Source organism: Phyllobates terribilis, unplaced genomic scaffold (assembly GCF_046119375.1).
Source record: "Phyllobates terribilis strain yellow unplaced genomic scaffold, ASM4611937v1 Scaffold_5__5_contigs__length_657084704, whole genome shotgun sequence".
NCBI lineage: Eukaryota > Metazoa > Chordata > Amphibia > Anura > Dendrobatidae > Phyllobates > Phyllobates terribilis.
The window spans coordinates 225,929,166-226,073,344 of record NW_027362765.1 but is presented as its reverse complement, the minus strand read 5'-3'; the positions used below and the strand labels follow the sequence as shown (position 1 = coordinate 226,073,344).

Sequence of the window (144,179 nt, the reverse complement as noted above, 5' to 3'; positions counted from 1 at the left end):
TGTGTGTCAGCCTGAGAGGAGACTGTCAATCATTTCATGTTACACTGGTAACACCCCCTTTCATTTAAAATAAGCTCTGTAGACAGATTCGCAGGAAGATCTGGGTCTGGTCCATAAAACTTAACAGCTCATTTGCAAATAAGAAAAAGGTAGATTTATCTGGACTAAGATAAATCAGATCAAGAGATACAGGCGCTTCTCACAAAATTAGAATATCATCAAAAAGTTAATTTATTTCAGTTCTTCAATACAAAAAGTGAAACTCATATATTATATAGAGTCATTACAAACAGAGTGATCTATTTCAAGTGTTTATTTCTGTTAATGTTGATGATTATCACTTACAGCCAATGAAAACATAAAATCCATAATCACCAAAATTAACAGAAATAAACACTTGAAATAGATCACTCTGTAATGACTCTATATAATATATGAGTTTCACTTTTTGTATTGAAGAACTGAAATAAATTAACTTTTTGATGATATTCTAATTTTGTGAGAAGCACCTGTTTCAAGGTATCATTTTATTCAACTTTTTTTTCCCTGCATTACCATATAGACGGCAAAGGAGGGTTGATCCTACTGACAGATTCCATTTAAGATCATTACTGGCAGGTTAGAAGTGAAGACTTCAATGTATGCAATAGAGCATTGTCCTGCATAAAAATCATTGTTTTCTTGAAAGATGCAGACTCTTTCCTGTTCCTCTGCTTGAAGAAAGAGTCATCTAAAAATCGATGTCCCATTTGATAGGTGAAATTGTCATAATTGATAGCCGTAAACAATTGGAAAGCCTAAACCCTGCCTACATTGGTGAACATAAAGCAAAACAATAGGTGAACAAATATGAAATAGACTTTAAAAATGGTGTAAATTAAAAGAAGAACAAGGCACAGAGAAAAACAGGCAAAAAAAACACCAAAAACAAGACCAAAAAAAGTGCAGAAAAGTAATGAATCCAGTATGTAGTTTTTTTCTGGCTAAAAATCTACATTCAAAAAATGCAGTTAGAAAAAAAAATTTGGAGTGTTTTTTGACATGTTTTTTTCTGCTTCTATTGATTCAGTGTCTACTTTTCTGAGCTTTTTTTTTTTCAAAAATATAAATATCCTCTTCAGAGAGGAAAAGAACTAGTTCCTCTTTAGTTTCCCTGAGTAGTTTAGCACTCTCAGACGCTGCCTAGCTTTGGTTATCAGTAGAGATGAGCGTTGTTCGACTCGAACTGTTCGCCAATCTCAAATTCGAGCAGTTCGGCGAACACGAACGATTTGAGAAAAATTCGGCTGTTCGAGGTTATGTTCGATAACTGTTCGTGCACCAAAATCATAACTGGATTTTTTCTCAGTAATGCTGAAAATTAATGTTAATACGCAGTTTGAGTGTACAGCGGGGTGGGGGGATGGATCTCTGCAGGAATAATGAAGATCTCCATTTTTTTTTCTCTTTCCTGCATTTACAGTGGGGAGGTGCAATCTGTCAGCCTATCAGCAGTGCACACACGGTGCGAAGTGCTTTTTTTCACACAAGCAAGGGCATGTGTCATTGGCAGTGTATGTCACATGTCCTTGCCCTATAAGACCCAGCCATTTTACCCGTCGCCACCATTTTCTCACTGCTGCAGCTGCATGTTAGACAGCACCGCTGTTGCTGTGTGCGCTAAACCTTGTTAATTTCAAGCCAATTTTCACACAAATCTACAGATAGCTTGGGAGTAGGGAAGAGTTGTGATTGCAGTCCTTTTAAGGACTAGGCTACATCATTTCCTACGACTTTTATCAGGCAGGTCTGTGCTCTTAAATAGATAGGTTGGGAGTAGGGACTAATTGTAATTGCAGTCCTTTTCAGGACTAAGTTACATCAGTTCCTATCAGTTTTTGCCAGGCAGGTCTGTGCCAGTGCTGTGCAAGTTTTTTTCACAGCATTTGGCTAAATCTAGCAAAGCTAATCCTTTTTGGCCTATTGCAGAGTGTGTTAGTCAGTGGAGTAGCCTATCTGTGTTGCAAGATATACCACCTGTGTATAGAATACCAAATTTTTTACTGCACCTAGTGAAGTAAAACCTTTTGGGCATAGCATCATTCTATTAGTCCATCTATACTAACCTCCACCAGGTTGCAAATTCAATATAATATTTTTCTGCATCGAGCTCTGAAAAAATATTTCGGCTTCTAGCAGTGTGTGGGACTTGTTCTATTAGTCCATCTATACTGACCTCCACCAGTTGGCAAATTAAAAATAATTTTTATCTGCGTCTAGCTCTGAAAAAATATTTGGGCTTCTAGCAGTGTGTGGGACTTGGTCTATTAGTCCATCTATACTGACCTCCACCAGGTTGCAAATTTAAAATTATTTTTATCTGCATCTGGCTCTGAAAAAATATTTGGGCTTCTAGCAGTGTGTGGGACTTGGTCTATTAGTCCATCTATACTGACCTCCATCAGGTTGCAAATTCAATATAATTTTTTTCTGCATCTGCCTCTGAGAAAATATTTGGGCTTCTAGCAGTGTGTGGGACTTGGTCTATTAGTCCATCTATACTAACCTCCACCAGGTTGCAAATTAAAAATATTTTTTATCTGCATCTAGCTCTGAAAAAATATTTGGGCTTCTAGCAGTGTGTGGGACTTGGTCTATTAGTCCATCTATACTGACCTCCATCAGGTTGCAAATTAAAAATAATTTTTATCTGCATCTAGCTCTGAAAAAATATTTGGGCTTCTAGCAGTGTGTGGGACTTGGTCTATTAGTCCATCTATACTGACCTCCATCAGGTTGCAAATTCAATATAATTTTTTTCTGCATCTAGCTCTGAAAAAATATTTCGGCTTGTAGCAGTGTGTGGTACTCATTGTATTAGGCCATCTATACCAAGCTCCTCCAGCTTTGAAATTAATAATAATTTTTAGCTGCATCTAACCCTGAAAATAATTTTTCTTCCCAATAGTGGTAGCAATAGAAATATGGGGCGCGCGCCTGGCTAACAAAAATATACACTTCATAGCAAAAAACACCAGCCTAGCGCATTGCATTAATAAGATGCCATCATCGTCTCTCCCAGTGCTAGGCCTACTACGCCGGCTAGCATTCCTGTGCCTAAAACACAATGTATAGGTCCGCGCTAGCCACTATGCTGAGGGGTGTAAAGCTGCTGCTAACGCTTTATAACAATTCAATTGGCAGATTTTCACAGAGCTCTTCCCCAATGCCCACCCATCGGGCAGCAGTTGCCCACCCTCCCTATGGGATCTAGTGGCGAATAATTGATGCCATTAATCAGAGCGTCAGTTGCCCCGTCGACGTGGCAAGCATATGGTAAGGCATGGGAAGAGTGGACACGACTAGTAGCAGACAGACGGGTTGACCAATGTGAACAAGCCAGATCACAAGTCACCATAGAATTTCTCCACCAGCTAATGATGAGGGGCATATTAGGGGCGTCAGCGCAGCGGTGTCTGACCGGAGTAGCATTTCATTTCCAACTACTGAATTGGGGAGAGGTGACAAAGATTCATCATCAGACAATCCATAAAAGGGTGGAAAAGGGGTCAGCCAAGTCAGGAGTGTAGACGTCCCGTCCCGTGTCACTAAAACTGATTTCTCACATCATATCCCTAACACCATTAACATGACACTCACAATTTGAAGCAACACTACTGTCTACTGCATTTGTGATTGCCTTCTTCGGGGCGCTATGCATAAGCGAATTAGTCCCTCAATCCAAAATTACCACCAGTGGAGGCTTATTACACCAGGACGTAGTCATAGCCAATAATGCAATACGTCTACGCATACGCCAATCGAAAACGGTTCCAGCGGGCAGGGGCACTTGGGTACTTCTACAACCCACAAACGGTACACTGAGTCAGGTAACAATAGTAAAAACATATATAACCATCAGATCACAAAGTAATTTCTTCCTATCACACATTGATGGAACTCCATTATCAAGATACTGTGACACCCCAGGGGTCTGGTTGCCACAGTGATAGAGATATTACGTCTGAGAGCAGGTGGGAGGTCTCTTGGTCAGGAATCCTATGCATGCCACACCTCCTGCCCAGTCCTGGGAGGGGAAGAACTTCCCCTATATAAACCTAGGGCTGAGGCAGGGTGAGTGAGTAGAGAAGAAGTAGAGACAGAGAAAAGAAGCAAATATAGGAACAGAACATCAGGAGCTCTGTGGGAGCAGTGTTACAAGGAGTCAGGGGCTGGCAGCTGCAGAGCTCGCCCTGACTGAGAAGATTTCTTACCGGACCCGGAGTCCGAGGCTGTGGGGACTAACTCCTACCCAGCAGCAGAATCCGTCAGGCAGGGGATTCCAGGTCCTCTGGCCAAGAAACCCGAAGGCACGGTCACACGCATGGGACCAGCACCGCCGTCGTGGAGCGGAAGCTACTAGAAGGCCCCGAGTCACCGGCCATACGGGTGAGCACCACATGGTACACTCAGGGACGTGGGCTACTTATACCCGCCTCTAGCAAGGTAGCCAGAAGAGTACAGTTAGTTTGGGAGGCCTACAACTCCGCCTGGCCAGGGGAGATCCCATCTGCTCAAGGACTGACCAGGCCCCAATCGCTAGCCAGTACTCCGGGAGGGTCTATCTTTGTCACCAGTAAAGACCCTGAACTACACCGTACCGTCTCCGAATGGTTCCTGCTACCCCCATCATCCACGTCGGCTGCCCTGAGGCCATACCCCTCCCGTTGGGGGTTATACTATCACGCTGCACAATCCTACCACCGGCCTCAGCGGTCTGCCCTGCAGCAGCAGCTCCTTAGCTGTACTCAACGGGTGGCGTAGTCGTCCAACATCTACCGCTGATACATCGCCGCTCAGTTTGACTCCCTGGGCACGGACCGGGTCACCGCCACGAGACTACAACCCTCAACAGATCCGGCTCCGGGTAAGCTCCCGCGTGCGCAACGCAGCGCGACACAGGCCCAGGGGCGCGTCAACTTTTGGCGTAGTCGGCAGGATTTCGTACCCGCAACCACCGGGTACTGCGTGCCTGAAAAAGACTGTTCAAACTTACCTGTGGTGAAGATTCCCGCCATCCGGCGCCATCTTCCACTTCCTTCCCGCCATCGGTGGAGTTTTCCCGCCATCCGGCGCCATCTTCAGCCTTCTTCCCGCCATACGTGGAGTTTTCCCGCCATTGGACGCCATCTTGAGGACGCCGCGCGGGAAGAAGAGGGGCGTGGACTCCGAAAGCGCGCGAGAACTGAAGCCCCGCCTCACGTCCGGACGTTGCGTAAGGTCCTGGAAGGAGCCCAGCAGACGCCGACGTCACAGGAGCGCGACGGAAGGTCCTCAACCCTGACGATCCACTGCGGAGCCGCGGCCTACGGAAGAGGATCATCGCAAGGTAGGCCACGGTCCACTAGGGGGGAGAAGGATGTCTGATACGGAGGAGAGCTTCACCGCTTCAACCCCCGCCAGCGCCACCGCTGTTGCGGTCATGCCTTTCACCATGCCCTATATCCCGGGGGCAGCCTGGCTACCCCAGTACTCAGGGGCATCGCATACCCTGCATGACTTTAGAGAAAAGCTGGATAGCCTCTTCCAGGTGTACCCCCTTACAGAAGAGCAAAAAGTGAGCATCCTGGTGGCCCAATTAACCGGGGCAGCCCAAAGGGAGGTAAAGTCCTGGCCACCTGGGGGGAGGACTGTCGCAGGGATACTGGCCCGGCTGAGGGACACCTTTGATACCCGCACCTCAGCCGAGATCAAGCTTAGATTCTACGGGTGCAAACAGCGGGCACATGAGAGTATAAGGGACTATGCATTAAACCTACAAGAAGCCCTGAGAGCCATTAAGCAGACCGACCCTGACGGCGTGGGAGACGAGGACAGGCTGTTGACTGAACAATTTATAGAGGGTTTATATTGCAATGCCCACCGAACCCAGTTGCGGGCAATGGTCTTACAGGACCCTCATCTGGGATTTGCACAGTTCAAGGACAGAGCCATCCGGGTGCTCCGAGAACCAGCACCAGGTGGCGTTGTGACCCACAGACGCCCCACTACTACTTACCACCAGGAGGCGGCGCCCTTGTCGGCAGGGCCTGTGGGAGCTGATGCGCAGGCTTTGAGCAATGACCCGGCTCCAGACCTGCACCATCAGGTCCAAGAGCTAGCTAAAAGCGTTGCTGCGCTAACCCGAACTGTGCAGTCTTTACAGGTTTCTACTCCAGGGAAGATCCAGCTGGCATCCGGACCGGAGGACATCCCGTGGCGTCGACCAAGGAGGACCCCACCGGCCAGAGGAAGACCCAGCGACCGATACAACGAGGACGGACGACCCATCTGCCGCCGCTGTAATCAACCCGGACATATGGCAAGGTACTGTCCTTTAAACTGGCACAACCTAGGGTAGAGGGCCAACCCCTAGGAAAAAGATCATCAGGCCCATCGAACTGGCGTGACAAATATGTGGGAGGACGTCCAGTCTTGCCTGTGGTACTGGATGGCATTCCTATGAGTGCCCTACTGGACACCGGGTCACAGGTCACCACCATCCCGTACGTGCTCTTCAAGCAGTACTGGAATGACTCGGATATTACCCGCTACCCTGACGATGACTTGAGTATCATCGCCAGCAATGGTCAGCCCGTGCCACAGATCGGATTTAAAGAGGTGACCATTAAAATTGGTAGAGTTGAACTGGCAGCACAGGGACTGATCATTGTAGACATTGACAAACACGAGAGTCACCCAAAGATAACTCTAGGAACTAATGTAATTGAAAATTGTCTTGCAGAGGTGATTTTCCTTTTACAGCAGGTTGCCAAGAACGCCAGCTCCGGCGAGCAGCGAGTGCTCCAAAAAGAGATCCGGGCACTGATGCGACGGCAACAGGTGGAACTCTCCGGCGGTGAGATTGGTAGCGTGAGAATGTGTGACCCTTTCCCTATTGCCATGCCCCCAAAAAGTGAAATGATGATTTGGTGCCGGGCAGCTATTGGTCTGAGAGGTAGAGATTACCAGGCAATGGTAGAACCAGTTTACTCAGACAGTAGGCCCACCATCTTGACAGCACGGGGGGTGGTTAATGTACGCCATGGGAGGGTGCCCGTTCGCATAATCAATATCGGGAAGAGGGAAGTGTACCTGCCCCGGTATGTCACGCTAGCCAAATTATATACCATTAACCAAAATGCTATACAATCTGTGGAACCCTTGCCTCCATCTCACCCGGAGGAAGGTAACGGCTCTAAGAAAACAATGGAGGACTGGTGTCAGCAACTACATTTGGGTACTGACTCCACTCCCTCACACCAGAAACAGGGAGTCTATCGGGTGGTTCAAGAGTACGAGAGAGTGTTTAGTAAACACCCGTTAGACTTCGGGCGAGTCAAGGGGGTAGAACACCACATCCCCACGGGAGACCATCCTCCCATAAAAGAGAGGTATCGACCCGTACCCCCTGCACACTACCAACACGCCAAGGGGATGCTTAGAGACATGAAGGAGGCTGGGGTGATCAGGGATAGCTGTAGCCCCTGGGCAGCTCCACTAGTCTTAGTCAAAAAGAAAGACAACACCATGAGGATGTGTGTAGATTACCGGAAAATCAACCGTATCACGCACAAGGATGCGTACCCCTTACCAAGGATAGAGGAGTCTTTGGCTGCTTTAAGATCTGCTAACTTCTTCTCTACCTTGGATCTCACTAGTGGGTACTGGCAGGTTCCTGTAGCAGAGGCGGACCGGGAGAAGACCGCATTCACCACCCCGATGGGACTTAGCGAGTTTACCTGTATGCCGTTCGGACTCTGCAACGCACCAGGAACCTTCCAACGATTAATGGAGTGCTGTCTGGGCCACAGAAACTTCGAGACGGTCCTGTTGTACCTGGACGATGTCATCGTATATTCTAAGACTTATGAGGACCACCTGAAACACCTGGCGGAAGTGTTCGAAGCTCTGGCAAGCTACGGCCTAAAGGTGAAACCCTCCAAGTGTCACCTCCTGAAACCAAAGGTGCAGTACCTGGGACACGTGGTGAGCGCTGACGGAGTGGCTCCCGACCCTGATAAGATCACCGCAATTAAGGAATGGCCAAGTCCCTCCAGTGTAAAGGAAGTGCGGCAGTTCCTCGGGTTGGTAGGCTACTACCGCAGGTTCATCCCCGGTTTCACCAAAAAGGCAGCTCCTATGCAGGACCTCCTGATAGGCCAGTCCCGGAAGGCCAAGAACCAGAAGCCGCCCTTCAGATGGGAGAAGTTGGAAGAAGAGTCCTTCCGCCAGCTGAAGATGGCCCTCACGGGGGATGAAATCCTGGCGTACCCGGATTACAGCCAGCCCTTTATCCTCTACACCGACGCAAGTAACATCGGGCTAGGAGCCGTGCTGTCCCAGATCCAGCAGGGGAAAGAGCGAGTAATCGCTTACGCCAGCCGAAAACTGCGACCCACCGAAAGAAACCCTGAGAATTACAGCTCATTTAAGCTAGAGTTCCTGGCAGTGGTGTGGGCAGTCACCGAACGCTTTAAGCACTACCTCGCTTCTTCCCGGTTCGTCGTGTACACGGATAACAACCCGTTGACACACCTGGACACGGCAAGACTCGGTGCCCTAGAGCAGAGATGGATGGCCCGTCTGTCCAACTACGAGTTCACAATCAAATACCGGGCAGGACGCTCCAATACCAACGCGGACGCCCTGTCCAGGATGCCAAACCTACCGGACGTAGGAGAAGATCCAGAGGGACTGGAAGAAGTCGAACTCCCCGCGTTCCACCGTCATGGGACTATCCAGTATTCCCATCGGGTAAGGAGTAAGCAAGCCGCTATGTTTAACCCCTTGCCTCACTACAACTGGGAGGAAACGCAAGACAGTGACCCTGCCGTCCGGCTGGTGAAGGAGATGCTGACTCGGCCAGAGGCTCGCCTTGACCCAGACGCTCTGGAGGAAGCCAAGCAACTGTGGGCTGAGAAGAGTCGACTGTTCCTTTACAAGGGGAAGTTGTGCCGCAGAATGGTTAACTCCCGGACGCATGAACTAATCTGGCAAGTAGTGGTGCCACGGAGAGATGCAGCCATGGTGATGGAAGCATACCACGACGGGGCTGGACACTTCGGATGGAAGAAGCTGGAGTTCCTGCTGCGTGGGCGGTTCCACTGGGTAGGCATGAGAGGAACCATCGAGAGGTGGTGCAGAGACTGTGGCCCGTGCAACCTAAGAAGGAAGGACCGTGCCAGCCAGAAGACTCCCCTGCAGTCCATCGTCACCCGGCAGCCGTTGGAACTGGTAGCCTTGGATCATGTAAAACTGACCCCAAGCAGAAGTGGCTACGTCTACGCGTTAACCATTGTGGATCATTACTCCCGGTTCTTGGTTGTCATCCCCGTTAAGGACTTAACGGCTCAAACAGCAGCTAGAGCCTTCCAGCAGCACTTCTGCCGTCCACACGGGTACCCGGACCAAGTGCTGACGGACCAGGGACCTGCCTATGAAGCGGAGGTCTTCCGGGAATTCTGCAATCTGTATGGCTGCCGGAAGATAAGGACGACACCCTATCATCCGCAAACTAATGGACTTTGTGAGAAAATGAACCAGGTGGTAATGGATCTCCTGAAAACGTTGCCCCTGGAAGAACGCAGTCTGTGGCCTGAGAAGCTGCCCGATCTAGTGGACCTATACAACCACATCCCGGTAGGTTCCACCAACTGTACCCCGGCTTACCTAATGAGGGCGAGACCTGGTAAGTTACCTGTTGACCTGGAAATGGGAGTCCTGACACCCGAGGACACTTCACCAGAAGCAGACTGGGACACAGAGAGGCAGCAGCAGTACCGGAAAGTACAGGAGAGCGTGGAGCGAAGTCTCTGTCAGGCTAGGGAAAGACAAGAGAAAACTTACAACCAGTATGCTCCCGCTGTTCCCCTGGTACCCGGAGAGCAGGTCTTGAAGAGGAAAAGACGGCTCCACAAGTTGGACGACCAGTGGGAGAAGGACCCGTACACCGTACTGCCCTCAAGCCACGAGAACCCGAAGGTCTGTACCATCAGTAAAGACGGAGGGGAGACCACAGCCATTGTATCCCGGGATCACCTGAAGAAGTGTCCCGAACAACTGAGGAACCCTGAAGAGGAACAAGAAGACCATCGACCCGTAGAGGAAAGGGAAGATATGGTTAGTACTGTGCTCGGGGACTTCCCTCGGTCTTGGACTCAAGTCAATGGTGCAGTTGTGGTACCCGTACTCACCTTCCTCCAACCAGCATCCCAAGCACCTACGGAGCAACAGGTAGAGCTGGAAGAACAGCCGGTCCAGGAGGCAGAAGACCCCACACCAGCAGATCAGGAGGATCAACCCTCTGCTTGCAGTGAGCCTGCCATATCCCTAGTGAGCCAAAGGGCCCGTAGACAGCTGCCCAATTTACCCTTGACAGCTCCTACACCCTGTAGTTCAGGGCCAGACAGTCAGCTCCGTAGGTCCACTAGGTCCACTAGAGGCCAGTTACCCGCACGTTGGAGGATTTGAAGTGTATAAATTGTTTTATTTGAGGTTACCTGTTTTTCTTGTTGCTTGTGTATAATTATGTGTTTCTAGTTGTTTATAGGAGTCTATGGTGGATTTACCGGGAATCCTGTGTACATAGTTGGAGCGTAACCCAGGACGGACTAAAGACTGTTAAGGACTCGGGGCAGGACAGACCCCTACCTGGTTACGTCTCCCTGTTTTGGTGAAATGGACACCTTGCTTTCTTCAAAGACTGCACCCGGTTACGGACATGCCATGACCACCTTTATGTGTTTCTTTATTGTATTGTTATTGTTATATCTTGTTATGTTTTTCTAAAATATGTTTAGTCCCGGAGTACTAAATTTCACTAGGGGGGAATGTGACACCCCAGGGGTCTGGTTGCCACAGTGATAGAGATATTACGTCTGAGAGCAGGTGGGAGGTCTCTTGGTCAGGAATCCTATGCATGCCACACCTCCTGCCCAGTCCTGGGAGGGGAAGAACTTCCCCTATATAAACCTAGGGCTGAGGCAGGGTGAGTGAGTAGAGAAGAAGTAGAGACAGAGAAAAGAAGCAAATATAGGAACAGAACATCAGGAGCTCTGTGGGAGCAGTGTTACAAGGAGTCAGGGGCTGGCAGCTGCAGAGCTCGCCCTGACTGAGAAGATTTCTTACCGGACCCGGAGTCCGAGGCTGTGGGGACTAACTCCTACCCAGCAGCAGAATCCGTCAGGCAGGGGATTCCAGGTCCTCTGGCCAAGAAACCCGAAGGCATGGTCACACGCATGGGACCAGCACCGCCGTCGTGGAGCGGAAGCTACTAGAAGGCCCCGAGTCACCGGCCATACGGGTGAGCACCACACGGTACACTCAGGGACGTGGGCTACTTATACCCGCCTCTAGCAAGGTAGCCAGAAGAGTACAGTTAGTTTGGGAGGCCTACAACTCCGCCTGGCCAGGGGAGATCCCATCTGCTCAAGGACTGACCAGGCCCCAATCGCTAGCCAGTACTCCGGGAGGGTCTATCTTTGTCACCAGTAAAGACCCTGAACTACACCGTATCGTCTCCGAGTGGTTCCTGCTACCCCCATCATCCACGTCGGCTGCCCTGAGGCCATACCCCTCCCATTGGGGGTTATACTATCACGCTGCACAATCCTACCACCGGCCTCAGCGGTCTGCCCTGCAGCAGCAGCTCCTTAGCTGTACTCAACGGGTGGCGTAGTCGTCCAACATCTACCGCTGATACATCGCCGCTCAGTTTGACTCCCTGGGCACGGACCGGGTCACCGCCACGAGACTACAACCCTCAACAGATCCGGCTCCGGGTAAGCTCCCGCGTGCGCAACGCAGCGCCACACAGGCCCAGGGGCGCGTCAATACCAGTTCCAAGCTATATTTAATAAATGCATAACATCGGCAGGGAACCACCCCAAGGATTATGGGACACACTCATTCCGCATAGGCGCGGCCACGGAAGCAGCAAGAGCAGGACTGTCAGAAACGGAAGTTCAGAGGATAGGGAGATGGCGATCCACGTGTTTGGCGAGATACATAAGACCGGACTTGTTATCCTAACGTGGTTTGTTTCTTTTACAGGTGACGCTAAGCCAACAGTGTGGGTGATAGGCCAATCGTATATATATTGGGCAGAAAAAAGGGCGAAAGTCCGCCCAGGCGGGAGGAAATTAGAGTTTCCTAACACATATTTCAACTGGAGAGGTATTAGAGGCCTGCTATGGCCACAGGTACTAATGGAGGTAATCAAGGTAGGGAGAGAGGCAAGAGGTCTGGTTATCTTAATTATACAGGCCGGGGGAAACAACCTAGGTCATCACAAGAGCGCATAACTAATGGCAAAAATGAAACTAGACACTGAGCGCTTCAGAGAATTTTTCACAAAACTAGCTATAGTATGGTCAGAAATTGTGCCGATAGCGGTATGGCAAGGTGCGCGAGACATCACAGCCATCGAACGGACAAGGCGGGTAATAAATATTCGGATGGCAAAATTTAGAAGAGACAGAGGCGGTGTAGTGATACGACACCGACAACTGGAAGGAGATAAAGCAGGCCTCATACGGCCCGACGGTGTTCACTTAATGGATATTGGACTAGATATATTCCTATCAGGACTCCAGGACGGAGTGGAACAAGCGTTAAGAGTGATGGGTGGGGGTCAGAGTCCTGCATACGAGTACGCAGGATCCTCCATGGCCTGGAAATAGAAAGGACATGTAGGAGAGTTACACTTGTTGGTCAACTTGCCAGAGTGGAGACCCAGGGCATGCTGCAACAAGCTGAATTATTTTAGAAATAAAATGCCTTTCTAATGGAATGAGTATAAAGAGTTAATAAAGCTGTCACCGATCCTCACCCATCCAGTTGTAAGCGTTACATTATTGTATTGTCAAGGAAAGGGGGGGCTGAGCGTCTGGGTTTGGTTGGGTGTCCCCACAGTCTGCCTAGGCTAGATGCATTTAAAAATTCTTATTAGATACCCAGGCGGTGCAGCTTGCTTCGCAGCTGGGCTACTACGCCCAAAGTATTGCCTAGGCTAGATGCAGTTAAAAACTCTACGCTGACTAGCAGACACTGAAGCTTTGGAGCAGACCTCTGAGTAAACAGCTCTTCACACTCAACCATCTGTGTTACCCCAAGCCATAGTGTATGTAGTTTTTTTACAGTTAAAAGGGAGAGGGGGAGCGACGCGACCCACCTGGAATTGACGATGCCAACGTCACGTAAGACACAGCAAGGGGACTCCAAAAAGAGTCTCCAATTTTTCCCAAAATTGTGGCACAGACACCACTTAACCCTAGAACGCATACCTGGGGCCTCGCAGGCCCGCCCTGTTAATTGTTTTCTATTTTCTGCAAGATTACTTTAGTTAGAATTTTGAAACTCTAGGTATTCTTCATGTATATAGTTGTTTGTCATTTGAGTTTGAGTTATTCCATGTTATTTGCACATGGGCCTTTAAGGTCCCAGGTATGTGAAAGTGTAGATTTTTATGGTCATGCGTTCTAGGGCTAAGTGGCATCAATTGCCCCACAGTTGCTTAAAACGGTTGGTGAGGTGTTTTTACGAAATCCTCAAGCTTTTAGTCTCCCCAGGATGACACAGGAGTAGAAAAGTCCTTGCGAATCCATGATTTGTTCATCTTTATGAACGTGAGTCTGTCTACATTCTCAGTGGACAGCCGCGTGCGCTTATCTGTCAGCACACCACCAGCAGCGCTGAACACACGTTCAGAGAGAACGCTGGCTGCATGGCATGACAAGATCTCCAAGGCGTGAGTGGCGAGCTCCGGCCATTTTTCCAGATTGGAATCCCAAAATGACCAAGGGTCCAGTGACACAGTCATGACTTCGATGCTCACTTGGAGATACTCCTGTACCATCCTCTCTAGGCGTTGACTATGTGTCAGACTTCTTGTCTCCTGTGGCCTTGCAAAGGATGGTGTAAAAAAGTGGTGAAGCGATTCCACAAAATTGCTGTTACCAGCAGATACTGTGTTACTGTTACGGTTTGAGTGATGAAGACTCGACAGTACCACGGTTGGCAAGTTAGAACTGTGAGATTCACTACGTGCACCACTGGTGTTTTGTGGAAAAGCACATGTAAGATTCTGCAACAGCGTCTGCAGATGCTCCTGCATGCGTAAATCCCTTTTTATGGCAGGAATTATTTCAGCAAATTTACTTTTGTACCGGGGATCTAAGAGTGTGGCAACCCAGTAGTCGGGATTACTTTGAATTCTGACAATCCGAGGGTCAAGTTGCAGGTAGTGCAGCAAGAAGGCACTCATGTGTCTTGCGCATCCAGGAGGACCAAGTCCTTGTTGTGTTGGTAGCGAGGTAAGAATCATGCTTCCTTCCTCTGCCCTCTCCCCCCAACCTCGCACAGCAAAAATGTGATCAAGGTCTCCCTCATCTGATGAGTCTTCCATGCCCATCGCCAGTTCGTCCTCCATTTCTTCCTCGGCTCCTGCACCTTCCTCAATAGTTTGGCTGCTACCATGCACCCTGGTTAATCCCTCTCCCCCACCCTCCCATGCCTGCCGCCTTGGTGCTGCCGACCGTCTGGACCTTGGAGATGTTATCCCTTCCGCATACGACTCCTCCTCTACTTCCTCCACCTCCTCTTGTGCCACCACCTGACTCTGAATTCTGTTTAATGTGTGCTCCAGCATGTAAATCACCGGAATAGTCATGCTGATAATGGCATCGTCGTCAGCACTAAACATCTTCGTCACCATTTCAAAACTGTGCAGAAGGGTGTGTGGCGCCCCTGAGGGTTCAGTCGCCACAGAGTACCTGCATCTCACCCAGAGGTGTGGTATCTCACCCTCAGGTAAGGAAGGCTTATGGCTCGGGACCCTAACACCTGCATCCAACACATACCCGCAGTGGGGGTAGGGCGAGATTACTCCTAAGGGAGAGCACAGTCCCAGGTCCCTAGCTGGCGGGAGGGTCCTATGTAGTGGGTGCTTAGGGGAGCAGCTTAGGGGAGCACATGACAGGGAGAGTATAAATAGGAAGCCATCTTAGAAAGAGCAAGCCAGTCAGAGGAGGAAAAGTGACAGGAGCAGAGGCTCTGCATGAGCTCTGCTTCGGAGGCGGGCCTAGCCTGGGAGGCCTAGGACTGAAGGAGAGAAGAGAGAAGTGGGAGCAGGAAGGCTCCAGGAACCGAAGGGACCCTAGGGGTACGGGCCGTGCAGAAGGCCACCCGTACTCCCGCTGCTACCAGGAGGTAGAGGGGTCAGGCCTGATAAGGGGAACTGGTCCCTCAACTAGCGGAGAAACAGCAAGGCTCAACTAGAAACCGGAGGCTGCAGCATTTCATGTACTGCAGGCCAAAGTCCACACCAGTCTCACTAAGAAGGTAGCCACATAGGACCCAGGGAACGGAACACACGTCGCCCGCCAAGGCCCGAGGATACCGGATAGAAGTGTCACTGGGTGTGAGGTGCTGGGAGAAGGCCAGAGAAAGGACACACAGAAGGGGGTACTGCTAAGTACTCCAGAGCTATCTGGGGGTAGACTGAGCCCCTCACTGAGTACGCACAGCACGACGAGGGAGATTGCTCTGGTACCTGTAATCTGGCCTGCAACAACTGTGAGTAAAGATCTTGGGACTGCATCACACGGACTCTGTGTTCATTACTGACTCCCTGCACTACAACCACCATCATCCACCCACACTGCCCTGAAGCTACACTCTTCCTGTGGGGAGTATTAATACCCTTGCTGCAAAACCACCAGCTTCAGAGGACTGTTCCGCAGCAGCGGCCCCTTTTGCCGCACTCCAGAGGTGGCGTAGTCGGACATTATAAAACCCATATATACAAATTACCCTTGGATTGACCGCCCTGGGTCACGGACCGGGTCACCGCCACAGTGACTACAACCCCCAGCGTCTACCGGCCCGGCTCCGGGTACCCCACGGCCCAGGGGGCGCGTCAACTTCATAGGTCCCTGATCTGAGACCACTCCTGCAGCGTGATTTGCCCCACCTCTGGATCTTGTTGGCCCAGGCTATACGTCACAACGTATTGCACCAGGGCTTGTCGGTGCTGCCACAGTCGCTGCAACATGTGCAAGGTTGAATTCCACCGTGTCGGCACATTTCAGCCGGTGAACTGGCAGGCCCAACGACTTCTGTAGAGATGTAAGTCGTTGAGCTGCGGGATGCGAACGGTGGAAGTGAGCACACAGCGACCGTGCCGTCTGCAGAAGGCCATCTAGTCCGGGATAGTGGGCTAAAAATTGCTGGACAACCAGGTTTAACACGTGAGCCATACAAGGCACGTGTGTGACATTGCCCCGGCAAAGGGCCGCACCCAGGTTTGCAGCATTGTCGCACATGGCCTTCCCTGGTTGCAGGTCCAGTGGAGACAACCATTCATGAAACTGGGTCTCCAGAGCTGACCACAACTCCTCAGCTGTGTGACTCACATTTCCCAGACATTTCAAAGTAAACACTGATGCCGTTGAGCCCTGCTGCCAGCATAGTAAGGAGGTGTGCAGGATTCTTTCTGCGCAGTTAGAAAGCAGGTGGCATTACCAGACAGGCTTTGGGTGCAGGTGGAGGACCGAGAGGAGGTTGAGGAGGCAGAAGCAGTGGAGGAACTTCGAGATAAAGAGGATTGATGCACAACTCGTGGGGACGGTAAGACTTGGACAGCAGCCCCTTGTCCTGCTGTCACCATAGTTACCCAGTGCCCAGTCAGCGACATGTAATGCCCCTGTCCATACCTACTCGTCCAAGTGTCTGTGGTGAAATGCACCCTGTCACACACAGAGTTTCTCAAAGAAGCGGTGATGTTGTGTGCGACATGCTGGTGGAGTGCAGGCACACCTTTATTTGAGAAGTAGTGCCGACTGGGCATCTGGTACTGGGGCACTACGACGGACATAAGGTCTCGAAAATCCTCTGTGTCCTCCAGGCGGAAAGGAAGCATTTCTGTAGCCAACAGCTTGCAGATGGTGAAATTCAACCTCTTAGCTTTGTCATGGCTAGGAGGAAATGGTCTTTTACTTTTCCACATCTGAGGGACCGAGGGCGGGCTGTTGTGCTTAGACGGGGTTGAGTAGGGTGTCCCCGGCAAACTGCCAGTCTGTGAGGAAGATGCAGGCGGCGAACATGTTAGGTTGCCTTGATCCAAAGGTGGTGCTCTCGATGTCCGAGAGCGCTCAACACCAGCAGGTGTTTCCACTTCCCAATGAATGGACGACCTGCCAATCACACTGGCTGTTGCGGGTAAAGAGGTGGCAGGTCTGCATCCAAAAACATGTGTGACTGCTGTCCCCCCAGTCACAGAGGATGAAGAGGCTGCGGATGCACAAGATGGGGCAGACAGTGGTTGGCCCAGCCCGCTAGGCAGCATTGTAGCACAGTGAGCTTCCCACTGAAACTTATGCTTCATATCCATGTGACGGTACATGTATGAAGTACTCAAACTATGGATTTTTTGGCCTCTACTTAGCTTTTGGTGACAAATATTACAGATAACACGAGTTGGATCATCCTTATCGATCTGAAAAAATGCCCAGGCTATGCAAGGCTTAGAGCCCATGCGACCTGAAGAGCCACTACGACTTGTGGTCAGAGGCAGAGTTGTGGTTGAGGATGCAGTTGTTGACGTGCTTCCAATACTCCGTCTTTGTCCAGGAAGGCGCAACCTAACCTCATCATGAACAGCATCTGTATCGCCCCGCTGCGCTTGGTATCACAGATCCTAGAAGAGTTCATTGATGGAACCCTCCACAAGAGGCCCCCATGAACATTCACACATCTCCACCTTCCACCTTAGACCAGCAGAGGGAGCCCGTTAGGGATATAAATAGGGAAGGTGGAGCTAGGCAGTTCAGTTCCTCTGAAGAGTTCCTGCAGTAGAGAAGCCTAAGAGAGGTCAGTCTGCAGTGGAGCTCAGTCTAGTCTAGAGACCTCAGTTAATAGCTCAGAAGGGGGCACAAGGCTCCTGCTAGCTAGATTCAGGGAGCCCACTACTGCTGGGAGTAGTAGTGGCGACCCGGTCCCGTGGCTCAGGGTGGCCAGACCAATATTGTGGCAGTCTCTGTATCAGTATAATGCAATGTCTGACCACGCCACCCATGGATTGCGGTCAATAAGAACCGCCGCTGCCGGACCGACCTCTGAGGCTGATGTTGTGACGGCAGCAGAGTGTAGTATAACTCCCCACGGGAGAAGTCTAGCCTCAGGGCAATGTAGAGCGATGACGGTGGCTGTGGTGCGGGGCGTCCCAGTACTAGTAGTGCAGTATGCGGTGAGAAAGCACAGAGACAAGGTGTTGCAGTTCAGGTTCTTTACTCACAGTTCTCATCCAGGTCACTTGTGCACAGGTAGGACCGCCTGAGCCGTGCTGCATCCACCAGGCAGGGGGCTCGATCAACCCCCAGGTAATTCCGGAGTGTGGCACAGGACTCCCTTCTATCCTTTCGTCAGCCGTGCCCCACCAGTGACGCTACTCCTGTCCAGCTGCCTCGGGTCTTCTCCTGGGAGGGCTGGGTGCCCACTTCCCTGACCTTATGTGGTGTGCCTTCCTAGTAGGTGTAGTGAGGGGTCACACCAGTAAATGATGATCACAACCTCGGGTTCTTAGTTAAGGATTAGTCACCTCCACCAACTTGGGATCCGGTACCCTGTTCTGCCAACCCATCACCCGCAATCTCCTGGGTCCTCAGGGTTCCTTCTGCCTTCGTGTCTCTGTGCCTCTCTTGGTGTTCTGTTCCTTCTTACTTTCCTTTCTGTTCTCCTCTCTTCTCTCGGGCCCCAGCCTCTACTCTAGGCCTGGCCCTGGAGCAGGGTTCCTGCAGAGCCTCTCCTCACAGACTGCACTTCTTCTCTGCACGACTGAACACTGTTCTAAGATGGTGCCCACCTTTTATACCTCCCTCTCTGTGTATGAGCCCAGGTGACCTGCAACCAATGGGCTCCTACCTATGCCCAGAAACCGTCCTGTCATGCTCCTTTATCACTGGGTTTTCCTCCCCCCTCCCCACTCCAGCCAGGGACATGATCTGTTGTGCCTGCATTACTATATAAATGGGAGCACCGTTGAGCTGTCCCCCGGAAATGGGGTGTGTGTGATGCATGCAGCTAGCCGAGTCCCGGTCCACACTCCATCCTTACCCGGGAGTGGAATATCACACCTCTGGCAGAGGTGCAATACCCCTGTAGCGGCCAAACCCTCGGGGCGCTACACTTAGCAGTGGTGTTTTTTTATATAAACCTTTATAAAGCAAGAGCAAAAAACACATGATCCACTAATGATAAAAGATAATGGTCACAGCCCACCTTCTCCCCCTCCCTGCACAGAGACCGTCTGCAACAAACCTCTGTTCAATGCTTAAACAAGATGACAGATCCTATATTTATTTAAATAAAATACACTTAAAATATGAAAAAAAAGTGAAAAGAAAAATGCTTTAGTATAGATTTATTTATTCATTTATCAGTAAAATGACACAAAAATCAACATCAATATTCCAAAAGAACACACGTTTTTAATTATAAGACATATACATACAATTTGTACATTCCGCAGGAGGATCATTTTGATTCTATGCAACCACCCTAATGAATTTCATAATGTATTAAAGGTGTAATACAAACTCGAAAATGTATGGCCCATCTACAGAAATGCCATAATTTTATACTAAATACAGGGGGCCCTGATTCATGTCGCTGTCGGGGAGAGGTGGTCGGAGTGTCTATCAATTTGTATGGAAATTCCAATCATCTCCATAAGTCCCATTGGTGGAATTCACATATAATATACATTTATGACATATTCTCTATGCAATAGGAATAGCCCTTTAAGGCTGAATTCTCATATACTGTTTAAATAATTTTTTGTTAAGTTTTCATTGATATTTTAAGGAAAAATGTATTAAAAATGGTGCGGTCAAACAATAGAGTATTTTACTCAAGAGTAAAATAATGTACAGTAGTTTGGACTTTTGTAGCATTACTGGGGTCAATGTTTGTCGTTTGTTTTTTCTCAAAATGCCATATGTACTGGATATAACACAGATTTAAAAAATGGCAGAATAAATGCATATAGAAAACCTTACAAAACAAACACAGCTCTAGAATGCATGGAAACAAAAACATTAAGATATTTATACATTATTGAAATATATGGCACGTGAACCTTAAAATAGTTGTGCCATTTAAAGCATTTATACCACATAGTTCCTGATATGACTTTTGGAATCTCACATAAAAGAAGAGTGAGGGTCTTCAATGTATAAGTAGTTCTCTCCACTTAAGTCTATGGAATTATGACAAATGCCAGATGGGGAGTACCCACTTGTCTGAAAGGTGGGGGAATCAAGCTCGCAGACCCCTACCTATTAAGCATTTATGTTATATATTTCATAAATGTCTGCAATGGGAATACCCATTAATGCAAATGGATTAAGTATTTTTTCATATAAGAGAGTCATGTATTTGGTTAAACTTGTGTGTAGCTTCTATATGGTCAGGTATATGCACTCACACTCCTCAACATCGAAATTGCAAAATCAAGAATGAAAAGTCATGGAGTTATAGAAATCATAACATCAATAAATGTTAATGTAATGCAAATGGTGAATAAATGGAAACAAAATTTTCAAAACATCTCGATTTATTCAGTAGCAAATACAAGTGCCACGTTCTGATATACACGCACTTACACACCTTGTAATTTGATCAGTGAGGTTATTAGTGGTTGTTTGCAGAATGTTCTGCCACTCTGAATACACTTGGGTACCAAAAATCATCAAGATCTGCTGCTGGCAGCTCCCTTTGCAACTGTTGACTAATGACATCCTAGATGTGCTCAATGGGAGACAAGTTCTTGAGACTGTTTCGAGATTTGGCAAATCTCTTCTTCAGTGTATAAATGTGGTCTCGGCCTTTAGATGTCACGGGTGTGTCAGATGTGACAGACAGTCACCCTGTAGTTGAATGCAGGAGATCTCTTCTTTTGGCATTACAGGCACCTTCTTAGAAGCTGTTTCACTCTAGGACCCAGGGCTACCTCCCTACTGCTAGAATTAACACTCGGGTCTGGGTATTTAAATACTTTCCGCTTGCTATAGGTAGGCGCCGGTGATATTCACTTATTTCCTTGTGAAGGCTTGGAGCTCGCAGTTTGCTTACTTCCTCTCTGGTGGTAAGAGGACATGTGGAGTAATCTCTCTGAAGTCGGCTCAAGCTAAGTTACTTTTCCCCGTGTTTGTCCCCCTTGTTGTCTTTAGTTGTTAGTGGGGACTGACTAGTGCTCACCCCCCCTTCCCTATCCAGAGCCAAGCTCTAGGGAAAATCAGGGTTTTAGGTTCCCGTGCGGCAATTGGTGAGGAACCAATATAGGGACAATAGGGTGATAGCAGATCAGCCTAGGAGGTCTCCACTCCTCCTTTCCCTAGTGTCTGGGCTTCTTTCCCCTCATCCCTTTGTGCTGCACTTAGTCTTTCCCACACCTTGCGTGACATTAGAAGGTAAACTACTGCTCATATTTTTCCTTTCTTTTTAGTACAATCCTTCACATTACAGTTGATACATACAGTTGTGCTCAAAAGTTTACATACCCCGGCAGAATTTTTGCTTTTTTACCCTTGTTTCAGAGAATATGAATGATAACAAAAAAAAATTTCCTCAACTCATGGTTATTGGTTGGGTGAAGCCATTTATTGTCAAACTACTGTCTTTTCTTTTTAAATCTTAATGACAACCAAAAACATCCAAATGACCCTGATCAAAAGTTCACATACCCTGGTGATTTTGTCCTGATAACATGCACAGAATTTGACACAAATGGGTTTGAATGGCTACTAAAGTTAACATCCTCACCTGTGACCTGTTTGCTTGTAATCAGTGTGCGTGCATAAAAGCTGAGTGAGTTTCTGGGATCAAGACAGACTCTTGCATCTTTCATCCAGCCACTGATGTTTCTGGATTGTGAGTCATGGGGAATGTAAAATAATTGTCAATGCAGCTACGGATAAAGGTAGTTGAACTGTATAACACAGGAAAGGGATACAAAAAAATATCCAAGGAATTGATAATGCCAGTCACCAGAGTTCAAACTGTGATTAACAAATGTAAAATCAGGGGCTCTGTAAAAAACAAACCACGGTTAGGTAGACCAACAAAAACTTCGGCCACATCTGCCAGGAAAATTGTTCGGGATGCAAAGAAAAACCCACAAATAACATCAGCTGAAATTCAGGACTCTCTGAAAACTAGCGGTGTGTCTGTTTCAAGATGCACAATTAGGAGGCACTTGAAGAAAAATGGTCTGCATGGTCGAGTTGCCAGAAGAAAGTCATTACTGTGCAAATGCCACAAAGTATCGCGCCTACAATACGCCAAATAGCACAGAGACAAGCCTCAAAACTTCAGGAACAAGGTAATTTGGAGTGATCAGTCCAAAATTGAATGTTTTGGCCACAACCATAAACGTTACACTTGGAGAGAGGTCAACAAGGCCTATGATGAAAGGAACACCATTCCTACAGTAAAGCACGGATGTGGATTGCTGATGTTTTGGGGACGTGTGAGCTACAAAGGCACAGGAATCTTGGTAAACGTTGAAGGAAAGATGAATGCAGCACGTTTTCAGCAAATATTGGAGGCAAATTTGCACTCATCAGCCCAGAAGCTACGCATGGGACGTATTTGGACGTTCCAATATGACAACGATCCAAAACACAAGGCCAAGTCGATCTGTCATTGGCTATGTGACGCCTCTACTCAGAGAAGCCCGTGTTTTACCCTGGGTGTTGGGGGACTCGGTGTCGGGCCCTGTGATGGAGAGGTGGGATGCAGCCGTGGCCCGGGCCCGACCCGTGCTCAGGGCCGTCACATTAGAAAGAGATGGTGTGGGCTTGTCCGGGTTGAGTGGCTGATTAACGACTACGCCACCTGTGGTACCTGGTGAAGGGTTACCAGCGCCGCTACAGTCCGCCGAGGCCTGGTGTCATGGCGGCCAAAGTTCTCACTGCTCCCCACAGGCGGAGCAAGGCCTCAGGGCAGGCAAACAGGATGGAGGGGGTAGTAGTGCGAGGAGTACAGGCACCGCGTCCCATGGTATGGCGTATAATGAACAGTCCGGAGGCCATAGGGGTGAACTTCCAAGGCTTTACTCACTTAGAGATGATAGCGGGAAGGTGACTCCCTGCTCCCCGCGGAGTCCTGCGGCCACCAGGGACGGGGGTCCGACTACCTCCGACAAAGTCCAGTGTTCGGTAGCGACCCTACACCAGAGTGTTCCTGCACTACAAACTTCACCCTTTCCCGTCTGTGCGTGTGTAGATAGGCCGGGTCTCCCTCTGAGCTCCTCTCAGGACTAGGGCTCAGGTGGCAATTCCTCTCTATCAGATGCCCGGTGGGATCCTCAGGGCCTAACCGGGCTTTCCCGTCCAGGACATGTAGTACAAGGTCGGGTATCGGGGGCCGGTACCCCTCTTGCAGCCGGAATCCCTCTGAGTAGATCAGGTAGGCGAGGACAGGTGGCATGCTCCGCTCCGTCTGCATCCTCCCCGGGACCCATTTGCTGGGAGCCACACTCTACAGCTCCCGGGCCTTCTTGATCCTGGTCCTTGGCCGGGTTGAGACATTCCTTGTCTGCAACCTACCTCTCGTCCCAAGGCCAGGGTACGAGGGCTGTGTCCCTTGCCAGTGCAGGCCCACACAGGATCTGCGCTCCCGGAGGGAAGTCACATTAACACACAGTAGTTTAACAGCAACCAAGACCAAGATCAAAGATGGCTTTTTATTAAATATGAAATTTAAGGTGTAACTAACTTGTAAGTCCTCCACCCACACTCACTAACTGGTTCCTACCACTTTGTGTTCCCCAGTCTCCCTGTAACCAGGGGAGCAGCACCTAGTGCCTACTAGCTCCCTCTGGTGGAGAATGTGGTGTTGGATGCAAAAGGTTAGGTCACAACTATCACACTGGCCTTACCTCGGAGGAGGAACACCACACTCCATTAGAGAAGTGCAGCATTCCTGTAGCCGTCGAACCCTCAGGGGCACCACAGCTACAGCAGAACAAAGTTAAGGTTCTGGATTGGATATCTCAGGCTCCTGACCTCAAAATCATTGAGCCACTCTGGGGAGATCTCAAGCGCGTAGTTCATGCTAGTAATTTACTGGAACTGGAGGCTTTTTGCCAAGAAGAATGGGCAGCTTTACCATCTGAGAAACTAAAGAACCTCATACACAACTACCACAAAAGACTTCAAGCTGTCAATGATGTTAGAGGGGGCAATACACGGTATTAAGAACTGGGTATGTGAACTTTTGATCAGGGTCATTTGGATATTTTTGGTTGTCATTAAGATTTAAAAAGAGAAAACACAGTAGTTTGACAATAAATGCCTTCACCCAACCAATAACCATGAGTGGAGAAAAAGTTTTTTTGTTATCATTCATATTCTCTGAAATGAGGCCAAGAAAGGAAAAATTCTGCCGGGGTATGTAAACTTTTGAGTGCAACTGTATATATACAGATGCTTCTCACAAAATTAGAATATCATCAAAAATTAAATTTATTTCAGTTCTTCAATACAAAAAGTGAAATGCATATATTATATAGAGTCATTACAAACAGAGTGATCTATTTCAAGTATTTATTTCTGTTAATGTTGATAATTATGGCTTACAGCCAATGAAAACACAAAAGTCATTATCGCAGTAAATTAGAATACTTTATAACAACAGCTTGAAAAATATTTTTAAAAATTGAAATGTTGGCCTACTGAAATGTATGTTCAGTAAATGCACTCAATACCTGGTCGAGGCTCCTTTTGCATCAGTTACTGCATCAATGCGGCGTGGCATGGAGGCGATCAGCCTGTGGCACTGCTGAGGTGTTATGGAAGCCCAGGTTGCTTTGATAGCAGCCTTCAGGTGGTCTGTATTGTTATGTTTGGTGTCTCTCATCTTCCTCTTGACAATACCCCATAGATTCTCTATGGGGTTAAGGTCAGGCGAGTTTACTGGCCAATCAAGCACAGTGATATTGTTGTTTTTAAACCAGGTATTGGTACTTTTAGCAGTGTAGACAGGTGGCAAGTCCTGCTGGAGAATGAAATTTCCATCTCCAAAAAGCTTGTCGGCAGAGGGAAGCATGAAGTGCTCTAACATTTCCTGGTAGACGACTGCGATGACTTTGGTCTTGATAAAACACAGTGGACCTACACCAGCAGATGACATGGCTCCCCAAACCATCACTGATTGTGGAAACTTCACACTAGACCTCAAGCAGCTTGGATTGTGTGCCTCTCCGCTCTTCCTCCAGATTCTGGGACCTTGATTTCCAAAAGAAATGCAAAATTTACTTTCATCTGAAAACAACAACTTGAACTATTAAGCAGCAGTCCAGGTCTTTTTCTCCTTGGCCCAGGTAAGAAGCTTCTGGTGTTGTCTATTGGTCATGAGTGGCTTGACACAAGAAATGCGACACTTGTAGCCCATGTCCTGGATACGTCTGTGAGTTGTGGCTCTTGAAGCAATGACTCAAGCAGCAGTCCACTCTTAGTGAATCTCCCCCAAATTTTTGAATGGCCTTTTCTTAACAATCCTTTCAAAGCTGTGGTTATCCCAATTGCTTGTGCACCTTTTTTACCACACTTTTTCCTTCTTCTAAACTTTCCATTAATATACTTGGATACAGCAATCTGTGAACAGCCAGTTTCTTTAGCAATGACCTTTTGTGGCTTATCCTCCTTGCGGAGTGTGTCAATGGCGGCCTTCTGGACATCTGTCAAGTCAGCAGTCTTCCCCATGATTGTGGAGCCTACTGAAAGAGACTAATGGACCTTTTTAAACGCTTAGGAAGCCTTTGCAGGTGTTTTTTGTTAATTATTCTAATTTACTGAGATAATAACTTTTGTGTTTTCATTGGCTGTAAGCCATAATCATCAACATTAACAGAAATAAACACTTGATATAGAGTTTCACTTTTTGTAGCGAAGAACTGAAACAAGTTAAATTTTTTATGATGTTCTAATTTGGTGAGGAACATCTGTATATACAGTTGACATATCCAGTTGAATATTGATCTATTTACAGTCATTTGATAAGAGACTTTGACTTTAGTTATGTAAAATGCTCTCTAAATGATTCTGAGTTATAGTACCCAGCCTGCAACTACTTTGCATCACATGGAGAGTTCAAATCCATCAAGCCAGGTGCTGTTTTCAGCTTTTCCATAATGAACATTTGCCCCCAAAAGCAGAAAATCCTAAAAAAAAAAAACAACATTGTTACAAATACCACACAAGTTAGCTTTGCTTCCATACTAGAAAAGGGCAGCTCTGCTTGGTTGCTGTTCACTAGGACAAGCTCACTAGCTCGCCAAGAAGTCAATACACGGGATACTGATGGCTATTACAGCAGGTAAAATGGTTAAATACTACAATCAGGATCATTGTATAGCCAAAGCAGAATTTACATTACAACTAAAGGTGTAACATGAAGCTGAAGGGACACAGTGAAAAATCACTAACACTTCTCCAGGGTAACATTTCTCCTTGTGGAGAGTGACAAGCCAGGCCTGGCATATCAGAGTGAGGAGACTTATATGCCATGCATGCTCCTCTGGAAGATTAAATATGCAAATTGCCTCTACAATGTCCATCTCTAAATGTCAATATGGACCCTTTAACGAGCCTAACCATAAGTAATATGGCAAGGCTCGTTAAAGGGTCAAAATTGACTTTTAGGATTGCTACTTCCAATAGGTAGCACTAGAGTACAAGTCCTCTTTCTCTCTGTAGAGGCAATTTGCATAACAATTTTCCCACATTATATATAATGTATAGTACTAGTCTCTTCATGTAGGGCAGAGGCAGGAGCGTAACAATAGTGGGTGCAGGGTTGCATACGGCTTTTAGACCTAAGAGAGCTCAAAAGGTCCCTTATATGAGAAGACTAAATATTTAAAACTGGTGATAATTGAGGGCCCAATTGAAGATTTTGCATTGAGAACCAAATGAACTTCAAGTTACACCACTGGGTAGAGATAAAATCTGGATCAACTCTTACTGATGGGCATGGGTGCAAACCTCTAACCCTTCTCTGTTCACATCCAAAATCCATTTTACAATTATTTTTTGTATTTTTTGTAAATGTAGAAGTTCTGCAACAGACTGTATATTAGCATTAATTTAACCCCTTAAGAAAGACGCCAATTTTTACTTAATGATGGCATGGTATTTTTGTAAATTTTTCTATGCACTCTTCTTAACTATAACTTTGATTTCTCTTTCCTTTACATAACTATAGGAGTCTCATTAATATCTGACCATGAACATGAAATTAGGACAAACCTGCTGCGGCTGTAGCACAACATCTGTTAGCTGCACTTTGTCTAGAAGTGGGAGCGGATAACCCTTGTTCAGAATCTCTGTATGATCACAAAAGACATCATTTATCATTGTGTTATCTACATTAATACATGGGCACCAATCAATCTTTTAATGTAAATTAAATTCACTAAGCAGAAGGTTGGACTTCTCTAAATTACAACCTTTATTAAAGTTATTAAAATAGTTACAAAGGACAATAGGCCTGACTCATCAAAGCTTTCACCCCAGGATTCTAGCTTAAAAGCTTTGAAAAGTTGCCAAAATGTTGTGACTTTTGGCATCTTCACACTAGTTTCTCCAAATCTGCCAGAATTCTTATTATTATTTATTATTATAGCGCCATCTATTCCATGGCACTTTACATGTGAAAGGGGTATACATAGCACAAACAGTTACAATAATTTGAACAATACAAGTCAGCGACTGGTACAGGAGGAGAGAAGACCCTGCTCACAGTCTACAAGGAATGGGTGAGGATACAGTAGGTGAGGGTAGAGCTGGTCGTGCAGCGGTATGGTGGAGCGGTGGTTACTGCAGATTGTAGGCTTGACGGAAGAGGTGGGTCTTCAGGTTCCTTTTGAAGGTTTCCAGGGTAGGCGAGAGTCTGATATGTTGGAGTAGAGAGTTCCAGAGTAGGGGGGATGCACGGGAGAAATATTGTATGTGATTGTGGGAAGAGGAGATAAGAGGGGAGTAGAGAAGGAGATCTTGTGAGGATCAGAGGTTGTGTGCAGGTGAGTACCAGAAGACTAGGTCACAGATGTATGGAGGAGACAGGTTGTGGATGGCTTTGTATGCCATGGTTAGGGTTTTAACTAGGATCTCTGAGCAATAGGGAGCCAGTGAAGGGACTGACAGAGAGGAGAGGCAGGGGAATAGTGAGGGGACAGGTGGATTATTCGGGCAGCAGAGTTTAGGATAGATTGGAGGGATGCGAGAGTGTTGGAAGGTAGATTGGAGGGGTGCGAGAGTGTTGGAAGGGAGGCCACAGAACGGGAGGTTGCAACAGTCAAGCCGGGAGATGATGAGGGCGTGCACTACTGTTTTTGCAGATTTGTGGTTGAGGAATGTGTGGATCCAGGAGATATTTTTGAGTTGAAGTTGGCAGGAAGTGGAAAGGGCTTGGATATGAGGTTTGAAGGAGAGATCAGAGTCCAGGGTTACCCCAAGGCAGCGAGCTTGTGGGACTGGGGAGAGTGGGCAGCCATTGACTATGATGGATGGGTCAGATGGGGGAGATTGAGTGAGACGGTGGAATGATGATGAATTCAGTTTTAACCATATTAAATTTTAGAAATCTGTCAGAGAAGATGGATGAAAGAGCGGACAGACATTGTGGGATTCTGGTTAGTAGGGAGGTGATATCAGGTTCAGAGAGGTAGATCTGTGTGCCATCAGCATAGAGATGATACTGAAAGCCATGAGACTCTATGAGCTGTCCAAGGCCAAAGGTGCAGATGGAGAAGGGTAGGGGCCCTAGGACTGAACCTTGGGGGACACTGACAGATAGGGGACGAGATGGTGTGTGAGTGGAAGACACTGAATGTCTGGTCTGTTAGGTATGAAGAGATTCAAGATAGGGCCAAGTCTGAGGTGCTGAAAGATGAGAGAGTCTGTAGTAGGAGGGAATAGTCCACTGTGTCAAAGGCAGATGACAGGTCCAGGAGGAGGACAGAGTAGTGTCGCTTAGATTTGGCGGTTAATAGGTCATTGGGGACTTTAGTCAGGGCAGTTTCAGTGGAGTGATGCGGTCGGAAGCCAGATTGCAAGCGGTCAAAGAGATTGAGCAGAAGGAGAGGTGGGCGGACAGTTCAGAATGGAAGTGCTGTTCCAGTAGTTTTGAGGCATAGGGGAGAAGTGATATGGGGCGACACCTAGTCAGAGAGGTTGGGTCAAGGGAGGGCTTTTTGAGGATGGGTGTGATCGAGCCATGTTTGAAGCATGACGGGAAGAAACCGGTTGTTAGTGACAGGTTGAAGAGGTGGGCTAGGGTGGGGATGAAGAATGTGGTGAGGTTAGGGATGAGGTGAGATGGGATTGGGTCAAGTTCACAGCTGGTGAGGTGTGATTTTGAGAGTAAAGAGGAGACTTGATCTTCTGTAATGGTGGAGAAGCTGATTTTGGAGGAGCAAGGTTGAGTAGATATGAGGAGGGGCTGTGGGGACTTCAGGCAAAAGCTTTGTCTGATTGTGTCGACCTTCTGCTTGAAGAATGAGGAAAAGTCTTCGGCTGAGATGAGAGGAGAGGGAGGAGGCGCTGGGGGATGAAGGAGATAATTGAAAGTTTTGAATGGCTGTTTAGGGTTGTGAGACAGGGAGGATATGAGATGAGAAGTAGGTTTGTTTTGCTGCAGTAAGTGTTGATTTGAAAGAAGTGAGGGACTGTTTGAATGCCTGAAAGGCCACCCTCCAGGCAACCCTGGAGGCCCTTCGCAGTTCTTTAGTCAGGTTAGTGTGCCAGGGTTGCCTGTTGATTGTGCGAGATTTGGTATGTGCGAAGGGGGCGACCAAATTGAGAGCGGCAACTGTTGTGGTGTTATATAAAGCGGCATCAGCATCTGTATCATGTAAGGTACTTATGTCTGTAAGAGGGAGGAGGGATTCAGAGAGTGAGTTTAGGTCAAGGTGTTTGAGATTTCTGCGAGGGTGTGCAAGTTTGTGGAATGGGAGTTGTGCACCTGGAGAGGAGAGGGAAGAGAATGTAAGCATGTTGTGGTCAGACGGGGGAGAGGGAAGTTAGAGAAGTTAGATAGGGAACAGAGGCGAGTGAAGTTTAGGTCCAGTGTGTAACCATCTTTGTGCGTGGGGGCAGAAGATCATTGAGAAAGGCCAAAGGAGGAAGTGAGGGATAGAAGCTTAGAGACAGATGAGTGGGACGTGTCAATGGGGATGTAGCAGTCCCCCATAATGATAGTGGGGATGTCAGCGGAAAGAAAGTGAAGCAACCAGGTGGTGAAGTGGTCGAAGAAAGTGGTGGCTTACCCTGGGGGGGCGGTAAATGATGACCAGTTGGAGGTTGGAGAGGGAATAGATGCGCACAGAACGCACCTCAAAAAAGGGAAGAGCAACGGAGGGTGGTAGTGGGATATGAGTGAAGGAGAAGTTATCGAACAGGAGAAAACTTACTCCTCCACCATGCTTGCCATGGGAGCGGGGGTGTGAGAAAGATGAAAGCACCATACAAGCGTGCAGCTGGAGAGGCTGTGTCAGAGGGGGTGAGCCAAGTTTCCATGATAGCGAGGGAGGAAAGTTTGTTAGTAATGAAAAGTTCATGGATGTAGGAAAGTTTGTTGCAGACGGAGCGAGCGTTCCATAGAGCTCCTGTTAGTTCGACTGGGGAAGCAGCGGCTGGGCGGATGGGTATAAGATTCAAAGGGTTGCGAGAGTTTGTGACAGATCATGGATAGGACGTGGAAATGACTGTGGGGATGTGTTGAAGAGGGCCAGGATTTAGAGAGATATCGCCAGGAGTCAGAAGGACCAGGGAAAGTGTTCGCAGGTGGAAGCAGGAGAGGGCATGAGGTGGCTGTCTGTGTTTGGAGACACAGGATTGTATGTTGAGGAATAGCTCTGAGGAGGATGTGAGATGGATGGTGAGGATGGAGGGAGAGATGAAGAGTTCAGGTAGGGATTAGGAGGGTTAGTAGAAAGTGGAGGATTATAGGGGGAGAGTGAAAATAAACAGAAACATTCTTTACTTTGCCTGGGTATCCAGTTTCAATTCAGGATTAATTCAATATGCCACACTTGTATGAATCACACTTGGTGAATTCACACTGGCCAGACTACATCAACAGACTTAGTCCTCACAATATATACAGTGGTGGCCAAAAGTATTGGCACCCCTGCAATTCTGTCAGATAATACTCAGTTGGTATTATTATCTTCATTTAATTTGCTTGCAAGGAAAAAACACAAAAGAGAATGAAGCAAAAATCAAATCATTGATCATTTCACACAAAACTCCAAAAATGGGCCAGACAAAAGTATTGGCACCCTCAGCCTAATACTTGGTTGCACAACCTTTAGCCAAAATAACTGCGAACAACCGCTTCCGGTAACCATCAGTGAGTTTCTTACAATGCTCTGCTGGAATTGTAGACTATTCTCTTTGGCAAACTGCTCCAGGTCCCTGATATTTGAAGGGTGCCTTCTCCAAACTGCCATTTTGAAATCTCTCCACAGGTGTTCTATGGGATTCAGGTCTGGACTCATTGCTGGCCACCTTAGAAGTCTCCAGCGCTTTCTCTCAAACCATTTTATAGTGCTTTTGGAAGTGTGTTTTGGGTCATTGTCCTGCTGGAAGACCCATGACCTCTGAGGGAGACCCAGCTTTCTCACACTGGGCCTTACATTATGCTGCAAAATTTGTTGGTAGTCTTCAGACTTCATAATGCCATGCACACGGGCAAGCAGTCCAGTGCCAGAGGCAGCAAAGCAACCCCAAAACATCAGGGAAACTCCGCCATGTTTGACTGTAGGGACCGTGTTCTTTTCTTTGAATGCCTCTTTTTTTTTCCTGTGCAGTCTATGTTGATGCTTTTTCCCAAAAAGCTCTACTTTTGTCTCATCTAACCAGAGAACATTCTTCCAAAACGTTTTAGGCTTTCTCAGGTAAGCTTTGGCAAACTCCAGCCTGACTTTTTTATGTCTCGGGGTAAGAAGTGGGGTCTTCCTGGGTATCCAACCATACAGTCCCTTTTCATTCAGACGACGACGGATAGTACGGGTTGACACTGTTGTACCCTCGGACTGCAGGGCAGCTTGAACTTGTTTGGATGTTAGTCGAGGTTCTTTATCCACCATCCGCACAATCTTGCGTTGAAATCTCTCGTCAATTTTTCTTTTCTGTCCACATCTAGGGAGGTTAGCAACAGTGCCATGGGCTTTAAACTTCTTGATGACACTGCGCACGGAAGACACAGGAACATTCAGATCTTTGGAGATGGACTTGTAGCCTTGAGATTGCTCATGCTTCCTCACAATTTGGTTTCTCAAGTCCTCAGACAGTTCTTTGGTCTTCTTTCTTTTGTCCATGCTCAATGTATAAAGTTTTGAGTTGAAAGCTGTTTGATTTCAGTTTGTAATAACCCGCTAATGCTTATAAATTCAAAAATGACCATTTTTTTGTTCTTTATTAAAATGAAAAGGTTGAAAACTCTGCTGTGCATAATAATTTGGAACATGCAGTTTGAGTTTTTTATTTTTTTAAAAATATACTCTTATAGGCAGTTTGTACAAAAACCTTTCAATTGTACTCTAATAGTTATTTGACTGGAAAATTACAATGACTGCAATTCATATAGGTAATTTGGGAAAATCTGAGAAACTATTATTTGCATAATAATTTGGAACACAGTGTACAAAAAGGAAGTGGGCCGAAAATGTGCTCAGACACAGGATATAGATCTAACACCACTAATGACTCTACTAATGACATCCCTATTCACTTGTGATGAAAATACTCTCTAGCATCAAAAAAAAAAAACTAGTGGCATTTTAGGCCTCTTTCATCACTAGTGAAGATGGGATACAAGTAGCAGGCCATCATTAGTGGAGCCATTGTGGTGTTGGGTCTCTATCCTCGTACCTGAGCACATTTTAAATTAGATTTTAGCAAAGTCCAGTCTTCTGAATTTAATTTAGTCAATTGATTCTATCTTGGACTATCAGTTTGGACACAATGTTTTTCAAAAATATTATTCAATGACTGCTTATAATCACTAACTAGGAGAAAAAAAGGTTAAGGAGGATGAGTAATAAGCACCTAAAGAATAAATCTTCAAGACGTTAACTACTTACGGTTAACCTGAGGCAATAAGACGTGGGATAAATAATAGTTCACAGCCATATTCAATAATGTCACCTGCAACATAGTAGGGCAGATTGTTACCAATGAGGATTCCATCCATAAAGTACTGTGGATGGTTTTAATCACAATGCAAGTTCTAGACACTTCATCTTTGGAGTTATTTACTATAGAATTGATCATTACCGTTCCAACATATTGTTAATAGATAATTTCCTAATAAAAGTTGTAAGAAGGTTCCAAAAGCAGAATTCACATTTAAGTATATGCTCACCTTTGAACACCATTTTACTGTTTTTTTGTATCTTGTATGTAATCGACATATATAGTGGAGTAAATACTGATCATGAGTAACAGTTTGTATTAGTCCAGGGCTACACTCACAATTTTGATGGTTGTTGTCAGGGTTTCACAGCAATGACACCGGGGAGATCATGCAATATCTTGCCATTGCCGTCACGCTGTCAGGATTTCATCAGGGATTCGCGAGCACATGACCCATACTACTCACTACTTAGGTATCGGCAAGCGACCAGTGAACATATGGCATCACATCTCCAGATTCCAACGCATGGAATATGTGTATATGCCCCGTATGGTCACTGTCAGCTTCACGATAGCCCAATTATTATTATTCGCTGCCACCACCGTCCAGATTTTAAATATAATTCAGGCCTGGTTGGCCGCCTGCGTTCCTGGAGCATATATGGCTTTGAGGTGGGAACAATTACAGGACAAAAGAAACAGAACTATTACATTTTATATTTAATCCAAAAGAGAGGCAGTGTTATGAAAAATATACAAGATTTTACAAAAGTTGACAATACAATACATATGCAGTTACACAAAATGATAAGGATTAAAGCTGAAACTTACTATAAGGTCGCTGAGACTATTCAATATAGGTGGAGGGGAGACACTCCGCTTTGACTGTTATCAAATAGGATTCGTTGCTATAATAAATATATACTCCCGGCAAAGAATGCTCCACTATACTCTGTGTAATCTTTTATGCCTAAGGGGAGATCTCCCCACACACTCCCCGTGCTGACATCACGGGGCCTGGGCTTTAGCCTGCACATTTTTATTAAGAGATCTGGTTTTTGGTATAACTTATCGCTGGTTGATCCCAGAAGTCCAAAAGTGATATCATACTTTCTATTATGATTTTACTTTAATTTAGAGACTACACATGGTGTAGCGATCTGCTATTCTGGTGCTTTTGCGCCACAGCCCCCCGGAGGGGCTTACAGAGACAGGAAAATATCCCTATTGTTCCAAGGAGGTAAGCATATGAAAGTTTTATTACAACTGCACATTTTGGGGCCAATCATACCCCTTCATCAGGTGTAACAAAACAGGAAACTGCCCGTGACCTTTATACGGGTCACAAAATGATGTAATGTCACAATTCCTCCGCTCAGTGAGTTATTGCTATGCTGTCCTTTGGAAGCTGGGCCATGCTGAGCTGTCAGTGTTTTGACTGACAGCTTGGCTGTCCAATTCTGTGATGGGAATGCTGAGATGTTGGTGCCTTGATTGACAGCTCGGCTGTCCAAACTGTGACTGGGAGATGCAGGACTTTCTCCAGGTATTCTGTTCTGGAGATTGCACAAGCTGTTTAACTGAGCTGTCTGCCCTTGATTCTTGCCAGACGTAGTTTGTGCTTACTGGTGAGTGTTTGCCTCATTCTGTTACTCTGAGTTCTGATCTTCAGCTGTCTGACCCTTGGACCGTGTTCTGACTATCCCTTTATCTTGTCCTTTGGCTTTGTTCAGTTATCTCTTTGTACTGACCCTGGACTGTGACCTGACTTTGCCTTTTCCCTTTGTTATCTACGTGTTCTCTTGGTATTGACTCCGGAACGTTTGACTTTAATGCCTCATGGTCTGTCCGTGAGTAGTGACTACCATCACACAGGACAATATATACAACATAAAAAAATATATATAAAATACAATATCTCACAGCCCCAATTAGTCTCTATGACTCAAACAAGTGAAATTTGGAACATAATAGTAGTGTAATTTTTACAGATATAAAATAAATCTATCTACAGTATTAGTAATCGCTGCTGGCTGCATGATTGTTAACCCTTCATTGTCCCTCATTAATTGGTAATCTTGATACATTCATTGAGACCATCTGCTGTTAAAGTTGATACAAGATCCAATAAGATTCCTGATTGATAAGTTGTTGATAACGATTTGGAGTGCTGTCAGATATTTGTTCTATTGTAAATTTTAAACAGCTAGGATCTTTATTTAAGTTCCATTAGATAATGTTTGGATAAAGAATGATTTATTATTCCTCGTGGCATGAGAATGCATTTTAGTTCGACATTCAAAGATAATTCCATTTTTCACTTGAGATTGATATCACTTTATGATACAATGCTCCCAAGGGATGATTAAAAAACAAAACACCAAACGTGAGAGTATCAGAGCGAATGAATTAATTTAAATTAGGGAGATCAAGGATCAACTATCCCTATTTAATGGATGCACAGAAGCTTAAATAAAATGGTTAACATGAGAATAAATAAATTAGACACTGAGGTTATTAACAGAAAAGCCAAAACTGTTGAGAGACCATCAAGATTTTAGATTTGAGTGAGTACACAACTGGCAGTCTAACTGAAGTCACACCTGAGGCCATGGGATTACTCACTTCTACCACCAAAAGGAACACTGGAAATACTAACCAAACTACAGATAGAAGGTATGATATAATGGATCATATCAGACACAGAACTAACATAGTTACACCCATTAGAAATCCTACTTCTAAAAAATGTCTGAGAAATTCTGGGGCATTATATATTAAGCAGAAAGAGGACACTGAAAGGGATCTCCATACAAGAATCATATTTAAGTCTAAAAATAAATCTCATAGAACCCGTGACAATATTACGTTTGGTATGGATGCAAACAAACCACTTCCAACAGATCAACTCCCCTCCCGAAACAAGTCTAATCAGATTGCAAATCCAAAAGAGAATGTCTCTGTTTCAGATCAATCAGGTATTGATTTGAATCTCTCTATTCTCACAGTTCACTCATATAGCCCAGGGGTATTGGATAAAACCCTCTTATCTGAAGATGGTCCCTCTCACTCAACAAACCAGGAATTATGTTCTGAGGTTGTCGAGTTTGATCTACCAGGTCCACCACAATTGCAGTGTACACTGGAAATTGTGAACAGTAGCTATCAACCAAGGACATATCCATTGAATCTGCTTCTACGGTCTTATCTAATACTGACCAAATAACAACAATTCAATCCAATGAAACTATAACAATACCAAAAAGTTCATATGCTAACATTGCTACTTCCTCTGCCCCCCAATTTCCATCCTGAATTCCAACATATCTCTAAAAAGAAAAGGAAACCCAGAGGCTGTAGGAGGGAAGGGGAGGCAAACACAAACCTGACATTAGATCTAACATACAGTCATCACAAAACTAACTTCCCCGAGATCTGTTACTACAATATTAAGATACCTCACATTAATAGATATACCTAATCAACAGAATCTATTGGACAAAAGCAAGAGGGATTTTTGTACATCAAACACTATCAATTACCACATTTTTATTTTCTGCCAAAAATTCATAAAAGTCTTACTTGTCCACCAGGACATCCAATCATATCAAGCATTAATTCAATAACAGCTAATTTATCACATTACATAGATTTATTTTTACTACCGTATGTGGTGGAGTTTTCCTCCTATATACTAGATTCAACACACCTCATCTTAGAACTCAATCAATTAGCCCTTCCCTTTGAATTTTGCTTTTTTACCCTAGATGTTAGTTTGTTGTATTCAAATATCAAACATGATTTGGGAATAGAGGCAGCTAAAAATTCTTTAACGGGGGACCATACAATCCCTAACAACCAATTTGAATTTCTTCTACAAAGCATTGGTTATATTTTGGAACGCAATTTATTTATTTATTTTATTTTACTCACTTATATAGCGCCATTAATTCCACAGCGCTTTACAGACATTATCAGCACAATGTGTTTTCCTCCGGGGGTGTGTCCTATTGACAGCTGAGGGGCGGTGCAATTGGGACTCATTTCGCCCCAAGTTACACTAATATGTTCATGGGGGGTTTCAAGTCCCTATTTATAACTCTGCCCTCCTCTGCTGGGCCGAATCCTATTGTATAAAAGATTCATTGACAACTTGTTTTTTATTTGGACAGGAACAGCCAAGGAGTCAGCACTTTTGGTAGATCAACTAAATCCAAATCCATGGAGTTTAGATTTTTCCTTCTCCTTTTCCACTACTCAGATTTTTTGGGCTTCAACAATTTCGAAAGGAGAATATGGGGAGATCTACAATACAACACACTTTAAGAATGTTGACATTAACAGCTATTTGGAATTTTCCAGTGGATATTATCCTAAATGGATTAAAAATATCCAGTATGGCCAATATTGATGCATCAGAAAAAACTGCACGTGTGATGCCAATTTTTCTAAAGAAGCTTGGGTCCTACAAAAGAGGTTTGAGGAAAAAAAAATCCCCCAAAAAGATTCTAAAGAATGCATATACATACACTAGTGAATTGAATCAAACTGCCTGTTTGAATGGAGAGGAAAACAATAAAACAAAAAAAAAAGAATCCAAAAATACTCAAAAAAATTAGCTTTAGTTTTATTACAACTTTTAATCAGTCCCATAGGAATATGAGAAGTATATTAATGAAATACAGGCCAATAATTAAAAATGATCTGATTCTTAAAGGGATTATACCTGAAAAACCCAATATAATTTTTTGTAGGAACATGAATCTAAAAAATGATATTGCACCTATCAGGATAAGATCTATAAAACCCTTTAAGGAAACTTCCATTGGGCCTTTTCCCCAAACATGGCTTATATGCTAATATCTCTGCGGGGGAGCAACATGCTGTGGTAAGATAAAGCGAGACGGCAAAGAATTTAAGTCCATAATCACACTAGAGAGTTTTCCTATAACCCAATTTTTAAACTGTAACACCAGTTAACGTGATTTATCTATTACAACGTGATTGTAACCTTCAATATGTAGGAAGGACTATACAGTCAGTCACACAATAGGATGAATAACCATAGACACAATATATGCAATGGAATAATAAATCATTCTTTATCCAAACATTATCTAGTGGAACATAATAAAGATCCTAGCTGTTCAAAATGAACAATAATAGAACAAATATCTAACAGCACGCCAAACCGTTATCAAAAACGTATCAATCGGAAATCTTATTGGATCTATAAAATATCATCTTTAACACCAGATGGTCTAAATGAATGTTTTGAGAATTGATGAGGGACAATTACGGATTAACATTCATGCAGCCAGCAGCGATTACTAATACAGCAGGTAGATTTACTTTATAATGATGAAAATGACACTACCATTATATTCCAAATGTCACTTGTTGGAGTCATAGGGAATAATTAGATTATGCGGTTGTTCAATATTGTATTTTATATCTTTTCTGTTTTTTTTGTTACATATATTGAGCCTGTTACGTCATTTTGTGACCCGTATAAAGTTCTTGGGAATTTCCTGTTTTGTTATACCTGATGAAGGGGTCTGATCGGTCCCAAAACACGTAGTTCTAATAAAACTTTTAGATACTTACCTCCTTGGATTTTCACCTCCTTGGCAGCGCTCATCCAGCTCCTATTTTTGCTCCATATCATCAGATCGAAGTTCCAGTGCTCATAAGCCCAAGAATCAGCGGGCGTAGCTGCATCCATTGGAGTAATTATACACGCGATCCTAGATTCTCCCCTTCTCCACACACCCACTTTGCAGTGCGCAGGCGTCACATTTGATGGTTATTGAATCAGCAGGGAGATCACATTCCCCTGATGACGCCGTGAGATACACGGCGATGCGCGTGGGGTTCTCCCTGCATCCACTCTTGTTCCATTTTCTCCACAACACGCTCCATTACCCAGCAAGCAAATGCCAGCAGGTATATCCCCATTATTTATGGGCTATTTGTAGGTTATCATCTTTGGGCCTGTGTTCTGCCATTATGGCACAGTTTTCATGATCTGTTCGCCTATTCTATTGCCTTCCTCTCAGACTTGAGATAGGCTTATATTACCAAATAATACAGCGTTAGTGGCATTCTTTGTATACACTGTGGCTACATCTACCGTCTATCTTTACTCCCATTACTGTCTTGTGTGAGTCTATATTATTACCTTCTGTATCATGTCATGATTCGCATTATTGATGGGTGCTTGCATTATGCGAGTGTTTGATTGTTTTAGTAGATAACGCTATTCCTGCAACATATCTGCTTTATTTCAGGTGTATTTGTAGGTGTCAAGATCTTATTATTGAGCCCAGAGTGGTAATAAAAAGAATAATACTCACCTTACCAACCAGCGCTGGTCTGCTGGGATCAACATCTGGCACTGGCATCATGTGAGTGCTGAAGTGGTAGCCATTTGTCCCAGCATAAGAAACAATGGTTTCTCGTTCTCAAATAAAATGTGAATGCTATAAATGATCAGTGGCCGCTGATTGGCTGCAGTTCTCAAGTAATGCCCTTTCCAGATGTTGATCCCATTAGACAATAGGAGGACCCTGTGCTGGATATGGTTGCACAGTGCAAGTCCTGGAGGTGAGTATGTCTAATGGTGGACAACCACTTTAAACAGTAATTATTCAGAGCTTCTATAGGATAGGTGATAATCAATGAGACCCCACTGAGTCCATGAATGGAGATCAGCAGAGCCTATCTGAAAGCTACAGTCAGCATACATGCACACCTTAATTCCATTAATTCTCTATGATACTGTAGGAAAAAACAAGTGCTGTATGCTGGCAGCTCTAGCAGTTCTATAAAGAAGGATTGAAGTGGTAGTGCAAATGTCCAGCCACTACTCCATTCAGACAGGGGTCTGCCAAGCCCATTCTTGGGATCGGTGAGCATCCCAGCAGTTGTACCTGAACAACAAATTATATATATATACACATCTATATATACATAGATATATATATATATAAATCTATATATATATAGATATATAGATATATATACATATATATATAGATATACACACATGTTCAAAATTGTTGGTACCCCTCGTTTAATGAGAGAAAAACCCACAATGGTCACAGAAATAACTTCTCACAAAAATAATAAATTAAAAATCTTTGAAAATGAACAGTCAGACATTGCTTTTCAACCCTGCTTCCACAGAATTTAAAAAAAAATTAAAATCATGAAACAGGCCTGGACAGAAATGATGGTACCCTTCTTAACTTAATATTTTGTTGAACAACCTTTTGAGGCAATCACTGCAATCAAACGATTCCTGTAACTGTCAATGAGACTTCTGCACCTCTCGACAGGTATTTTGGCCCACTCCTCATGAGCAAACTGCTCCAGTTGTCTCGTGTTTGAAGGTTGCCTTTTCTAGACGGCATGTTTCAGCTCTTTCCAAATATACTCAATAGGATTTAGGTCAGGGCTCATAGAGGGCCTCTTCAGAATAGTCCAATATTTTCCTCTCAGCCATTCTTGGGTGTTTTTAGCTGTGTGTTTTGGGTCATTATCCTGTTTCAAGACCGATTACCTGCGACTGAGACCAAGCTTTCTGACTGGGCAGCACATTTCTCTCTAGAATCCCTTGATAGTCTTGAGATTTCATTGCATCTTGCACAGATTCAAGACACCCTGTGCCAGATGCAGCAAAGCAGCCCCAGAACATAACAGAGCCTCCTCCATGTTTCACAGTAGGGACAGTGTTCTTTTCTTGATATGCTTCATTTTTCCATGTGGGAACAATGAGCTGATGTGCCTTGCCAAAAACTTCCATTTTTGTCTCATCTGTCCATAGGACATTCTCCCAGAAGCTTTGTAGCTTGTCAACATGTAGTTTTGCAAATTTCAGTCTGGCTTTTTTATGATTTGTTTTAAACAATGGTGTTCTCCTTGGTCGTCTCCCATGAAGTCCACTTTGGATCAAACAACAACGGATGGTGCGATCTGTCATTGATGTTTCTTGAGCTTGAAGTTCACCTTTAATCTCTTTAGAAGTTATCCTGGGCTCTTTTGTTACCATTCGTATTATCCGTCTCTTTGATTTGTCATCAATTTTCCTCCTGCGGCCACATCAAGGGAGGTTGGCTACAGTCCCATGGATATTAAATTTCTGAATAATATGTGTAACCAGGGTCGGACTGGGCTGGCGGGATACCGGGAATTTTCCCAGTGGGCCCCGCCCCTTGCTGCAGAGGAGAGGGGGAGAAGAGAGCAAAAAAAAAAAATCCTGCGGTTTTAAGGGGCACGGGCCCTTTAAAAGAGCAGGCACAGTGTATGCGGGGACGAGCGCACGCGGCGTTCATTACCTGAACCACCGCGGCGCACGTCCCAGTGAAGCAGCTGAAGCGGCGCGTCTCCCTTCGCCGGCCGGCGTATGACGTCATCGTCATGCGCCTGCTGTGAAGGAGGCGCGCAGCCCAGGAGAAGGAGGACACCGCACGGGAGCGCAGGAAGGTAAGAGGTAGGTGTGTGTGTGTGTGTGTGTATGTAATGGTCTGGGCCCCTGGCTGGACACACAAGGGGGGAAGCCCAGCTGGACAGACACGCAAGGGGGGAAGCCCAGCTGGACAGACACACAAGGGGGGAAGCCCAGCTGGACGGACACACAAGGGGGGAAGCCCAGCTGGACGGACACACAAGGGGGGAAGCCCAGCTGGACGGACACACAAGGGGGGAAGCGCAGCTGGACGGACACACAAGGGGGGAAGCCCAGCTGGATGGACACACAAGGGGGGAAGCCCAGCTGGACAGACACACAAGGGGGGAAGCCCAGCTGGACGGACACACAAGGGGGGAAGCCCAGCTGGACAGACACACAAGGGGGGAAGCCCAGCTGGATGGACACACAAGGGGGGAAGCCCAGCTGGATGGACACACAAGGGGGGAAGCCCAGCTGGACGGACACACAAGGGGGAAGCCCAGCTGGACGGACACACAAGGGGGGAAGCCCAGCTGGACGGACACACAAGGGGGGAAGCCCAGCTGGACGGACACACAAGGGGGGAACCCTGTCTGGACACACAAGGGGGAACCCCGTCTGGACACACAAGGGGGGAACCCTGCCTGGACACACAAGGGGGGAACCCTGCCTGGACACACAAGGGGGGAACCCTGCCTGGACACACAAGGGGGGACCCTGGTTGGACACACAAGGGGGGACCCTGGCTGGACCCAGGCAAAGGGGGGGTGGGCAGGATGGATATATGGGGGGGCAGGCTGGACTCATGGAGGCCAGGATGGATATATGGGGGCAGGCTGGACATATGGAGGTCAGGATGGATATATGGGGGGGCATGATGGACACATGGGAGGCCAGGACGGATATATGGGGGGGCAGGCTGGACACATGGGAGGCCAGGATGGATACATGGGGGGGCAGGCTGGACTCATGGAGGCCAGGATGGATATATGGGAGGGGGCAATCCGGACACATGGAGGCCAGGATGGATCTAAGGGGGGGGGCGGGCTGAACACATGGAGGCCAGGATGGATCTATGGGGGGGGGGCAGGCTGAACACATGGAGGCCAGGATGGATATATGGGGGGAGATAGGCTGGACACATGGGGGGCTAGGATGGATATGTGGAGGGGCAGGCTCGATACACGTGGGCTAACATAAATATATGGAGGGGCACGCTGGATATATGGGGGGTGTCAGGATGGATATATGAGGAGGCAGGCTGGACACATGGAGGCCAGGATGGATATGTAGGGGGAGCAGGCTGGACACATGGAGTCCAGGATGGATATATGGGGGGGCAGGATGGATATATGGGGAGGTGTCAGGATGGATATATGCAGGGGGGGGGCAGGATGGATATATAGAGGGTAGGCTGGACACATGGAATCCAGGATGGATATATGGGGAGGCAGGCTGGAAACATGGAGGCAAGGATGGATATGTGGGGGGGGGGCAGGCTGGCCACATGGGGGGCTAGGATGGGTATATGGGAGGGGGCAGGCTCGATACACGTGTGCTAGGATAAATATATGGAGGGGTCACACTGGACAAATGGGGGCCAGAAGGGATATATGCAGGGGGGTGTCAGGATGGATACATGGAGTCCAGGATGGATATATGGAGGGGCAGGCTGGAAACATGGAGGGCTAGGATGGATATATGGGGGGGGGTAGGCTCAATACATGTGGGCTAGGATAAATATATGGAGAGGCCACCCTGAACATATGGGGGCCAGAAGGGACATATGGGGGTGCCTGGCTGGACAAGGGACTTAATTACTGTTTGGGGGCCAGATTGAGGAACATACTTTATTAGTTTATGGTGGCCAGTGGGGAACATTATTACTTTAGATTCCAATTATTATTATTACATTATTACTTCAGTAATATAATTTACTTTTTAGGAAATTGTTTTCCATGGGATGGGACAAAAGAGGAGTCCTGTTACTGTGCAGGGTGGCACTATGTTGCTTTTTTTCTTCAACTGGTATAGTGTAGAAGTCGGGGGGGAAAAGTGGGAATGTGCTCTAGAAGAGATCAGTTATTGATAACTGTGTGTTATTTTCTGCAGAGACGATTCCTGGCTGGAAGAAGTGATGGCTGTCTGTGCCAGATGAAGAAGAAAAGCGAAGATGAAGGACTTCACCTAGAGATGTCACTGGTGAGTCACTGTATTACATGTACACTTACACTACACACGTGGTCAAAATTGTTGGTACCCCTCGTTTCATGAAAGAAAAACCCACAATGGTCACAGAAATAACTTGAATCTGATAAATTACAAACTTTTGAAAATGAACAAATGAAAGTCAGACATTGCTTTTCTGCTTCCACAGAATTTAAAAAAAAAATTAACCTCATGAAATCGGCCTGGACAGAAATTATGGTTCTCTTCTTCTTAACTTAATATTTTGTTGAACAACTTTTTGAGGCAATCACTGCAATCAAACGATTCCTGTAACTGTCAATGAGACTTCTGTACCTCTCAATAGGTATTTTGGCCCACTCCTCGTGAGCAAACTGCTACAGTTGTCTCGTGTTTGAAGGTTGCCTTTTCCATGTTTCAGCCTTTTCCAAAGATGCTCAATAGGATTTAGGTCAGGGCTCATAGAAGGCCACTTCAGAATAGTCCAATGTTTTCCTCTTAGCCATTCTTGGGTCATTATCCTGTTGCAAGACCCATGACCTGCGACTGAGACCAAGCTTTCTGACACTGGGCAGCACATTTCTCTCTAGAATCCCTTGATAGTCTTGAGATTTCATTGTACCCTGCAGAGATTCAAGACACCTTGTGCCAGATGCAGCAGAGCAGCCCCAGAACATAACAGCCTCCCCCATGTTTCACAGTAGGGACAGTGTTCTTTTCTTGATATGCTTCATTTTTCCGTCTGTGAACATAGAGCTGATGTGCCTTGCCAAAAACTTCCATTTTTGTCTCATCTGTCCATAGGACATTCTCCCAGAAGCTTTGTGGCTTGTCAACATGTAGTTTGGCAAGTTCCAGTCTGGCGTTTTTATTATTTATTTTTTTCAACAATGGTGTTCTCCTTGGTGGTCTCCCATGAATTCCACTTTGTATCAAACAACGATGGATAGTATGATCTGACACTGATGTTCCTTGAGCTTGAAGTTCACCTTTAATCTCTTTAGAAGTTTTCCTGGACTCTTCTGTTACCATTCATATTATCCGTCTCTTTGATTTGTCATAAATTTTCCTCCTGTGGCCACGTCCAGGGAGGTTGGCTACAGTCCCATAGATCTTAAATTTCTGAATAATATGTGACACTGTAGTCAAAGGAACATAAAGCTGCTTGGAGATGGTCTTATAACCTTTACCTTTAACATGCTTTTCTAAAACTTTCTTTCTAATCTCCCGAGACAACTCTTTCCTTTGCTTCCTCTGGTCCATGTTAAGTGTGGTACACACCATGTCACCAAACCTCACAGTGAGTATCTGTAGCCCTATATACTGGCCCACTGACTGATTACAAGATTGTAGACACCTATGATGCTAATTAGTGGGCACAACTTGATTTAACATGTCCCTTTTGTCACATTATTTTCAGGGGTACCATAATTTCTTTCCAGGCCTATTTCATGAGGTTATTTTTTTTTTAAATTCTGTGGAAGCAGAAAAGCAATGTCTGACTTTCATTTCTTCATTTTCATAGATTTTTAAATTTATTATTACTTTTGTCAGATTCAAGTTATTTCTGTGACCATTGTGGGTTTTTCTTTCATTAAACGAGGGGTACCAACAATTCTGATCACGTGTCTATATAGTATATACAGAGCTCCTGTGTATGTCACTGGTGATCACTGTATTACGTATACACTATATACAGAGCTTCTGTGTATAATGTCACTGGTGACCACTGTATTACCTGTACACTATATACAGAGCTGCTGTTTATAATGTCACTGGTGATCACTGTGTTACCTGTACACTGACACTATATACAGAGCTTCTGTGTATAATATCACTGGTGATCACTGTATTTATTACCTGTACACGAACACTATATACAGAGCTCCTGTGTATAATGTCACTGGTGATCACTGTGTTACCTGTACACTAACACTATATACAGAGCTCCTGTGTATAATGTCGCTGGTGGCAATAACAGTGTTGTTAGTATTGTGGTTTGTATTCATGATCAGTATTGTAGTATTTGGTCACTTTGGGGTGGTAATATGTGGTCTGGTCATGGTGTGGCCGTATTTATTCCTTGTATGTGGTATTATTCGGTCACTTTGTGGTGGTAATATATGATCTAGTCATGGTGTGGTGATATTTGTCCCTTTTGTATGTGATATTATTGGTGTTGATATAGTGAACTGTGTTGTGTATGGCGGTCATTTTGTTCTTGCTGATATTAACTAGGAAAAGATTTTTTTCCATTAGGCCACAGACCCACCATTAGTATTTGGTTAGTATTTTTTCTCAGGAGTCGCTGCCAAAACAAGTAGTGGGTGATAAATGCAGAATTGGTGACTTGTTCCTATTCTACCTTTTCTCTGATTGTTCCTCACCTGGTTTTGGCTCCCACTCCTGAGAAAAAATACTGACCAGATACTGACCAAATGCTGATAGTGAGGCCGTGGCATTAGAGATTAAATACTTGGACCAGAGCGTCAGAGATGCACTTACAGGGGTTCTCCGGTGAAAACAAGTAATCACCTCTGCACAGGATCAGTGATAATATTGATTGGTGGGGGTCTGACTGCTGGGACACAATCGGCAGAATGTGGAGCTTTTCTCCCCATTAGACTGGAGCTCATGTGTGACTCGACCACTGATCCATTCATTCCCTCAGTGGCTGTAAGCGCTGCTCTTTTTTGGAAGCCCCCAAGAGAATGAATGGAGCTGCGGTCAGACGTCCCACCTGTCGCTGCATTTTAAAATGTGGATAAGTGTCCTGTCAGGGATAAAACTTCCCCATTCTTCCGATAGGTGCGTTTTCCAATGTTCGGACCCAAACGATCAATAAGTTATCACCTATCCTGTAGAGCCCATGGATAAGGTGATAACTTATTTTAACCAAAGAAGCCCTTTACTGCAAACTACCGTAATTGTACATCCCAGTTAGTGTCGCACAGTAGATGTGCAGGAGCCGCCAGTCAATTCTCCACTATAACGGGGATAGGGATAACAGATATTTGCATATGGCTGTAGGTGGGCCCCTAGAGTCAGTTCTCCCTGTGGGCCCCAGACACCCCAGTCCGACCCTGTGTGTAACTGTAGTCACGGGAACATCAAGCTGTTTGGAGATGGTCTTATAACCTTTACATTTAACATGCTTATCTATAATTTTCTTTCTAATCTCCTGAGACAACTCTTTCCTTTGCTTCCTCTGGTCCATGTTGAGTGTGGTACACACCATGTCACCAAACAGCACAGTGAGTATCTGTAGCCCTATATACAGGCCCACTGACTGATTACAAGATTGTAGACACCTGTGATGCTAATTAGTGGACACAACTTGATTTAACATGTCCCTTTTGTCACATTATTTTCAGGGGTACCATCATTTCTGTTCAGGTCTATTTCATGAGTTTATTTTTTTTTTTTAATTCTGTGGAAGCAGGGTTGAAAAGCAATGTCTGACTTTCATTTGATAATTTTCATAGATTTTTAATTTATTATTACTTTTTTTCAGATTCAAGTTATTTCTGTGACCATTGTGGGTTTTTCTTTCATTAAATGAGAGGTACCAACAATTTTGACCACGTGTGTATATATGTATATATATATATATATATATATATATATATATTATATGTAATATACTTTTATATATGTATATATACACCATATGTACATCTAAAACAAATCAGCATAAAAAGTAAATACTTGATGATGGGTGCTTACAGAGAAAGGTCCAACATCAGAGTGTTTGAGATCCATTTGTATTCTAGAAACAAAACAAGAAATTTGCGTCAGGATCATTGCTGACAATTAGAATAAAAGCAAAATTGAACAAGGCCAGCCCTAAAGTAATTTTCGGTACTTTAATGTTTTCTAATTCCTGTCCTCACAACCACCATCAAGTTGTGGGCTTAGGGGGATCCGACTAATTAATAAGTAGTCCTGTGCAAAAACCAACTTGCCACCTAACTGTAGTGTTCAACTATATACAGTAAAATATGGAAGGGTGCAAAAGCCACTTTTAAGAGAGTCCTATCAGTCAAAAATAAGTTAATGACTTCATTGCTACCATACTTACTCCGCATCTACACATACTGTCCTCTTCCAGCCGCATTGTAGCACACACTTTCCTATTTATGATCTCCACCAGCATGATGCTTGAGGGGCAGGTTGTGTAGAGGGTAACCTCTCAGATACCCACTTTGGAGAATTTTCAAAAAGCCACCTGCATTGTATTGCAAATTACACAGTTTTGCAATAAAGTATTTGGTCATGTGGATTTTATAGGGACAGAAAACACATTGCAAAAGGGCGGCAATTCACTGTAAGCCACGTGTTTTAAAATATGTTTTTTAAATGTAAAGTGGGTCTCTGATAGGTTACCCTCTGCCACAGTCTGCCCTACATTGACTGCGCTGCTAGTGATCATCAATACAATAGCCTTTGCTAGTGTCTGATATGAACAAGAGTGGATGTGTTGCAATAGGGCAAGTAGCAGGGGTGTTACTGAGTTTTTATTTGTCTGATATGATGCTTTTAAATAAGGTTTCCTGCATTCTACCATTTTTAATTTAACAAGCAAATAAAAACACAAAAAAATTGCAATAAAAACATGAATAAAACATAGAAAAACTGCAGTATGGAATTCATTTTTAATGCCGTAGAAGTGATATAACTTCAGGAATTGCAAGAGATGTTTTCTTTGCAGTCATATCCTTAAACCTGACCTGTCGGGAGTACTGAATTTGAGAACATTACTAAGTCCAATCTCACAATGAACAAAACATTAAGAAATCCACACTCACAATCACCTATAGCTGATGGCTCAGGGTAAGATATGATACCTTATCACTGTCCCATATTAAGCTATTGTATGCATACCCCATTCATCTGAACTCAGTACATACCTGCTAAGCTCTAAATTACCAACAATTCTTCCTGAGTTTACAGTCACTTTTGCCAGAGCAGTGGTCGTCTAATGAAGGAGTATGAAAATCATGCATTAATAATCTCAAAAGTCCATGCCTGATGTAAGAAGTCTCGAAAGCTTGCTTAGTAACATCATTTATTTTATTTTTGGTAGCCATTAAAATGTATCATAAATACAAGATTATTATTTTGTTTTTCCCACTGAGAGCAATCTCAGAAGAGGAATCGTACTTTAGATTACAAGTCAGTAATGTAGACCACCTTCTGGTCAAAGGTCTGGACACAACACAACTGCAGGAGTCTGAACATTCAGGTCTTTCAAGGGGTTGTTCAGTACATACATTTTGATGACCTATCCCTAGGATAGGTCAGCAATATCAGATCAGTGGAGATCCGACACCCAGAAAAACTACATATCAACTGTTCCTAGCTCTGGAGCCAGTTGGATGTTAACAAAGTGGTAAAAACACCGCATTTTTGGTACAATTTTGGAAAGTCATAGTAATAACCTACGACTTGAATGTGATATGTAAATAAACCATTATCATTGATAGCAGAGCTGGAATCATACAATTGATGGCATATTGGATAATGATACAAATATCTACATACTAAAGGGGTGTTCCACACCCTACTTATTAGAAGGGACATTTGACACTTAGATGATCACAAAGTGTCTACCTGCTGAGATCCCAGCAATCAGTTGAAATCTGTCAATGGATGTTTAATTTCCCTGCAGCATTACCACAGGAGAGTTAAAAAATTACACAGTGCCCTTTCCAAGGGAATCTGTCACAAGATTCATGCGGCCAAACCACTGTTGCAGCCAGGTGTATTTTTCCCTGAAACGCACAAGCATGAAATCTGTTAGTTACCTGAAATGGGACAGTGAGTAGCCAGATGGTGACAACACCCGACTAGTCAGGTCTCTTCCTATACTACCAGGATGGCTTCTTCAGGCTCTAAACCGTTTCCCAAACTCAAGTCCTCACGACCCATCAACATGTCATGTTTTCAGGATTCCTCAGCATTGCAGAGGTGATGGAATTATTATTAAGGCATCAGAAATTCCCACAGGTTCTCATATGTGCAATACTATGGAAATCCTGAAAACGTGATCTGTTGGGGGGGAGTGAGGATTGGAGTTTGGGAAACATTGGTCTTAGGTCACATCTTGCTTGATCACAGATCTCATAATAAATTCTCTCCCTCGTCTCGGGTGCATGGTTCCATAAACATGGAATTGGTTTAGGAAGAGATCAATGCTATATTTAAGACTGCAAGGTCGAAACTTGATGGCTTTTAAAGCTGGAGATTGCTGCTTTCATTTAAGTATGTTCTGTAAATAAACGCAAGTTTTATAGTCTGGAATAGAAGTGCTGGACTTCACCTCATCCTTTTCCAGGCTCTGATTCATGCTGCCCGTGGTTCCAATGACAGGTTCCCTTTCAATTAATGGGCTGTTTGTGTAATGCAGAACTAAACCCTCTTTGTAACCACCCTCCAATCTTGTCATGAGAACTGACAATTCCCAAAAAAAGTTTATAAAATGTGTTTTAATAGATTGGACTTGAATTGCCTTTTTACAATCCAAATAATTACATGACTTAACCTGATAATCTAATATTTCAGAACTTAACCTACTAGGTTTAAAAGGAAGACAGGAGCCAGGGAAGAGTTAGGTAAGATGACATAGGCCTGCATGTCTAGTTGTGGTGAAATAGTCACATTTCCTGGCTTGATGTCCAATGATGGAGCTGATGTGGATGAGATCTGAAGTTTCATGAGCATATCTGGATACATCTTTGATAACTGTATAAAAAATAGAGACAAGTCTGAGAATATTGTTGTGTTGAGCCAATGTGTTAAAAAGACATGGATATTTTTAAAAGCACCTTACCTGAGGGATTAGCACCCCAAACGAAGAAGTGTTCAGTCGAATGTTGAATTCCTTAGGAATCTATGATGGAGACAAAGCCTGAACGTTTACTAACATAACTAAAAATAACATAGAAGCAATAGAAAGAAGTTTACTATTGTAATCAAATCTAAGTTTAGTGCTACAGTTGAAACCAGAAGTTTCCATACACTATATAAAAAGACACATAAGCACATTTCTCTCAATATCTGACATGAAATCAGAATAAACCTTTCCCGTTTTAGGTCAATTAGGATTACCATAATTTTTATTATTTACCAAATGCCAGAATAATGAGAGAAAGAGAATGTTTTTATTACTTACTGCAAAGTCAAAAGTTTACATATACTAATATTACTATGCCTTTAAACAATTCTGGACTGCCCATATGATGATGTCATGTGTTTGGAAGCTTCTGATAGTTTTTTTGGCAACATCTGAGATAATTAGAGGCACACCTGTGGATGTATTTTAATGCACACCTGAAACACACTGCTTCTTTGTGTAGCATCATGGGAAAGTCTAAAGAAATCAGCCAAGATATCAGGAAGAGAATTGTGGACTTGCATATCACTCAGGAAGGAGACGGGTTCTGTGTCCCAGAGATGAATGTGCTTCGGTCCGACATGTCCATATCAACCCAAGGACAAAAGCAAAAGATCTTGTGAAGAAGATGGCGGAAGCTGGTAAGATTGCGTCAATATCCACAGTGAAACGAGTACTGTATCAACATGGGCTGAAAGGCCACTCTACCAGGAAGAAGCCATCACTCCAAAAGAAACATAAAAAAGCCAGATTAAAGTTTGCAAATGCACCCAGGAACAATGACCTTCATTTTTGGAGACATGTCCTGCGGTCTGATGAAACTAAAATTGAACTTTTGGGCATAATGACCATTGTTACGTTTGGAGGAAAAAGGGAGAAGCTTGGAAGCCTAAAAACACCATCCCAACTGTGAAACACGGGGGTGGCAGCATCATCTTGTGGGGTTGATTTGCTGCAGGAGGGACTGGTGCACTTCACAAAATAGATGGCATCATGAGAAAAGAAGATTATGTGACATTACTGAAGCAACATCTGAAGACATCAGCCAGGAAGTTAAAGCTTTGGCGGAAATGGGTCTTCCAAATGGACAATGACCCGAAGCATACTGCCAAAATGGTAACAAAGTGGCTTAAGGATAACAAAGTTAATGTTTTGGAGTGGCCATCACAAAGCCCTGATCTCAATCCTATTGAAAATTTATGGGCAAATTTTTAATGTATGTGCTGAAAAGGCAGGTGCGAGCAAGGCGACCCACAAACCTGGATCAGTTACACCAGTTTTGTCAGGAGGCATGGGCCCAAATTCCGACCAACTATTGTGAGAAGCTTGTGGAAGGATATCCCAAACGTTTGATCAAAGTCGTTCAGTTAAAGGGCAATGGTACCAAATACTAATGAAATGTATGTAAACTTTTGACTTTGCAGTGAGTAATAAAAATGCCTTAAAACATTCTCTCTCTCTTTCATTATTCTGGCATTTGGCAAATAATAAAAATTATGGTAATCCTAATTGACCTAAAACCGGAAAGGTTTATTCTGATTTCATGTCAGATATTGAGAAAAACATGCATATGTGTCTTTTCATATAGTGTGTGTAAACTTCTGGTTTCAACTGTATGCACAGTGTATATACTAATATGTCATACATTCCATTGCAGACCTTTATTGGCTAACCAGAAAAAAATATATATATGTAAGCTTTCAGAGCACAGAGGCTCTTTCTTCAGGCAGGATTACAAATGAATTAATAAGACAAATGAAGAAGGCACAACATGGTGAAAATTTAGAAAATGTAACAATTTTCAATTTTTATATACTTAAACCCATTAGTCATGCTGTACAAAATAATCTACAAATAACATTTGCCATATATCTACTTTACATCAGCATAATGTTTGAAAAACATTTTTTTCATTAAAAGTTTATCAGCAATTTCTCATTTTTACAACAAAATTTACAAAACCAATTTTTTAGGCACCATATCACATTTGAAGTGACTTTGAGATGCCTATATGACGGAAAATACCCAAAACCACATTCAAGAAGTTTATAAACCCTTTAGGTGTTTCACAGAAATTAAACCAATGTGGAAGGAAAAAATGAACATTTTAATTTTTCCCACAAAAATGTTCATTTAAATGTTGCATTTATACAAGGGTAATAGTAGAAAATGAGCCATACAAGTTGTTGTGTAATTTCTCCTGAGTATGCCAATACTCCATATGTGGAAAAAGGGAAAGAGAAAAAACTCGACCATAAAGCCCAGGTAACTCAGATAGTGTGAAACATGGTAAATCTTTATTGACGACCAAGTGATAACAGAGGATTACAGAAAAATACCATATAAACCATAAAAACGTATAAAAACAGGGGGTGCACACTCAGGAGAATAAAAAACACATGACTTGTGGGAGTCAAATCATATATAAAGATATCATACTGGTAGATGAGCATCACTGTACACTATAATGAATCACACTACACACTATATAATATATAATGTCCTGTATCCAAAACATACAATCAAATACAGTGCTAGTGCACTTAATTGTGGTTAAGTGTATCATACAAGTAAATATGCATCACTGCACATCGTGTAGTAGAGGACCTGTTTCAGAGACAGATAATCAAGCAAAGTGCTAGTGCATAATTACATGTAAGGTACAAGTCATACGCACTGCTGTTTGTCAATCAAAGACAAATAATGGACACGGGTTTCAGCTATCACCTTCGTCAGGGACGCCATTCAGGAGTGGGAGTCTATAGTATAATGGAGTAAAGTGCTAGTGCATCATCATATATGAGGTACAAGTCATACTCACTGCTATTGATCTATAGACTCCCACTCCTGAATGGCATCCACCCCAATGCACCTTTTGGCTATCGCCTTCGTAAGGCATTGACCCCCTGACGAAGGCGATAGCCGAAACGCGCGTCCATTATATGTCTTAGATTGAAAAACAGCAGTGTGCATGACTTGTACTTTACATGTAATGATGCACTAGCACCTTACTTGACTATATGTTTCTGAAACAGGTCAGCTACTACACAATGTGCAGTGATGCACATTTGCTTGTATGATACACTTAGCCACAATTTGATGCACTAGCACTTTATTTGATTCTATGTTTTGGATACAGGACATAATGTATTATATAGTGTGTAGTGGGATTCATTATAGTGTACAGTGACGCTCATCTACCAGTATGATCTCTTTATATACGATTTGACTCCCACAAGTCATATGTTTTTTATTCTCCTAAGTGTACTCCCCTTATTTTTATACGTTTTCATGGTTTATATGGTATTTTTCTGTAATCTTGTTTTGGTCGTCAATAAAGAGTTACCATATTTCACACTATGTGAGTTATCTGAGCTTTATGGTTCAGTTTTTTCTTTCCTTTTTTCTGCTATTAATTATCGACTATCCGGTTCTTTTTTCATATGGTCCGATTTATATTGATTTATTACTTAAAACGACATAGTTGCTAATTACTGTATATCTTCAGTTATATTTTACACATATATCCATAATTTTTCCCTCGTCCTTTTATCTCCATATGTGGAGCAAAGCTACTGTTTGGGTGCATGGCATGGCTTGGAACGTAAGGAGTGCCATTTGACTTTTGGAATGGAAAATTGGCCTGAATAGATAGTGGACGCTATGTCATGCTTGCAATGCCCCTGATGTGCCTAAACAATGAAAACCCCACACAAGTGATGCCATTTTGGAAACTATATCCATCAAGGAACTTATCTAGAGGTGTAGTGATGGGATTTTACAACGTTGAGCTGTGAAAATGAAAAAAATTATTTTTCCCACAAAAATGTTGCTTCAACCCCAAATTTTTCATTTTCACAAGGATAACAGGATAAAATGGACCATACGATTTGTTAAACAATTTTTCCTGAGTACGCTGGTACCCCATATGTGGGAAAAACTACTATTTGGGCACACGGCAGAGCTCGGAAGGGGAGGAGCACCAATTGAATTCTGGAGCGCATTTTTGTCTGAAATAGATTGCGGATGCCATGTCATATTTGAAGAGCCCCTGACATGCCAAACAGCAGAAACCCCCACAAGTGACCCCATTTTGGAAACTACACCTCTTGAAGAATTCATGTAGGGGTGTAGTGAGCATTTTTAACCTCAGGCGATTCACAGATTTGTATAAAATTGGGCTGAGTCACTGGAAAATTACCATTTTTCTCAATAAAATCATGCTTTGTCCCCAAATTTTCAATAGGAGAAAATGAACAGTACAATTTGTTACGCAATTTCTTCTGAGTGCGCCATTACCCCATATGAGGTCAAAAACTACTTTTCAGGCACAGTGCAAAGCTCATAAGGGAAGGAGCATCATATTGTAGTGCAGATTTTGCTGGAATGGTTTGAAGGTGCCATGTCACATTGGCAGAGCCCCCAAGGTGCCAGAACAGCAAAAACTCCCATAAGTGACCCCATTTTTTTGTCACAGAAATTTAGTTCTAGCCCCAGAGTTTACATTTTCACATAGGGAAATGGGTAAAAATGGCACCAAAATTTGTCAAACAATTTCAACTGAACGTGGCAATACCTCATATGTGGCTGTACTGTTTAGCATATGGCGAGACTCTGAACGGAAGGTGCTTCTGGAGACATGGACCTCATAAATTAAGCGGGCTCTCAGTCTCATCAATACAGAGATGGCAAACATATGGACATTAAATGTGGTTGAGGCACACTGTGGGCTCAGAAGAGAGGGGCCATTTGGATTTGAGAGCACAGCATTTACTGGTTTTCTTTTGGGGGGCGAGGAACCATAGCGCTCTTCCAGAGCCTTTGTGCCATCAGTAACGTGGAAGCCCCCTATATTTTCATTGACAGATGACAGACCTGAGTGGGATCTTGCCTTTGTTGTGGATTGAGTTGAATCTTTTGTTGGGAACATTTTACGTAACATTTTAGATCACATTTATCCTCTGTTCTATGCTGAGCACTTACATCGGAGTTTTCATCTATATCTCCAAATAACGTGATTAAGATGAAACCCGTGAGAGATTCATTCACTATAATAAGGCAGCAGAGTTACTCTGGACTCCATCTGAGTTCTATTCAGTGGTGTCTTCCTTTTCAGAGGTGCACAAAACTGTGGTCGATCGCACTTTTATGCACGCCTAAAAAGACGGACACTGCTGGATCAAAGGCCAGACAGAGTCCACAGTGTCTGCATCTGCCTCACTATAGGGGATCTTCCATCAGGGATTCCGTCTGAATCACGTACTTCAGAGATTTACACGGAAACCCCGGTGTAAGCGCTCAGCGCAAGATAAATGTGAGCCGAGCCTTACTGCGATCTTTGTGAGCCAGAATGAAGAAATCAACAGCAGGTCAAGAATTGTTTTTATTTATTTTTTACGCTGTTCTTTGTGCGGTGTAAGTGATTAGACAACTTTATTCTGCAGGCCCTTGCGATTACAGCGATGCCAGATTCATATCGGGTTTTTATGATTGACAGCTGTCACACACTAAAAGACACTTTTTATTCAAAACAAAGTTTTTGCATCGCCATATTTTGAGAGCTATAATTTTTCAATATTTCTGCCGACAGAGTCAAGTGAGGGCTTGTTTTTCGCGGGATGAGTTGACATTTTTATTGCTACCATTTTCAGTCACATACCATTTTTTGATCGCTTTTTATTCTGATTTTTTGGGGGTAGATTGAAGAAAAAATAGCATTTCAGGAATTTATTTTTTTTAAGCTGTTCATCATGTGGGAAAAGTGATAACACAGCTTTATTCTTTGTGTCAGTATGATAACAGCAATACCCCATTTACCGTAGATCATTGTTTTATGTTTTGCAGCTTTTACACAATAAAAACAATTTTATAAAAAAAAATTGTTTTTGCATCGGTTTGTTGTCAGAGCTATAACTTTTTTAATTTTCCGCTTAGAGAGCTGTATTGCGGCTTGTTTTTTGCAAGACAAGATGACATTTTCAGAGATACCATTTTTATTTACATTTGACATTTTGATTGCGTATTATTCCACTTTTTGTTTGGCATTATGAGGAAAAAGCATCTTATTTGGCCACTTTTTTTTTACGGTGCTCACTAAAGGGGTAAACTAGTAAGACAGTTTTATAGATCGGGTCGCTCCAGATGCGGCAATACCAAATATGTATACTTTATTTGTTTATTTCTGTTTTCCATAAATATATGTATTTATTGGATTAATATTTTTCCTTTTTTTTGTTCTTTATTTTGTGATTTTTTTTAAATATTTTTACAATTTTTAAACTTTTTTTTTTAGTTTTTTTTTTTACCTAGTCCTAGTATGGGACATCAACTTTCCCTGCTGTGATCCCTGATTTAATACTCTGCAATGCTTTTGCATTGCAGGGTGTTAGATCTGTGCATCGCATACAGGGAGGAGGCGTGTCAGGTCCTGCTCTGAGCTGGAACTTACAGGCCACCGTGCCTGGTTGACCCCGCGACCATCTTTCGGCCCGGGGTCACCATAGAGACCATCGGCAAAACGCAAAAGACAGTGGCATCAGAGGAGTTCAAAGCCCGCTAGGAGTGAGCACGCGCGATCGTCACATCATACAGCTGTTGTGAAGGGGTTAAAATCATATAAAATAAGACCTTTCCAAAAACCATCATCTAGTAAAATCTCTCCAAAAACCATAAGAACCAGATTTTTTTTATGACAGGTTTTCAATTCCCTCATATTCTATATATTTTTTGAGAGGAACTCTAATGTGGCTTCTACAATCGTTTAAACCTTGTAACACTTCAATTCATCACTACAAGATTTATGTATATCCCACAGATAAACTGATTATTAAAGGGGTTCTCAACTTTCTCTTTACTTTAACAAGTGTCCTGAGGACATGATTTTGTGTCACTGGCATAGTTCTCCTACAACACTTGTTAGTATAGCCTTCCTCACAGACTGCAGATTTCTCCGGTTCCCAACATGGCAGGTGATAGAGGAGCATGTATAGCAACAGAAAAATTACCACTTTAAAAATTAGTAAATCTTTATTAGACAGACTCTAAAAGGTGTACTCTAGATGTTATACTTCTGAATCACAGCCATTTTTGTTTAGTCTTGTTTTGCTGGATAAATGTGTGGTTTCTTTACCCTCATGCAGCACATCATTTTCAATACACACATATTTAAGGCAGCTACCTTAGGGGTAGCACACGCTCCTCATCTGGCTTTCCTCTGCATCCCCCTATATAGGACTGAAAACTTACCTCCTGGCCTCTTGATGAACCTGATATCTCACAGGGAAAACACATCGGTAATATGGTTTTGTAAAATTTACTCCATTTTGTAAAAATGTACTCCATTTTATACTATGGAGGTATTTTCGATCTATGCCCGTATACTTTATGCTGTCCTGTTTGTTATTCCCATATTTGTTATCAATAGGCTAAGAAATTATTTATTATTTTGCCTTTTCTAGCCTTAAGGTGCCTTAATAGGGAATAATAGGGCTTAGACTACGTTGAGCTGGCGCGCCATTACAGAATTTTAGGGTTCCAATCTCACCTGCTCAGATAGGGGCTACTAAGTATTAGGGTCTTACAGGGATACTGTAGGTGCCCTTTCTCCTTCCTACAGTATTGTTTTTTGAGGGGATCCTCTTGTGCCCCCTCCTTATACTGTATGTATAGTTTAGTGGTGTTGTATCGGTGTTTTTTAATGAGTCTATCCAATAAAGTTGTATTAATTTTTAAAGTGGTAATTTTTCTGTTGCTATATATATTTTTAGATATCATTTATCCTATTTTTTTCTGTGATTTTTTGTTTAAATAGGAGGAGCATGTGAAATCACCATCCACCAAATGAAAAACAGCTTTCTTATGTGCAGTGTTTTTCAATTGGAGGACAAGTCCCATGGTCCTCCATAGAACTGAGCAGTCTGTGAGGAAGTAAACATTAACAAGTGCAGAAGGTCACCCTGCAATAATACCAGAGGGTGCCACAAAATCATGTCCCCATAACATTTCTTAAAGGTATTATCCTAATAAATGTATAGTTTATCTAGTGTAGAGGATATAAGTGTATGGTTGAGGTCCAACAGCTGGAAACCCCAGAAATCCAAAGTCACATGTATGGAGTAGTAGAGAGCATGTGTGATCACTGCCCTATTCACTTCTGTAGGATTAATGAAATGGCTATTTATGTTAGTTCATAAATATGAATGGAACACCACAGCTCCATTTACACAGGAAAATTTGGGACCCTATTCTTGGGATTACTGGTAGTTGGACCACTAATCCCACACATAAATGTATTTAGTGATGAGCAGACAGAATAGGCCAATGTTTGGCTGCCGCTCGCAGTTCCTCAGAAGGGTTTACCCTTTGACCCCTCCTGGACCACCAGCTTCTATATAAATTTATGTTGCCCTGGACGTACCATGCTGTCAGTGACATTGAAGACGAGTTTTCCAGCAGAAAAATATACAAAACCAGCCGTGTTAAACAAATAATCCGAGACTCCAAAGTAAACCATGAGGCTGTGGTCAGCAGGTAAGGTCAGGGTCGGTGGCGAGAAAGGAGGAGGAGTGCGATGGGACAACTCAAAAAATTCCCCCTGTGGAGACATAGAGTAAGGTTACTTGGTCACGGAATAGGAGTATGTGCACATGAAAACTAATTTACTTATGTACATAACATAGATGCATTGATTGGTTATTAATGTTCTGTACATTACTGTTTTCTCTGAAAATGTGCTCTCTCCTAAATGGAAAGAAAACTATCTAGCTAATGCCACCCATGTACAGTTGTGCTCAAAAGTTTACATACCCTGGCAGAATTTTTCCTTCCTTGACCTTGTTTCAGAGAATATGAATGATAACAAAAAAACTTTTTCTCCACTCATGGTTATTGGTTGGGAGAAGTCAGGAGACTGAGGTCAGGAGACTGAAATGGCCACTCCAGAACCTTCACTTTGTTCTGCTGTAGCCTATGACAGGTCGACTTGGCCTTGTGTTTTGGATCGTTGTCATGTTGGAACGTCCAAGTACGTCCCATGCGCAGCTTTAGGGCTGATGAGTGCAAATTTGCCTCCAGTATTTGCTGATAATGTGCTGCATTCATCTTTCCTTCAACTTTTACCAAGTTTCCTGTGCCTTTGTAGCTCACACATCCCAAAACCATCAGCGATCCACATCCGTGCTTTACAGTAGGAATGGTGTTCCTTTCATCATAAGCCTTGTCGATCTTTCTCCAAATTTAACACTTATGGTTGTGGCCAAAAAGTTCAATTTTGGTCTCATCACTCCAAAATAGCTTGTTCCAGAAGTTTTGAAGCTTGTCTCTGTGCTGTTTGGAGTATTGTAGGTGAGATACTGTTACACACACGCCTGGACTGACTGGCGTGAGCGTGGTTAGTGATCCCACTGGACCATGAACCGAGGAGTGCCTGGAGGGGCGTGACTAAGTATCAACTCACGGCGGCTCAGTCGACTCCGTGAACCAGGGAGGAACTGAGCAGAGGGACCAGGTGCTACTCCAGGTCAGACCCCAGTCACAGCTGTTGACCCACACCGGGGAATGCAGGAACAGGCAGGTTAGGCTGGCATAAAGACAGGTGGGTACTGGCAGGCACGGCTGGTATGCAGACAGGTGGGTACTGGCAGGCAGGAACGCAGGCAGGATAGGGACCAGTACAGACTGGGATACAGGAACAGAGCCGCAGGTGCAGTAGACAAGCAGAGCAGAGCAAAACCCGCAGGTGCGGTAGACAAGCAGAGCAGAGCAAAACCCGCATGTGCGGTAGACAAGCAGAGCAGAGCCAAACCTGCAGGTGCAGTAGACAAGCAGAGCAAAGCAAAACCCACAGGTGTGGTAGACAAGCAGAGCAGAGCAAAACCCGCAGGTGCGGTAAACAAGCAGAGCAAACCTGCCAATGCGGTAGACAAGCAGAGCAGAGCAAAACAAGAGGTGCGGTAGACAAGCAGAGCAGAGCAAAACCCGCAGGTGCGGTAGACAAGCAGAGCAGAGCAAAACCCACAAGTGTGGTAGACAAGCAGAGCAGAGCAAATGCACACAAGGTACTTACAATGAAGTAGCGAGTGGACACTAAACTCACAAACAGAAGTACAGAGACAAAGAGTTGAAGTTAGGTGCAGGTTCAGACACTGCAGAAAAAGGGAAGATATGAACATAGAGACTGTGATGAAAGCCGGCCGGTGGGTGCAGCTCTCTGGCGCCCCCTTACCTCTCAGGTCAGTCAAGGTACTGCACCTAGAGAAAGTAGTGCCAGGAAGCTGCAACCAGCGCAGGGAACACGGTAGTGTGTTATCCCTTCAACGTCACTAAACCGTAACGTCACTACACAGCACAACTCGCTAGCGCCCTCTTAGCCTCAGGTCAGTCAAGGAACTGCACCTAGGATAAGCGGTCGCCAGGGAGACTGTCCTGTAACCTACTGGGTATCGGGGCCCTCTGTAGTGAGGGCGGTATATATATCTTCCTTGGCCGCGCCAGGAATATATATATCTGAACCTCCGACCGTCACTACCAGCCTTCCCCAATCCCCAGTTGGTATGCTGCCACCAGTCCCTATTTTAGATATACGCCCAGTCCGTGAATGGGCCTATATCGGGTCAGGAACCAACCCTGGGTAGCGTTTTTGGCTTGAGCCGAGCTCACACGGACGTGCGTTCGTTATGCAGAATAAAAGGCAGGCCCACAATTACTTGAGGTAATTGATTATAATAATACACTAGATACACGATATACAACTAAATATACACAGGTATAAGGTCAGGCTAAACTATACAACAATGGAATACAACACACAGAATCACCACAGCATATCAGTTACCGGTTTCTTGATTTTCTTGTGACGCAGGGAGAGGATTCTGCGGTCGCAGGCACGGTTCTTTGTTACAGGCTGAGGCCTACCACCGCATGGTCAAACTGCTCCTCCCCTTGGTGGCCTCAGCTGGTGCTCAGATGTTCAGCACACCACTCTTGGGTCAAGACTGACTTGTCTCTTGTCTGTCCTGCTATCTTACCTGCCCCGTCCCGCCCACTGCTGGTGAGGTCAGCTGGCTCAGTCTCCACCCTCAGGTCTAACTTCGATCAGAAGCCCAAATTCTATGGAACCCAATAACTTCTTCTGGGATGGTCTCATGATACCCCCAGGGGTTCCCATGGATTCGGGCCGCCGTAACCGACCTTTTGATATCAATTATGATACCATACGGTCCTCAGGAATGGCTCCGCGCTATATCTTGGCTTCCAGAGCACGTACAAACGTCTACCGCGGAGGCTTGTGTGCGCAATGGCTCCGGGACGCCGTGATATTTTTTTATTGGCCCATCCCATGCAACATGCGTGTACTTTTCATGTTTCTATATCTTATGCCTCCATGCTTGTGACAGACAAAGAAACTAGTCCTATGGGACAAATGGTCAGGTACAGATAGACGAAGCACCCCCCCCTGCTGGCTGTGTTTCCTCTCGAAGTCTTTGAAGCTCCTAGCATTCAAGTGTTAAGTAGGCTTCTTATCTTACAGGAGCCTGGATGGGGGGAAACTATCTAGTTGACGTTTTAACAGAAGGTCCCAAGGGTGGGGGCTGCTGAAGTGTGGCCATCCCTGGATATGATTTATCATTACCAAGATGGCGGCTACAGGTTCATCACACCTCCCCCTATACGAGGGCGCGAGGGGGTAGCACATTCCTGTGTTCCCCCGTGCGTCCTTCTGCACCCTCCCCTTGCCGGGATAACCCGTCAGCGTTACCGTGGTCACGGCCTCTTCTGTGGCGAATGGAGAAGTGGTACTGCTGGAGAGCGAGGCTCCAGCGTAGCAACCTGCCATTCGACCCAGAGACCGTGTGTAACCAGCTGAGGGGGTTGTGGTCCGTCTCCACGGTGAAATGGCTCCCGTACAAGTAGGGCTGCAGACGCTGCAGGGCCCATACAATTGCCAGGCATTCTTTTTCCACCGTGGAGTAAGCCACCTCCCGGGGCAGTAGCTTCCTGCTCAGGTACAAGACAGGATGTTCCTGGCCTGTCGTGTTGACCTGACTTAGCACAGCACCGAGGCCAAAGTCACTGGCGTCGGTCTGTACCACAAACGGCCGGTCGAAGTCGGCAGCTTGCAGTACAGGGGAGCTACTTAGGGCGGCCTTGAGTGCCCCGAAAGCTGTCTCGCAGGCGACTGTCCAGTCGACTGCGACGGGCAGCTTCTTCTTGGTGAGGTCCGTCAGGGGCTTGGCCAGGGTGCTATAGTGTGGGACGAACCTCCTATAGTACCCGGCGGTCCCCAAGAAGGACATCACCTGCTTTTTGGTCCTAGGAGTGGGCCAGGATGCGATGGCATCCACTTTCCCCGGTTCTGGCTTCAGAACCCCCCCGCCTACCCGGTGACCCAGGTAGAGGACCTCACTCATGCCCAGCTGGCACTTTTCCGGCTTGATGGTCAAGCCTGCCCGGTGGATCCGACCGAGCACCTGCCGCAGGTGCTCTAGGTGATCCTCCCAAGTGGGACTGAAGACTGCAATATCGTCCAAGTACGCAGCCGCGTACCCTTCAAGTCCCTCAAGCAGCGTATTGACCATCCGCTGAAAAGTGGCAGGGGCATTCTTCATGCCGAATGGCATCACTGTGGACTCGTACAGTCCAAAAGGGGTGATAAAGGCAGAGCGTTCCCTTGCCGCGGGGGTCAGAGGAATCTGCCAGTACCCCCGGCTCAGATCCATGATGGTCAGGTACTTAGCCCCGGCCATCCGATCGAGCAGGTCATCGATGCGTGGTATGGGGAACGCATCGGTGGCCGTTACAGCGTTGAGCCCCCGGTAGTCCACGCAGAACCGTGTAGTTCGGTCCTTCTTTGGTACGAGGACTACAGGCGAGGCCCACGCGCTGCTGGATGCCTGGATCACCCCCAGCTTCAGCATCTCGTCTATCTCTTGGCGCATGTTTCCCTGCACCTCGAAAGAGACCCGATATGCTGAACGCCGGATCGGCGGGTGATCGCCAGTGTCCACGTCGTGGACAGCCATCTCAGTCCTTCCGGGCAGGCTGCTGAACAGCCCCCGGAAGGGGTGCAGGGTGGTCCCCAGCTGGGACCGTTGGTCCTCCGTGAGCTGGTGGCCAACCCCCACATCCTCGATGGACCCACCCGCCTTGGCTTGGGTGAGCAGATCCAGGAGGGTTTCTACCTCTCCTTCCTCGGGAAGGTTGCACACTGGGTGGGCAGTCGCTTCCCGCTCATGATGAGCCTTCATCATGTTCACGTGGAAGGCCTTCCTCCTTCCACGGGCGTGATCCAGGGTGACCAGATAGGTGACGGCATTGAGTTTCTGGTGCACGAAGTAGGGACCTTCCCAGGCTGCCTGAAGCTTGTTCTGTGGTACGGGGACCAGTACCCACACCTTTTGACCCACCTGGTAGGTCCTCTCACAAGCATTCTGGTCGTACCACCGCTTCTGGTCGGCCTGGGCCTGGGCCATATTGTCCTGCACCAGCTTTGCCAAGGCCATCATCCTGTCCCGGTGGCGCACGACATACTCGATGACCGACACCTCGGGGGTGGCCAAATCCCCTTCCCATGCTTCCTTCACCAGAGCCAGGGGGCCCCGTACCCGTCGCCCGTACAGGAGCTCAAAGGGGGAGAACCCCGTTGAGGCCTGCGGAACCTCCCGGTAAGCAAATAGGAGGTGTGGGAGGTAACGCTCCCAGTCTCTCCCGTGGGAGTCGACCAACATCTTAAGCATCTGCTTTAAGGTGCCATTGAACCGCTCACACAGGCCATTAGTCTGTGGGTGATACGGGCTGGCCACCAGATGTTGCACCTGCATTTGCTTACAGAGGGACTCCATCAGCCGCGACATGAACTGGGTCCCTCGGTCGGTGAGCATTTCCTGGGGGAAACCCACTCTGGAGAAGATCTCCAGTAAGGCGGTAGCCACCTTGTCGGCCCGAATGGACGACAAAGCTACCGCTTCCGGGTACCGGGTGGCATAGTCCACTACCGTGAGTATGAAGCATTTCCCGGAGTGGCTGGGAGTGGACAGAGGTCCAATAAGATCCACAGCGACCCTCGAGAAAGGCTCTTCGATGATTGGCAGAGTTACCAGTGGGGCTTTGGGGCGCGGCCCCGCCTTCCCCACCCTCTGACAGGTGTCACACGAACGGCAGTAGGCACCCACCGCGGCTCCCATCCCAGGCCAGTAGAAATGCTGAGCTATCCTGGCCTTGGTTTTAGCGATCCCTAGGGGTCCGGCCATCGGAATCTCGTGTGCGATCCGCAACAATTCCGCCCTGAACGGATAGGGTACCACTAACTGTCGGTCCCTGGGCCACGCCTCCGGTGAACCCTGCTGGACCGTTACCCGGTACAGCCGTCCCTGGTCCCAGACCACCCGCTCGCAGTCTGACTCCATGGGAGGCTGTGCCGCCTGTTCCTTGAGAGCTTTCAGGCTGTCGTCTGCTTCCAACGCAGCCTGAAATTCCTGACTTGATGTGGCCAGAATCGACGAAACTGCCACATCCTCTGTCAGCCCCTCCGGGCATGTCACCTGGCCGCTGTCTGACCCGGCAGACACTTGGTCAGAAGTGGGGAAGCCGTCGGACCTCTGCAAGGCTCCTTGGGCTCCGGCGCTCCCACTCCTGGTGACAGCGGCTATGACCGCTGTGACCGTGGGTAGTGCCTGCTTCCCCTCTGTTTCTGACCAAGCCGCCCGATCAGGCAGGCTTCCTAGGCCTTTGGACATCTCGGATGTGGGGAACTCCTGCCCTGGGGTCTTACCTGGCGGCTCCTCTCTTGGGACACCCCCACCTCCCATGGCCTGTTCCTCCCCCTGCAGTGGGCCTATACTCAGCAGCCTGGATACCCCTGGGAGCCCTACACTGCCGGTAGCTGCCCCCCTCTCCATCCCTGAGCTTCCCTCTACAGAATCCTGCCCGCCCCCTCCCTCACCGGAGGACAAGAGGTCACGGCACGCCGGCTGAGCACCTCTGCGGGCATCCCCACACTCCCCACCTGCTTTCACTAACCCTGTTTGTGTTGTGTCTGTGCAGGTGTTACCCTCAGGTTTCACTCCCTCCTCCTCAGCAGGACACACACTACATACAACATGGTTGGCATTAGCAGCAGACAAATCAATACACTCTTGGGGGGCCGAACTTGGGGGTTCAGAGGGTACATACTGCGATACTAGACGCCCCAAGTCGGTCCCTAATAAAACATTTGCGGGAATATTTGGCGTTACTCCCACCTCCCGCATCCCCCTTCCGGCACCCCAGTCCAAATACACCATGGCAACGGGAAGTGCCGGCTCCACGCCTCCAACCCCGGAGACGGAAAGAGTCTTTCCTGGTACCAAGTCCTGGGGGGACACCACCTCAGGCCGTACCAGTGTTCGTTCAGCGCCCGTGTCCCGCAGTCCCATGACCGCAGAACGGCCTATGGTGACGGGTTGGATGTTGTCCAGGGACCTACCACCACCCCCTCCCACACACAAAACATTGGGCGCTCTCTGGGACTGGGATGGGGTCTTTTGGCGCTGGGGACACTCAGCCCTAAAGTGTCCTGGTTTGTTGCATAGATGACAACGTCTTACGTCTGGTCCTTGCCTGGAGAGGGCAACAGGGGGATACACCCCTTGTGTTCTAGGGGCCGGGGAAACAGGGGCATGACTGGGCTTACCCCCTCTCCAGGTGCTGCTGGCAGACTTCTTCAGCTCAGGCGCCCTGTTATTGGCATACTCGTCTGCCAGGGCGGCTGTAGCAGAAGCCCCTGTTGGTTTTCGGTCACGGAGGAACTGTCGGAGGTCCTCTGGGCAGTTCCACAAGAACTGCTCCGTGACGAACAGTTCCTGGACCTCCTGGCGGGTAGTAAGCGCTAGACCCGAGGTCCAGTGCTCTGCGGCTCTCAACAGCGCCCGCATATGATCGGTCCAGGTGTCCTTGGGGCCACGCAGCAGGCTCCGGAACTTCTGGCGGTACGACTCGGGAGTGAGGTTGTACTGCCGGATCAGGGCCCGCTTGATGCAGTCGTAGTTCTGTACCTCCCCGGCAGGTAAGTCCCCCAAGGCATCCAGGGACTTACCCCTCAAACGGGGGGTCAGGTATCTGGCCCACTGATCCCGGGCCAGATGGTGCTGAAGACAGGTCCGTTCAAATGCCACCAGAAAGGAGTCCAGGTCCCCATCCTTCTCCAGTAGAGGGAAGTCCTCAGCTCGGACTTTGGACGACTTGGTCTCCTGATGGGTTGGTTGCTCTAGCGGAAGCCCCCGCTGGGCCAGGTCCAGTTGGTGCTGGCGCTCCGCAGCTCGCTCTGCACGCTCCGCAACCTCCCGGCGCTCTGCAGCTTCACGCTCCGCAGCCTCCCGGCGCTCTGCAGCTTCACGCTCCGCAGCCCGCTCCGCAGCCCGCTCCGCAGCCCGCTCTGCACGCTCCTCCTCCGCTGCCTTCTCTGATGCTGCCAGGAGGGTTTTGTAGACGGCATCGCCATGAGACTGGAGACTTGCCATAGCCGCTTGTAAAAGGGCTTGTGATCTGGACAGGCTGGGCTGGGTAGGTGGTGGGCAGCCCACTGCGGGACCGTATACTGGGGACTGGCTCCCTGAGGTGCCCGGGCTGGACTCCTCCTCGCCATGAGTAACAATGTCCTCCCCTCCTGCCACACGGACCGTAGCATTAGCCTCTTGCAGGGTCTTGCTCCTGGTGCCGTCTGCCATCTTGGTAACCGACACCGCTGCAACCCTGAGTTTGCACACACCTTGTTATACTTTTAGCCTGACCGTCTAACGTTGGGCTGACCTTAAGACTCCAGCAGTGGAAGTTACCACTGGCAGTCTTTAGTGCCTGGGAGTAGGGGTCCCACAACACTATTATTCTGCAATCCCACCGCTCTGCCACCAATGTGATGAAAGCCGGCCGGTGGGTGCAGCTCTCTGGCGCCCCCTTACCTCTCAGGTCAGTCAAGGTACTGCACCTAGAGAAAGTAGTGCCAGGAAGCTGCAACCAGCGCAGGGAACACGGTAGTGTGTTATCCCTTCAACGTCACTAAACCGTAACGTCACTACACAGCACAACTCGCTAGCGCCCTCTTAGCCTCAGGTCAGTCAAGGAACTGCACCTAGGATAAGCGGTCGCCAGGGAGACTGTCCTGTAACCTACTGGGTATCGGGGCCCTCTGTAGTGAGGGCGGTATATATATCTTCCTTGGCCGCGCCAGGAATATATATATCTGAACCTCCGACCGTCACTACCAGCCTTCCCCAATCCCCAGTTGGTATGCTGCCACCAGTCCCTATTTTAGATATACGCCCAGTCCGTGAATGGGCCTATATCGGGTCAGGAACCAACCCTGGGTAGCGTTTTTGGCTTGAGCCGAGCTCACACGGACGTGCGTTCGTTATGCAGAATAAAAGGCAGGCCCACAATTACTTGAGGTAATTGATTATAATAATACACTAGATACACGATATACAACTAAATATACACAGGTATAAGGTCAGGCTAAACTATACAACAATGGAATACAACACACAGAATCACCACAGCATATCAGTTACCGGTTTCTTGATTTTCTTGTGACGCAGGGAGAGGATTCTGCGGTCGCAGGCACGGTTCTTTGTTACAGGCTGAGGCCTACCACCGCATGGTCAAACTGCTCCTCCCCTTGGTGGCCTCAGCTGGTGCTCAGATGTTCAGCACACCACTCTTGGGTCAAGACTGACTTGTCTCTTGTCTGTCCTGCTATCTTACCTGCCCCGTCCCGCCCACTGCTGGTGAGGTCAGCTGGCTCAGTCTCCACCCTCAGGTCTAACTTCGATCAGAAGCCCAAATTCTATGGAACCCAATAACTTCTTCTGGGATGGTCTCATGATACCCCCAGGGGTTCCCATGGATTCGGGCCGCCGTAACCGACCTTTTGATATCAATTATGATACCATACGGTCCTCAGGAATGGCTCCGCGCTATATCTTGGCTTCCAGAGCACGTACAAACGTCTACCGCGGAGGCTTGTGTGCGCAATGGCTCCGGGACGCCGTGATATTTTTTTATTGGCCCATCCCATGCAACATGCGTGTACTTTTCATGTTTCTATATCTTATGCCTCCATGCTTGTGACAGACAAAGAAACTAGTCCTATGGGACAAATGGTCAGGTACAGATAGACGAAGCACCCCCCCCCTGCTGGCTGTGTTTCCTCTCGAAGTCTTTGAAGCTCCTAGCATTCAAGTGTTAAGTAGGCTTCTTATCTTACAGGAGCCTGGATGGGGGGAAACTATCTAGTTGACGTTTTAACAGAAGGTCCCAAGGGTGGGGGCTGCTGAAGTGTGGCCATCCCTGGATATGATTTATCATTACCAAGATGGCGGCTACAGGTTCATCACAGAGACAAACAAGTAACGGGCTAGGACACTATTCAGACAGGAACTGAACCAGGAACAAGATACAGGAACGAGCCTGGGAACTCAGCCCCCAGGGTGGCGGAAACAGACTAGAAGTCACAGATACAGGTAACGGGCCTGGGGATACAGCCCCCAGGGTGGTGGAACAGACTAAAAGTCACAGATACAGGTAACAGGCCTGGGTATACAGCCCCCAGGGTGGCAGAGACAGACAAGATACAGGACAGGACCTGGCAACTCAGTTGCACAGAACATACAGAAAGAAAGTGTTGCACAGGCACCTCCTACTGGTTGGAGGGGGTTTAACTATCCAGTGACTCACAGCAATAGGCTGGGGACGCATTAGGACTGTGCACAGTAACTATAAGATATAGGCAGTAACCGCGCTGCCGCCCTAAGCAATCAGACAAGAGACATGCACACAGCAGGTACTGGAGCAAAGTGTGCAGCCTGGACTGATAGGTAAGATGGCGGTCTTGCATGGTGGGAGGTGGTAAGCCATGCCAGCACTCCGCCAGGGATGTTACAGATACCTTGTGGCATTTGCACAGTAATGGCTTTCTTCTGACGACTTGACCATGCAGGCCATTTTTCTTCAAGTGCCTCCTTATTGTGCATCTTGAAACAGCCACACCGCTAGTTTTCAGAGAGTCCTGAATTTCAGTTGATGTTATTTGTGAATTTTTCTTTGCATCCCAAACAATTTTCCTGGCAGTTGTGGCCGAAATTTTTGTTGGTCTACCTGACTGTGGTTTGGTTTCTACAGAGCCCCTGATTTTCCATTTGTTAATCACAGTTTGAACGCTGTTGACTGGCATTATCAATTCCTTGGATATTTTTTTTGTATCCCTTTCCTGTGTCATACAGTTCAACTACCTTTTCCCGTAGATCCGTTGACAATTCTTTTGCTTTCCCCATGACTCACAATCCGAAATGTCAGTGGCTGGATGAAAGATGCAAGAGACTGTCTGTATCCCAGAAACTCACTCAGCTTCACTGATTACAAGCAAACATTTCACAGGTGAGGATGTTACCTTTAGTAGCCATTCAAACCCATTTGTGTCAAATTCTGTGCATGTTATCAGGCCAAAATCACCAGAGTATGTGAACTTTTGATCAGGGTCATTTGGATGTTTTTGGTTGTCATTAAGATTTAAAAAGAGAAAACACAGTAGTTTGACAATAAATGGCTTCACCCAACCAATAACCATGAGTGGAGAAAAAGTTTTTTTGTTATCATTCATATTCTCTGAAACAAGGACAAGAAAGGAAAAATTCTGCCGGAATATGTAAACTTTTGAGATGTGTTTTCAGGGTAAGAAAAGCTGAGCCATTTTGTTGTTTGTTCCTGAGCGGGCAGATACCCGCAGAAACATGGACTGGGCGCAGGCTGTGAGGATTCACAAGTCTGCAGTCATATAGAGAGACCTAAGAATAGACAACCCCCTTAAATACATCAACATATTATAGGGACATGTCTACTATAATTTTGCTAAAGTTTTCTTAAAAAAACAACACTAGGCAAACCAGTAATAAGTACTTGATACACTGACGATTTGGCAAGTTTTCCCACCTACAAAAATTGGAGAGGTCTGTAATTTTTATCGTACCCACACTTTAACTGTGAGAAAAAGAATCTAAAATAATCCAAAAAATCATATTGTATGATTTTTACATAATTAATTAGCATTTCATTGCATGAAATAAGTATTTGATACAATAGAAAAACAGAACTTAATATTTGGTATAGAAACCTTTGTTTGCAATTACAGAGTTCAGACGTTTCCTGTAGTTCTTGACCAAGTTTGCACACACAGCAGCGGGGATTGTGGCCCACTACTCAATACAGATCTTCTCCAGATCTGTCAGGTTTTGGGGCTGTCGCTGGGCAACATTGAATTTCAGCTCCCGCCAAAGATTTTCTATTGGGTTTAGGTCTGGAGACTGGTTAGGCCACTCCAGGACCTTGAAATGCTTCTTATGGAGCCACTCCTTAGTTGCCCTGGCTGTGTGTTTTGGAAGACCCAGCCAGGACCCATTTTCAATGCTCTTACTGAGGGAAGGATGTTGTTGGCCAAATCTCACAATAAATGACCCCATCCATCCTCCCTTCAATACAGTGCAGTCACCCTGCCCCCTTTTTAGAAAAGTTCTCCAAAAGTATGATGTTTTCCCCGCCATGGGATGGTCTTCTTGGTGTTGTACTCATCCCTCTTCTTCTTCCAAACACGGCGAGTGGAGTTGATAACAAAAAGTTCTATTTTGGTCTCATCTGACCACATGACCTTCTTCCATGCCTCCTCTGGATCACCCAGATGGTCATTGGCGAACTTCAAATGGGCCTGGACATGTGCTGGCGTGAACAGGGGGCCTTACGTGCCCTGCAGGATTTTAAACCATGACGGCGTAGTATGTTACTAATGGTAATGTTTGAGACTGTGGTCCCAGATCTCTTCAGGTCATTGACCAGGTCCTCCCATGTTGATCTGGGCTGATTCATGACCTTTCTCAGAATCATTCTTACTCCACGAGGCGAGATCTTGCATGGAACCCCAGGCCGTGGTAGATTGACAATCATTAGGGGGGTTTCCTAAACAAAAACTAACAGGTCTGTGTGAGCCTGAATTCTTGCTGGTTGGTAGGTGATCAAATACTTATTTCATGCAATAAAATTCAATTTAATTATGTAAAAATCATACAATGTGATTTTCTGGATTTTTTTTAGATTCTGTCTCTCACAGGTGAAGTGTATCTAGGATAAAAATTACAGACCTCTCCATTCTTTGTAGGTGGGAAACCTTGCAAAATCGACAGTGTATCAAATACTTATTTTCCACATTGTATATATTTAATTTAAATGGTCACTGTATTTTTAATCAACTCTGTATAAATCAATAGTACAAGAGAATATAAAAATGAATGCTTCTGCTCCTCCCTTGAATCCTTATTGGCTTATTCAATCTGAAAAATAGCTCAAATTCCTCCTTGGTCAAGACAAGATGGACTGCCAAATCACTGAAATATCAGGTTACATAGCCTATTGAAATCTATGGAGAGGGGAGAGGGAAGAACACAGTGAGACACAGACAGATAAATATTGCTGCAGCTCCTATTAGGTGTTTCAGCTTATCCTAGTGCTGGATTCACAGTTACACTCCTCAGTACTGTTGTGTAATGTCCTCCATGCTGCTGCGTCTTTCTATATGCTACACAGAGAAAGCAAAGTGGGAATCTTTCCTGTCTATGTGGAGTGTACAATAGACATCACAGCTAGTCTCACCCACTAGCTCAGAGACAACCAAAACATAGAGATAAAGCCTGGAGAGGGGAAATTGGTGAAAATCCAGGACACAAGTTATATAGTGGCCAGAAATCCCTTTATTCTTCATGTTCACACAGAACAGCTTATCCTGAAGAGGCACCTGAATGAAATATTGATTATTTGGAGGCATAGCAGCACTTGATAAATGTTAAGAATTATGTTTAGAAAGCCTAACTGGTTGAGCGCAGTTATCGCCTTTTTTTTTAGTTAAATAGCCCATGAGATGACCCCCCCTCAGGCAATCAGCATGTAATTTCCCTTTGACTCCCCTGATTCAGATATTGGGGCACTGTTAGGGGGTATTACAATCACTAGATGTAATTAGGGCATGAATTCTACACATTTCTGAACAGTGACAGGACAATCTCACCTTCAGCTGCACATCCACATAATCCGCTGTCACTGGCGGAGGACCAATCAAGGAGTAGTCAATAGCAGCAACACTGTCAATCTTGGCGGTTACTGAAATAAAAGTCAATGTCACTATAGTGTATATCAAAACTATTACAACCACACATGAACATTGACTCTTTATTTTTCTTTGTTTGTTTTGGTTTTACATTTGCTGTTGTTTTTATTTTTTGCTGCAGTAATAATGATTACACAGGTTAAAGAGATTGTGCAACTAATAAGTATCTGATTGCTGGAGGTCCCACCACTTGGAACCGTGACGATCCAGATAATGGAGTCTTGTGACACCCTATAAGGAGGTACACCTACGACTCGGGGCTAGTTCTTACATATAAGAGCGCACACCACATAAACTACTTCCTCACTTATCAAGATTCTCACTGGTGGTTCTCTGCTGCCACCTGCTGGTCAGTCACCAGCACAACACACAAGAAGGAATCAAAACACACAATGGGGATAATAATACACACTGTGGTAATAATAAAATATACCAGAGGACAGCATATATTAAGTCAACAATGCAATATAAAGTCAGTGTCATCTCTTACAGCCACAGTTATAAAAAATTACTCTAGCAACTATTACACGTGAATTATTGATTAGAACCCATTATACACACAGTACAGTATGTCTATGGCAAGTTTTGCTTGCGCTGACAGCCTACCTGGTAAAGTTTGCAGTACTGGTTCCAATTTGCTGGTAATTGCATTACTAACCAGAGGGCAGATCTAATGAGAAAAACAGACAAAACCATGAAAGATGGTACAGTTTCCCTTGCTGGGTACCTCTGTATTTGAAAAATGCATAATTTAGTCACCGATACAGAAAAACTTTGCATTTTCATCATACTCTGAGGACATACACACCGCCTTTATTATGACACACACGTCAAATGTACCCATAAGAATAAACCTTAGTGCAAAGTGACTAGCTTCCAGGTTAGCTTCGAATGAGGTTGTCTTATTCTGGATTTTTGGGACCCTGTGGTATCATGCAAGGTTCCCATCCTGCTCTTTCTGGACACCTCAGGGTTTTTTTTTATGGGCAGATGCACCGTCAATAATACAATGTGCGCACAATTACTTGTATTTGTATATTGATGATTCATTGTATTATTGAACAACTCCAGTGCTGTCGGTCAATCCAAAAGGTGAATAAACCTGAAACCTGTATATTTAAGAAAGTAAATGTGAGATTTTGTCTTGCAGAATATCTATGTGGGCAGGATTATTGGGTAACTATTAGCGTGCAGAATTATTATGCAACAAAATTAAAAAAAAGTAAATTTCCCCATCTCAATTGTTTATTTTCAGCCGTTAAAGTGAGAATAATAACAAAACACCTCAAAATGTACAAAAATATGTTTCTGACATTTCAAAAAGGATATCAGAGACTAGAATAGCACCTCTTCTTTTCAATAACAGTCATAAACCTTCCATCCATGGAGATTGTCAGTCTCTTTAACTGTTGACGATCAACTTTTTGGGCCACACCAACCACAGCCTCCTAGACACTGATCAGAGAGGTGGACTGCTTTCCTCCACCGTAAATCTCCCATTTAAGAAGGGCCCACGAGTTCTCAATGGGGTTTAGGTCAGGTGAGGAAGGGCCCATGTCATTATTCTTTAATCTTTAATGGCAGCCAAGCAGTGGAGAAATTCAAAGCATACAATGGGGTATAGTCCTGCATAAAAGTGCAGACTTTTTCCTGTTCTAAGTGTATTCTAAAACTGGCAGTAGGTTTGAGAGTTGATGTTGAGTCTCTCTTCAACCCAAAAAGGTCCAACTAGCTCATCTTTAATAATAGCAGTCCATAGCAATACCCCACTTCCACCTGATGCAGCCATGGGCCCATCAATCTGGTCCATCAAGAGTCACTCATCTCATCATTCCATAAAACCTTTGAAAAATCTGTCTTCAGATATTTCTTGATCCAGTCTTGACATTTCACCTTCTGTGCCTTGTTCAGTGGTGGTCGAGTCTCAGCCTCCTTACCTCGGCCATGTCTCTGAGCCCTTTGTACGTCTGGGCACTCCAGGGAGGTTGCAGTTCTTGAATATGACAGCACTGGAGGATAATGGCTTCACGTCACATTAGATTCTTCGCAAATCTTTGATAGTTAATGTGCATCTTTTTTTCTCAACACGTCTTTGTGACCCTGCTAACCATTTGCAGTCAAGCTTTAGATGGTTCTGTGATGACGTCCCAATATCTTAGCAATTTCTAATTAACAACTGCTAATTTCAAGGATGTTGATATCCTCGGACCACACCCTCCTCATTACACAAATACACATCACCTGATCTGCTTCATCCAACAAGCATTCAGGTTTATACAGATTGGAGTTGGGAAAGCTGAATAAAAATGATGATATGGTCAAAATACCCACTTCCCTATTAATTATACACACAGGGTATAGCTCATGGCCTTTGCATACCCCCAACATAACAACCCTGAATTACAAGTAGTTCCCATGTCCCCTTCACCGGATCCTAAAATTTATTCAGACTCTAAAATTAAAATTTCCTCCCCATACACTGCCAGTCTGCAATAGTACATTGATTACATTTAAATCCTTAAAGGGGTAGTCTATGCTGGACACAAAAGTCTGCAGTCACCAGTATTGCTGACATGAGCAAGCAGTCATATGACCTCATGCATGGAGAAGGAGGCAGTGATGGGCAGTGAATAGAGCTGGAGTGACAGAGGCTTCAGATCTACAGCTTCAGTCATACATATCAATTCAAACCCTTGTTTCTCAATAACGAAAGAATGGATTGGCCATATAAAGGTATTGCTGGATTTGTCTTTGAAAGAACTACATGTTCAAATAAATAGTTTTTGGGACAGGGGTGGGATGGCTGAAATCCTGCTGATAGATTCCCTTTAAATTGTCTGGGCCCCAGTTTAGGGAATCTTGCCCCTTTTGATCCACTACAGCCACTCTCCAAGGTGAATAATAAATGAAAGTAGGTGACATGTTTGTCCCGAAGTAATATGAATATAAAATCCCCATATAACACACATGCGCATATTATGAAGGCCTGATATATTAACAAAACTTTATCAGCAGCTATATAGTAGTTTCCCACTTTATGTGTTTCTCTGTTTTACCTAATAAAATTAATGTTATTTATAAAGGTCGTCCACATTTTACTGTGTTTCTGTTAGAAGGGTCTTCCAAAAATAAGCTGATCACAGACAGTGACGTAACTTGACGCTTTTGGGCCCCAATGGAGAATCTCCAATGGGGCCCCCGACTAACACAGGTCTTGAATAGTCTTTTCATATGGGGCAAAGAGACCTTTATTGGCCCCGGTGCCATTGCAACCCCTACACCTATTGTAGTTACACCCCTGATCACAGGTTATCCCACTACTGATGCATCTATCGATCAGTTGTGATGTGCTGGGCAAAAAGATTCAATTCCCCTACAGCTCCACCATAGGGAAAAATTAAGCATTATATGGCGACCTTAATGCACGGGCATGTTGGGTCCTCCAGAGACAGAGAGATTGCAGTTGCTTTCGTCCTCTATTATTTGATAGATCTCCTGTATTCTCTCATGGGGAACTTGAAAATGGGTCATTTTTATTTTATCTTCAATGTTTTATTAAAGATTAAACAACTAGAAATGCATTTTCTACTTACCTGATTCTCAATAGCTTTTCTTAATGCATTGTCAACATTGTGGCGGAAGACGTCAACCAACCAGCTGCAATAGAACAAGAAATACAAAGTATTTGTAAGAGCTGTATATCTGCATTCCTGTCCTGACCATACATACTGTGCATACACATGCACCCAATACAGAGAAATACAGGACAAAGTAGAATAATAAATAATTATGTCAATTACAGGAGCTGAACACTAAGCAATCAATGAAGAATCTACAGATATTCTGTATAATCTATAATATACTGTATAATTCCATTGTATAGATTTGAGCACAGTACAGTCAATGTACCTTAGTGTCCCAGATACGTGGATCTTGACATCTGAGATGTGGTTGCTGCAGTCAGAGAGAGCAATGGTCGGTCGTCCTGCCGAGTCACTTCCAAACTTCAGTCCCACAGATATGCTGAGTCCTTCTACCTTCAAATCAAATCCACCTTTTGTGGATCTAATGATAAATATGCAGAATTATTAAAGAGCAACTAAAAGCTATCCTAGATACAATCAAACAGAAAACAATAAGATCAGAAAACATGGGTGCAAGTAAGTGGCAAATGCCCAAAAGGGACTTTTTAAGGAATGAAGGTATCATACATAGGAACTATTTTATTCTGGTCAGCATACCATCGGATATAGGTGATGTATTGGGATGCTTAGAGGGAAACGTTCATTTAAAAGAAAAAAATGCCATCTTATTTAACCCCTAATCAGCAAAGTCCTTCTGGGCACCAATTCACTCAAAACAGATGCACTAAACTGTTCTTACATCTACAACTGGTTTCTAAACCTCTGGATACCGAGCAAACAAAAAAAGAAAACAATTAAATTGGACACCACAAATTGTAGGAAATAATTACATGATACTAAACTAAACAAGTTATTTAGGCATGTGCCATTGACAAACCATGGAAAATAGTTTGGTGAGATAAGAAAGCTTGTGCTGCCACATAACAGACACTGGGTTGATATCAGCCACACAAATAACCTCTGTCCTTTAAAGGACGTTTCCCACGAATTGGAATAATAATAAGTTCCACAATTGGATGTCATAAAATAAAATGTTCCTGTGCTGAGATAATCTTATAAATGTGCCCCTGCTGTGTACTGTGTAATGTCTGTGTCTGACCGTGCAGGAACATGGTCTGATCATAATAATAAGAGCATAGACTCGTCACTTTTCACTTGGTATGCCTATATTTCTTACTCTTATTAGTCTAGTGCTAAAAGATCACTCCAGCGTATTTCAGGGGTTTACTGTGTTAGAGAAGGGTAGTGGGCACATTGTTAGCAGAGTGCCCATTAGCTATGTTGTTTCTCTTTCTTACACATGGAATGCCTTGACATGCCATTTTCCACTAATTTCGATGAAGCCTCCAGAGATTGAGAGCTTTAAGCCAACATTTGCAACAGGGCTGATCTGTGAGCTGGGTAACTGGACGTTGCGGATAGTCATGCTGCAACAGAATAAGACATAGGGTTAATTAGATACACATCAGACTGCACTCGGATGACATCCGATTTCTGCGCACTGACAGAATAGAGAAAACGGAGAAATGTTGCTCTCCATCTTCTCCTCACACTATGCTGACACGCAGATCAAACCCTGATCAGAGTGTCATTAACATAATCGATACGATTCTCTCGGAAGATAGAATCTACGTCAAACCCAGTCTTATATATGTTATGTGCTCCTACTTTCACGACTGTTAAACCAGACATCAAGGCTGTTTGTCCAGTTGGGGCAAGCAAGCCATTGGATAATAGCAGGAGCAATGAATGTTGGGAAGTTCCAGCATCTACAGTGCTGGCAGAATGCTAAAGAACCTGTCAGCATGATTTTGCAATGTAAAGTAAAGACATGGCTGGAATGGGGGCAGTAATATTGATTAAATTGAAATCTTGGGTGAAGAAATCCACTTTGTGGTTCTTCTTCAATCACCATTTGAAGTTTTCTTCTAATTATACTTTGGTGCACAGGGGCTGTGTCTTCCCCCTGCCTGTTTGAGATTCCTCAGCCCCTTTGCCCGCTGCCGGTCTGTGACTGACCTGCTTCCTGTATTTGAAAACGCAGCAGTGATGTGTCATTCAAAGACCAGAGGCAGGCCGAGGGACCGAGGAATCACAGACAGAGAAGAGAAGACCCAATGCACAGTCCAGCCCCTGTACACCAAAATCTAACTAGCAGAAAACTTCAAATGGTGATTAAAGAAGAACAACAAAGCAGATTTCTTCACCAAAGATATCAGTTTAATCTGTATTACAGCGCCATTACAGCTATGTCTTTACTTTACATTACAAAATCATGCTGCCTGGTTCTCATTAAGAGTGGATTACAAGTTGTAGAGCATGAGACTAGGGACACTTTCTGGACATATTATAATAGTACAGGTTCATCTCACTAAATTAGAATATCATCAAAAAGTTAATTTATTTCAGTTCTTCAATACAAATAGTGAAACTCATATATTATATAGAGTCATTACAAACAGAGTGATCTATTTCAAGTGTTTATTTCTGTTAATGTTGATGATTATGGCTTACAGCCAATGAAACCACAAAAGTCATTATCTCAGTAAATTAGAATACTTTATAACAACAGCTTGAAAAATGGTTTTAAAATCTGAAATGTTGGCCTACTGAAATGTATGTTCAGTAAATGCACTCAATACTTGGTCGGGGCTCCTTTTGCATCAATTACTGCATCAATGCGGCGTGGCATGGAGGCGATCAGCCTGTGGCACTGCTGAGGTGTTATGGAAGTCCAGGTTGCTTTGATAGCAGCCTTCAGATCGTCTGCATTGTTGGGTCTGGTGTCTCTCATCTTTCTCTTGACAATACCCCATAGATTCTCTATGGGGTTGAGGTCAGGCGAGTTTGATGGCCAATCAAGCACAGTGATACTGTTGCTTTTAAACCAGGTATTGGTACTTTCGGCAGTGAGGACAGGTGCCAAGTCCTACTGGAGAATGAAATTTCCATCTCCAAAAAGCTTGTCGGCAGAGGGAAGTGTGGCGCCCCATGGGCCGGTTGCCACAGTAGTCTTGCCTCCTTCACCGGAGGTGATATTACACTTGGAAGCAGGAGGAGCTCCCCACGTCAGTTAAACCCCACATGCACACACAGGTTCTGATCCCTGACCTGAAGGGGGAGCTCTACACCATATTTTGGGGAGCTGTCGTTTCTGGCTGGGGGGAGGGGTTAGTCAGTGAGTGTGAGAGGGAAGGAAGAGGGGGAGAAAGCAACAGAGGGAGAAGGAGAAAGTTCTGGGGAGCAGAGCAAGTGAAGAGCTCACCCCATGCAGCGAAATAGAGGATGCCAGAGTCCTGGGTTGTACAGAGATTGCATGTCCCGGTAACCGAATCTGGGGGACAGGAGACTGCAAGTTTCCTGGCCACAAGCAGAGGTCCGACAGCACAGTGGTGTAACTAGAGCTCGGAACTACACCCAAAATGGCAGTACCCGTTATAGGTTCACACCACCTGCTAGTAGGTAGCTTAGGGCAGGAGTGAAGAAAAGGGACAGCAGGATAGCTCACAGGCAGCGGGGCCCGCAACGGAGAAGCGCAGCAGGCAGGCCTCCAAACCCACCTGACGGGCGGACTCTGACTGCTTCCAGGCTGACCGGACCCTCCTGGACCCAGTGACCAGTGCCCCTAACTCCACAGCTTTCTCTGCAGTAAAGGTAACCAGACTGCATTCCTCGTGTCTGTCTTCTTCTGCACCTCCCCGCAGCTGTGCTACCACCACGACTATTATCACTGCTGCCGCCCTGCTCTCTGCACCCTTTTACCCCTGCTGCCATATAAGCTTTCTCAATCCTTGGGGGCAAGCTTCACCCATGGGAAGTGTTTCATCCCAGCTGCTATACCATCTATCCCCCAGGGTCCACACAGCAGCGCTGATCATCCCTGACCATGCACCACAGGTGGCGTCACATAAAGACTATGAATCCCCTGTAAATACTCCCTTCATCTGCTCGGCCAGGGCCACGGAGCTGGGACACTGCCACAGTGACCTCCCTGGAAGACTGCCAGCCCGGCTACCGAGTACCCTAGGCCCTTACGGCCACTGCAGAAGCATGAAGTGCTCTAAAATTTCTTGGTAGACGGCTGCGCTGACTTTGGCCCTGATAAAACACAGTGGACCCACACCAGCAGATTACATGGCTCCCTTAACCATCAGTGATTGTGGAAACTTCACACTAGACCTCAAGCAGCTTGGATTGTGTGCCTCTCCACTCTTCCTCCAGACTCTGGGACCTTGATTTCCAAATGAAAATTGGAAACTCTGGGACCTTGTGCAGTGGGTCAATGACTGCCTTCTGGACATCTGTCAAGTCAGCAGTCTTCCCCATGATTGTGGAGCCTACTGAAACAGACTAAGGGACCATTTTAAATGCTTTGGAACCTTCACAGATGTTTTTTGTTAATTATTCCAATTTACTGAGATAATGACTTTTGTGTTTTCATTGGATGTAAGCCATAATCATCAACATGAACAGAAATAAACACTTGAAATAGATCACTCTGTTTGTAATATGTATATAATTGTGTATATAATAAATGAGTTTCACTTTTTGTATTGAAGAACTGAAATAAATTAACTTTATGATATTCTAATTTAGTGAGATGCACCTGTATGTGCAACAAAAGCGGTATTAACTTGTTGTGCAGATTCCTATAAGCTTTATGTAAAAGTGCAGGTGTATTTTAAGTGGATTCTGTCAGTAGGATCAACCCTCCCAAGCCGTCAATATGGGCATGTACTGTAGGTCATAGGAATCTGAATAAAATGATACCTTGATATCTGTGATCTGATGTCTTATTTCAGAGAAATCCATCTTTTTCCTATATGTAAATGAGCTGTTCGGGGCTATGGGATGGACACTGATCTGCATGAAAATCTGCCTCCAGAGATTATATTAAATAAAAGGGGCATTACCAGTGTGAGATGTAACTAACACAGAACTGTAGAACTGAACTTTGTCTCCTTATGAACACATTAACAGCTGCAGCTCTCACAGCTCTGCTGTATTGTAACACTGCTGCAACCCTGTTTACCTGTGAGATGGAAGCTGAAGCTGAGAGGAACCTGCAGATGTGTCAGGTATAATCACACACAGCTCTGCAGTGAGATCAGGAGAGCAGAGAGCGGCCATTACACATCACACTGGTACCATTTTATATTAAACTGGTATCTATTACATGTCTCATACTGGTAATGCCCCCTTTCATTTATAATAATCTCTGGAGACAGATTCTCATACAGATCAGTGTCCGGCCCATAGTCCTGAACAGCTCATTTACATATAAGAAAAACAAGGATTTCTCTGGAATAAGACATCAGATCACAGATATCAAGGTGTCATTTTATTAATCTTCCTATGACCTACATGCCCATATAGGAGGGTTTATCCTACTGACAGATTCCCTTTAAGGCAAGTTCAGAAAAGGCTTTCTTCCTAGAATAGTTTTTTTTGTAACTTCGGTAGTATGAAAAATCATGATGAAATATAAGCTTTCATACAGTTATTGTACCGTGATAGTGTATGGACGCATACAGGCTATATGGTGGTGGAGTCTAACATATAACATAGTTTTTTACTTCTGTTGGACACTTGTTCATATTTGAACTGAAGTCGATTTACCTGTTAAAACTGTATTTGACTTTTCCCAAATGGGTATGTGTAGAGCCTGAGAAATCTGGAAGATGAATCTTAGCAAGTTCCTGTTGCAGGACACGCATTCCCTCCAGGCGTGCTGTGGAATGAATGTGATGATAGTGTCAATGAGCAAGTGAACAAATATATTCTTATTTTACAACAGAGAAATCTGGCTATGCATTATAACAAAAGTAATAAGACTAATGGGTCTACCTAACTAATCAGAGGGGAACAGGTAGGCCAGTCACCAGGGTTTGCTTCCATCAGCTTCTCCCCTCAGAGTCAGGTGGGCAGAAGTCGGCGGGAACCCCATCCGGTGACTGGTCTCACTGTTACTAGTTCCGGTTTAAACTATGTTTTCTCTGAAACGTAACAAGAGTAGAACATAGTAATGAGCATTTGGGGAGCCTGGTCGTAATCTTCGCTACATATGCTTTGAGCAGTATTAATCATCTTACAGGTTCTCTTTAAAATCTATAATAAAATCATACAATTCTACACATAAAGGCGCCAATACATCAAAGTGTTTACAGCTGAAAACTGATGTAAAAAACTTTGAATAGCGCAAAAGTTTTGCACTACTCTGCGTTGTACAAAAATGTTGTGACTTTTGGCATTTGACACCAGTTTGAAGCTGCGCTACCAAGATGGGGAGGAGCCGAGGCAGGTTGGGGCATAGCTATGGCCGCCCTTCAAAGAGCCGACATTCCTTTCTCCAGAAATGTTATTCCAGTCACTGACTGAAGTAACATTTGTGGCGAGGCACATGAAGGTGCTTGATACTGAGGAGATGCGCCAAATTCATTAAGTGACGTCCACCTCTTAATGGAACTGGCATCTCTTATTCCTGAATGCCTCTCATTGAGACTGGTGTACGTAAATGCCAGTCTTTATTAATCAGGGCCAAAGTGTTTTGGTTTTTTGATGTTTTTGGAGTCCTTTTTGATATGTAATTTTGGAAATTATATACTTTTTATAATATTCCAGTTCATTGGCTTAAAAAATCAAAAATGGCAGGCAAAATATTAAAAAATACATCACCCAAAAAAGCCTTTAGCCTCACATAAAACACATAGAGGGGAGTTTATTAGAGATGAGCGTTGTTCTACTCGAACTGTTCGCCAATCTCAAATTCGAGCTGTTTTGGGCGGTGTTCGAGCCGTTCGGCGAACACGAACGATTTGAGAAAAATTCGGCTGTTCGAGGTTATGTTCGATAACTGTTCGTGCACCAAAATCATAACTGGATTTTTTCTCAGTAATGATGAAAATTAATGTTAATACGCAGTTTGAGTGTACAGCGGGGCGGGGGGAGGGGCAGGGGATGGATCTCTGCAGGAACAATGAAGATCTCCATTTTTTTTTCTCTTTCCCGCATTTACAGTGGGGAGGTGCAATCTGTCAGCCTATCAGCAGCGCACACACGGAGCGAAGTGCTTTTTTTCACACAAGCAAGGGCATGTGTCATTGGCAGTGTATGTCACATGTCCTTGCCCTATAAGACCAAGCCATTTTCCCCGTCGCCACCATTTTCTCACTGCTGCAGCTGCGTGTTAGACGGCACCGCTGTTGCTGTGTGCGCTATACCTTGTTAATTTCAAGCCAATTTTCGCACAAATATACAGATAGCTTGGGAGTAGGGAATAGTTGTGATTGCAGTCCTTTTAAGGACTAGGTTACAGCATTTCCTACGACTTTTATCAGGCAGGTCTGTGCTCTTAAATAGATAGATTGTGGGAGTAAAGACTAATTGTAATTGGAGTCCTTTTCAGTACTAGGTTACATCAGTTCCTATCAGTTTTTGCCAGGCAGGTCTGTGCCAGTGCTGTGCAAGTTTTTTTCACAGCATTTGGCTGAATCTAGCAAAGCTAATCCTTTTTGGCCTATTGCAGAGTGTGTTAGTCAGTGGAGTAGCCTATCTGTGTTGCAACATATACCACCTGTGTATAGAATACCAATTTTTTTACTGCACCTAGTGAAGTAAAATCTTTTGGGCATAGCATCATTCTATTAGTCCATCTATACTGACCTCCATCAGGTTGCAAACTGAATATAATTTTTTTCTGCATCTAGCTCTGAAAAAATATTTGGGCTTCTAGCAGTGTGTGGGACTTGGTCTATTAGTCCATCTATACTGACCTCCATCAGGTTGCAAATTAAAAATAATTTTTTTCTGCATCTAGCTCTGAAAAAATATTGGGCTTCTAGCTGTGTGTGGGACTTGTTCTATTAATCCATCTATACAGACCTCCACCAGGTTGCAAACTGAATATATTTTTTTCTGCATCTACCTCTGAAAAAATATTGGGCTTCTAGCTGTGTGTGGGACTTGTTCTATTAATCCATCTATACAGACCTCCATCAGGTTGCAAACTGAATATATTTTTTTCTGCATCTACCTCTGAAAAAATATTGGGCTTCTAGCTGTGTGTGGGACTTGTTCTATTAATCCATCTATACAGACCTCCATCAGGTTGCAAACTGAATATATTTTTTTCTGCATCTACCTCTGAAAAAATATTGGGCTTCTAGCTGTGTGTGGGACTTGTTCTATTAATCCATCTATACAGACCTCCATCAGGTTGCAAACTGAATATATTTTTTTCTGCATCTACCTCTGAAAAAATATTGGGCTTCTAGCTGTGTGTGGGACTTGTTCTATTAATCCATCTATACAGACCTCCATCAGGTTGCAAACTGAATATATTTTTTTCTGCATCTACCTCTGAAAAAATATTGGGCTTCTAGCTGTGTGTGGGACTTGTTGTATTAGTCCATCTATACTGACCTCCATCAGGTTGCAAACTGAATATATTTTTTTCTGCATCTACCTCTGAAAAAATATTGGGCTTCTAGCTGTGTGTGGGACTTGTTGTATTAGTCCATCTATACTGACCTCCATCAGGTAGCAAACTGAATATATTTTTTTCTGCATCTACCTCTGAAAAAATATTGGGCTTCTAGCTGTGTGTGGGACTTGTTCTATTAATCCATCTATACAGACCTCCATCAGGTTGCAAACTGAATATATTTTTTTCTGCATCTACCTCTGAAAAAATATTGGGCTTCTAGCTGTGTGTGGGACTTGTTCTATTAATCCATCTATACAGACCTCCATCAGGTTGCAAACTGAATATATTTTTTTCTGCATCTACCTCTGAAAAAATATTGGGCTTCTAGCTGTGTGTGGGACTTGTTCTATTAATCCATCTATACAGACCTCCATCAGGTTGCAAACTGAATATATTTTTTTCTGCATCTACCTCTGAAAAAATATTGGGCTTCTAGCTGTGTGTGGGACTTGTTCTATTAATCCATCTATACAGACCTCCATCAGGTTGCAAACTGAATATATTTTTTTCTGCATCTACCTCTGAAAAAATATTGGGCTTCTAGCTGTGTGTGGGACTTGTTCTATTAATGCATCTATACAGACCTCCATCAGGTTGCAAACTGAATATATTTTTTTCTGCATCTACCTCTGAAAAAATATTTGGCCTTCTAGCAGTGTGTGGGACTTTCTCTATTAGTCCATCTATACTGACCTCCATCAGGTTGCAAACTGAATATATTTTTTTCTGCATCTACCTCTGAAAAAATATTGGGCTTCTAGCTGTGTGTGGGACTTGTTGTATTAGTCCATCTATACTGACCAACATCAGGTTGCAAACTGAATATATTTTTTTCTGCATCTACCTCTGAAAAAATATTGGGCTTCTAGCTGTGTGTGGGACTTGTTCTATTAATCCATCTATACAGACCTCCATCAGGTTGCAAATTGAATATAATTTTTTTCTGCATCTAACCCAGCCAATAGTTTTGGCCTAATACCACAGTTTGGCCACTCAGCTCTGCTCGGTTCCCATCCATTGTTTTTTTGTGCAAACAACTCCAGAGTTGTGAATTAGTTAACCACCAAAATGAGTGGAAAAAGGCCTGCTGCTGGTGGAAAGGGGAATAGGCGTGTTGGGAAGGGGAAAAAAGGTTGTGTCCGTGGGGTAGGTGTTAAAGCAACAGTAACATCTGCAGAAGAAAGACCATCTTCCAGCCAAACTAAAATGTCTACTTCTTTTAGCGGACAATGTGATAAGATCCCTTTCTTACGGCCACGCCAATCGCTACAAATTCCAGATGAGGCACAAAAACAGCAGGTGCTTCAACGGATATCAAGTGCTCCTTTAAGTGGGCTCTCCTCCACATCAACTTCAACATCACAAATACTCCAGTCCTCAAAGGTGTCACCCCAATCGCACTTGCTTCCTCACAGCTCCCAAATCTCCAGCTGCCCGTCTGAGTATGAGGTAGAACAGATGGTTGAGTCTGCAGAGCTGTTTACTCATACTATAGCCTGGGAATCAGAGGTCGACTCCAGCGCTTCTGTGAATCCAGACGAGGAAATGATCTGCACTGATGCCCAGAATCTTTATGAGTCGGATCCAGGACCAGACGCAGAAGGTTCTGACCATAATGTAGACCCTCATTCCCAAACTGTAACTCCTGTTGGTGGAGACAATGAGGAAGACGATGATAAGACTCAAATACCTGATTGGAGCGACAACTTTAGTTTTTTGTCAGGGCAGGAACAGGTTGGCTCTGAGGACGACGGGTGTGATAACGCACAGGGTGATGATGATGAGGTTGGAGATCCCACTTAATGTCAACCCACAGTCAGCCAAGAGATGAGGTCAGCAGAGGAGGTGGAGGAAGATGCTAGTGACGACGAGGTCAGGTTGCGCCTTCCTGGACAGAGACGTAGTACTGGAAGCACGTCAACAACTGCATCCTCAAACACAACTCTGCCTCTCACCACAAGTCGTGGTGGCTCTTCAGGTCGCATGGGTGCTAAGCCTTGCATAGCCTGGGCATTTTTTCAGATCGATAAAGATGACCAAACTCGTGTTATCTGTAACATTTGTCAGCAAAAGCTAAGTAGAGGCCAAAAAATACATAGTTTGAGTACTTCATGCATGAACCGGCACATGGACATGAAGCATAAGTTGCAGTGGGAAGCTCAGTGTGCTACAATGCGGCCTAGCCGGCCGGGCCAACCACCGTCTGCCATATCTTGTGCATCCGCGGCCTCTTCATCCTCTGTGACTGGGGGGACAGCAGTCACACCTGTTTTGGGGCGCAGACCTGCCACCTCTTTACCCGCAACAGCCAGCGTGATTGGCAGGTCATCATTTTCTTTGGAGGTGGTAACACCAGCTGGTGTTGAGCGCTGTCCGACATCGATAGCACCACCTTTGGATCAAGGCAACCTAACATGTCCGCCTGCATCTTCCTCACAGACCGGCAGTTTGCCGGGGACACCCTTATCAACCCCGTCTAAGCACAATAGCCAGCCCTCGGTCCCTCAGATGTGGACAAGTAAAAGACCATTTCCTCCTAGCCATGAGAAAGCTAAGAGGTTGAATTTCACCATCTGCAAGCTGTTGGCTACAGAAATGCTGCCTTTCCGCCTGGTGGACACAGAGGATTTTCGAAACCTTATGTCCGTCGCAGTGCCCCAGTACCAGATGCCCAGTCGGCACTACTTCTCAAAGAAAGGTGTGCCTGCGCTCCACCAGCATGTCGCACACAACATCACCGCTTCTTTGAGAAACTCTGTGTGTGACAGGGTGCATTTCACCACAGACACTTGGACGAGTAGGCATGGACAGGGGCGTTACATGTCGCTGACTGGGCACTGGGTAACTATGGTGACAGCAGGACAAGGGGCTGCTGTCCAAGTCTTCCCGTCCCCACGAGTTGTGCGTCAATCCTCTTTATGTCAAAGTTCCTCCACTGCTTCTGCCTCCTCAACCTCCTCTCGGTCTTCCACCTGCACCCAAAGCCTGTCTGGTCATGCCACAAGCTTTCTAACTGCGCAGAAGGGATCCTGCACACCTCCTTACTATGCTGGCAGTAGGGCTCAACGTCATCAGGCGGTTTTTACATTGAAATGTCTGGGAAATGTGAGTCACACAGCTGAGGAGTTGTGGTCAGCTCTGGAGAACCAATTTCATGAATGGTTGTCTCCACTGGACCTGAAACCAGGGAAGGCCGTGTGCGACAATGCTGCAAACCTGGGTGCGGCCCTTCGCCGGGGCAATGTCACACACGTGCCTTGTATGGCTCACATGTTGAACCTGGTTGTCCAGCAATTTTTAGCCCACTATCCCAGACTAGATGGCCTTCTGCAGAGGGCACGGTCGCTGTGTGCTCACTTCCGCCGTTCGCATCCCGCAGCTCAGCGACTTACATCTCTACAGAAGTCGTTGGGCCTGCCACTTCACCGGCTAAAATGCGATGTGCCTACCCGGTGGAATTCAACTCTGCACATGTTGCAGCGACTGTGGCAGCACCGACAAGCCCTGGTGCAATACGTTCTGACGTATAGCCTGGGCCAACGAGATTCAGAGGTGGGGCAAATCACGCTGGAGGAGTGGTCTCAGATCAGGGACCTATGCACCCTTCTGCACAATTTTGAAATGGCGACGAAGATGTTTAGTGCTGACGATGCCATTATCAGCATGACTATTCCGGTGATTTACATGCTGTAGCACATGTTAAACAGAATTCGGAGTCAGGTGGTGGCACAAGAGGAGGTGGAGGAAGTAGAGGAGGAGGAGTTGTATGCGGAAGGGCTAACATCTGCAAGGTCCAGACGGTCGGCAGCACCAAGGCGGCAGGCATGTGAGGGTGGGGGAGATGGTTTTACCAGGGCACATGGTAGCAGCCAAACTAGTGAGGAAGGTGCAGGAGCCCAGGAAGAAGTGGAGGACGAACTGATGGAAGACTCATCAGATGAGGGAGACCTTGATCACATTTCTGTTGTGCGAGGTTGGGGGGAGAGGACAGAGGAAGGAAGCATGATTGTTACCTCGCCACCAACACAACAGGGACTTGGTGCTCCTGGATGCGCAACACACATGAGTGCCTTCTTGCTGCACTACCTGCAACATGACCCTCGAATTGTGAGAATTAGAAATAATCCTGACTACTGGGTTGCCACACTGTTAGATCCCCGGTACAAAAGTAAATTTGCAGAAATTATTCCTGCCATAGAAAGGGATGCACACATGCAGGAGTATCAGCAGAGACTGTTGCAGAATCTTACATGTGCTTTTCCACAAAATACCAGTGGTGCACGTAGTGAATCTCACAGTTCCAACTTGCCAACCGTGGGACCGTCAAGTGTTCAGCACTCAAACCGTAACAGAACCACAGTATCTGCTGGTAACATCAATTTTGCGGAATCATTTCACCACTTTTTTAGCCCATCCTTTGCAAGGCCACAGGAGACAAGAAGTCTGACACATAGTCAACGCCTAGAGACGATGGTACAGGAGTATCTCCAAGTAAACATTGAAGCCACGACTGTGTCACTGGACCCTTGCTCTTTTTGGGCTTCCAATCTGGATAAATGGCCGGAGCTAGCCACTTACGCCTTGGAGATCTTGTCATGCCCCGCAGCCAGCGTTCTGTCTGAACGTGTGTTCAGCGCTGCTGGTGGTGTGCTGACAGATAAGCGCACGCGGCTCTCCACTGATAATGTAGACAGACTCACGTTCATAAAGATGAACAAATCATGGATCCGAAACGACTTTTCTACCCCTGTGTCATCCTGGGGAGAGTAAAAGCTTGATGATTGGTTAAAATCACCCTACCAACCGTTTTAAGCTTTCAAATTACTAATCATGTTTATCTGTATCTTGGCTGGAAAATAATTTGGGCTTTGTAGCAGTGTGCAGCACTGATCCTATTAGGCCATCTATACTAAAGCTTCACCAGATTTAAAATTAATAATAATTTTTAGCTGCATCTAGCCCGGAAAATAATTTTGGGGCTCCGAGATGCGCAAGACACATAAGTGCCTTCTTGCTGCACTACCTGCAGCATGACCCTCATATTGTCAGAATTCGAAGTAATCATGACTACTGGGTTGCCACACTCTTAGATCCCCCAAACTTTTCGATCAACCTTTTCATTTTAATAAAGACCAAAAAAATGGTCATTTTGAAATTATAAGCATTAGCAGGTTGTTAGAAACTGAAATCAAACAGTTTTCAACTCAAAACTTTATTCTAGGTGATGTTACATTTTCACATAGGACCCCTTGTTCGAAAGGAGCTTCTGAACTCTCTCGTCCATGGAATTTGTCAGGTTTTGGATGGTTTCTGCTTCAATTGTTTTGCATGAGGACAGAATACCCTCCCAGAGCTGTTGCTTAGATGTGAACTGCCTCCCGCCATCATAGACACTCCTTTTAATGATGCTCCAAAGGTTCTGAATGGGGTAGAGGTCAGGGGAGCATGGGGGTCACACCATAAGTTTGTCCCCTTTTATGCCCATATCAGCCAGAGATGCAGATGTTTTATGTGCAGCATGAGATGGTGCATTATCATGCAGAAAAATGATCTTGCTGTGAAATACACGGTTCTTCTTCTTGAACCATGGCAGGAAGTGCTGTTTGAGAAAATCCACATATATTATGGAGTTCATCTTTAGCGCCTTCAGGGATCCTAAAGGGGCCGACAATCTCTCTCCCCATGATTCCAGCCCAAAACATTACTCCACCTCCTCCTTGTTGGCGCTGTAGCCGTGTTTGCGTGGGGTGTCCATCAACCAGCCATCCTCCACTCTATCCATCTGGACCATCGAGCGCTGCACGGCACTCATCCGTGAACAAAACAGTTTTGAAATCAGTCTTCATGTAATGTTTGGCCCACTGGAGCCGTTTCTGCTTGTGTGAAGTGGATAGAGGAGGTCGACAGGATGGCGTATGCACAGCTGCAAACCTCTGAAGGACCCTGCATCTTGTTGTTCGGGGGACGTTGGAGGCACAAGCAGCTTCAAAAACTTGTCTGCTGCTATGACAAGGATTTTTGCCGCTGCTCTTTCAACCTGACGTAATTGCCTGTAGGAAAGAGTCCTCAATTTGCCCTTATCAGCACGCACACGTGTGTACTGTGAATCAGCTACATACTTCTTGATTGCCAAGACACTTCATCCTGATCATCGCACAATGTTGATTGTAGTCATGCCTTGACCTAAACACTCCACAATTTGTTGCTTCTCAGCAGCCGACACATCCTTTTTCTTTCCCATTTTGGCAGAAAATGTAGGCTGCTTAATAATGTGAGAGAGCCTTCTTAAGTAGTCTTGCCTTTCATTGGACACACCTGCCAAACTAATTAGCACAGGTGTCTGCAATTGCTTACAGTGATATAAAGAGCCCTGACACACATCACCATCAATGAGTTTAACTGACAAACAAACAAATTCTTCCCTTATCACTCCTAAACACTTTTTGCATAATAATTTGGAACGCAGTGTACATGTGCTTTTCCACAAAACACCAGTGGTTCACGTAGTGAATCTTACAGTTCTAACTTGCCAACCGTGGTCTGTATGGAGTTGTTCAATAAAGGGCCCAAAATTAAGATAATATAGATGGGAGAGGTCTCTATGAATAGGAATTCCTAAGTATTTGATACCCTGTGAGGGCCAGGCAAAGGGAAAGTTGGACTGGATGGAATCCTATATGGATTTGGGGAGGGAGACATCGAGGGCCTCAGACTTCGCTGCATTGATTTTAAAATTTGACCATGTAACAAAGTGATCTATTTCAGCCATAACAGCATGGATGGATATATGTGATTGAGTGATATATACTAGGACATCATCAGCAAATAGAGAGCACTTGTACTCGGTGCCTCCCACCTCAATCCACCTAATATTGGGGTTATGGCGAATTGATGAGAGCAGGTGCTCCGTCACTAGGATGTATAAGAGAGGGGACAGAGGACATCCCTGCCTTGTCCCATTGGTGATTGTGAAAGGTGATGAAAATGTTCTGATGCACCCCCTGGGTCTTGGGACACCCGGAGCCGGACCCTTTTTGGTGGATGCTGGTGGTTGTAGTCTTCGTGGCGGCGACCCGGTTCCGTGGCTCAGGGTGGTCAAACCAGTGGCGGAACTATTTATGTGGTTTTGATGTTTAAATGTCCGACTACGCCACCCGTGGATTGCGGTCAGAGTGAACCGCCGCTGCAGGGCAGACCGCTGAGGCTGGTGTTGTGGGTGCAGCAGAGCGTAGCATAACTCCCCACGGGAGGAGTATAGCCTCAGGGCAGTGTATGCGGAGGATGGGGGTGATGGTGCAGGGCAGCAGCAGTAACGACACGGAGTCAGTGATGCAGTTCAGGGCCTTTACTCACAGTTCTTATTATCCAGACCACGTCTGCAGGTAACGGCTGCCCACGTCGTACTGTGCTCACCAGGTGAGGGGCTCAGACAACTCCCAGATAACTTTGGAGCGCTTCACAGGACCCCCTTTGTGTGTCCTTTGTCTGGCCTTTCTTACCAACCCTTCTGTCCGGCTGCCTCGGGCCTCCTCTTGGTAAACTTGGCGCCAGTTTCCCTGACCCTATGTGGTGCCTTCCTAGCGGGTGTAGCGAGGGGCTGCGCCACATAAAATGTCACAGCCTCCGGTTTCTAGCTGAGGGTCGTTTCCTGCCTCCACTAGTTTCGGGGACCGGTCTCCCCCTTTGGCCTGACCCCTCCACGCAGGTGGATTCGGGCGTGCGGTGGCGACTCGCCCGTCCGCACCCCTGGGATCCCTTCATTCCTCGTTCCTGGAGCCTTCTCCGCTCCTCTTCCTTCCTTCTCCCTCTTCCAGGCCTGGGCCTCTGTTACTAGGCCCGCCTCCGGAGCAGAGCTCATGCAGAGCCCCTGCTCTCTGCCACTTCTGCTCAGACTTCTCTGCACTGAACTAAGATGGTGCCCACCTTTTATACTCCCTTCTCAATGCACCCAGGAACTGCTTCCTCCCTGCTCCTGCACTACAGGGTTCCCCTTCCTCAGTGTTCCCTCCCCCCACTCCAGCCAGGGACAGGGACTGTCGTGCCCATCTCAGAGGCATATTGGTCGCCCTGCCCCACGGCAATGTGGTGTAATGCATGCAGGTGTCGGGTCCTGATCCACACTCCATCCTTACCTGAGAGTGAGATATCACACCTCTGGGTGAGGTGCAATACCTCTGTAGCAACCGAGCCCTCAGGGTGCTACAGTTCCATTTATCTTCAGCCTAGGTGACGTATTGTGATACAGGGCCGTGATTTTGGCTATAAAAGGGTCCCCTAGACCCCTACCCCAAGCTTTTTAAGAGAATCATATATGGCGAGCCAGGAGACTCTATGGAATGCTTTCTCAGCATCCAACGAGAGTATCTAATTACAAATTTTTAACTGCATCTAGCCCAGGAAATACTTTGTGCCTAGTAGCAGTGTCTGCTAGTCAGCGGATTATCCCGGCTGTTAAGCAAGCTACACCACCTGTAGTTTGGACACTTAATTTTTTCAAAGGAAATGCTTCGGGACCACGGGATACTCAGTGAAGAGCATCAGGAGGCACCCCAAGGCATAGGGGCTGGGACTGGCGGTAGGATGCCTTGCGGTGGACAGCCGAGCTCGATCCTTATAAAAGCTTTTTAACTGCAGCAGCTTTAGTGGACGCTACTGGAGCTGGAATTACGCGGCTGCTGGCATGAGACTTGCCCTCCAATAGATCCTTGTAAATGGATTTAAAGTGTATTCATTCAAATTAGAGAGACAATTTAAATTAAAAAGCTTAGAGCTGCCTCCACCACAGGGGGGCTCGCTCGACCCACCAGCGGACAGGCACCAGTTTTGGGAGAGGGGGGCTGGCCGTCAGGGTTCACCGCGGCTCTGGCACAAACCCGGCGACACGGAGGTGGCACGGGCAGGAGCGGACTGGCCGTGTCGGCTTCTCACTTTTTGGATTTTAGAAGGGCATGACATGCCTATATCTGTGTCTCCCCCTCCTTTTACTCCTCCACCTCTTTTATTTTCGCATGACTATATGTACTTGTCACTTTTCCATGTGTTAGTTATGTCTTCTGAGCAGTTTGTCAGCTTTGGACACCTTTGAAGGTGTTTTCTATGTGTTTCTATGTGTTTTTGTTTGCCTGCCATTGGTTTTAACGGTGTTCGAAGGTGTTCGACGAACAGTTCGACGAACAGTTCGGTGAACACACGGGTGTTCGACGAACCGAACCGAACTCGAACACTACGGGGGTGGCTCAACACTAGAGTTTATCATTTCATCTACGCAAGATTTCTATTTTTACAAGGTTGCAAAACATGTAGTAAGGTGTATTTGAGCAAAAATGTTGCGATTTGTTTTCCTCATTTAGCAACTCCCCTGGCACTCTGCAAGTGGAAGGAGCTTAAGGGGACAGGGCCTACCGAAACATGATATATTTGTTCTTTACGTTTGATTGCACCATTTATGATAGTAATGAATGCAATTGATTCTGGTGATAGAAGAGTGCAGCTATGAGAATCTTAAATCCCTGTATCAGTTCATACCAGCATCATAAACAGGAAAAAAAACTCACATTAGCACTTGGGTCTGATGGCTAGAGAATCAGGCTAATTATGCAAATGGCACTCTGATCAAACACTCTCACAGTTTGATCAGAGTGTCAGCATAGTGTGATCCAATTCTCCCGTTAGAGTGAATCAGAGCACACTGTGAGGAGAAGATGGAGGACAACATTTCTCCATCTTCTCCATTTTGTCAGTGCGTGGAAATCGGACTGCACTCAGATGTCATCAGAGTGCAATCCAATGATTTCCACAGACTCATTGACATGTAAGGCCGAGTGCGATCCAAATATCATATCAAACTCGGATATGCTACGAAAAAATCAGACATGTGCGCTGCCCCATAGCATAACATCGGTCCGAGTGTGATCTGATGTTTTGTCGGATCGCACTCGGAGAGAAAATAAGGTGGTGTGCACCTTGACAAAGGGTATGTGCTCCAAGCATGTTTTTCAGGTGGATTCTGGTTGGAAAGCACCACAAAAGTGCCCCAGTAAATGAACATAGTGCCCAGCAATGTCAAAACAACAGTGTTGTGTACATGTTCCGTCTTATGTCACTTTATGACTTCTGAATAATGACGTGGTTAAAAGAAGTGACATGCTTATTCTTCCATTGGGAAGCCATCTGCTCTCTATCTGCCCTTCACTCAGCATAGAGACAAAGCCGCCATTGGTAGAGCAGCCGCAAGAGCGACGGTAAAGCCCCTGGAGAAACCACCTCCGTAAAATAACCGCCATTTTTTTCCTGAAGCAGTTGGATAAACTCAGTGGTAGTTCTGGCATCTAAATGATGGCATGAGCACATACCCTAAACCCATTTTTCCAGCTTCACAGAACCCTTGTCCCCAGCTGCAGTTTGTTTCAAGCTAAATCTCTAGCGCTGTACTCTCCCTTTCGCGCTAAATCACGAGCGCTGTTTTTGTCTGCAGAGCTGACATCATATTGACGTTGTTGCAGCCAATCAGTGAGCTCAGTGACTCTGCTGTCAACTCGGGGAGAGTCAATGAGCTCACTGATTGGTTGACATGCTGTCGACGTGACTTCAGCGCTACAGACAAAATCAGCATGAGCAGCGGAGGAAACTCAGCACTAGACATGGGAAGGGTGAGTAAAGAACAGAGTCTGCGCCATTGCTTCTGGTGTCTGATTTTGTCTGCAGGACTGATATCAAAGCTCTGCAGCCCATAAGTGAGTTCAGTTGATGGCACGAGCTGCTCAGAGCTACTGAGTTCACTGATTGGCTGCAACGCTGTTGACCGGCTGTCAGCGCTGCAAATGTAGCGCCCCGAGGGTTCGGCCGCTACAGGGGTATTGCACCTCTGCCAGAGGTGTGGTATTCCACTCCCGGGTAAGGATGGAGTATGGACCAGGACTCAGTTAGCTGCATGCATCACACACACCCCATTTCCGGGGGACAGCTCAACGGTGCTCCCATTTATACAGTAATGCAGGCACGACAGACCATGTCCCTGGCTGGAGTGGGGAGGGGGGAGGAATACCCAGTGATGTAGGAGCAGAAGGGGACGGTTTCTGAGCATAGGTAGGAGCTCATTGGTTGCTGGTCACCTGAGCTCACACACTAGGGGGAGGTATATAAGGTGGGCACCATCTTAGTTCTGGGTCAGTCAGAGAAGAAGCAGAGTGAAGGAGTAGAGAGCTGACAGGGAGCTGCGGCTCAGCCTGAGCTCAGCTCCACTTGGCAGGCCTAGGGTGAAGGCCGGAGCCAGAGAGGAGAGGGGAACAGGAACAGAAAGGAACAGAAACAGAAAGGAACAGAAAAGGAAGAGAAGTACCCAAAGTGTAGAAGGGCTCAGGAACAAGAAGGCAGAAGGGACCCTAAGGACCAACGTGAAATCGGGTGACGGGTCAGGCAAGAAAAGGGTACCGGATCCCAAATTGGTGGAGGTAAATTATCCCTCAGCCAAGAACCGGAGGTCGTGATCATTACTTGGTGCGACCCCCTGCTAAACCTTGCTAGGAAGGCACCATATAGGATAGCGGGAAACGGGGCCCACATTTACCCGCACAGATCCGTGGCAGCTGGACAAAAGCTTGGTCACTGGTGGGGCACGAGCCAGAGGAAGGATAGAAGGGAGTCCTGTGCCATGCTCCTGAATTGCCTGGGGGTTGACCGAGCCCCTCACCTCGTGGACGCAGCACGGCTCGGGCAGTCATTACCTGTACAGAAGTGACTTGGACTATACGAACTGTGAGTAAAAGACCCTGGACTGCAACACGTTGTCTTTGCATTTCTTGCCGCGTCAGCACTACCGGTTCTGGGACGCCCTGCACTACAATCTCCACCATCTACGCTCACTGCCCTGGGGCTGCACTCTTCCCGTGGGGAGTTACACTACCTCAACTGCACACACCGTCAGCCTCAGTGGACTGCCTTGCAGCGGCGGTTCATAATAGCCGCAATCCACGGGTGGCGTAGTCGGACATTACCTAAAACATATAAAAGACTGCCACTGGTCTGACCACCCTGAGCCACGGGACCGGGCCGCCACTACTACCCCCATCGTTACACTGAAGCCCGGTTCCGAGTGCTCCAAGGCCCAGGGGGCGAGTCACAAACAATAACAGACACTGGGAGCAACAGAGAAGACTTATCCCTGGACCTGGAAAAGGGGAATAATGCACATATTGTTTTTCTTAAAGTGCAGCAGGAGCAGGAAAGAGACTTTTAGAAAATGGAAATCTCTTTAAGGGTATGAGTACATGGCATCATTTTAAGGTGAATGAATTCTGCCTTAAACCCACCTGAAAAAGCACTGAAAAAATGCCCACTGGACAGGCTCTAGTCGGGAGTATGTACTGTATAATGCATACGTTCCTTCCAGTCCAGGCTCAGAAACCAGTGAAAAGGGAATCATAAGTCTGCAGTCACACAGAGTGACTGCAGACTTATTGTTGGACCGGACAACCCCTTTAATTGTCATCAATGTTCGGTTAGCGTGATAGTTTTACTATCCGTGTTTCATTGGTAATTTTCTCGTAGTCAAAAATGTAAAAAAAATTGCAAAGCTTCTCCTATCCATTACAATTTCACAGACGGCACACAGGTGACTATGGTGTGCTTTCCGTCACTTTCACTTACTCAAATATTTGAATATCGGATTTTGTTCTATGCCTTGGATCAAAATCGGACGTCTCTGTGACATTTTGCGTGAAAAAACACAAACATGTGAATAGACCCATAAACTCTAATGGGTACGTGTTCTATCCTTGGAAAAAAGAATCAGCTGTGATCCCCGGCTGTAATGTCTGTATACTCTTTTCCTTCCTCCCCTGCCCAGGAGATGTGGTATGATCAGACCATGTCCCTGTACGGTCAGACACAGCCATTACACAGTGCACAGCAGGGGAACATTTATAAGATTATCTCAGCACAGGAACATTTTATTTAAATACATCAAATTGTGGAACTTATTATTATTCTAAGATCTATTGATTAAAATTAACTTTTGTTAGTGGGAAAACCCCTTTAAGGCTATGTGCCCACGATGCAGAAATGAAGCAGAAAATTTCTGCAGCATTTCTGCATCTCCCTGGCAGAAAAAACGCATGCAGATTGTGCATGCGTTTTTCCTGCAGAATACATGCGGATCCACATGCGGATTCACATGCGTTTCCGCATGCGGACTGACAAGCTCTTTCCAGGCGATAGCATCACTTGGAAAGTGCTTGACAACTAGGTCACACTGTATAAATCCTTGCAAACGGCATGGATTTATACAGTGTGAACCGTAAAAATTAAAACCAATAAAGCTATACTCACCCCCGAGGCCCCGGCGTGGCTGCAGCGCTCGTTCCTTGCTGCCGGCATATCGCGAGACAGAGCGGTGAAGGGCCTGCGGTCACATGACTGTGACGTCACCGAAGGTCCTCAAGCGATGCCGGCATTCAGAGAAAAGCCTTCGGAAAGGTGAGCATAAACTTTATTTGTTATTTTATTCTTTTTTTACAGGTACAATGGTACCCAGGTCTGGATGAGAGTCTCCTCTCCTCCAGAACTGGGTACCATCCGCACATAGAGACGCATAGAAGCCGCTTGGAAAAATGTACAGTCGGGTTTTCTATGCGTCTCAATGCAAGTCAATGGCGGGAGTTCTGCTGCGCTTCCGCAAAATTAAATGACATGCTGCGGATTTTTGTACGCAGCATAAACGCTGCGGAAAAATCCGCAGCATGTGCATAGAACATGCGGAATCCCCTTGGGGACCATGGGGTGCGGGTTACCAAGCGTTTTACAAGCGTTTCCGCTGCGGAAATTCCGCATCAAAAACGCTTGTAATCCGCAACGTGGGCACGCAGCCTAAGTGTGTATTTCTTAAAAAAAAAAGACTGTACTTGATGAGTCACTGAATTATTTTGATTCAGTACCTAAAATACTAAAAGATTCACAGTCCACCAAACTTTTAGCAAGAATATTTCATATCTGACCTGCTGATAACCCCTTTGGTCAGCTATAACCTTCTGTCCTGTCCCAGTTTTCATTGTGAAACACCTCTAGGAGGAAGTTTGCATTTTGCAATAATGAAATTTTTACTTTTTTGCTTATTGCAACAGGTTTGATGACAGGACGTTACAGATGGACACTGGATGGGATTTTCCCATCAGATTACTCAACCAGAGAATATATAATAATTGAAGCTGGGTATAATAACAATAATAATATGTGCAGCTATCGTATACACTGCACCTCCACTATATGAAGACCCATGCTGACTTTTACAACAGTTTTTAATTGCTCTAAATAAAATGGAAATAAAAAAACAGCTTTGCAAACAGTCACAAAGAAAAATACAGTCAATGTAAATAGTGTGCACACCCCTGTTAAAATGACAGGTTTTTGTCATGTAAAAAAATCATTCTTCCACCTTTAATGCCACCCATAATCTGTACAATTCAATTAAAAAAATAAACTGAAATCATTTTGGGTGGAAGAAGAAAAATAAATAACGAAAATAATGTGGTTGCATAAATATGCACCCCCAATGGTGTAACTAGAGTCCAATGGGCCCCGGTGCAAAATTTAGACCTGGGCCCCCATCTGCATGTTCGCCAGATATATGGTCCCTTGTAGCATTCCAGATCCTGTAAAGACAAAAGTGCTCGCCCTTTCATGTAACATTGTCCTCCATCCTGTAATAATGTCCCCGATCCTGGCCTCTTGCTGTAATAATGCCTTCCATCATATCTCTTTATAGTAATAATATCCCATCCTAGTATAATGTCTCCATCCTGGGCCCCTTCGTGGTATAATGTCTCTCTTTCTTGGCATAATCTCCTCCATCCTAGGCCCTTCCCTGGTATAATATCTCCCTTTCCTGGTATAATGTCCTCCATCCTGGGCCCCTTCCTGGTATAATGTCTCCCTTTTCTGGTATAATGTCCTCCATCCTGGGCCCCTTCCTGGTATAATGTCTCCCTTTCATGTTACAATGTCCTCCATCCTGGGCCCCTTCGTAATATAATATCCTCCATCCTGGAACCCTTCCAGTAATATATGTCCCCCATCAAGGGCCCCTTCCAGTAATATATGTCCCCCATCCTGGGCCCCTTCCAGTAATATATGTCCCCCATCCTAGCATACTACCCCGCATCCTAGGCCCCTTCCAGTAGTATATGTCTGCCATAATGGTATAATGTGCCCCATCCTGGGCTTCTCCCAGCAATAATATCTGTGCTGCTCTTTTCCAACAAATACAAAAAAATAAACAAATCTACTCACCTTCCCCCACTCCTACAATGTACGGTGTCCTCTTCCATAGCCAGCGCAGAAGTTCGCAACTGACTCCTGCATGCACGCAACTGGTGGCGCATGACAGCTTTGCCATGCGCAGCCAGTGACTTACATGCCGACGTCAGCAGCCAGCTCTCTCCAACTACAATCATTACGTCTCTGCGCACACCATTAAACTAAAAACGTGTTGAAGTACCTTTTAAATTTATGAAAGCATTTAGTCTTTTTGAGTAGGAGTTTATCAGCATGGTACATCTAGAATTGGCAATCTTTGCCCACTTTTCCTTGCAGTATCACTCCAAATCTGTCTGGTTACGAGGGCATCTCCTGTGCACAGCGCCCTCATCAGGTCAACCCACATATTTTCAATTGGATTCAGGTCTGGACTCTGGCTGGGGCATTCCAAAACATTGATCTTCTTCAGGCGAGGCCATTCTTTTGTTGATTTTGAGGTATAATTAGGGTCATTGCTGTTCTTAAAGGTGATATGATTTTTTTACATGACAAAAATCTAGTACTTTAACAGAGGTGTGTAGACTTTTCAAATGTATGACATCTAACCATTTTATATATACAGCTTTAAAGCTTCAGGTTGAATTTGCAAACTAAGTTAGATTCTTCACTAACCATAATCCCCCGGAATGGAGGTCTATGCTCTTCTGCAATGTGTCCCGCTTTTTTCTTGGAACCAATGGTACCTGGAGATTGATTTAGAGATGTGGGCAACACAAGGCCTTCATGAGGGAGCTTCACACCCATGCTAATCTCAAGATTATGGTGTGGGTTAGTATACTATAGTCTTCAATCCTGCTACACTAACAGTTCAGTGTAAGGCTGCGTGCGCCCACGTAGCGTTTTTCAAGCGTATATGTTGCGGAATTTCCGCAGCGTAAACGCTTGTGAAATGCTAGGTAATCCGCTCCCCATGGTCCCCAAGGGGATTCCGCAAGTTCTATGCACATGCTGCGGAGTTTTCCGCAGCGTTTATGCTGCGTACAAAAATCCGCAGCATGTCCATTAATTTTGCGTTTCCGCAAGTGGAATTGCCTTGTGCAATGCATTAAAAAGCGCAAGGCAATTCCGCATGTGGAAAACGCGCGATAAACGCGCGAAAAACGCGCAATAAACGCGCGCGGAATTCCGCATGCGTTTTTCCGGGAGAGGACTTGCAGAAATGAAGCAGAAATTTTCTGCTTCATTTCTGCCACTTGGGCACATAGCCTTACATTGATTTAGTCATGGATCCAGTGGTACGGTCATTTCTTCAAAGTGTCCAAGGAGCTGTTTTTGAAACAAATATTCCAGGCCGCATGTTGCATGTGCTACGTTGAGCAGCCTGCTTGGCCTAAACATGCTACTATGGTCTGCAGAGTCTCCAGACTTGTCTCGCACCGAGCAGATCTGGGATGTCATTAGTCAGCAATTGCAAAGGAGGGAGCCAGAAGCAGTTCTTTGATGATTTGTGCATCCCAGTGAATTCAGAGTGGCAGAACATTCCTCAAAAAGCCATTAATAACTTCATTGATAGCAGTCAAGCCATGTAAGTGCAGGGAATTCTGCATGTGGTGCTCATACTTGCTATTGAATAAATTGAGAATTTGAAAATTTGTTTCCATTTTTGTATCATTTGCATATCATTGACATGTCTATACATCCTGTGATTTCCATAATTCCACGACTTCTTCTTCTTGATGTTGCAATTCCAATGTAATAAAATGTCATAAAAATGATTTCAGAACTTTTCCCACCTTTAAAGTCACTTATAATCTGTACAATTCAATTTAAAAACAAGCTGAAATCTTTTAAAAAAATAAATAACTAAAATAATGTGGTTGCATAAATACACACACCACTGAACTAATACTTTGTTGAAGCATCTTTTGAATTTATGACAGCATTCAGTCTTTCTGGGTAGGAGTCTGCAAAACAGCAGACTATACCCACACAGGATGTTTTCAGAGTTCACTCATAGAGGCAGTTTTGCAGAGTACACCCACTGAGACTGTTTTGCAGAATACTCCCACACAGGCTGTTTTGCAGAGTACACCCACACAGACTGTTTTGCAGAATACACACACAGAGGCTATTTTGCAGAGTCCCTCCATAGTGGCTGTTTTGCAGAATAAACTCACAGAGGCTGTTTTGCAGAATCCCTCCATAGAGGCTATTTTGCAGAGCACACCCACAGAGGCTGTCTTCAGAGTTCACCCACTTACTCATCCTCATACTGACCAAGTGGTTGGACATCAGTGCATTCAATCTCGTCCACTTGTGAGGCAGGGCTAGGTGGATGGCCCATGGAACCACAGCCAGCGGAATCATCAAAAATCAGAAGTGACTACTGCATGACTTGGGGCTCTGACTGATTGATTTGCAAAGGGGTGCAAACTCTCCACTTTCAGCAGGGGACCGGGTGGAAGACAAAGCGAAGGAACTGGAGGCACGCTCAGCCATCCAATACAAAACCGCCTGTACTTGCTCTGGCCTCACCATTCAACCAGTGGTAGTCAGGCCTATGAAATTACGCAGAACATCCTGTCGCCTGCGTGCACCAGAGGAATGTGTTTCATTTGGGTTCATAGCAGGCACAGATCGACCATGTCTTCTACCTGCAGCAGCTACACCACCACCACCAGCAGCTCCACGGCCACATCCCCAATTTGATGCTCTCCTCATTCTTAAAATGATTTTTGTTGGTATGATTTTTTTACATGATAAAAACCTTTCAATTTAACATGGGTGTGTAGACTTTTTAATTCCATCATAAACACACTTACAGTATATAGTCATATCAAGCATCGTCTTATTATTATGCTTTACATCTGATATATGGTAGTTATTACTTATAATAATGACTTGTAATATAATATAAAACAAACATTATCACAAAGTACTCCAGAAAAATACAATCAATTTAGTATTAGAATACATAGATCATTTAATATTAGGTCCTATTTACTACGGCTTGCAGCCGCCAAACTTTACACTTTATCACAACTTATCTCATTATGATCGCTGAGTTGAAGCCATATATCTTGTACTTATATGTGGCTTTGTCGTGTGATTTTATGGGAAAGCCACATGCATATATTCCAATACTCAAATTAGATATGTAAATACCAATTTTGGGACAAATTTGAGAAATTTTTAGGACGAGCTGTTCTTATAGGGGTATTCTATGATTAGAGAAAATTGTGTATTGTTTTTTCCAAGGAGTGACGACACAGATGTATCAGTAGCTCGGTTTTATCCTGTACAATCTACTTCCAATATAACTGAAGAATTGTTTCTATTCATCAAAACTTGTACACAAATTAATATAAACCACAATTCCCTGTTTAATCTGAGACTTGAACTGATTGTACAACATACCATAATCCAGCCCATTCTGTGTGAGTCTCACCACGAATCCTGGGTTCCCCGCACCTGCTGCAGGTAGACATGCAGCCAGAGAAAGGAGTAGAAGTGTTAAATACGAAGATGCCATCTTTTCACTGAAAAGTTTTCCAGGTTAGGTGCTCTCCCTCTGTCTGTAAGTCTATACTTCTTGTATTTATATAAAACTCACATGGAAACTCAAACAAGGAAGTAAAAAAGAGAAGAATGAGGAAATGTAAGACTGTATTGGAAACACACTCCTGAGTGACGCGAAGCCCATAGCTGTCCTCTCTCTCATATTTTTCAATGATGATAGATAGATACACTCAATGTTGATATTGCAGCATTGAGAAGGAAAAATCATGGAATTATGTAAATCACAGGATCAATAGACATGTTAATGATATGCTAATGATAAGAAAGGGAAAGTTTTCAAAACATCTCGAATTATTTAGTATCGAGTATGAGCCCAGAAATGCATGCACTTGCACCCATTGGCATGCTATCAATGAGGTTATTAATGGCTATCTGAGGAATGTTCTGCCACGGGGTCATCATCAATACCGATATTTAAGAGAGATAAGAAGGTGGATCCAGGCAACTACTGTCCAGTAAGTCTGAAATCAGTGATGTGCAAAGTTTTTGAGGGCATCTTAAGAGATGACCTGCAGAGTTATATTGCAGAGAATAATATAATAAATGATATTAAGCATGGATTCATGAAGAATAAGTCGTGTCTAACCAACATGTTGGGTTTCTATGGAGGTAAGTGTAAATCTGGATGTTGGTAATGCAGCTGATGTGATTTGCATGAACTTTGCAAAGGCATTTGATACTGTACCACATAGCAGCCTTATACTGAAGCTACAGAAGCTTGACTGGGGTAAACTATATGCAGATGGGTAAGGAATTGGCTAAATGATAGGAAACAAAGAGTCGTCATAAATGGTACTGTGGCACCCCAGGGGTCCGGTTGCCACAGTGGCATTACCTCCCTCACAGGTGGTGATGCCATGCCTTGAAGCAAGGAGGGGTCCCCTGATCAGGTTTACCAGCAAACAACACTTTCCTGGCTACTACCAGCTAGTACCTGTGCCCCGGTCTTCTTAACAACCGCAAGTAAAGATAAGAGGAAACCGCCATTAAGTTGTGGACTGGTCATTATCTGCGCCATCACCTGCACTACATCGCACCAGCAACATCTACCTCATAGCATCACTATATCCTGCCCTGGGGCTAAGCTCTGCCTGTGGAGAGCTGAACCAACTCTGCTGCATCACCACCAGCTCCAGAGGATCTGCACCGCAGCGGCAGCCCCATATAGCCGCATACCACAGGTGGCGTCACGAACATTATCTCTATAAAAACTTCATTCCCCTTTTACTTTTACCCGTTTATTGACCGCCATGGGTCACGGACTGGGTCACTTTCACTGTGACATCCCCCAGCATCGACCGGCCCGGATACCGAGTACCCCACGGCTCAAAGGGCGCGTCAACTTGGCGTCACGAACAGGATTCACAAAGCCGGGTATAACCGGATCCTGTGTGCCATAGACTTTGCTGAACTGTGTCATCATGTCATTTGCCGTCAGCTGAGGGGAAGCAGGAGGCCCTGATCCGGAACCGCCGGGTAAGCGATCCCTCTCGGCGGCAGAGCAGCATACTGGTACGTCAGCAGAAACCCAGGACCTGGCTGAGGTTCACTAGGGGGGAGGAAGATGCCCAACCTGGGAGAGGATTCAGCCGCGGGCGCAGCCGCCGCCACTGTAATGCCGCTATTAATGCCATATATACCAGGGGCGGCGTGGTTGCCTCAGTACTCAGGGGAGTCGCACACCCTGAGCGACTTTGGGGAGAGACTCCTCAGTTTGTTCCAAGTGTACCTGTGGCGCCCCTGAGGGTTCGACCACCACAGGAATGCTGCACTTCTTTAATGGAGTGTGGTGTTCCTCCTCTGAGGTAAGCCTGGTGTGATGGTGGTGTTCCAGCCTTTTGCATCCAACACCACATTTCCACCAGAGGGAGCTAGTATGCACTAGGTGCGGCTCCCCTGGTTACAGGGAGACTGGGGAACACAAAGTGGTAGGAACCAGTTAGTGGGTGTGGGTGGAGGAACAGTTAGTTAGTGACACTTCTAATTTCATATTTAATAGAATGCCATCTTTGATCTTGGTCTTCTGGTGGTTCCTGTCAGCCTAGTGGAGAGTCCAGTCCTTCAGACCTGTGTGGTCTCTGGCAGTCTTTCTGTCAAGTGGTCGTACTGTGCTGTCAAAATACTGTGTGTAAAGTGACTTCCCTCCGGGAGCGCAGATCCTGTGTGGGCCTGCACCGGTATATGACACAGCCCTCGTACCCCGATCTATGGGACGAGAGGAAGGTTGCAGACAAGGAATGTCTCAACCCGGCCAAGGACCAGGATCAAGAAGGCCCGGGAGCTTTAGAGTGTGGCTCCCTAGCAAATGGGTCCCAGGGAGGATGCAGACGGAGCGGAGCACGCCAACTGTCCTCACCTACCTGATCTATTCAGAGGGATTCCGGCTGCAAGAGGGGTACCGGCCCCCGACACCCGACCTCGTACTCTATGTCCAGGACGGGAAAGCCCGGTTAGGCCCTGAGGATCCCGCCGGGCTTCGGATGGAGAGGAATTGCCACCCGAGCCCTACACCTGAGAGGAGCTCAGAGGGAGACCCGGCCTATCTACACACGCACAGACGGGAAAGGGTAAAGTCTGTAGTGCAGGAACACTCTGGTGTAGGGATGCTACCTCACACTGGACTTCCTTGGAGGTAGTCGGACGCCCGTCCCTGGTGGCCGCAGGACTCCGCGAGGAGCAGGGAGAAGCCTTGCGCTGCTTGAGAGAACTGTGAGTAAAGCCTTGGAAGTTCATCCCTATGGCCTCCGGACTGTTCATTACGCGCCATACCACGCGACGCGGTGCCCGTACTCCCCGCACTACTAACCCCCCCTCTATCCTGCCTTGCCTGCCCTGAGGCCACGCTCCGCCTGTGGGGAGCAGCGAGAACTTTAACCGCCATGACACCGGGCCTCAGCGGACTGTAGCGGCGCTGGTGGCTCATCACCAGACAACACAGGTGGCGTAGTCGACAATTACCACTCAACCCGGAAAGCCCTAACATCATTTTTAATGTGACGGCCCTGGGCACGGAACGGGTCCAGGCCACGGCTGCATCCCCCCTCAACATCGGACCCGGCTGCGAGTACCCCCATCTTCCCAGGGCAGGGCTTGCAAGCGTCACATACCCCCTGTCTGAGGAGCAGAAGTCAGCATCCTTATAGGCCAGCTAATCGGCGCAGCCCAGAGGGAGTCCTGGCCGGGCAGGGACAAAGGCACTGTTAAGGAAATACTGGCCCGGTTGAAGGATACCTTTGACACCCGCACAGCTGCAGAAATTAAAATGAAGTTCTACGGGTGCAAACAAAGGGTGCAGGACAGTGTACAGTTCTACGGGTGCAAACAAAGGGTGCAGGACAGTGTACGGGACCATGCTCTAAACCTGCAGGAGGCGCTGCGGGCCATTAAACAGGTAGACCCCGATAGTGTGCGAGACGAGGACAGATTGCTAACTTAGCAGTTTATCGAGGGGCTCCTGTCTAACGCTCACCGGACACAGCTGCACATTATGGCTCTGCAAAACCCTCATCTGGACTTTTAAAGACCGCAATTTAAAGACCGAGCCATCCGGGTGCTGCGAGAACCAACCCCAAGTGGCACTGCACCCCTCCGGCGCCCAGCTATCACATACCACCAGGAGGTGGCGTCCTTTTCCCCGACACCTGTGGAGGCTGACGCGTGGACCCTAGATAATGACCCCTCTATAGACCTACGCCTTCAGGTCCAGGAGCTGACCAAAAGTGTGACTACACTAACAAAAACTGTGCAGGCCATGCAAGTGTCTCCAAAGGAAAGGATCCAGCTGGCTTCCAGTCCAGATGATGTCGCGTGGCAACGGCAGAGAAGGATTCCACCGACCAAAGGGAGAAACAGCGATCGCTACGACTAGGACGGACAACCCATCTGCCATTGCTGTCAAAAGGCGGGGCATTTCGCAAGATTCTGTAATTTAAATGAGCAACCCCTGGGGCAGAGGGCCAACCCCCAGAAGTAAGATGACCAGGCCCACAAAGCTGGCGAGACAAGTACGTGGGAGGACGACCGGTCCTACCTGTCGTGCTTGATGGCATCCCAATGAACGCATTGCTGGACACTGGTTCCCAGGTGACAACGATGCCACATATCCTTTATACACAATACTGGACTGATTCAGATATTAACCGCAGTCCAGATGAATATCTTAACATCTATGGCAGCAATGGTCAGCCCTTGCCTCAGGTGGGGTATAAAGAGGTGACCATAAAAGTTGGCCGAGTAGAATTGCCATCACAAGGAATGATTATTGTTGATATTCATCGCCAAGAAAGTCATCCTATGATAACCTTAGGCACCAATGTGATAGAAAATTGTCTTGGAGAAATTATTGTTTTGTTGCAACAGGTCACAGAGACTGCCAGTTCCAGTCAGCAGTGAGTTCTGCAGAAGGAGATCAAAGCCCTGATGCAAAGACAACAGGTAGAGCTGTCTGGAGTAGAAGTCGGCAGTGTCAGAATGAGTGATCCGTTCCCCATTGCAATGCCCTCTAGGAGTGAAATTTTAATATTGTGTCGGGCAGCAATAGGTCTCAGTGGTCAAGATTATCAGGCCCTGGTAGAACCCGTGTACTCTGATGGTAGGCCCACCATCTTGACAGCCAGGGGGGTAGTCGATGTACGCAAGGGGAGAGTACTGATACGCATCCTGAATTGTGGGGAGAAAGAGGTCCATTTACCCCGGTATGCTACCCTTGCCTCCATCCAAACAGGCAGAGGATAATGGCTCCAAGGGGCAGATGGAGGATTGGTGTCAGAAGCTACAGGTGGGCACTGACTCCACCCCTTTGCACCAAAAGCATGGAGTATACTGGGTGGTCCAAGAATATGAGCGAATCTCTAGCAAACACCCACTAGACGTTGGGCAGGTAAAAGGGGTCCAACATCATATCCCCACAGGAGATCATCCGCCCATTAAAGAGAGGTACCGGCCTGTACCCCCATCTCACTATCAATGTGCCAAAGGAATGTTACTGGAGATGAAGGAGGCTGGGGTGATCAGAGATAGTTGTGGCAGCTCCATTAGTTCTCGTTAGAAAGAAAGATGGTACAATGAGGATGTGTGTTGATTACAGGCAGATTAACCACATTACACATAAGGACGCCTACCCATTACCCAGAATTGAGGAATCATTAGCAGCACTGAGATCCGCTAACTATTTCTCCACTTTGGATCTCACCAGTGGGTATTGGCAGGTTCCCGTGGCAGAGGCGGACAGAGAAAAGACCGCGTTTACAACACCAATGGGCCTCAGCGAGTTCAACTGCATGTCATTCGGGCTCTGCAACTTCCCAGGAACCTTCCAGCGGTTAATGGAGTGTTGCCTAGGACACAAAAACTTTGAAACTGTCCTGCTGTACCTATATGATGTAATTGTCTACTCAAAGACATATGAAGACCACTTGGAGCACCTGGCCGAAGTGTTCGAAGCCCTATCTGGTTATGGCCTGAAGGTAATGCCATCCAAATGCCACCTATTGAAGCACAAGGTGCAGTACCTAGGTCATGTGGTAAGCGCCGAAGGTGTAGCACCAGACCCTGAAAAAGTCACCGTGATCATGGACTGGCCAAGACCCTCAACTATCAAGGAAGTGCGGCAGTTCCTTGGGCTGGTAGGCTACTACAGGAGATTCATCAAGGGAGTAAAACATAAGAAGAATCCTTCACTCGACTGAAAGTGACTCTTAGGGGAGACGAAGTCCTGACCTACCCCGACTATGGCCAACCCTTTATACTCCATACAGATGCCAGCAATGTGTGATTGGGAGGGTTGCTGTCCCAGCTACAGAAGGGCAGAGAGAGAGTGATTGCCTAGACCAGCTGGAAGCTCCGGCACAAGGAAAGGAACCCCGACAACTATAGTTCCTTCAAGTTGGAGTTTTTAGCCATAGTCTGGGCTGTAATGGAGCGCTTCAAGCATTACCTCGCCTCCTCCAGATTTACAGTCTTCACGGAAAAAAATCCACTGACGCACCTGGAGACTGCGAAGCTTGGTGCCCTAGAACAACGATGGATGGCTCGACTGTCCAACTACGAGTTTACCATCAAGTATCGGGCGGGGCATAAAAACACTAATGCTGATGCGCTGTCCAGGATGCTCAACTTGCCAGATGGGGGAGAAGACCCAGAAGAGCTGGAGGAGATAGAGCTACCCGCTTTCCATCGTCACGGGGTGACCCAGTGATCCCACTGTGTGAGGAACAAGCGCTACGACAACAGGGAGGCCACGTTTAACCCATTGCCCCACCATGGATGGGCAGAGACGCAGGATAGTGACCCGGCTGTATGCCTAGTCAAGGAGTTGCTGACACAAGCTGACTTGCACCCTGATCCAGATGCCCCACTGGAGACCCAACAGTTGTGGAAGGAGAAAGGCTAGCTGTTCATCTACGAGGGAAAGCTGTGTCAAAGAAGTATCAACTCCCGGACACACAAACTGGTCTGGCAGGTGGTAGTCCCGAGGCGGGATGCGCCAATGGTCTTAGAAGCATACCACGATGGAGCAGGGCACTTCGGGTGGAAGAAGTTGAAAGCCCTGCTACGTGAGTGATTCTACTGGGTTGGCATGAGGAAAGCAATCGAGAGATGGTGTCGAGAATGTGGTCCATGCAACTTGAGACGGAAAGACTGTGATAGCCAGAGCGCTCCCCTGCAGCCCATAATCACCAAATAACCACTTGAACTGGTAGCCTTGGACCATGTGAAGCTAGCTCCAAGCCGGTCAGGCTATGTCTACACTCTCACCATAGTAGACCACTACTCTCAGCTCCTAGTAGTAGTGCCAGTGAAGGACCAGACGGCTAAGACAGCAGCCAAAGCGTTTCAACAACACTTTTGTTGCCCACACGGTTACCCTGAATGAGTGCTTACCGACCAAGGCCCAGCCTTTGAAGCAGAAGTGTTTCAAGAATTCTGTAACTTGTACGGCTGCAAGAAAATAAGGATGACGCCGTATCATCCCTAGACCAACGGGTTGTGCGAGAAAATGAACCAGGTGATAATAGACCTGTTGAAGACGTTGCCCCTTGAAGAACGCAGTCTGTGGCCAGTGAAGTTACCAGATTTGGTGGACCTATACAACCACATCCCAGTGAACTCCACCAACTGTACACCCGCCTACCTGATGAGAGCAAGACCTGGCAAGTTACCCATTGACTTAGACATGGGAGCTTTAACATCTGAGACGACATCACCAGATGCAGACTGGGATACGGAGCACCAGCAACAATACCGCGAGGTGCAAGAATGTGTAGGATACGGAGCGGCAGCAACAATACCGTAAAGTGCAAGAATGTGTAAAGAGAAGTTTGTCCCAGGCGAGACAGAGGCAGGAGAGAACTTATAATCAGCACGCACCTGCAGTTCCCTTGTCACCTGGAGAACAGGTACTCAAAAGGAAAAGACGAGTTCACAAATTAGATGATCAGTGGGAGGTTGAGCCATACACCGTCTTACCTTAAAATTTCGACAACACTAAGGAGTGCCTCATCAGTAAAGATGGAGGAGAGACTTCAGCGGCAGTCTCAAGAGACCACCTGAAGATATGCCCTGATCAGTTGAGACACAAAGAAGAAGATCAAAACAGACCCCAGCACACATAAAAGGTGGAATAAATGGTTCAAACCATCCTTGGAGAATTTCCCCTGTCTTGGACGCAGGTGAACCTAGCAATCGTGGTACCTGTCCTGACCTTTCCCCAAGTAGCCTCACCGGAAGCTGCAGAGACTCTAGAACAGCAGAGAGACCAGTCGGCCCCAGAAACAGATGCTTCATCAGCAGTGGATCAGGAGAATCTACCCCCTGCTAGCGTTGAATCTGTCATACCCATGGTGAGTCAAAGAGTTCGTAGAAGACTACCAAGCCTACCGGTGTTACTTCAGATTAACCATAGTGTAGTCCACACTGAACCCACCACACAAACGGTAGACACTAGAGACCAGGGTAGGTCATTGGCAACAAATGTACTGCGTAGATCAACCCGTAGTACAATAAGTCAGCTCACTGCCCGTTATAGGGACTAAAAAGTAGTAAAATAATAGTATATGTTATATAGTTGTAACCATTAAGTAATCCTGAGTATATATAGTTATTAAATTTATGGACAAATGGACCACAGGACTAGGTGTGGTCAGGACAAGGTTGAATAAAGTTAATGGTTGGTCTTGAAAATAAACCACAGGCGTTGCCGAAAACCAGGCCCACCAACAGAGTGCCCTGAAGCCACGCCCAGGGACGATACACAAAACGGGTTGAGGCAGTTCCCACCAACCAAACTTCAGTATCCAGAAAAAGACAATTCCCGGATAGCGGTGTAAAGACTAAGCGCCGCAGTGACTGCTACCAATTTTTGTTGGGTTTTTGTGATTTTTTGCTGTTTGAGACTTTGTAAACTATTTGTAATGTGAATTGTTATTGTTGTTGATTGTTTAATTCTAAAGGTATCCTCAGTCCGGGAGTACTGAATTTAACTAGGGGGGAATGTGGCACCCCAGGGGTCCGGTTGCCACAGGCATTGACTCCCTCACAGGGGGTGATGCCGTGCCTGGAAGCAAGGAGGGGTCCCCTATTCAGGTATATCAGCATACAACACTTTCCTGGCTCCAGACCAGAAAGGGGAGCTCCTCCCCTTCAAACTGGAATCTGGAGGTGGGGTTAGTAAGAGTGAGTTGAGAGGAGTTGAAGACAGGATAGCGACGAGGAAGGACCTGGGGATAGGAGCTGTGTACAAGCTCACCCCAGAGGAGAGAAGCGCAGAAGAACTGGACAACCGGAGGTTGTGGGGCACTGAAGGCCCAGCAGCAGAAACCGGAGGGCAGCAGACTGCAGGTCTCCTGGCCCCATCAGACGCTCGGTGACACAGCAGAACCATAGAGCCCAGCACTGCCACGTGGGAGCAACACATAAGGAAGGCCCGAGCAGCCTGCCATATGGGTGAGGAACAGACGTTTTACTCAGGGATGAGGGCCGCAGAATAGCTACAAGCAGCAGGGCCAAAAGAGATTAGCGCAGAGGGAAGGCCTACAACTTCACCTGGCGAGGTGGATCCCCAACTTTCTCCCAGGCTGCCCGGACCTCTACTACCAGCTAGTACCCGTGCCCCGGTCTGCTTAACAACCACAAGTAAAGATAAGAGGAAACCGCCATTAAGTTGTGGACGAGCCATTGTCTGCGCCATCACCTGCACTACACCGCACCAGCAACGTCTACCTCATAGCATCACTATATCCTGCCCTGGGGCTAAGCTCTGCCTGTGGAGAGCTGAACCAACTCTGCTGCGTCACCATCAGCTCCAGAGGATCTGCACCACAGCGGCGGCCCCGTATAGCCGCATACCACATGTGGCGTAACGATCATTATCTCTATAAAAACTTCATTCCCCTTTTACTTTTCCCCTTTTATTGACCGCCCTGGATCACGGACTGGGTCACAGCCGCTGTGACATCCCCCAGCATCGACCGGCCCGGCTACCGAGTACCCGATGGACCAAGGGGCGCGTCAGTACGTTCTCTAAATGGGATATAGTCAGCAGTGAGGTACCACAGGGATCTGTGCTAGGACCGATTCTTTTTAACTTCTTTATTAATGACCTAGTGGATGGGATTGAGAGTAAAATGTCAGTTTTTGCTGATAACACCAAACTATGTAGGATATTAACCCCTTAAGCCCCGCGGGTGGTTTGCACGTTAATGACCGGGCCAATTTTTACAATTCTGACCACTGTCACTTTATGAGGTAATTACTCTGGAACGCTTCAACGGATCCCCCTGATTCTGAGACTGTTTTTTCGTGACATATTGTACTTCATGATTGTGGAAAAATTTCTTCGATATCACTTGCGTTTATTTGTGAAAAAAATGGAAATTTGGCGAAAATTTTGAAAATTTTGCAATTTTCAAAATTTGAATTTTTAAGCCCTGAAATCAGAGCGATATGTCACACAAAAGAGTTAATAAATAACATTTCCCACATGTCTACTTTACATCAGCACAATTTTGGAACCAAAATTTTTTTTTGTTAGGGAGCTATAAGGGTTAAAAGTTGACCAGCGATTTCTCATTTTTCCAACAAAATTTACAAAACCATTTTTTTAGGGACCACATCACATTTGAAGTCACTTTGAGAGGTCTTTATGACAGAAAATACCCAAAAGTGACACCATTCTAAAAACTGCACCCCTCAAGGTGCTCAAAACCACATTCAAGAACTTTATTAACCCTTCAGGTGCTTCACAGGAATTTTTTGAATGTGGAAGAAAAAAATGAACATTTAACTTTTTTCACAAAAATGTTACTTTAGACCCAATTTTTTTTATTTTCACAGGGGTAACAAGAAAAAATGGACCCCAAAATTTGTTGTGCAATTTCCCCTGGGAACGCAGATACCCAATATTTGGGGAAAAAATACTGTTTGGGCGCACGGCAGGGCTCGGAAGGGAAGGAGCGCCATTTGACTTTTTGATTGTAAAATTTGCTTGAATAATTAGCGGACGCCATGTTGTGTTTGGAGAGCCCATGTGTGCCCAAACTTTGGAGCTCCCCCACAAGTGACCCCATTTTGGAAACTAGACCCCCCAAGGCACCTTTCTAGATGCATAGTGAGCACTTGGAACCCCCAGGTGCTTCACAAATTGATTCGTAACAATGAAAAAGTGAAAAAAAAAAACACTTTTTCATTTTTATGAATCAATTTGTGAAGCACCTGAGGGTTCCAAGTGCTCACAATGCATCTAGATAGGTGCCTTGGGGGGTCTAGTTTCCAAAATGGGGTCACTTGTGGGGGAGCTCCAATGTTTGGGCACACAGCGGCTCTCCAAACGCAACATGGTGTCGCTAACAATTTGAGCCGATTTTCCGTTAAATTTGTTAGAGGACACCATGTTGCATTTAGAGAGTCCCTGTGTGCCCAAACATTGGAGCTCCCCCACAAGTGACCCCATTTTGGAAACTAGACCCCCCAAGGCACCTATCTAGATGCATAGTGAGCACTTGGAACCCCCAGGTGCTTCACAAATTGATTCGTAACAATGAAAAAGTGAAAAAAAAAACACTTTTTCATTTTTATGAATCAATTTGTGAAGCACCTGGGGGTTCCAACTGCTCACTATGCATCTAGATAGGTGCCTTGGGGGGTCTAGTTTCCAAAATGAGGTCACTTGTGGGAGAGCTCCAATGTTTGGGCACACAGGGACTCTCTAAATGCAACATGGTATCCGCTAACAAATTGAATGGAAAATCGGCTCAAATTGTTAGCGGACACCACATTGCGTTTGGAGAGCCCCTCTGTGCCCAAACTTTGGAGCTCCCCCACAAGTGACCCCATTTTGGAAACTAGACCCCCCAAGGCACCTTTCTAGATGCATAGTGAGCACTTGGAACCCCCAGGTGCTTCACAAATTGATTCGTAATAATGAAAAAGTGAAAAAAAAAACACTTTTTCATTTTTACGAATCAATTTGTGAAGCACCTAGGGGTTCCAAGTGCTCACTATGCATCTAGATAGGTGCCTTGGGGGGTCTAGTTTCCAAAATGGGGTCACTTGTGGGGGAGCTCCAATGTTTGGGCACACAGGGACTCTCTAAATGCAACATGGTATCCGCTAACAAATTGAATGGAAAATCGGCTCAAATTGTTAGCGGACGCCACATTGCGTTTGGAGAGCCCCTCTGTGCCCAAACTTTGGAGCTCCCCCACAAGTGACCCCATTTTGGAAACTAGACCCCCCAAGGCACCTTTCTAGATGCATAGTGAGCACTTGGAACCCCCAGGTGCTTCACAAATTGATTCGTAATAATGAAAAAGTGAAAAAAAAAACACTTTTTCATTTTTACGAATTAATTTGTGAAGCACCTAGGGGTTCCAAGTGCTCACTATGCATCTAGATAGGTGCCTTGGGGGGTCTAGTTTCCAAAATGGGGTCACTTGTGGAGGAGCTCCAATGTTTGGGCACACAGGGACTCTCCAAATGCAACATGATATCCGCTAACAATTTGAGCCGACAATTTGTTAGAGGATATCATGTTGCATTTGGAGAGTCCCTGTGTGCCCAAACATTGGAGCTCCCCCACAAGTGACCCCATTTTGGAAACTAGACCCCCCAAGGCACCTATCTAGATTCATAGTGAGCACTTGGAACCCCAGGTGCTTCACAAATTGATTCATAAAAATGAAAAAGTGTTTTTTTTTTCACTTTTTCATTTTTACGAATCAATTTGTGAAGCACCTGGGGGTTCCAAGTGCTCACTATGCATCTAGAAAGGTGCCTTGGGGGGTCTAGTTTCCAAAATGGGGTCACTTGTGGGGGAGCTCCAAAGTTTGGGCACAGAGGGGCTCTCCAAACGCAATGTGGTGTCCGCTAACAATTTGAGCCGATTTTCCATTCAATTTGTTAGCGGATACCATGTTGCATTTAGAGAGTCCCTGTGTGCCCAAACATTGGAGCTCCCCCACAAGTGACCCCATTTTGGAAACTAGACCCCCAAGGCACCTATCTAGATTCATAGTGAGCACTTGGAACCCCAGGTGCTTCACAAATTGATTCATAAAAATGAAAAAGTGTTTTATTTTCACTTTTTCATTTTTACGAATCAATTTGTGAAGCACCTGGGGGTTCTAAGTGCTCACTATGCATCTAGATAGGTGCCTTGGGGGGTCTAGTTTCCAAAATGGGGTCACTTGTGGGGGAGCTCCAATGTTTGGGCACACAGGGGCTCTCCAAACGCAACATGGCGTCCGCTAACAATTTGAGCCGATTTTCCATTCAATTTGTTAGCGGACACCATGTCGCGTTTGGAGAGCCCGTGATGTGCCTAAACAGTGGAGCTCCCCCACAAGTGTCCCCATTTTGGAAACTATACCCCTCAAAGATTTTATTAAGGTGTATAGTGAACATTTTGAACCCAGAGGTACGGCACATTATTTGTTTACATTAGGTCATCATATTGAATAAGTTGTCATTATTCTTGAGCGCAAGTGCTCGCTACTTGAGTTTGCATCGGGTACTCAGGTATGCACCATGTACAGCGTGTGCTCGAGTGACATGCTCGAGTCCCTGCTCCGCATGTTTCACGGTTATTATACACCCAAAAAAAAACATGCGCGGATCGCTCGTGCATGGCAGGCAATCCCCGTAAAGTTTTTTGGCCGCGAAGCATATGGGGCAGAGACTCGAGCATGTCACTCAAATACCCAAGATACTAAATGCATACCAGAGCACCCGATGCAAACTCAAGTAGCGAGCACTTGCTCTCAACACTAGTCGCCATATCGTCATCTTTTTTTCTTACTTTTGAAAAAAATCCCAACCCCAGCCCTAACCCTAGCACAACCCTAGCCCCAGCACAACCCTAGCCCCAGCACAACCCTAGCCCCAGCACAACCCTAGCCCCAGCACAACCCTAGCCCCAAACCCAGCCCTAACCCTAGCCCAATCCTAACTCAAGAGTTTATTTTTGACGCCGTTCCTTGTGCGGTATAAGTGATTAGACGACTTTATTCTTCGGGTCGGTGTGATTACAGCAATGCCAGAATCATATGGGGTTTTTATGACTGACAGCTGTCACACACTAAAAGACGCATTTTTTGTAAAATCTAGTTTTTGCATCGCCATATTTTGAGAGCTATAATTTTTCCAGATTTTGGCAGACAGTCATGTGATGGCTCGTTTTTTGCGGGATGACTTGACGTTGTTATTGGTGCCATTTTCAGGCACGTGACATTTTTTGATCGCTTTCTATTCCGATTTTTGGGAGGCAGAATAAACAAAAACCAACAATTCAGGAATTGTTTTTTTTTTTTTTTTTTTATTCTGTTCCGCGTGTGGTAAAATTGATGAGGCAGCTTTACTCTTCGGGTCAGTACGTTTACAGCGGTACCACATTTGTATCATTTTTCTATGTTTTGGCGCTTATACACAATAAAAGCTATTTTATAGAAAAAAATATTTTTTAGTATCGCTTTATTCTGAGAGCTATAACTTTTTTATTTTTCGGCTGATGGAGCTATATGGCGGCTTGTTTTTTGCGGGACGAGATGACGTTTTCAGCGGTATCATTTTTATTTATATGTGTCTTTTTGATCGCGTGTTATTCCACTTTTTGTTTGGCGGTATGGTGATAAAGCATTGTTTTTTGCTTGTTTTTTTTTACCGTGTTCACTGAAGGGGTTAACTAGTTGGACAGTTTTATAGGTCAGGTTGTTCCGGACGCGGCGATACCAAATATGTGTACTTTTATTGTTTTTTTTTATTTTTTTTATAATAATATTTATTGATGGGTACATTATATTTTTATTTTTGGTGTATTATTTTTTTTATTTTTTTATAATATTTTTGCACATTTTTTTTTTTTTTTTTTTCCACTTTCACACAGTTTATACACTTTATTACTTTGTCCCACTGTGGGACTTTCACTTTTTTTTTTCTGATCGCCTGCATGGCACAGGAATGGAGCACCATCCCTATGCCATGAAGGCTGTCAGAAGTGCACAGTGTGAAGATTGCTTGGAGATGCACTGCGCATGTCCAAGCAATCTTCCTGCTCTCTGGTGACCCGGATGTTGTCATGACGACATCGGGTCGTCATGGCAACACCCGGGAAGCCTTTGCAGACTGCGCTGGAAGCCGGAAGAGGAGGTGAGTATCGCCGATCACCTCCCCTTGCCCCCGCAATGCCGCGATCGACTTCGATCGACTTCGATCGCAGCATCGCGGGGGTTAATGTGCTGGGAGCGGTGCGTGACCGCTCCCTGCACATAGTACCGGGTGTCAGCTGTGACAATCAGCTGACACCCGGCGGCGATCGCGCCCGCACAGCCTGTGTGCGCGCGCGATCGCGATGACGTACTAATACGGGTCTGGCTCTTAAGTCCCAGGGCACAGACGCGTATTAGTACGTCAGATGTTATTAAGGGGTTAAAATCTGATCTTGACCTTAAAATATTACAACTCAATCTGGATAAGATGTCTGAATGGGCAAACACTTGGCAGATGAAGATTAATGTAGATGAATGTAGAGTAATGAACCTAGGACGGAGAAATTCTATTGCTACATATACATTAAATGGGAGTACACTCGGCACTACAGAACAGGAGAAGAGCTTGGGTATTCTGGTAACAAGTAAGCTGAGCAGCAGTACTCAATGTCAGGCAGCAGCTGCAAAATCAAACAAGATTTTAGGGTGTATAAAAAGAGAGATAAAATCCCACGATCCCAATGTATTGTTATCCCTTTATAAATCACTGGTGAGGCCACATCTAGAATATGGGATCTAGTTTTGGGCTCCACATTTTAAAAAGGATATTCAGAAGTTAGAGTAAGTTCAAAGGCGGGCAACTAGATTATTACAAGGGATGGAAGGCCTCTCATATGATGAGAAGTTGGAAAAGTTGGGCTTGTTTAGCTTAGAAAAATGACACCTCAGAGGGGAACTCATTTACATGTATAAATATATGTGTGATCAGTACAAAGGACTAGAACATGACTTATTCTTTCCAAAGACTATACTAAGGACTAGGGCGTCTCATTACAGGTGGAAGAAAGGCGATTCCGGTAGCTAAATAGGAAAGGGTTCTTTATAGTTAGAGCAGTCAGACCGTGGAATGCCCTACCCCAAAAGATAGTAATGGCAGACACAATAACAGCTTTTAGGAAAGGGCTGGATGATTTCCTCTCTACTCATAACATTGTGGGCTACAGTTAATTTAGTGATAAAATGTATAATTGGTGGAGAAATGTTGAACTTGATGGACCTAGGTCTTTTTTCAACCTATGTAAGATCCACTGCTGACAACTACCTTTGCAATTGGCAACTAATGACCCACCAGACGTGCTTGATGGGAGACAAGTCCGGAAACACCGCAGGCCATGGTGGCACGTTTAGGCCACACAGGCTACTCACAGTAGCACAAGAAACTTGCAGCCTTGCATTGTCATGTCGGGAGACATTGGGAAGATGGCCATACCACTGGTTTCGCCACCAAAACAAGTGAACTTTTAGTGTGCCTAGAAGAAAGACTAGAGGGCTCCAGTTACTAAACACTATGCCACCCCACACTATAATCTCAGGAGTAGGATGGGTGTGACATTCCTTTGTGAAGGCCTCTTCATGGCCACACAAGCTGCATGTTGTGTGTGATCAGCTAACGTGTCCTAAACAAGCTACCAATGCCTGCAGCACCTCCGGACTTGTCTCCTATCAAGCACATCTGGGATGTCATTGATCAGCAATAGCAAATCGAGCTGCCAGCAGTGGGTCTTGATGATTTACAAGCCCAAGTGCATTCAGCGGGGTAGAACATTCCTCAGACAACCATTAATAACTTCATTGTTAGCAGCCATGACATGTAAGTGGGTGTTTTTTTGTGCATGATGCTCATGCTTGATACTGAATAAATCAAGGTGTTTTGAAAATATTGTTCTCATTTTTTTATCATTTGCATATAAATAACTGTAGGCCTTTTTAAAACACAACTATTCATTCAGATTGACTACCCATCTAAAAAAGTTTTTTTTTTTTTTAGGATCCCATTGTCAAAGCTACAAGCATCACGTTTTCTATCCTCCCTAGGTATGATATGTCCTAAGACATGAACAGTAAAGAGCTCAGCCTGCACAGTAAACTGAAGCACGGTCTACTACAACCTATAATAGATGGCATCAATTAAAGCAAAATAAATTAAGTTGGCCGAAGACATGGAATTTGCATCTGTAGACCATCGGCAGATCCATTTAATTCGGTGGTCATGCACAATGCAAGATCAGCATTTGCAGACAAGGCTGTAGAGTTGGAATTGAAGTCGTGGATTCGGAGCTAGTTTTGAGTGGAGTCAGAGTCAGTATAAATTTACAGGTTACGACTCAAGCTTTAAAAAAAAAATTGTATCCATTTTTAATATTTGGTTAATTAATTTATTAATAAGAATTTAGAGGAGTTCAGAAATGTAATGAAAATATATTTTATGTTCTAAAGTCTAAGGCCCTTTCTGACAAAAAAAAAAGCAGTGATATAGTGATGTTACCAGTTTTCTACATTAAATTAGGTATTTCTAATCATTGGCCTTTTAGGAATTGCAGTTGGAGTCGGAACGTAAAAAAATAGTCAGAGTCAGAATCTTGGTTTACTGACCTGACGAAACTGGTTGCAGATTCTACTAAAAAAAAGTTGGCAATGCATATATGAATTTTGTTGTCCAGAATGCAGCTGATCAATCACTCATGAAGTTGTTCACATGAATGATCCTACCAGCATCATGACAGACTAAACTGGTAAATCAAGAAGTCAGTAAAAACAAAGGGGCCAAAAACCAGAAGAGAGTGGCAACAGTCTTTATTACACAGCGCAAACGCTATGTACAGATACTGACACAGAGAAGTCCACGAACCTATGGCCATTTGGGGGGCACATCATTCTTCCTCCAGTGTGTATTTGATATGCAAAATGATCATAGGCCAGTAGACTTCTGACTTATGTGAGAGAAGAAATTAACTGTACTATGACTGTTTCACTTATCACAAGACCTTGATGAATTGTGTATAATTATTTAATTTACTCGCTTATATAGCGCTATATACCACAGCTATCACTATCCCCATTGGGGCTAAATTCCCTATCAGTATGTCTTTGGAGTGATACACACATGATATGCAAAACTGCTATTGGATGGTCAACAGACTCTCTTATGTTCATGCCTTTTTTGTTGAGTCATCATTAACAAATAACTTTGGCCAATCATATTTCAGCCAACCACCTCAAAAAATTCACAATTGACTGTTACGCACTTATCTCGGGTGTGTGCCACCACTTGTGCATATTGTCATTCAATTTGCGAATCCTCAGTTGCAGCAAACAAACTATTCCTGGACTCTGTTCATATTGCAGCCATAATTGCTGGGTTCCTCTTCATCTGTTCCACTGGCCCTAAGATTACTGATTGTCCAAGTCCTCACTCCTCCACGTACCCTCCAGCCAGCTGCTCTAATGCCATGTGCCCACTTGGACCTGAGGCTTTGTGGAACCAGCTCACCATGGTTCGGATGATATTTGTGTCAGACACTAGTCTGCCATCCGCAACCGTGAACAATTTGTTGCTTACAATTTTAAAACAAAGGTTGTCTAGCTTTATCTTATTTGTATGGCTGCTTGAGCTAGATCTACCAGATAAATATCTGCAGATAATCTGCAGATAAATAGCCACAAATGCTGGGTAGAATTGGAATGAGAGAAGAGGCTATGCAATGGACTAAGGAAAGAGAAGATATGCTGGGTACTGTGGAAAGGGATAAGGGAAGGATACAACATGGTACTCTACACTGTACTACAGAATTCTTCAACTAGTGGTTCTCCTGTTAGGAAACGAAGGCTACCATCATGCTTGATTGCAGTTTAATAGCAGGGTAAACTGGGAAGCTACAAGTTTTAATGCACAGGCCATAGTCATCCATGTACTAGTATGGCCACTGATTTAAAAAAAATAAATCATTATACTCACCTTCCCTCCGCTCCCACACCACACAGTGACCTCTTCTGAAGCCGGCAGCTGACTTCAGCCTGCGATGGGAGCGCATGACGTCACTGCCATGCACCCCCATTCACGTGCACACCAACGTCAGCTGCTGGCCTTTGATTGGCCGGCAGTTTGTATTGCTGCGCACTGACCCGATGTGCTGTGCACATGCTGCGGAAATTTCCGCTGCGGATTATCATTGCGTAAAAATCAGCAGCACTACCAATTATTTTGCGGAATTGCGGCGTTTTTGCCGCCATTGACTTGCATTGAATTGCTTAATATCCGCATGACTACATGTGCACATGCGGATATTAAGCGATTCAATGTGCGGATGGTACCCGGGTCTAGAGTAGAGGATACTCTCATCCAGAGCAGGTACCATAGTACCTGTAAAAAAAATTATTTAAAATAAAAAAAAAACATTATACTCACCTTTTGATGGCCTCCGGTCTTCTATCTCGTGCGTCTTGGCTCCCCGGAGGCTCGCGATGGAGTAAAAGGACCTTCCATGACGTCATTCAGTCATGTGACAGGTCACATGACTGCAGACGTCAGTGGTCTCGTGACCTGTCACATGACTAAATGACGTCATGGAAGGTCCTTTTACCCCACTGCGAGACACCCTTGGAGATCGGACACATTAAGGAGAACGGGGGCCATCAGAAGGTAAGTATAATGTTTTTTTTTTTATTTTTACCATTTTTATTCTTTTTTTTTACTAACTTGGTCACACTATATAAAATCCATGCCGGTTGCATGGATTTATATAGTGTGACCAAGTTGTCAAGCACTTTTCCAAGTGATGCTAAAATCGCTTGGAAAGCGCTTGACCACCCGCATGCAAAATCGCATATGCAAAATGTGTGATAAACGCTTGTCCCTGGCTGAAAAAACGCATGTGAAATCCGCATGTACAATCCGCATGTACAATCTGCATGTACAATCTGCATGCGTTTTTTCTGCCAGGGAGATGCAGAAACGCTCAGGAAAAATCCGGATTATTTCTGCATCGTGGACACATAGCCTAAATCATAAACTGCAATTGCAAGAAATTTGTGGTAAACCTTGTGTCGTCTATGTAATCGATGGCACAATTTTAGGATATTTAATCATTACCCTGTTTGCCGACTTCTGACTGTATTAATAACTCACTCGAGACAACACGAATATTATAAATGAAGCACGCTAACAATAAGTGAAGCGCCATGTTACAGATTTTTCACAGAGTTATGCTGCTGGGTGTCCAGTGAAAAAAGCTCATAGCAAAAATCAAAATGAAACTACGGTACCTTACTGATGCTAGTTTGCACCTCTGGGCTCATTTCCCTGAGATTGAAAACACAGCAGATGTTGCATAAGTTCACTCAATGCTAACCAGAAAAGTCAGGAAACTCGAGGTCAGATTGAGTTTCAAAACTTACCACTAAATAATAATCAGTTCATTGCTAGCTCCTTTTTTCCAATGGTCCTGTGGTAGTGCGCATTTGTGGTACTGCTTGGATACTAGCTGGAGGTTGCAGTTTGCAGCCTGTTGGCAAAGTTATGTCTGCCTACAAATGCAGCAGGCACCATTTTAGTATCTCTCTAACATGTTGCTTTAGGTTCAGGGGTCTCAAAATCAGCCGGGTAAATGGGCCGCACATATTAAAAATTTGAATATGACTGGCCACATTCTCTGTGATACCATTTTTATTCTACGAGACTTTTTAATAATTTTGTACCATTTTTGGAGTGTTTTTTTCAATGGTGTTTATCACAACCATTATGGTGCAAGTTTTCTTTTTTACTGTAGTTTTCACATAAAACATAATTTTTACTGGCACAATATTTTTATTTTGAATTTCTTTTTAATTTATAAGAAATGTTGTACTTTTTTGTCCCCCTATCAGCCCCATATAGTAATTCTGGCTCCAATCCTGTAATAATGTCCACCGTCCTGTAATAATCCTAGTCTCCCATCCTGGTCTCCATTTTGTAGTAATGTCCCCCGTCCTGTAATAATAACTCCGATCTTGTAGTAATGTTCCCATCCTGATCCCCATCTTGCAGTAAGGTCCCCCCATCCTGGTCCCCATCTTGTAGTAATGTTCCCATCTTGGTTCCATCTAGTAGTAATGTATCCATCCTGGTCCCCCTTCTTGTAGTAATGTCCCCCATCCTAGTCCCATCTTGTAGTAGTGTCCCCCATCCTAGTCCCCTTCTTGTAAAATTGTCCCCATCCTTGTTCCCATCTTGAAGTATTGTTTCCATCCTGGTCCCATCTTGTAGTAATGTCTCCATCCGGGTCCCCCATCTTGTTTTAATGTCCCCCATCCTAGTCTCATCTTGTAGTAATGTCCCCCATCCTAGTCACCTTCTTGTAGTAATGTCCCCATCCTTGTCCCATCTTGTAGTAATGTCTCCATTCTGGTCCTATCTTGTAGTTATGTCCCTATCCTGGTCCCCCTCTTACAGTAATGTCCCCTATCCTAGTCCCCTTCTAGTAGTAATGTCCCCATCCTGGCCCCATCTTGTAGCAATGTCCCCATCTTGTAGTAATGTCCCCATCTTGAAGTAATGTCGCCATTCTGGTCCCCATCCTATACTAATACACCCCATCCTACTTCCCTTCTTGTAGTAATGTCCCCATCCTGGTCCTATCTTGTGGTAATTTCCCCCATCCAGATCCCAACATGGAGTCATGTTCCCATCTTGGTCCCATCTTATAGTCATGTTTCCATCCTGGTCCTCCTATTGTGGTAATGTCCCCACCCTACTCCCCTTCTTGTAGTAATGTCCCAATCCTAGTCACCTTCTCGTAGTAATGTCCCCATGCTTGTCCCATCTTGTAGTAATTTCTCCATCCTGGTCCCATCTTGTAGTAATGTCCCTATCCTTTTCCTTCTCTTGTAGTATTGCCCCCTATCCTAACCTCCTTCTTGTAGTAATGTCCCCCATCTTAGTCACCCTATTGTAATAATGTCCCAATCCTTGTCCCATCTTGTAGAAATGTCCCCCATCCTGGTCCCCATCTTGTAGAAATGTACACATCCTACTCTCCGTCTTGTAGTAATGTCCCCATCCTTGTCCCATCTTGGAGTAATGTTGTCCTCTACTGTAGTCCTCTTCTAGTAGTAATGTCCCTGCATTGTAGCAGTGTCCCCATCCTGGTTCCATTTTGTAGCAATGCCCCCATCATGGTCCCCATCTTGTAGTAATGTCCCCATCTGGGTCCCATCTTGTAGTAATTTCCCACATACTGGTCCCATCATGTAGTCATGTTCACATCCTGGTCCCAACTTGTAGTAATTTCCCCCATCCCGGTCCCATCATGTTGCCATGTCCCCATCCTGGTCCTCTTCATGTAATAATGTCCCTCAAAATGCCATTTTTCACATACACATTAAAAAAAATCTTCTCACCTGACCTCACTCCCTTGGCGAATAGCATCTTCTTCCTCCTCCCCAGCCAGGGCGGTGCATGGCATGCAAAAAGATAAGGACTGTAAGAAATGGTGTCACAGGGATCATCTCCCTCAGCAAACCCTCCCCCATCCTTCATCTCACTATGCTGTAAGGAATGCTGTGTTCATTAATGTGCCTTTGCATTACAACTGTGCTGTCCTGTATTACTGGGAAAACTGTGAACTGCTGTGCTGCTAAGGAAACTGTACTGTTTGTCACTGGAGCCTGTTGCTGATAAGACTTAACTTGCACTGGCTGTGCGGCTTCTTTTTAAATGTTACTGTTCTACCATTTATGAGGACTCTTGTCAAGTGTGTCTGGTCAGCAAGTGAAACAACCTACGTGTCTGTGCCTCAGGGTCAATAACCCTGGGTGCCTGAGAGAAGCTGCAACACATGGTCTATGGTCGCCCCAAGTAATGGTTCCCCCAGGATTCCAAAGAATTCATGTAACCTGTCTCGCCCCTATCTGAACCTAGCGACGAGCGTGTAACATTGGTGGCCCGTACAGGGAGTCCTGAGCGGGAATTAGCATGTAGAGGGAGAAGAGGAAAAGTGTCTGGAAAAACACAGCAGCACAGCACCTCAACTCAACTCTGCTACACCAATTAAAGGGGACCAACCCTAAAAAAACTCACTAGCAACAATGGATGTGGAAATACAAATAGACAGAAATAGCGAGCTGCTTCTTCAGTTAACCTGTGAAAATTTGAGAACAGTATCAGAACATGATGTCAGAAGAACAGATTTCTAAAGCACACAACCGCAAGCAACTGTTAGCTGCAATTAATGCAAAAATGGATGATTTGGGGGAGAAAGAAGCTGAAGACATCATGGGGACATTACTCCACGAACTAACACAGTTTCTAACCAGGTTGAAGTTGGAGGATGGAGGGGCGGCACCAATTACCAAAAGCGGGAATCTCCGTCCACAGACTGAACTACAGGAATTGAAAGAACAATTCAAAGCCCCAACAACAGCCCTGCAGGAATCGACCAAAAACTCTGAACGGGTGACAGACTCAGACAAGACCTTTAACCTGCTCGGATTAGATAAATCAGGGAGACAGTCCTCTCTAACTCCACAAATCACCATAAGAAAAAAATTCAAGATCCTGGGACAAATTGGAGAGTGTGAACAGAAAGAGAGACTGTCTTATATGAACTTGTTGCACCAGATCGATGCAGGCTTACAGAAAGGCTACCAGCCAGATGAGATCATTGAGGGGTGGTGAAAGCGATCAGCCCAGGACTGAACCTCCGGAGTATGCTAGAAATGAAGAGTCAATTGACCTTGCAACAGTTGAAGATGATTTTAAAAGGGCACTTTAAAGAAGAGAGTACTTCAGAATTGTTCCACCGACTCATTAACCTCTCACAGAAAAATAATGAATCACCCCAAAGTTTCTTGTTCAGAGCAATTGAACTGAAGGATAGACTGTTGTTTGCATCCAGAGATGTAGAAGCGGAAGAGAAGTTTGATGCTGGACTAGTCCAGAAGAAGTTCTTGATATCATTGGGAACGGGGTTAATCAGTAAAGACATCAAGTTGCAGCTGAAACAGTACCTGGAAGATCCTGGCATTCTGGACGAAGTCCTAATTAAAAAAATGAATGAGGCAGCTAGTTTGGAGTCAGAGAGTGAACAGAAGTTAAAGAAAGGCTCTGCTCCTAAAATCACCAAAATGAGTCAGCTGAAGTTGGAGGCCCCCAGTGGCCAGTCCGAAGATATCATGGAGACCCTCCAGTGCCGCCTCCGAGAGGGAACCTTAAATCACCAACAAAAGGGAGAACTGCCAGCGCTGACTGGGAGGAAGTAATAGGAGAACTGCGAGCTGAGTTGATTGAGGTGAAAAAGTTGATTCATTCCAGGACAGAAATTGTATCCCTCAGACCCAGGAGTGGGTTCTAAAACAGAAGATACCCGACTTGTGAAGTGTGCCATTCATCAAATCAGAGTACGATGTGTGTCCACTGTCTAAGATGTGGTGAGGAAGGACATTATGCCAAGGAATGCCAATTGTCATTGTCGTTTCGGTTAAAAGACAGGAGGTTGCCAGTGCCGGGTGACTGGTAACCGCGACACGGAGGAGGCCCCAGAAGCAAATCCAAATCTCACCAAACCCCAGAATGGCGCATGAGGTAAAACGACTGCGTCAGTACTATCCCCAAGTGTGTTCCCGTCTACAACAGCTGCAAGAGAGACAGGGGCATTAGTTACTTAATTCCCAGTGCGGAGGTCAAATGATGTACTCCTGGGAGGAGGATTCCTCGGTCAGTAAACATATCCTCACCAGCGTAATCGTTGATTAGGTGGACTCCTGGTAAAAGCACTGTGGGACACAGAAGCCCAAGCAATTCTTTTAAATGAAGAATGGAGAAGGTGCCACCTGCCACATACCTGCTTTTGGTCGCTAAAAGAACTCTTAGGACCAGTAGAACTCCACGGCAAAGCCGTTAACCAGACCGGAATCCCTTTCATAGTGACTTTCCAACTGAGGGCCACGAAGAACAGCAGCACCATTGAGCTTTTGGTACCTTTTCTCGTGACCAGTGATCAGAACGTGGCAGAGGATCCTATCCTGCGTTATAATGTAATCAGTGAGGTCATCACGAAACACAAGTTATGGACTCTGGTGGTGGATGCAATTGCCACATCACTTGCCATATCCAACGCTGTAGCGGAAAACGTGATTCATATAGTAAAGAAAGCACAGAATACAATGGACCTAAAAGAAATCAAGGTAGGCTGGTTCCCAGCCATCATCCCTGCAAACCAAATGGTGGGGGTGAGGTGTGGAGTCCGGGTAGAACCGGGAAGAAAAGTCCAAAAAAGACTGTTCGTGCCAAAAGACTCCTCAGAACTTCCAGAAGGCCTAGTTCAAGGTGAGACTGTGCTTACGATTCGATACTGGTGGGTTTGCTCGAGTGACAGTACCGGTGATGAATACTATGAAACACGAAATTAGACTGGATCCAAAGACTGTGTTAGGTCACATTGAAACTGTTAAAACGGTATATCCAGCCAGTGTGAGACCCGCCCAGGAGTCTACAGTGAATTCAGTCTCCCCATCAAGGAACAGGAGTTGCCCAGGGGAAGAAATTGCACGACCCACCTCAGAGTCCTGGGATCCCCCAGTACCCCTGGAATACTTGTGTGCTGAAGATAGAGCGGTGGCAAAACAGATGCTGAGAGAAGAGTATCATGCATTCTCCAAAGATGACTCTGATATAGGCTGTATCCCATCGTTGCAGTTGAAAATCAATGTGAAAGACACGACTCCAGTAACTAGAAGTTACATGTCTGTGCCGAAACCATTACACCGTGAAGTGAAAGAGTATTTACAAGACCTAATCAACAGAGGTTGGGTCCAAAAGTCAAAGTCGTTTTATTCCTCTCCTATTGTTTGTGTTAGGAAGAAGGACGGTACGCTGAGACTCTGCTGTGATTACCGGGAACTAAACCGAAAGTCAGTACCTGATCGGCACTCAATACCAAAGATTCAAGATATGCTGGACAGCATATCAGGAAGTACCTGGTCCTCAATTAGGGCAAGGCATACCACCAAGGGTTTGTCGAAGGGTCCAGTAGACCCTTGACAGCATTCATCACATCGTGGGGATTATATGAGTGGATCCACATACCGTTTGGGCTCAGTTGAGCTCCAGCAGCATTCCAGACAAGCATGGAGACATGTTTAGAAGGATTGAGGGACAATATCTGCCAGCTGTACTTGGATGACAATGTGGTACACAGCAAAACCTTCCGGGAGCATGTTGAAAACGTGAGGACCGTATTACAACGGTATTAACAACATGGAGTTAAGTTGAACCAAAGAAGTGTGAACTGTTCAAAAGGCAAGTCCGATTTCTTGGGAAAATTGTGTCCGGAGAAGGATATACCATGGACCCAGCAGAAATCGCTCCGGTACTGGCCTTAAAAAACAAGCGGCCCTCTACCATCGAGGAGTTGATGCAGATATTAGGATTCCTCTCCTACTATCGTACTTACATTCGGAACTTCTCCTGGATTGCCGCCCCACTATACCTCCTTTTGGGGGGGACGATAGAGACGACAACACCCAGTAGGACCGGGCTTAAAAGAAACAACGCCATTTCGTCCCAACAGCCCATTCTCTGGACAGCAGACCACCAGGAGGTATTGGAAGAACTAGTAGACTACCTGGTAAAACCACCCATCTTGGGATATCTTGATTTCAATTCACCATTTGTTCTTCATCGTGACGCTTCTCAAGTTGGACTGGGAGCTTCCCTGTATCAGCATCAAGAGGGAAAATTGAGAGTCATCGGTTACGGTTCTAGAACATTGACAGATGCCGAGAAGAATTACCATCTACATTCCGGAAAATTTGAGTTGCTGGCACTGAAATTGGCTATCTGTGAATGATTTAAAGATTATCTCTACTACAGCAAAGAGTTTGCGGTACACACTGACAACAACCCTTTGACCTATGTCCTTACTACAGCCAAACTGAATGCAACGGGTCAGAGATGGGTCGCAGAACTAGCTAACTTCAATTTCAACATCATGTACAGGCCAGGAAAATGCAATGCGGATGCTGACAGATTGTTAAGAATGCCACTAGAGCCTTAGGAGTTCATGCAAGAATGTTCAGAGGAAGTCAGTCTGGAAGCAATTGAGAGCACTACCCAAGCGTTTGAGATGGTCTCAATAGACTTTCTACATCTCGAGACGTGCAAGGGTGGTTACGAATACATCTTGGTGGTGGACCATTTCACTCGATTTGCTCAAGCATATGCCACCACCAATAAATCAGGTCGAACAGCGGCAGATAAGATCTTCAATGATTTTGCTTTGAGGTTTTGGTTCCCTACGAGGTTACACCATGACCAAGGAAGAGAATTTGAGAACCAGCTCTTTGCCAAGCTAGGAAAGTACTGTAGAATTCAGAGATGCCACACAACGCCCTATCACCCAGAGGGTAATGGACAAGTGTAACGTTTTAACCGGACATTATTGTCGATGTTGCGCACTTTAACAGCTGATGAGAAGAAAGACTGGAAGAGTTCTCTGTCAAAAGTGGTACATGCCTATAACTGTACAAAGAGTGATGCAACGGGTTACTCACCCTTTTTCCTATTGTATGGACGATCGCCAAGACAGCAATACAATTCAATTAAATGTGCATCCTCTGACACACATTCAGCTGAATACAAGTCCTGGCATCAACAGTCGCATGACTCCTTGGACACGATTGTCTCGGGAGCTCAGGGGCATGGGGGCCGCACAATGGAGCCCCGGGGGCCTTACGCGGCCCACGGGCCTGATGTTTGAGACCCCTGCTTTAGATGTTGCCACCTTTCTCCCTCGGAATTTCCCACATAATTGCACCGTTTTAAAGAACTATTATCTTGCAAAATTTCAGAACAATGTACTGCTACATCATAACAAAAGGATTCTGACAAAGGATCTTCAAGATTCCTCCTGTTTTCTAAGTATAATCTCTGTTCTTTCTTTCGGTACTCATTTGTGTTTCTCCAGCTTCCCTCATTGCTCTGTTAAAATCTTCTGTTTATAATGCACACTATGATATTTTGTCAGATTCTTTTTAATGCTACACCTTGCTTTGACAAATAAGGTTCCTTGGTTCTTGACAGTGGTGTGACTAGAGTCCGATGGACCCCGGTGCAAAATTTAGACCTGGCGCCCCACCTGCATATTGGTCAGATGGTATGGGCCCTTGTAGCGTTCTAACTCCTATAAAGACATATTTGTTGCCACCTCCCCTCATAATGTAATAATGTCCCCTCTACTGTATAAATGTCGCCCATCCTGGTATAATGTCCTCCATCCTGTGCCCCTTCCAGTAATAATGTCCCCCATTCTGGGCCCCTTATAGTAATAATGTCCAACATCCTGTGCCCCTTCAAGTAATAATGTTCAACATCCTGGTGTAACGTCACCATCCTGGCCCCTTCTAGTAATATATGACCTCCATCCTGGGTCTCTTTCTGGAATTTCTGGAACCCTTCCCTGGTATAATGTTCCCCATCCTGGATCCTTTCCAGTTATAATGTCATCCATCCTGGTGTAATATTCCCATCCTGGCCCCTTCCAGTAATACATGCCCCCCATGTTCACCATTCTTGGCCTCTTCCTGGTATAATGCCCCTCATCCTGGACCCCTTCCTATTATAATGTCCCCATACCCCATCCAGTAATAATGACCCCCCCCCATGCCCATCCTATAATAATGTTCCCTGTTCTACCACTGTTCTCTAACATAGTTCTTAAAAAAAAAAAAACATTCTTCTCACCTTCCCTGGTCCCATGTCACTTGGCATTTTCTTCTGTTGCCGCTGCAGAGGCCAGCCGCTGACTTCAGAGTGCCTGCTATGGGCAACGCATTACGTCACTGTTATGCGCTGCATATGACTGGCATGCTGACATCAGCTGCCGGCTGGTCTCTGCGCAGCAATACATTTGAGCTGAATGTGCGTACCAAAATCCCTACCCACAGTCCTGTCCCTGTGCACCGAAAGGTTATTACACCCATACTTCAAATGTGGATTAAGGAGCAACCAAATGTGGATTTCTTCACTAAATGTATCTATCGAATCTTCATAACAGCGCCATTATGACCATGCCTCTACTTTAACATGCTAAATTGTGATGACAGGCTCTCTTTAAATTAATTTTAAAATTATTGAATGGGTTGACATTGTCAGGTTTAAAATTCCATTGTCAACCTTTTAGTCAATAGGCTAATAGTAAGCCTTTTATTCAGGACCTGTATCACTACAGTGAAAATTTAACCGTGAAGAGTATCTCTCTCATCAGGGCTTTACATAAACAGCTTATTTCATTTTAAAGCACCACTCCAGCTTTTTTTATTGCAGTGCTGGAGTGGTGCTTCTAATCTACGGTCCATGCCCCTAGTCTTATACTTACGCCGCAGCCTTCTTCACCTTCTATCACCACCGTACCTGTCAGTCTCCCGCAATTTGTGACCAATATTTGCTGGTCACTTTTCAATGCAAGTCTATGAGAATCTCATTCTGAGTCTCATAGATGACATTGAGAGCTTGTGACGTAACTTCTGACTTCCAGCCACTCAGAACTTGCGTTCACAAGATGTTACCGCAGGATCAGAGCGATGCCAATAGAAGGTGAAGACATCGGTGGATAAGTATAAGACTACGGGCAGAGACCTAAGATTAGAAGCACCACTTCAGCGCTGAAAAAAAAATGCTGAAGTGTTGCTTTAAAATTGGACTGGGTATTGTGTTATAAACTGAAGGATTATTGTAATATCTATCCTAATATGTCAAAGAAAAAAACAAATGTTGAGAAAGTCTTGAGAAAAGTGGTAGGCAATTCAATCCCAGTGCCTTAGGAAACATAAAATGTAAATATGTCCATTTATAAGAACCCTTTTGAATTCTATGGCAGAGACATGAATCAGCCATGGGGGCTGTTATGGAGGTACATGACCCTTCCAGTGTACCACTTTATGTCTCTGATTTCATATGGTGGCATATGTGACACCCCAGGGGTCTGGTTGCCACAGTGATAGAGATGTTATGTCTGAGAGCAGGTGGGAGGTCCTTTGGTCAGGGATCCTGTGCATGCCACACCTCCTGCCCAGTCTTGGGAGGGGAAGAACTTCCCCTATATAAACCCGGGGCTGAAGCAGGGTTAGCAGTCAAGGAGAGTAGAGACAAGAAACAGCAGAAGCAATACTACTACGAGTCAGGGGCTGGCAGCTGCAGAGCTCGCCCTGACTGAGAAGCTTTCTTACCGGACCCGGAGTCCGAGGCTGTGGGGACTAACTCTTACCCAGCAGCAGAAGCCGACCGGCAGGGGATTTCAGGTCCTCAGGCCCAGAAACCCGAAGGCACGGTCACACGCGTGGGACCAGCACCGCCATCGTGGAGCGGAAGCCATTAGAAGGCCCCGAGTCACCGGCCATACGGGTGAGCACCACACGGTACACTCAGGGACGTGGGCTACTTATATCCGCTTCTAGCAAGGTAGCCAGAAGAGCACAGTCAGTTTGGGAGGCCTACAACTCCGCCTGGCCAGGGGAGATCCCATCTGCTCAAGGACTGACCAGGCCCCGTTCACTAGCAAGTACTCCGGGAGGGTCTATCGTTGTTACCAGTAAAGACCCTCAATTACACCGCACCGTCTCTGAGTGGTTCCTGCTACCCCCATCATCCACATCTGCTGCCCTGAGGCCATACCCCTCCCGTTGGGGGTTATACCATCTACGCTGCACCATCCATCCACCGGCCTCAGCGGACTGTCCTGCAGCGGCAGCTCCATAGCTGCATTCAACGGGTGGTGTAGTCGTCCTGCATCTACCGCTGTTACATCGCCGCTCAGTTTGACTCCCTGGGCACGGACCGGGTCACCGCCACGAGACTACAACCCTCAAGAGATCCGGCTCCGGGTAAGCTCCCGCGTGCGCAACGCAGCGCGACACAGGCCCAGGGGCGCGTCAACTTTGGCGTAGTCGGCAGGATTTCGTGCCCGCAACCACCGGGTACTGCGTGCCTGAAAAAGAGACTTTTCAAACTTACCTGTGGTGAAGATTCCCGCCATCTTCAGCCTTCTTCCCGCCATCGGTGAAGTTTCCCGCCATTCGGCGCCATCTTCTGCCTTCTTCCCGCCATCCGTGGAGTTTTCCCGCCATTGGACGCCATCTTGAGGACGCCGCGCGGGAAGAAGAGGGGCGTGGACTCCGAAAGCGCGCGAGAACTGAAGCCCCGCCTCACGTCCGGACGTTGCGTAAGGTCCTGGAAGGAGCCCAGCAGACGCCGACGTCACAGGAGCGCGACGGAAGGTCCTCAACCCTGACGATCCACTGCGGAGCCGCGGCCTACGGAAGAGGATCATCGCAAGGTAGGCCACGGTCCACTAGGGGGGAGGAAGATGTCGGATACGGAGGAGAGCTTCACTGCCTCAACCCCCGCCAGCGCTACCGCTGCTGCTGTTATGCCCTTCACCATGCCCTATATCCCGGGAGCAGCTTGGCTACCCCAGTACTCAGGGGAGTCACATACCCTGCATGACTTTAGAGAAAAGCTGGATAGCCTCTTCCAGGTGTACCCCCTCACAGAAGAGCAAAAAGTGAGCATCCTGGTGGCCCAACTAACCGGGGCAGCCAAAAGGGAAGTAAAATCCTGGCCACCTGGGAGGAAGACTGTCGCAGGGATACTAACCCGGCTGAAGGACACCTTTGATACCCGCACCTCAGCCGAGATTAAGCTTAGATTCTACGGGTGCAAGCAGCGAGCGCATGAGAGTATAAGGGACTATGCACTAAACCTACAAGAGGCCCTGAGGGCCATTAAGCAGACCGACCCTGATGGAGTGGGAAACGAGGACAGGCTGTTGACCGAACAGTTTATAGAGGGACTGTATTGTAATACCCACCGAACCCAGTTGCGGGCAATGGCCTTACAGGATCCCCATCTGGGCTTTGCACAGTTCAAGGACAGAGCCATCCGGGTGCTCCGAGAACCGGCACCGGGTGGCGTTGTGACCCACAAGCGCCCTGCTATCACTTACCACCAGGAGGCGGCGCCCTTGTCGGCAGGGCCTGTGGGAGCTTATGCGCAGGCTTTGGACAATGACCCGGCTCCAGACCTACACCATCAGGTCCAAGAGCTAGCTAAGAGCGTTCCTGCGCTAACCCGAACTGTGCAGTCTTTACAGGCTTCCACCCCAGGGAAGATCCAGCTGGCATCCGGACCGGAGGACATCCCGTGGCGTCGACCAAGGAGGACCCCACCGGCCAGAGGGAGACCCAGTGACCGATACAGCGAGGACGGACGACCCATCTGCCGCCGCTGCAATCAACCTGGACATATGGCAAGGTACTGTTCTTTAAACGGGCACAACCTGGGGTAGAGGGCCAACCCCCAGGAAAAAGATCACCAGGCCCATCGAACTGGCGCGACAGATATGTGGGAGGACGTCCAGTCTTGCCTGTGGTACTGGATGGCATTCCCATGAGTGCCCTACTGGACACCAGGTCACAGGTCACCACCATCCCATACGTGCTCTTTAAGCAGTACTGGAATGACTCGGATATTACCCGCTACCCTGACGACGACTTGAGTATCATCGCCAGCAATGGCCAGCCCGTGCCACAGATCGGATTTAAAGAGGTGACCATCAAAATCGGTAGAGTCGAACTGGCAGCACAGGGACTGATCATTGTAGATATTGACAAACATGAGAGTCACCCAAAAATAACTCTAGGAACTAATGTAATTGAAAATTGTCTTGCAGAGGTGATTTTCCTTTTACAGCAGGTTGCCAAGAACGCCAGCTCCGGCGAGCAGCGGGTGCTCCAGAAAGAGATCCGGGCACTGATGCGACGGCAACAGGTGGAACTCTCCGGCGGTGAGATTGGTAGCGTAAGAATGTGTGACCCTTTTCCTATTGCCATGCCCCCAAAAAGTGAAATGATGATTTGGTGCCGGGCAGCTATTGGTCTGAGAGGTAGAGATTACCAGGCAATGGTAGAACCAGTTTACTCGGACAGTAGGCCCACCATTTTGACAGCACGGGGGGTGGTTGATGTACGCCATGGGAGGGTGCCCGTTCGCATAATAAATATCGGGGAGAGGGAAGTGTACCTGCCCCGGTATGCCACGCTAGCCAAATTATATACCATTAACCAAAATTCTATACAATCTGTGGAACCCTTGCCTCCATCTCACCCGGAGGAAGGTAACGGCTCTAAGAAAAACATGGAGGACTGGTGTCAGCAACTACATCTGGGTACTGACTCCACTCCCGCCCACCAGAAACAAGGAGTCTATCGGGTGGTTCAGGAGTACGAGAGAGTGTTCAGTAAACACCCGTTAGACTTCGGGCGAGTCAAGGGGGTAGAACACCACATCCCCACGGGAGACCATCCTCCTATAAAAGAGAGGTATCGACCCGTACCCCCTGCCCACTACCAACACGCCAAGGGGATGCTTAGAGACATGAAGGAGGCTGGGGTGATCAGGGATAGCTGTAGCCCCTGGGCAGCTCCACTAGTCTTAGTCCGAAAGAAAGACAACACCATGAGGATGTGTGTAGATTACCGGAAAATCAATCGTATCACACACAAGGATGCGTACCCCTTACCAAGGATAGAAGAGTCATTGGCTGCTTTAAGATCTGCTAACTTCTTCTCTACCTTGGATCTCACTAGCGGGTACTGGCAGGTTCCTGTAGCAGAGGCGGACCGGGAGAAGACCGCATTCACCACCCCGATGGGACTTAGCGAGTTCACCTGCATGCCGTTCGGACTCTGCAACGCACCGGGAACCTTCCAACGACTAATGGAGTGTTGTCTGGGCCACAGAAACTTCGAGACGGTCCTGTTGTACCTGGACGATGTCATCGTATATTCCAAGACGTATGAGGACCACCTGAAACACCTGGCGGAAGTGTTCGAAGCTCTGGCAAGTTACGGCCTAAAGGTGAAACCCTCCAAGTGTCACCTCCTGAAACCAAAGGTGCAGTACCTGGGACACGTGGTGAGCGCTGACGGAGTGGCTCCCGACCCTGATAAGATCACCGCAATTAAGGAATGGCCAAGCCCCTCCAGCGTAAAAGAAGTGCGGCAGTTCCTCGGGTTGGTAGGCTACTACCGAAGGTTTATTCCCGGTTTCACCAAAAAGGCAGCACCTATGCAGGACCTCCTGATAGGCCAGTCCCGGAAGGCCAAGAACCAGAAGCCGCCCTTCAAATGGGAGGAGCTGGAAGAAGAGTCCTTCCGCCAGCTGAAGATGGCCCTCACGGGGGACGAAATCCTGGCGTACCCGGATTATAGCCAGCCCTTTATCCTCTACACCGACGCCAGTAACATCGGGCTAGGAGCCGTACTGTCCCAGATCCAGCAGGGGAAGGAACGAGTAATCGCCTACGCCAGCCGAAAACTGCGACCCACCGAAAGGAACCCCGAGAATTACAGCTCATTTAAGCTAGAGTTCCTGGCCGTAGTATGGGCAGTCACCGAGCGCTTTAAGCATTACCTCGCTTCTTCCCGGTTCACCGTGTACACGGATAACAACCCGTTGACACACCTGGACACGGCAAGACTCGGTGCCCTGGAGCAGAGATGGATGGCCCGTCTGTCCAACTACGAGTTCACAATCAAATACCGGGCAGGACGCTCCAATACCAACGCGGACGCCCTGTCCAGGATGCCCAACCTGCCGGACGGAGGAGAAGATCCGGAGGGACTGGAAGAAGTTGAACTCCCTGCGTTCCACCGTCATGGGACTATCCAGTATTCCCACCGGGTAAGGAGTAAGCAGGCTGCTAGGTTGAACCCCTTACCCCACTACAACTGGGCGGAAACGCAAGACAGCGACCCTGCCGTCCGACTGGTGAAGGAGATGCTGACTCGGCCGGAGGCTCGCCTTGAACCAGACGCTCCGGAGGAAGCCAAACAACTATGGGCAGAGAAGAGTCGACTGTTCCTTTACAAAGGGAAGTTGTGCCGCAGAATGGTTAACTCCCGGACGCATGAATTACTCTGGCAAGTAGTGGTGCCACGAAGAGACGCAGCCATGGTGATGGAGGCATACCACGACGGAGCTGGACACTTCGGGTGGAAGAAGCTGGAGTTCCCGCTGCGCGAGCGGTTCCACTGGGTAGGCATGAGGGGAACCGTCGAGAAGTGGTGCAGAGACTGTGGCCCGTGCAACCTGAGAAGGAAGGACCGTGCCAGCCAGAAGACTCCCCTGCAGTCCATCGTCACCCGGCAACCGTTGGAACTGGTAGCCTTGGATCATGTAAAACTGACCCCAAGCAGAAGTGGCTACGTCTACGCATTAACCATCGTGGATCATTACTCCCGGTTTCTGGTTGTCGTCCCCGTCAAGGACTTAACGGCTCAAACAGCAGCTAGAGCCTTCCAGCAGCACTTTTGCCGTCCACACGGGTACCCGGACCAAGTGCTGACGGACCAGGGACCTGCCTTTGAAGCGGAGGTCTTCCAGGAATTCTGCAATCTGTATGGCTGCCGGAAGATAAGGACGACACCCTACCATCCGCAAACTAATGGACTTTGTGAGAAAATGAACCAGGTGGTAATGGATCTTCTAAAAACGTTGCCCCTGGAAGAACGCAGTCTGTGGCCTGAGAAGTTGCCCGATCTGGTGGACCTATACAACCACATCCCGGTAGGTTCCACCAACTGTACCCCGGCTTACCTAATGAGGGCAAGACCTGGTAAGTTACCTGTTGACCTGGAAATGGGAGTCCTGACACCCGAGGACACTTCACCAGAAACAGACTGGGACACAGAGAGGCAGCAGCAGTACCGGAGAGTACAGGAGAGCGTGGAGCGAAGTCTCTGTCAGGCTAGGGAAAGACAAGAGAAAACTTACAACCAGTATGCTCCCGCTGTTCCCCTGGTACCCGGAGAGCAGGTCTTGAAGAGGAAGAGACGGCTCCACAAGTTGGACGACCAGTGGGAGAAGGACCCGTACACCGTACTGCCCTCAAGCCACGAGAACCCGAAGGTTTGTACCATCAGTAAAGACGGAGGGGAAACCACAGCCATTGTATCCCGGGACCACCTGAAGAAGTGTCCCGAACAACTGAGGAACCCTGAAGAGGAACAAGAAGACCATCGACCCGTAGAGGAAAGGGAAGATATGGTTAGTACTGTGCTCGGGGACTTCCCTCGGTCTTGGACTCAAGTCAATGGTGCAGTTGTGGTACCCGTACTCACCTTCCTCCAACCAGCATCCCAAGCACCTACGGAGCAACAGGTAGAGCTGGAAGAACAGCCGGTCCAGGAGGCAGAAGACTCCACACAAGCAGAACAGGAGGATCAACCCTCTGCTTATAGTGAGCCTGCCGTACCCCTAGTGAGACAAAGAGCCGGTAGACAGCTGCCCAGTTTACCCTTGACAGCTCCTACACCCTGTAGTTCAGGGCCAGACAGTCAGCTCCGTAGGTCCACTAGGGCCACTAGAGGCCAGTTACCCGCACGCTGGAGGATTTGAAGTGTATAAATGGTTTTATTTATGTTTATCTGTGTATTGTTGCTTGTGTATACTTTTGTGTTTCCAGTTATTTTTAGGAATCCTTGGTGGATTTACCGGGAATCCTTGTACATAGTTGGAGCGTAACCCAGGACGGACTAAAGACTGTTAAGGACTCGGGGTAGGACAAACCCCTACCTGGTTACGTCTCCCTGTTTTGGTGAAATGGACACCTTGCTTTTCTTCAAAGACTGCACCCGGTTACGGACATGCCGTAACCAACTTTATATGTTTTTCTTATTGTATTATTATTGTTTTTATCTTGTTATGTTTTTCTAAAATATGTTTAGTCCCGGAGTACTAAATTTCACTAGGGGGGAATGTGACACCCCAGGGGTCTGGTTGCCACAGTGATAGAGATTTTATGTCTGAGAGCAGGTGGGAGGTCCTTTGGTCAGGGATCCTGTGCATGCCACACCTCCTGCCCAGTCTTGGGAGGGGAAGAACTTCCCCTATATAAACCCGGGGCTGAAGCAGGGTTAGCAGTCAAGGAGAGTAGAGACAAGAAACAGCAGAAGCAATACTACTACGAGTCAGGGGCTGGCAGCTGCAGAGCTCGCCCTGACTGAGAAGCTTTCTTACCGGACCCGGCGTCCGAGGCTGTGGGGACTAACTCTTACCCAGCAGCACAAGCCGACCGGCAGGGGATTTCAGGTCCTCAGGCCCAGAAACCCGAAGGCACGGTCACACGCATGGGACCAGCACCGCCATCGTGGAGCGGAAGCCATTAGAAGGCCCCGAGTCACCGGCCATACGGGTGAGCACCACACGGTACACTCAGGGACGTGGGCTACTTATATCCGCTTCTAGCAAGGTAGCCAGAAGAGCACAGTCAGTTTGGGAGGCCTACAACTCCGCCTGGCCAGGGGAGATCCCATCTGCTCAAGGACTGACCAGGCCCCGTTCACTAGCAAGTACTCCGGGAGGGTCTATCGTTGTTACCAGTAAAGACCCTCAATTACACCGCACCGTCTCTGAGTGGTTCCTGCTACCCCCATCATCCACATCTGCTGCCCTGAGGCCATACCCCTCCCGTTGGGGGTTATACCATCTACGCTGCACCATCCATCCACCGGCCTCAGCGGACTGTCCTGCAGCGGCAGCTCCATAGCTGCATTCAACGGGTGGCGTAGTCGTCCTGCATCTACCGCTGTTACATCGCCGCTCAGTTTGACTCCCTGGGCACGGACCGGGTCACCGCCACGAGACTACAACCCTCAAGAGATCCGGCTCCGGGTAAGCTCCCGCGTGCGCAACGCAGCGCGACACAGGCCCAGGGGCGCGTCACATACACCATACAATTCCATACGAACTCCATACAAATGTTACAGCAAAAAAGGATGGCCTCATGTTCCATCTCTCAAAAGTATACAGGCCATCCCACTGAGCTTGTATGGCAGTGCATTGCATGCCTCTGTACCTAATGAGCCATTAAGTTTTTCTGTGCTGCCATTTTTGTAATTGTCTATATTAAGGGCAATCATCTACAAGTAATACTTTTATCAAGCCCATTGTAGGGTTCTGAGAAGTGACAGATTCCTCAATGCTACCATTAAGGCCAAGTGTGATCTCCTTGTATAATGTGATGGAAAGTATGAAAATTTACAATTAAATAAAGATAAATTGATGCTAAAATAGACACTGGCATCGGCAGGCCCCCCTCCCATACAGGCCTGGTCTTGGTCACACCCTCTACCCCTAGTTCTTGTTCATTTGTAGAACTGTTTTTTGCTATTTTGCATTTGACCCAGACTGTTTCCTGCCTTAGTATTAATAAGGTGACTTAAATACTCTTGACTATATTGCTTATAAAGTATCCCCTTAAATAGTCAGGTAAAAAACTATAAGGCAAAGGAGAAAGTGTTCATAGTGTATCACTGTGTATATGAGGGTTTTGGGAACCCCCGAGTCAGTTGTACTCACCTCGAAGGACTGTGGTCACCTGTGTTGGTGTGCGTAGGCTCTGCTGCTGACTGTTTCCGCAATGGATACCCTCAGAATGGGCATGAATATGGGAGTCTATGGGAACTCTGTAGGCTGGCTTTTGGCTGCACTGACAGTAAACTGTTCAGAGGAAGGTGTAAGGCTTAGTGCCCACGATGCAGAAATGAAGCAGAAATTTTCCTGAGGATTTCTGCATCTCCTTGGCAGAAAAATGCATGCGGTTTTTACATGCGTATTTGACGCGTATTTGACGCATATTTGCATGCGTATTTGCCATGCGTTTTTCCAATGCTTTGTATAGGCAAATACGCATGCAGAAACGCACAAGAATTGGTCATGTCCGTATTTTTTCTGTGAATAAAATCTGTGCAGAAAAAATACAGACCATGTGCAAAGAACTTGCAGAATGTCATAGGAAGTCATGGGATAAGGTATGCAATGCGTTTCTGGAGCGTTTACGCGCTGCAAATACGCACCAAAATACGCACCAAAAACGCATTGTGGGCTCACAGCTTAAGACCAACCCTGAAACACGTAGCTCCACAATAAATGATTAAACCCTCCACCTCATCGTATTCTTACCCACCATGTGAAAAGCAGAACAGCTGAAAGCCAGCCTGTAGGGCTCCCATTGACTCCCCCGTTCTCTTAAAGAAATGATACACAATGTGTTCATGATCATTGTCACTTTAATAGACACAGTATACACAATGGTTACTGAAGGGTTGTTCTCCAATGCTGCAAAGCAAAAAGAACTAAATTAACACAGCACGATTTAAACAGTTCTATTGTTTAGAGACCACATCGACAGACTCCACATTTATAGCTTTCCTCAATCAGGACCCTGCTGCTCCCAAGGTTTCTGACTCTCCCTCTGCCCTGTCTCAATCATTCCAAAGGTTCTCTATCTCCTTGTCATGGTTCCCTGTTTCTAAAAGCTTTGGTCTCCAAGGGCTGTATTTTTCATATGTTCTCACCCAGATCCAACCGATAGGCCGTCTTGGCACAGGATGCTCAGACTAGTCTCTCACCAAACACATAGGTAGCTTCCACAAGTATCCTGACTGCACACTACCATCTACTTCACACAGTGTAGTATAGCCCAAGACCAGGGGCGTATTTGGCGTACTTGCTCCCATAGGCACTTTAAGTGATTACATCCACTATTGGTAAGTCAGACTAAGGGTATGTGTTCGCGACATCTTCTTCAGGCAATTCCGCTCTGTAACCTGCTTGAAAAAATACTATATAAATGATAAAAAGAATGAATATATGCAGTGCAGCGTAATAACAACTTACTGTACATACTGTATGTCCAGTTTTTTTGGCTGATTCCAAAGATGAAAAGCTGTTAAAAGAAATGTGCGATCTATTCTTCAGTTTATTGAATACAATTTAAATTTAAAAAAACTGGAGGACAAAAGATGTTGCAAAAATAACAGATAAGAAGCAGAAAAAGTACATGAGTTGCTGGAGTATTTTGAAGAGTCTCCGCCTGAATAACTCGTTGGCATTGCCGATGTCTAAAGACACCGTGTTTACATACTCTTTCCATAGTAGTTAAGGCAATCATACACATTAGATTAACATTTGTGAAACCAGCTAAAATGGATGGGTTTGGCTGACAGTCTAATGTGTATGGGTGGCTCTGACTGAAGATTGTCGGAGGAGATAAGGATCTGGCATGTCCGATTTTGGACTGCAGATCCTTTTGTTTTTTAAAAGGTAAGCCACCACCAAAGATGTCTTTCTCTCACAGAGAACACAGGAGAGTTCAGCAGACTAAGCACTCCTGTATATGGGACAGTCGGGCACAATCGGACAGCTGTTTTACTCTATGGGAGTTTTAGGCTATGTGCCCACGTAGCAGATTTGATGCAGAGCGTTTTTGCCTCTCTCTGGCAGAAAAAAATGCATGCAGATTTACATGCGTTTTTTCTGCCAGAGAGAAGCGTTTTTTCAGCGTTTTTACATGCGTTTTACGCATGTGTTTTTTCAAGCAGTTTTCCAAGCGATTTAGAGCATCACTTGGAAAAGTGCTTGACAAGTTGGTCACACAATATAAATCCATGCAACCGGCAAGGATTTATAATGTGTGAACAACTGATGTTTTAAATGCAGCATCTATAGTTAAAAAAAGAGAATTAAAACGTTAAAAATAAAAAAAAACTGTATACTCACCTCTCCGGTCTCCTCCAGTCTGCTCCCAGCCGCGTCCTCTCTCCTCGGCGTCCCGCAGTGTACTGTCAGGACCTGCGGTGACGTCATTTAGCCAGCTGATGGTCACGCGACCATCACCTGACCGCCGACGTCAGTGGTCGCATGACCATCAGGTGACTAAAT

General features: G+C 45.9%; 1 protein-coding gene across 1 annotated transcript; it reads right to left on the bottom strand.

Annotated features, from left to right (window-relative positions):
• Positions 1 to 25,646: 25,646 nt before the first annotated feature.
• Positions 25,647 to 103,959, bottom strand: LOC141272788 (bactericidal permeability-increasing protein-like). The gene is made up of 15 exons (XM_073683855.1): positions 103,725 to 103,959; positions 82,193 to 82,304; positions 77,872 to 78,000; positions 76,839 to 76,994; positions 76,523 to 76,586; positions 73,536 to 73,599; positions 72,831 to 72,922; positions 59,172 to 59,348; positions 50,693 to 50,752; positions 50,437 to 50,604; positions 48,771 to 48,838; positions 47,587 to 47,629; positions 33,170 to 33,233; positions 27,330 to 27,406; positions 25,647 to 26,242 (listed from the first exon to the last, which is right to left on the bottom strand). Exons 1-15 carry the CDS (start codon positions 103,837 to 103,839, stop codon positions 26,159 to 26,161), a joined length of 1,473 nt encoding a protein of 490 aa, XP_073539956.1. The 5' UTR covers positions 103,840 to 103,959; the 3' UTR covers positions 25,647 to 26,158.
• Between the last annotated feature and the right edge of the window lie 40,220 nt (positions 103,960 to 144,179).

Coding starts and splice junctions, on each gene's coding strand:
- LOC141272788 (XM_073683855.1), bottom strand. CDS start 103,839: ATGGCATCTTCGTATTTAACACTTCTACTCCTTTCTCTGGCTGCATGT. Junction 76,995..77,871: donor CATGTCAAGGCATTCCATGT/GTAAGAAAGAGA, acceptor ATTTATCATTAG/ATCCACAAAAGGTGGATTTG. Junction 72,923..73,535: donor AGTACTGCAAACTTTACCAG/GTAGGCTGTCAG, acceptor CTTTTATTTCAG/TAACCGCCAAGATTGACAGT.